Raw genomic sequence first — 144,179 nt, forward strand, 5'->3', positions numbered from 1 at the left:
ACCACTTTACTACAACTTTACTACTGTACACAACACAAGCCTTACGTTTACCATGACCAGAAGAAGCTCCGCCCACTTCTCTACTACAATACAGAGTTACTATATTCACTAATACCACTTTACTACAACTTTACTACTGTACACAACACAAGCCTTATGTTCACCATGACCAGAAGCTCCGCCCACTTCTCTACTACAATACAGAGTTACTATATTCACTAATACCACTTTACTACAACTTTACTACTGTACACAACACAAGCCTTATGTTCACCATGACCAGAAGAAGCTCCGCCCACTTCTCTACTACAATAGAGTTACTATATTCACTAATACCACTTTACTACAACTTTACTACTGTACACAACACAAGCCTTACGTTCACCATGACCAGAAGAAGCTCCGCCCACTTCTCTACTACAATACAGAGTTACTATATTCACTAATACCACTTTACTACAACTTTACTACTGTACACAACACAAGCCTTATGTACACCATGACCAGAAGAAGCTCCACCCACTTCTCTACTCTACAATACAGAGTTACTATATTCACTAATACCACTTTACTACAACTTTACTACTGTACACAACACACGCCTTATGTTCACCATGACCAGAAGAAGCTCCGCCCACTTCTCTACTACAATAGAGTTACTATATTCACTAATACCACTTTACTACAACTTTACTACTGTACACAACACAAGCCTTATGTTCACCATGACCAGAAGAAGCCCCGCCCACTTCTCTACTACAGTACAGAGTTACTATATTCACTAATACCACTTTACTCCAACTTTACTACTGTACACAACACAAGCCTTATATTCACCATGACCAGATGAAGCTCCGCCCACTTCTCTACTACAGTACAGAGTTACTATATTCCCTAATACCACTTTACTACAACTTTACTACTGTACACAACACAAGCCTTACGTTTACCATGACCAGAAGAAGCTCCGCCCACTTCTCTACTACAATACAGAGTTACTATATTCACTAATACCACTTTACTACAACTTTACTACTGTACACAACACAAGCCTTATGTACACCATGACCAGAAGAAGCTCCACCCACTTCTCTACTCTACAATACAGAGTTACTATATTCACTAATACCACTTTACTACAACTTTACTACTGTACACAACACACGCCTTATGTTCACCATGACCAGAAGAAGCTCCGCCCACTTCTCTACTACAATAGAGTTACTATATTCACTAATACCACTTTACTACAACTTTACTACTGTACACAACACAAGCCTTATGTTCACCATGACCAGAAGAAGCTCCACCAACTTCTCTACTACAATACAGAGTTACTATATTCACTAATACCACTTTACTACAACTTTACTACTGTACACAACACAAGCCTTATGTTCACCATGACCAGAAGAAGCTCCGCCCACTTCTCTACTACAAGACAGAGTTACTATATTCACTAATACCACTTTACTACAGCTTTACTACTGTACACAACACAAGCCTTATGTTCACCATGACCAGAAGAAGCTCCGCCCACTTCTCTACTACAATACAGTTACTATATTCACTAATACCACTTTACTACAACTTTACTACTGTACACAACACAAGCCTTATGTTCACCATGACCAGAAGAAGCTCCGCCCACTTCTCTACTACAATACAGTTACTATATTCACTAATACCACTTTACTACAACTTTACTACTGTACACAACACAAGCCTTATGTTCACCATGACCAGAAGAAACTCCGCCCACTTCTCTACTACAATACAGAGTTACTATATTCACCAATACCACTTTACTACAACTTTACTACTGTACACAACACAAGCCTTATGTTCACCATGACCAGAAGCTCCGCCCACTTCTCTACTACAATACAGAGTTACTATATTCACTAATACCACTTTACTACAACTTTACTACTGTACACAACACAAGACCTTACGTTTACCATGACCAGAAGAAGCTCCGCCCACTTCTCTACTACAATACAGAGTTACTATATTTCACTAATACCACTTTACTACAACTTTACTACTGTACACAACACAAGCCTTATGTTCACCATGACCAGAAGAAGCTCCGCCCACTTCTCTACTACAATACAGAGTTACTATATTCACTAATACCACTTTGCTACAACTTTACTACTGTACACAACACAAGACTTATGTTCACCATGACCAGAAGAAGCTCCGCCCACTTCTCTACTACAATACAGTTACTATATTCACTAATACCACTTTACTACAACTTTACTACTGTACACAACACAAGCCTTATGTTCACCATGACCAGAAGAAGCTCCACCCACTTCTCTACTCTACAATACAGAGTTACTATATTCACTAATACCACTTTACTACAACTTTACTACTGTACACAACACAAGCCTTATGTTCACCATGACCAGAAGAAGCTCCGCCCACTTCTCTACTACAATACAGAGTTACTATATCCACTAATACCACTTTACTACAACTTTACTACTGTACACAACACAAGCCTTATGTTCACCATGACCAGAAGAAGCTCCGCCCACTTCTCTACTACAATACAGAGTTACTATATTCACTAATACCACTTTGCTACAACTTTACTACTGTACACAACACAAGACTTATGTTCACCATGACCAGAAGAAGCTCCGCCCACTTCTCTACTACAATACAGTTACTATATTCACTAATACCACTTTACTACTGTACACAACACAAGCCTTATGTTCACCATGACCAGAAGAAGCTCCGCCCACTTCTCTACTACAATACAGAGTTACTATATTCACTAATACCACTTTACTACTGTACACAACACAAGCCTTATGTTCACCATGACCAGAAGAAGCTCCGCCCACTTCTCTACTACAATACAGAGTTACTATATTTCACTAATACCACTTTACTACAACTTTACTACTGTACACAACACAAGCCTTATGTTCACCATGACCAGAAGAAGCTCCGCCCACTTCTCTACTACAATACAGAGTTACTATATTCACTAATACCACTTTGCTACAACTTTACTACTGTACACAACACAAGACTTATGTTCACCATGACCAGAAGAAGCTCCGCCCACTTCTCTACTACAATACAGTTACTATATTCACTAATACCACTTTACTACAACTTTACTACTGTACACAACACAAGCCTTATGTTCACCATGACCAGAAGAAGCTCCACCCACTTCTCTACTCTACAATACAGAGTTACTATATTCACTAATACCACTTTACTACAACTTTACTACTGTACACAACACAAGCCTTATGTTCACCATGACCAGAAGAAGCTCCGCCCACTTCTCTACTACAATACAGAGTTACTATATCCACTAATACCACTTTACTACAACTTTACTACTGTACACAACACAAGCCTTATGTTCACCGTGACCAGAAGAAGCTCCGCCCACTTCTCTACTACAATACAGAGTTACTATATTCACTAATACCACTTTGCTACAACTTTACTACTGTACACAACACAAGACTTATGTTCACCATGACCAGAAGAAGCTCCGCCCACTTCTCTACTACAATACAGTTACTATATTCACTAATACCACTTTACTACTGTACACAACACAAGCCTTATGTTCACCATGACCAGAAGAAGCTCCGCCCACTTCTCTACTACAATACAGAGTTACTATATTCACTAATACCACTTTACTACTGTACACAACACAAGCCTTATGATCACCATGACCAGAAGAAGCTCCGCCCACTTCTCTACTACAATACAGAGTTACTATATTCACTAATACCACTTTACTACAACTTTACTACTGTACACAACACAAGCCTTATGTTCACCATGACCAGAAGAAGCTCCGCCCACTTCTCTACTACAATACAGAGTTACTATATTCACTAATACCACTTTACTACAACTTTACTACTGTACACAACACAAGCCTTACGTTCACCATGACCAGAAGAAGCTCCGCCCACTTCTCTACTACAATAGAGTTACTATATTCACTAATACCACTTTACTACAACTTTACTACTGTACACAACACACGCCTTATGTTCACCATGACCAGAAGAAGCTCCGCCCACTTCTCTACTACAATAGAGTTACTATAGTCACTAATACCACTTTACTACAACTTTACTACTGTACACAACACAAGCCTTATGTTCACCATGACCAGAAGAAGCTCCACCCACTTCTCTACTCTACAATACAGAGTTACTATATTCACTAATACCACTTTACTACAACTTTACTACTGTACACAACACAAGCCTTATGTTTACCATGACCAGAAGAAGCTCCGCCCACTTCTCTACTACAATACAGAGTTACTATATTCACTAATACCACTTTACTACAACTTTACTACTGTACACAACACAAGCCTTACGTTCACCATGACCAGAAGAAGCTCCGCCCACTTCTCTACTACAATAGAGTTACTATATTCACTAATACCACTTTACTACAACTTTACTACTGTACACAACACAAGCCTTATGTTCACCATGACCAGAAGCTCCGCCCACTTCTCTACTACAATACAGTTACTATATTCACTAATACCACTTTACTACAACTTTACTACTGTACACAACACAAGCCTTATGTTCACCATTACCAGAAGAAACTCCGCCCACTTCTCTACTACAATACAGAGTTACTATATTCACCAATACCACTTTACTACAACTTTACTACTGTACACAACACAAGCCTTATGTTCACCATGACCAGAAGCTCCGCCCACTTCTCTACTACAATACAGAGTTACTATATTCACTAATACCACTTTACTACAACTTTACTACTGTACACAACACAAGACCTTACGTTTACCATGACCAGAAGAAGCTCCGCCCACTTCTCTACTACAATACAGAGTTACTATATTTCACTAATACCACTTTACTACAACTTTACTACTGTACACAACACAAGCCTTATGTTCACCATGACCAGAAGAAGCTCCGCCCACTTCTCTACTACAATACAGAGTTACTATATCCACTAATACCACTTTACTACAACTTTACTACTGTACACAACACAAGCCTTATGTTCACCGTGACCAGAAGAAGCTCCGCCCACTTCTCTACTACAATACAGAGTTACTATATTCACTAATACCACTTTGCTACAACTTTACTACTGTACACAACACAAGACTTATGTTCACCATGACCAGAAGAAGCTCCGCCCACTTCTCTACTACAATACAGTTACTATATTCACTAATACCACTTTACTACTGTACACAACACAAGCCTTATGTTCACCATGACCAGAAGAAGCTCCGCCCACTTCTCTACTACAATACAGAGTTACTATATTCACTAATACCACTTTACTACTGTACACAACACAAGCCTTATGTTCACCATGACCAGAAGAAGCTCCGCCCACTTCTCTACTACAATACAGAGTTACTATATTCACTAATACCACTTTACTACAACTTTACTACTGTACACAACACAAGCCTTATGATCACCATGACCAGAAGAAGCTCCGCCCACTTCTCTACTACAATACAGAGTTACTATATTCACTAATACCACTTTACTACAACTTTACTACTGTACACAACACAAGCCTTATGTTCACCATGACCAGAAGAAGCTCCGCCCACTTCTCTACTACAATACAGAGTTACTATATTCACTAATACCACTTTACTACAACTTTACTACTGTACACAACACAAGCCTTACGTTCACCATGACCAGAAGAAGCTCCGCCCACTTCTCTACTACAATAGAGTTACTATATTCACTAATACCACTTTACTACAACTTTACTACTGTACACAACACACGCCTTATGTTCACCATGACCAGAAGAAGCTCCGCCCACTTCTCTACTACAATAGAGTTACTATAGTCACTAATACCACTTTACTACAACTTTACTACTGTACACAACACAAGCCTTATGTTCACCATGACCAGAAGAAGCTCCACCCACTTCTCTACTCTACAATACAGAGTTACTATATTCACTAATACCACTTTACTACAACTTTACTACTGTACACAACACAAGCCTTATGTTTACCATGACCAGAAGAAGCTCCGCCCACTTCTCTACTACAATACAGAGTTACTATATTCACTAATACCACTTTACTACAACTTTACTACTGTACACAACACAAGCCTTACGTTCACCATGACCAGAAGAAGCTCCGCCCACTTCTCTACTACAATAGAGTTACTATATTCACTAATACCACTTTACTACAACTTTACTACTGTACACAACACAAGCCTTATGTTCACCATGACCAGAAGCTCCGCCCACTTCTCTACTACAATACAGTTACTATATTCACTAATACCACTTTACTACAACTTTACTACTGTACACAACACAAGCCTTATGTTCACCATGACCAGAAGAAACTCCGCCCACTTCTCTACTACAATACAGAGTTACTATATTCACCAATACCACTTTACTACAACTTTACTACTGTACACAACACAAGCCTTATGTTCACCATGACCAGAAGCTCCGCCCACTTCTCTACTACAATACAGAGTTACTATATTCACTAATACCACTTTACTACAACTTTACTACTGTACACAACACAAGACCTTACGTTTACCATGACCAGAAGAAGCTCCGCCCACTTCTCTACTACAATACAGAGTTACTATATTTCACTAATACCACTTTACTACAACTTTACTACTGTACACAACACAAGCCTTATGTTCACCATGACCAGAAGAAGCTCCGCCCACTTCTCTACTACAATACAGAGTTACTATATTCACTAATACCACTTTGCTACAACTTTACTACTGTACACAACACAAGACTTATGTTCACCATGACCAGAAGAAGCTCCGCCCACTTCTCTACTACAATACAGTTACTATATTCACTAATACCACTTTACTACAACTTTACTACTGTACACAACACAAGCCTTATGTTCACCATGACCAGAAGAAGCTCCACCCACTTCTCTACTCTACAATACAGAGTTACTATATTCACTAATACCACTTTACTACAACTTTACTACTGTACACAACACAAGCCTTATGTTCACCATGACCAGAAGAAGCTCCGCCCACTTCTCTACTACAATACAGAGTTACTATATCCACTAATACCACTTTACTACAACTTTACTACTGTACACAACACAAGCCTTATGTTCACCATGACCAGAAGAAGCTCCGCCCACTTCTCTACTACAATACAGAGTTACTATATTCACTAATACCACTTTGCTACAACTTTACTACTGTACACAACACAAGACTTATGTTCACCATGACCAGAAGAAGCTCCGCCCACTTCTCTACTACAATACAGTTACTATATTCACTAATACCACTTTACTACAACTTTACTACTGTACACAACACAAGCCTTATGTTCACCATGACCAGAAGAAGCTCCACCCACTTCTCTACTCTACAATACAGAGTTACTATATCCACTAATACCACTTTACTACAACTTTACTACTGTACACAACACAAGACTTATGTTCACCATGACCAGAAGAAGCTCCGCCCACTTCTCTACTACAATACAGTTACTATATTCACTAATACCACTTTACTACAACTTTACTACTGTACACAACACAAGCCTTATGTTCACCATGACCAGAAGAAGCTCCACCCACTTCTCTACTCTACAATACAGAGTTACTATATTCACTAATACCACTTTACTACAACTTTACTACTGTACACAACACACGCCTTATGTTCACCATGACCAGAAGAAGCTTCGCCCACTTCTCTACTACAATACAGAGTTACTATATTCACTAATACCACTTTACTACAACTTTACTACTGTACACAACACAAGCCTTATGTTTACCATGACCAGAAGAAGCTCCGCCCACTTCTCTACTACAATACAGAGTTACTATATCCACTAATACCACTTTACTACAACTTTACTACTGTACACAACACAAGCCTTATGTTCACCATGACCAGAAGAAGCTCCGCCCACTTCTCTACTACAATACAGAGTTAATATATTCACTAATACCACTTTACTACTGTACACAACACAAGCCTTATGTTCACCATGACCAGAAGAAGCTCCGCCCACTTCTCTACTACAATACAGAGTTACTATATTCACTAATACCACTTTACTACAACTTTACTACTGTACACAACACAAGCCTTATGATCACCATGACCAGAAGAAGCTCCGCCCACTTCTCTACTACAATACAGAGTTACTATATTCACTAATACCACTTTACTACAACTTTACTACTGTACACAACACAAGCCTTATGTTCACCATGACCAGAAGAAGCTCCGCCCACTTCTCTACTACAATACAGAGTTACTATATTCACTAATACCACTTTACTACAACTTTACTACTGTACACAACACAAGCCTTACGTTCACCATGACCAGAAGAAGCTCCGCCCACTTCTCTACTACAATAGAGTTACTATATTCACTAATACCACTTTACTACAACTTTACTACTGTACACAACACACGCCTTATGTTCACCATGACCAGAAGAAGCTCCGCCCACTTCTCTACTACAATAGAGTTACTATAGTCACTAATACCACTTTACTACAACTTTACTACTGTACACAACACAAGCCTTATGTTCACCATGACCAGAAGAAGCTACACCCACTTCTCTACTCTACAATACAGAGTTACTATATTCACTAATACCACTTTACTACAACTTTACTACTGTACACAACACAAGCCTTATGTTTACCATGACCAGAAGAAGCTCCGCCCACTTCTCTACTACAATACAGAGTTACTATATTCACTAATACCACTTTACTACAACTTTACTACTGTACACAACACAAGCCTTACGTTCACCATGACCAGAAGAAGCTCCGCCCACTTCTCTACTACAATAGAGTTACTATATTCACTAATACCACTTTACTACAACTTTACTACTGTACACAACACAAGCCTTATGTTCACCATGACCAGAAGCTCCGCCCACTTCTCTACTACAATACAGAGTTACTATACTCACTAATACCACTTTACTACAACTTTACTACTGTACACAACACAAGCCTTATGTTCACCATGACCAGAAGAAGCTCCGCCCACTTCTCTACTACAATACAGAGTTACTATATCCACTAATACCACTTTACTACAACTTTACTACTGTACACAACACAAGCCTTATGTTCACCATGACCAGAAGAAGCTCCGCCCACTTCTCTACTACAATACAGTTATTATATTCACTAATACCACTTTACTACAACTTTACTACTGTACACAACACAAGCCTTATGTTCAGCATGACCAGAAGAAGCTCCGCCCACTTCTCTACTACAATACAGTCACTATATTCACTAATACCACTTTACTACAACTTTACTACTGTACACAACACAAGCCTTATGTTCACCATGACCAGAAGAAGCTCCGCCCACTTCTCTACTACAATACAGAGTTACTATATTCACTAATACCACTTTACTACTGTACACAACACAAGCCTTATGTTCACCATGACCAGAAGAAGCTCCGCCCACTTCTCTACTACAATACAGAGTTACTATATTCACTAATACCACTTTACTACAACTTTACTACTGTACACAACACAAGCCTTATGATCACCATGACCAGAAGAAGCTCCGCCCACTTCTCTACTACAATACAGAGTTACTATATTCACTAATACCACTTTACTACAACTTTACTACTGTACACAACACAAGCCTTATGTTCACCATGACCAGAAGAAGCTCCGCCCACTTCTCTACTACAATACAGAGTTACTATATTCACTAATACCACTTTACTACAACTTTACTACTGTACACAACACAAGCCTTATGTTCACCATGACCAGAAGAAGCTCCGCCCACTTCTCTACTACAATACAGAGTTACTATATTCACTAATACCACTTTACTACTGTACACAACACAAGCCTTATGTTCACCATGACCAGAAGAAGCTCCGCCCACTTCTCTACTACAATACAGAGTTACTATATTCACTAATACCACTTTACTACAACTTTACTACTGTACACAACACAAGCCTTATGATCACCATGACCAGAAGAAGCTCCGCCCACTTCTCTACTACAATACAGAGTTACTATATTCACTAATACCACTTTACTACAACTTTACTACTGTACACAACACAAGCCTTATGTTCACCATGACCAGAAGAAGCTCCGCCCACTTCTCTACTACAATACAGAGTTACTATATTCACTAATACCACTTTACTACAACTTTACTACTGTACACAACACAAGCCTTATGTTCACCATGACCAGAAGAAGCTCCGCCCACTTCTCTACTACAATACAGAGTTACTATATCCACTAATACCACTTTACTACAACTTTACTACTGTACACAACACAAGCCTTATGTTCACCATGACCAGAAGAAGCTCCGCCCACTTCTCTACTACAATACAGAGTTACTATATTCACTAATACCACTTTACTACAGCTTTACTACTGTACACAACACAAGCCTTATGTTCACCATGACCAGAAGAAACTCCGCCCACTTCTCTACTACAATACAGAGTTACTATATTCACCAATACCACTTTACTACAACTTTACTACTGTATACAACACAAGCCTTATGTTCACCATGACCAGAAGCTCCGCCCACTTCTCTACTACAATACAGAGTTACTATATTCACTAATACCACTTTACTACAACTTTACTACTGTACACAACACAAGACCTTACGTTTACCATGACCAGAAGAAGCTCCGCCCACTTCTCTACTACAATACAGAGTTACTATATTTCACTAATACCACTTTACTACAACTTTACTACTGTACACAACACAAGCCTTATGTTCACCATGACCAGAAGAAGCTCCGCCCACTTCTCTACTACAATACAGAGTTACTATATTCACTAATACCACTTTGCTACAACTTTACTACTGTACACAACACAAGACTTATGTTCACCATGACCAGAAGAAGCTCCGCCCACTTCTCTACTACAATACAGTTACTATATTCACTAATACCACTTTACTACAACTTTACTACTGTACACAACACAAGCCTTATGTTCACCATGACCAGAAGAAGCTCCACCCACTTCTCTACTCTACAATACAGAGTTACTATATTCACTAATACCACTTTACTACAACTTTACTACTGTACACAACACAAGCCTTATGTTCACCATGACCAGAAGAAGCTCCGCCCACTTCTCTACTACAATACAGAGTTACTATATTCACTAATACCACTTTGCTACAACTTTACTACTGTACACAACACAAGACTTATGTTCACCATGACCAGAAGAAGCTCCGCCCACTTCTCTACTACAATACAGTTACTATATTCACTAATACCACTTTACTACAACTTTACTACTGTACACAACACAAGCCTTATGTTCACCATGACCAGAAGAAGCTCCACCCACTTCTCTACTCTACAATACAGAGTTACTATATTCACTAATACCACTTTACTACAACTTTACTACTGTACACAACACAAGCCTTATGTTCACCATGACCAGAAGAAGCTCCGCCCACTTCTCTACTACAATACAGTTACTATATTCACTAATACCACTTTACTACAACTTTACTACTGTACACAACACAAGCCTTATGTTCACCATGACCAGAAGAAGCTCCACCCACTTCTCTACTCTACAATACAGAGTTACTATATCCACTAATACCACTTTACTACAACTTTACTACTGTACACAACACAAGCCTTATGTTCACCATGACCAGAAGAAGCTCCGCCCACTTCTCTACTACAATACAGTTACTATATTCACTAATACCACTTTACTACAACTTTACCACTGTACACAACACAAGCCTTATGTTCAGCATGACCAGAAGAAGCTCCGCCCACTTCTCTACTACAATACAGTCACTATATTCACTAATACCACTTTACTACAACTTTACTACTGTACACAACACAAGCCTTATGTTCACCATGACCAGAAGAAGCTCCGCCCACTTCTCTACTACAATACAGAGTTACTATATTCACTAATACCACTTTACTACTGTACACAACACAAGCCTTATGTTCACCATGACCAGAAGAAGCTCCGCCCACTTCTCTACTACAATACAGAGTTACTATATTCACTAATACCACTTTACTACAACTTTACTACTGTACACAACACAAGCCTTATGATCACCATGACCAGAAGAAGCTCCGCCCACTTCTCTACTACAATACAGAGTTACTATATTCACTAATACCACTTTACTACAACTTTACTACTGTACACAACACAAGCCTTATGATCACCATGACCAGAAGCTCCGCCCACTTCTCTACTACAATACAGAGTTACTATATTCACTAATACCACTTTACTACAACTTTACTACTGTACACAACACAAGCCTTATGTTCACCATGACCAGAAGAAGCTCCGCCCACTTCTCTACTACAATAGAGTTACTATATTCACTAATACCACTTTACTACAACTTTACTACTGTACACAACACAAGCCTTACGTTCACCATGACCAGAAGAAGCTCCGCCCACTTCTCTACTACAATACAGAGTTACTATATTCACTAATACCACTTTACTACAACTTTACTACTGTACACAACACAAGCCTCATGTACACCATGACCAGAAGAAGCTCCACCCACTTCTCTACTCTACAATACAGAGTTACTATATTCACTAATACCACTTTACTACAACTTTACTACTGTACACAACACACGCCTTATGTTCACCATGACCAGAAGAAGCTCCGCCCACTTCTCTACTACAATAGAGTTACTATATTCACTAATACCACTTTACTACAACTTTACTACTGTACACAACACAAGCCTTATGTTCACCATGACCAGAAGAAGCCCCGCCCACTTCTCTACTACAGTACAGAGTTACTATATTCACTAATACCACTTTACTCCAACTTTACTACTGTACACAACACAAGCCTTATATTCACCATGACCAGATGAAGCTCCGCCCACTTCTCTACTACAGTACAGAGTTACTATATTCCCTAATACCACTTTACTACAACTTTACTACTGTACACAACACAAGCCTTACGTTTACCATGACCAGAAGAAGCTCCGCCCACTTCTCTACTACAATACAGAGTTACTATATTCACTAATACCACTTTACTACAACTTTACTACTGTACACAACACAAGCCTTATGTACACCATGACCAGAAGAAGCTCCACCCACTTCTCTACTCTACAATACAGAGTTACTATATTCACTAATACCACTTTACTACAACTTTACTACTGTACACAACACACGCCTTATGTTCACCATGACCAGAAGAAGCTCCGCCCACTTCTCTACTACAATAGAGTTACTATATTCACTAATACCACTTTACTACAACTTTACTACTGTACACAACACAAGCCTTATGTTCACCATGACCAGAAGAAGCTCCACCCACTTCTCTACTACAATACAGAGTTACTATATTCACTAATACCACTTTACTACAACTTTACTACTGTACACGACACAAGCCTTATGTTCACCATGACCAGAAGAAGCTCCGCCCACTTCTCTACTACAATACAGAGTTACTATATTCACTAATACCACTTTACTACAGCTTTACTACTGTACACAACACAAGCCTTATGTTCACCATGACCAGAAGAAGCTCCGCCCACTTCTCTACTACAATACAGAGTTACTATATTCACTAATACCACTTTACTACAACTTTACTACTGTACACAACACAAGCCTTATGTTCACCATGACCAGAAGAAGCTCCGCCCACTTCTCTACTACAATACAGAGTTACTATATTCACTAATACCACTTTACTACAGCTTTACTACTGTACACAACACAAGCCTTATGTTCACCATGACCAGAAGAAACTCCGCCCACTTCTCTACTACAATACAGAGTTACTATATTCACCAATACCACTTTACTACAACTTTACTACTGTACACAACACAAGCCTTATGTTCACCATGACCAGAAGCTCCGCCCACTTCTCTACTACAATACAGAGTTACTATATTCACTAATACCACTTTACTACAACTTTACTACTGTACACAACACAAGCCTTATGTTCACCATGACCAGAAGAAGCTCCGCCCACTTCTCTACTACAATACAGAGTTACTATATTCACTAATACCACTTTACTACAACTTTACTACTGTACACAACACAAGCCTTATGTTCACCATGACCAGAAGAAGCTCCGCCCACTTCTCTACTACAATACAGAGTTACTATATCCACTAATACCACTTTACTACAACTTTACTACTGTACACAACACAAGCCTTATGTTCACCATGACCAGAAGAAGCTCCGCCCACTTCTCTACTACAATACAGAGTTACTATATTCACTAATACCACTTTACTACAGCTTTACTACTGTACACAACACAAGCCTTATGTTCACCATGACCAGAAGAAACTCCGCCCACTTCTCTACTACAATACAGAGTTACTATATTCACCAATACCACTTTACTACAACTTTACTACTGTATACAACACAAGCCTTATGTTCACCATGACCAGAAGCTCCGCCCACTTCTCTACTACAATACAGAGTTACTATATTCACTAATACCACTTTACTACAACTTTACTACTGTACACAACACAAGACCTTACGTTTACCATGACCAGAAGAAGCTCCGCCCACTTCTCTACTACAATACAGAGTTACTATATTTCACTAATACCACTTTACTACAACTTTACTACTGTACACAACACAAGCCTTATGTTCACCATGACCAGAAGAAGCTCCGCCCACTTCTCTACTACAATACAGAGTTACTATATTCACTAATACCACTTTGCTACAACTTTACTACTGTACACAACACAAGACTTATGTTCACCATGACCAGAAGAAGCTCCGCCCACTTCTCTACTACAATACAGTTACTATATTCACTAATACCACTTTACTACAACTTTACTACTGTACACAACACAAGCCTTATGTTCACCATGACCAGAAGAAGCTCCACCCACTTCTCTACTCTACAATACAGAGTTACTATATTCACTAATACCACTTTACTACAACTTTACTACTGTACACAACACAAGCCTTATGTTCACCATGACCAGAAGAAGCTCCGCCCACTTCTCTACTACAATACAGAGTTACTATATTCACTAATACCACTTTGCTACAACTTTACTACTGTACACAACACAAGACTTATGTTCACCATGACCAGAAGAAGCTCCGCCCACTTCTCTACTACAATACAGTTACTATATTCACTAATACCACTTTACTACAACTTTACTACTGTACACAACACAAGCCTTATGTTCACCATGACCAGAAGAAGCTCCACCCACTTCTCTACTCTACAATACAGAGTTACTATATTCACTAATACCACTTTACTACAACTTTACTACTGTACACAACACAAGCCTTATGTTCACCATGACCAGAAGAAGCTCCGCCCACTTCTCTACTACAATACAGTTACTATATTCACTAATACCACTTTACTACAACTTTACTACTGTACACAACACAAGCCTTATGTTCACCATGACCAGAAGAAGCTCCACCCACTTCTCTACTCTACAATACAGAGTTACTATATCCACTAATACCACTTTACTACAACTTTACTACTGTACACAACACAAGCCTTATGTTCACCATGACCAGAAGAAGCTCCGCCCACTTCTCTACTACAATACAGTTACTATATTCACTAATACCACTTTACTACAACTTTACCACTGTACACAACACAAGCCTTATGTTCAGCATGACCAGAAGAAGCTCCGCCCACTTCTCTACTACAATACAGTCACTATATTCACTAATACCACTTTACTACAACTTTACTACTGTACACAACACAAGCCTTATGTTCACCATGACCAGAAGAAGCTCCGCCCACTTCTCTACTACAATACAGAGTTACTATATTCACTAATACCACTTTACTACTGTACACAACACAAGCCTTATGTTCACCATGACCAGAAGAAGCTCCGCCCACTTCTCTACTACAATACAGAGTTACTATATTCACTAATACCACTTTACTACAACTTTACTACTGTACACAACACAAGCCTTATGATCACCATGACCAGAAGAAGCTCCGCCCACTTCTCTACTACAATACAGAGTTACTATATTCACTAATACCACTTTACTACAACTTTACTACTGTACACAACACAAGCCTTATGATCACCATGACCAGAAGCTCCGCCCACTTCTCTACTACAATACAGAGTTACTATATTCACTAATACCACTTTACTACAACTTTACTACTGTACACAACACAAGCCTTATGTTCACCATGACCAGAAGAAGCTCCGCCCACTTCTCTACTACAATAGAGTTACTATATTCACTAATACCACTTTACTACAACTTTACTACTGTACACAACACAAGCCTTACGTTCACCATGACCAGAAGAAGCTCCGCCCACTTCTCTACTACAATACAGAGTTACTATATTCACTAATACCACTTTACTACAACTTTACTACTGTACACAACACAAGCCTCATGTACACCATGACCAGAAGAAGCTCCACCCACTTCTCTACTCTACAATACAGAGTTACTATATTCACTAATACCACTTTACTACAACTTTACTACTGTACACAACACACGCCTTATGTTCACCATGACCAGAAGAAGCTCCGCCCACTTCTCTTCTACAATAGAGTTACTATATTCACTAATACCACTTTACTACAACTTTACTACTGTACACAACACAAGCCTTATGTTCACCATGACCAGAAGAAGCCCCGCCCACTTCTCTACTACAGTACAGAGTTACTATATTCACTAATACCACTTTACTCCAACTTTACTACTGTACACAACACAAGCCTTATATTCACCATGACCAGATGAAGCTCCGCCCACTTCTCTACTACAGTACAGAGTTACTATATTCCCTAATACCACTTTACTACAACTTTACTACTGTACACAACACAAGCCTTACGTTTACCATGACCAGAAGAAGCTCCGCCCACTTCTCTACTACAATACAGAGTTACTATATTCACTAATACCACTTTACTACAACTTTACTACTGTACACAACACACGCCTTATGTTCACCATGACCAGAAGAAGCTCCGCCCACTTCTCTACTACAATAGAGTTACTATATTCACTAATACCACTTTACTACAACTTTACTACTGTACACAACACAAGCCTTATGTTCACCATGACCAGAAGAAGCTCCACCCACTTCTCTACTACAATACAGAGTTACTATATTCACTAATACCACTTTACTACAACTTTACTACTGTACACGACACAAGCCTTATGTTCACCATGACCAGAAGAAGCTCCGCCCACTTCTCTACTACAATACAGAGTTACTATATTCACTAATACCACTTTACTACAGCTTTACTACTGTACACAACACAAGCCTTATGTTCACCATGACCAGAAGAAGCTCCGCCCACTTCTCTACTACAATACAGAGTTACTATATTCACTAATACCACTTTACTACAACTTTACTACTGTACACAACACAAGCCTTATGTTCACCATGACCAGAAGAAGCTCCGCCCACTTCTCTACTACAATACAGAGTTACTATATTCACTAATACCACTTTACTACAACTTTACTACTGTACACAACACAAGCCTTATGTTCACCATGACCAGAAGAAGCTCCGCCCACTTCTCTACTACAATACAGAGTTACTATATTCACTAATACCACTTTACTACAGCTTTACTACTGTACACAACACAAGCCTTATGTTCACCATGACCAGAAGAAACTCCGCCCACTTCTCTACTACAATACAGAGTTACTATATTCACCAATACCACTTTACTACAACTTTACTACTGTACACAACACAAGCCTTATGTTCACCATGACCAGAAGCTCCGCCCACTTCTCTACTACAATACAGAGTTACTATATTCACTAATACCACTTTACTACAACTTTACTACTGTACACAACACAAGACCTTACGTTTACCATGACCAGAAGAAGCTCCGCCCACTTCTCTACTACAATACAGAGTTACTATATTTCACTAATACCACTTTACTACAACTTTACTACTGTACACAACACAAGCCTTATGTTCACCATGACCAGAAGAAGCTCCGCCCACTTCTCTACTACAATACAGAGTTACTATATTCACTAATACCACTTTGCTACAACTTTACTACTGTACACAACACAAGACTTATGTTCACCATGACCAGCAGAAGCTCCGCCCACTTCTCTACTACAATACAGTTACTATATTCACTAATACCACTTTACTACAACTTTACTACTGTACACAACACAAGCCTTATGTTCACCATGACCAGAAGAAGCTCCACCCACTTCTCTACTCTACAATACAGAGTTATTATATTCACTAATACCACTTTACTACAACTTTACTACTGTACACAACACAAGCCTTATGTTCACCATGACCAGAAGAAGCTCCGCCCACTTCTCTACTACAATACAGAGTTACTATATCCACTAATACCACTTTACTACAACTTTACTACTGTACACAACACAAGCCTTATGTTCACCATGACCAGAAGAAGCTCCGCCCACTTCTCTACTACAATACAGAGTTACTATATTCACTAATACCACTTTGCTACAACTTTACTACTGTACACAACACAAGACTTATGTTCACCATGACCAGAAGAAGCTCCGCCCACTTCTCTACTACAATACAGTTACTATATTCACTAATACCACTTTACTACAACTTTACTACTGTACACAACACAAGCCTTATGTTCACCATGACCAGAAGAAGCTCCACCCACTTCTCTACTCTACAATACAGAGTTACTATATCCACTAATACCACTTTACTACAACTTTACTACTGTACACAACACAAGACTTATGTTCACCATGACCAGAAGAAGCTCCGCCCACTTCTCTACTACAATACAGTTACTATATTCACTAATACCACTTTACTACAACTTTACTACTGTACACAACACAAGCCTTATGTTCACCATGACCAGAAGAAGCTCCACCCACTTCTCTACTCTACAATACAGAGTTACTATATTCACTAATACCACTTTACTACAACTTTACTACTGTACACAACACACGCCTTATGTTCACCATGACCAGAAGAAGCTTCGCCGACTTCTCTACTACAATACAGAGTTACTATATTCACTAATACCACTTTACTACAACTTTACTACTGTACACAACACAAGCCTTATGTTTACCATGACCAGAAGAAGCTCCGCCCACTTCTCTACTACAATACAGAGTTACTATATCCACTAATACCACTTTACTACAACTTTACTACTGTACACAACACAAGCCTTATGTTCACCATGACCAGAAGAAGCTCCGCCCACTTCTCTACTACAATACAGAGTTACTATATTCACTAATACCACTTTACTACAACTTTACTACTGTACACAACACAAGCCTTATGTTCACCATGACCAGAAGAAGCTCCGCCCACTTCTCTACTACAATAGAGTTACTATATTCACTAATACCACTTTACTACAACTTTACTACTGTACACAACACAAGCCTTACGTTCACCATGACCAGAAGAAGCTCCGCCCACTTCTCTACTACAATAGAGTTACTATATTCACTAATACCACTTTACTACAACTTTACTACTGTACACAACACAAGCCTTATGTTCACCATGACCAGAAGAAGCTCCACCCACTTCTCTACTCTACAATACAGAGTTACTATATTCACTAATACCACTTTACTACAACTTTACTACTGTACACAACACAAGCCTTACGTTCACCATGACCAGAAGAAGCTCCGCCCACTTCTCTACTACAATAGAGTTACTATATTCACTAATACCACTTTACTACAACTTTACTACTGTACACAACACACGCCTTATGTTCACCATGACCAGAAGAAGCTCCGCCCACTTCTCTACTACAATAGAGTTACTATATTCACTAATACCACTTTACTACAACTTTACTACTGTACACAACACAAGCCTTATGTTCACCATGACCAGAAGAAGCTCCACCCACTTCTCTACTCTACAATACAGAGTTACTATATTCACTAATACCACTTTACTACAACTTTACTACTGTACACAACACAAGCCTTACGTTCACCATGACCAGAAGAAGCTCCGCCCACTTCTCTACTACAATAGAGTTACTATATTCACTAATACCACTTTACTACAACTTTACTACTGTACACAACACAAGCCTTATGTTCACCATGACCAGAAGCTCTGCCCACTTCTCTACTACAATACAGAGTTACTATACTCACTAATACCACTTTACTACAACTTTACTACTGTACACAACACAAGCCTTATGTTCACCATGACCAGAAGAAGCTCCGCCCACTTCTCTACTACAATACAGAGTTACTATATCCACTAATACCACTTTACTACAACTTTACTACTGTACACAACACAAGCCTTATGTTCACCATGACCAGAAGAAGCTCCGCCCACTTCTCTACTACAATACAGTTACTATATTCACTAATACCACTTTACTACAACTTTACTACTGTACACAACACAAGCCTTATGTTCAGCATGACCAGAAGAAGCTCCGCCCACTTCTCTACTACAATACAGTCACTATATTCACTAATACCACTTTACTACAACTTTACTACTGTACACAACACAAGCCTTATGTTCACCATGACCAGAAGAAGCTCCGCCCACTTCTCTACTACAATACAGAGTTACTATATTCACTAATACCACTTTACTACTGTACACAACACAAGCCTTATGTTCACCATGACCAGAAGAAGCTCCGCCCACTTCTCTACTACAATACAGAGTTACTATATTCACTAATACCACTTTACTACAACTTTACTACTGTACACAACACAAGCCTTATGATCACCATGACCAGAAGAAGCTCCGCCCACTTCTCTACTACAATACAGAGTTACTATATTCACTAATACCACTTTACTACAACTTTACTACTGTACACAACACAAGCCTTATGTTCACCATGACCAGAAGAAGCTCCGCCCACTTCTCTACTACAATACAGAGTTACTATATTCACTAATACCACTTTACTACAACTTTACTACTGTACACAACACAAGCCTTATGTTCACCATGACCAGAAGAAGCTCCGCCCACTTCTCTACTACAATACAGAGTTACTATATTCACTAATACCACTTTACTACTGTACACAACACAAGCCTTATGTTCACCATGACCAGAAGAAGCTCCGCCCACTTCTCTACTACAATACAGAGTTACTATATTCACTAATACCACTTTACTACAACTTTACTACTGTACACAACACAAGCCTTATGATCACCATGACCAGAAGAAGCTCCGCCCACTTCTCTACTACAATACAGAGTTACTATATTCACTAATACCACTTTACTACAACTTTACTACTGTACACAACACAAGCCTTATGTTCACCATGACCAGAAGAAGCTCCGCCCACTTCTCTACTACAATACAGAGTTACTATATTCACTAATACCACTTTACTACAACTTTACTACTGTACACAACACAAGCCTTATGTTCACCATGACCAGAAGAAGCTCCGCCCACTTCTCTACTACAATACAGAGTTACTATATCCACTAATACCACTTTACTACAACTTTACTACTGTACACAACACAAGCCTTATGTTCACCATGACCAGAAGCTCCGCCCACTTCTCTACTACAATACAGAGTTACTATATTCATTAATACCACTTTACTACAACTTTACTACTGTACACAACACAAGCCTTATGTTCACCATGACCAGAAGAAGCTCCGCCCACTTCTCTACTACAATACAGAGTTACTATATTCACTAATACCACTTTACTACAACTTTACTACTGTACACAACACAAGCCTTATGTTCACCATGACCAGAAGAAGCTCCGCCCACTTCTCTACTACAATACAGAGTTACTATATTCACTAATACCACTTTACTACAACTTTACTACTGTACACAACACAAGCCTTATGTTCACCATGACCAGAAGAAGCTCCGCCCACTTCTCTACTACAATACAGAGTTACTATATTCACTAATACCACTTTACTACAACTTTACTACTGTACACAACACAAGCCTTATGTTCACCATGACCAGAAGAAGCTCCGCCCACTTCTCTACTACAATACAGAGTTACTATATTCACTAATACCACTTTACTACAACTTTACTACTGTACACAACACAAGCCTTATGTTCACCATGACCAGAAGAAGCTCCGCCCACTTCTCTACTACAATACAGAGTTACTATATTCACTAATACCACTTTACTACAACTTTACTACTGTACACAACACAAGCCTTATGTTCACCATGACCAGAAGAAGCTCCGCCCACTTCTCTACTACAATACAGAGTTACTATATTCACTAATACCACTTTACTACAACTTTACTACTGTACACAACACAAGCCTTATGTTCACCATGACCAGAAGCTCCGCCCACTTCTCTACTACAATACAGAGTTACTATATTCACTAATACCACTTACTACAACTTTACTACTGTACACAACACAAGCCTTATGTTCACCATGACCAGAATAAGCCCCGCCCACTTCTCTACTACAATACAGAGTTACTATATTCACTAATACCACTTTACTACAACTTTACTACTGTACACAACACAAGCCTTATGTTCACCATGACCAGAAGAAGCTCCGCCCACTTCTCTACTACAATACAGAGTTACTATATTCACTAATACCACTTTACTACAACTTTACTACTGTACACAACACAAGCCTTATGTTCACCATGACCAGAAGAAGCTCCGCCCACTTCTCTACTACAATACAGAGTTACTATATTCACTAATACCACTTTACTACAACTTTACTACTGTACACAACACAAGCCTTATGTTCACCATGACCAGAAGCTCCGCCCACTTCTCTACTACAATACAGAGTTACTATATTCACTAATACCACTTTACTACAACTTTACTACTGTACACAACACAAGCCTTATGTTCACCATGACCAGAAGAAGCTCCGCCCACTTCTCTACTACAATACAGAGTTACTATATTCACTAATACCACTTTACTACAACTTTACTACTGTACACAACACAAGCCTTATGTTCACCATGACCAGAAGAAGCTCCGCCCACTTCTCTACTACAATACAGAGTTACTATATTCACTAATACCACTTTACTACAACTTTACTACTGTACACAACACAAGCCTTATGTTCACCATGACCAGAAGCTCCGCCCACTTCTCTACTACAATACAGAGTTACTATATTCACTAATACCACTTACTACAACTTTACTACTGTACACAACACAAGCCTTATGTTCACCATGACCAGAATAAGCCCCGCCCACTTCTCTACTACAATACAGAGTTACTATATTCACTAATACCACTTTACTACAACTTTACTACTGTACACAACACAAGCCTTATGTTCACCATGACCAGAAGAAGCTCCGCCCACTTCTCTACTACAATACAGAGTTACTATATTCACTAATACCACTTTTCTTACAACTTTACTACTGTACACAACACAAGCCTTATGTTCACCATGACCAGAAGAAGCTCCGCCCACTTCTCTACTACAATACAGAGTTACTATATTCACTAATACCACTTTACTACAACTTTACTACTGTACACAACACACGCCTTACGTTTACCATGACCAGAAGAAGCTCCGCCCACTTCTCTACTACAATACAGAGTTACTATATTCACTAATACCACTTTACTACAACTTTACTACTGTACACAACACAAGCCTTATGTTCACCATGACCAGAAGAAGCTCCGCCCACTTCTCTACTACAATACAGAGTTACTATATTCACTAATACCACTTTACTACAACTTTACTACTGTACACAACACAAGCCTTATGTTCACCATGACCAGAAGAAGCTCCGCCCACTTCTCTACTACAATACAGAGTTACTATATTCACTAATACCACTTTACTACAACTTTACTACTGTACACAACACAAGCCTTATGTTCACCATGACCAGAAGCTCCGCCCACTTCTCTACTACAATACAGAGTTACTATATTCACTAATACCACTTACTACAACTTTACTACTGTACACAACACAAGCCTTATGTTCACCATGACCAGAATAAGCCCCGCCCACTTCTCTACTACAATACAGAGTTACTATATTCACTAATACCACTTTACTACAACTTTACTACTGTACACAACACAAGCCTTATGTTCACCATGACCAGAAGAAGCTCCGCCCACTTCTCTACTACAATACAGAGTTACTATATTCACTAATACCACTTTACTACAACTTTACTACTGTACACAACACAAGCCTTATGTTCACCATGACCAGAAGAAGCTCCGCCCACTTCTCTACTACAATACAGAGTTACTATATTCACTAATACCACTTTACTACAACTTTACTACTGTACACAACACAAGCCTTATGTTCACCATGACCAGAAGCTCCGCCCACTTCTCTACTACAATACAGAGTTACTATATTCACTAATACCACTTTACTACAACTTTACTACTGTACACAACACAAGCCTTATGTTCACCATGACCAGAAGAAGCTCCGCCCACTTCTCTACTACAATACAGAGTTACTATATTCACTAATACCACTTTACTACAACTTTACTACTGTACACAACACAAGCCTTATGTTCACCATGACCAGAAGAAGCTCCGCCCACTTCTCTACTACAATACAGAGTTACTATATTCACTAATACCACTTTACTACAACTTTACTACTGTACACAACACAAGCCTTATGTTCACCATGACCAGAAGCTCCGCCCACTTCTCTACTACAATACAGAGTTACTATATTCACTAATACCACTTACAACTAGGAACGGTCCTCCAGGTACGATGCAAACCACTGCCATGCGGAGCCAGTGATTCTAAGACTGGTGAGGATGGAAAGGAGAATGCTGTGGTTGACCGTGTCGAAAGCAGCAGAGAGATCAAGGAGAATCAGAACAGATGACAGGTTTGTAGCTTTTACTGCATGAAGCTTCTCTGTAACTGCAGTGAGGGCAGTTTCAGTAGAATGTGCAGGTTTGAATCCAGACTGCTTTGGGTCCTGAAGATTGTTCTGAGTGAGAAAGAGAGAAAGTTGGTTGGTTGTAGACGGAGCGTTCGAGGACTTTAGAAAGGAAAGAGAGGAGAGAAACTGGCCTGTAGTTGCCAAAATCCAATCTGTCTAGAGTTGGTTCCTTCAAGATAGGAACCACTCTGTCAGTCTTAAAAGTTGATGGAACATGACCAGATGATAGAGAGGTGTTAATGATGTTTACAGCAATTGTCTGAAAGAGAGAAGATGGTAAAGGGTCAAGTGGTCAATTGGTTGGATTGTTAAAGTGAAGAAGATAAAAAGAATTGGGACTGTACTCTTTTTGCCTACATGAATTTAGCCTGATTTTGACCCAATTTTGTCAAAAATTGCCTGCGTCGGATCAGAATTTCTGTGTCGCGAGTTATAAAGGTCCGTGAAGTGTGACACAGTCAAAGAGCAGTAATTTGACGTGAGTTTTTCTGTTCTGTTTTAGTTTTTTTGAGCACAAAAGTGCTTCCATCACACAAAGCCTTTCTGTATCATGATTAATGATCGTTAGATTCTATGTTCCTCCGCTGGGATGACCTACAAACTCACACAAGGACGTGGACGATGATTGGTCTGTGACTATAGTGTAGTGTTGCCGGTTCCTCAAGTACGACACGAAACGAAGATACCTGCTCAATCTGACATAGTGAACATCATGACGGACAAAAATGTTGTGTAGTCTGAGCTTAGCATTAGAGTGTAATGCAGCTTCATGCTGGTTTACCAAACTATCATGAGCTTTATTTTAATCTCCTTCACTATAACTTGTTTATAAATGATTTTATATGCCTGTTTTACGAGTCCAGGCTCTGGATTTGAGTGATGTAATGGCTCATATAAAAACTCCATATAAAAACAAAATGCAGATTATAAAAATGTTACAGCTGTGGCCTTTGATCCCGCAGGACGGTGTTTTGGTTTTACAGGTTTTTTATTATTTTGGTGATTTGAGAGGGTTATCCATTAAACGAGTGGACAGTAGATCCTCAGACTGCCCGTAAACACACTCCAACTAAAACCCTGCCACGCCTCCACCCGGCACCACCAACAGAACCCATAAAAACACAAGCTGGTTCCAGAAGATCTGCCACATCGCCTAGGAGATCCCAACACAGCTGAAGATCTGGACTACAGGTGAACATGGCAGACAGAGAAGCTGGAGACACCACTAGCGAGGCTGAGGGACGTCCAAAATGGGACAATAAGGTCCAGTACATGCTGACCTGCATTGGATTTGCGGTGGGATTGGGGAATGTCTGGAGGTTTCCTTACCTGTGTCAGATCTACGGAGGAGGTGAGGAACCTTCTGAAGGACACAGAGTATCTTCAACACTGGATCTTCTGCCACTAAATCTAAAGGATTAGAGCTGAATCTACAGCGATGTGGAATACAACTCATTTAGAGTCATAAAAGAACCAAGAAACCTTCCAGAGGATGGCTCTTTAAAATAATTTAAAACTGTTATTCTTTAGAGAACACTGATTCTTTACAGAAAGCCATAGAAGAACAACTTATTTAGAGTCATAGAAGAACCAATGTCCGTTCCCCAAAGAACCGTTCAGAAGATGTCCCTTTAAAATAACAAGTTTAAGATGATGCAAAAGTGTTGTTATTTAGAGAACACTGAGTCTTTACAGAAAGCCTTAGAAGAACCACTTCTGGTTCAAATAAAGATAATAATAACAATAATGAATGTTGTGGGGAAGTGCTGAGAGCACAGCTGGGCTTTAGGTGTTGATGTGGAGATGTTCTGAGATGTTATGGGATTTGTTGAGGTTCTGAGAGATCCGACTCCAGCTGTGGATCCTTTGAAAGAGGGATGGTAAGAGGTTCTAGCTCAGGGGATCCAGGTGAAAGGTCCGGTGTGAACGGGACTAAAGGTTCTGAGGTGATGAGGAGTGAATCTGTGAGGTGTTTAAACTGGATAAGCTAAACCGATGAAGAACTGTAGTGGGTTAATCTGGATCGCAGGGTTCTGCTGGTGCTGCAGTCTGTAGTTTAGATGCTTAGATATTTGGAAGTCCAGAAAGAGTGAAGTAATAAAGATGTGGATCTGAATGGAATCGTCACCGGTGTAACAGAGCAGAAGGTCAGAGAAGCAGAAAACTGCAGTAAATTTGCTTTTTAGATCAGGAATGGAAATTTGAACCAGGACTTTGAATTATAAAAACATTTATCTAATAAACATCAAAAAATATCATCATTATTGCCATTATTATTAACATCCCTACTGTGATTACAAATAGAACTGTGCTGTATAGTGAATTTTCTGTTAATATCTGAGCCAGTAATCACAGATCTACTACTTCTCTCTTTGGGAGGAATCAGTTATTATATTTATTGTATAAGTTTCTTTAATTCTTTAGTTTTTGATTTTTTCCTAAACAGGGAAATAGTCGATACTCAGCTCATTTTTTTTAACAAATAGAACGTTCCTGAATGTTACAACTTGTTTTTTTTATTTCCTTATATTCGTCAAGTTTTCTGCATGGATGGTTCTAAGAAGTTCTAAGAAAGTTTTATATTCAAAGTTATAAATGTTCTAGTAATGTCACATGTTAGTGTTTTCATTTTTTTAGTTTAAAAATTTTACTTTTGACGTTTTCATAAATGTTAGTACCCGTCTAGCTGGAAGAATTCTTTGAGAAACAAGTTTTCTAGATGTTCTAAGAAGTCATAATCAATGTTTTAAATATTCTGGTGATTTCAGGTGTAAGAGTTTTAATTTTTAGTTTGAAAAAGTTACTTTTACTGTTTTTTTATATACGTTAGTACTCGTCTAAAAAAGTTCTGATAACATTAGATGTTTGCAAAACATTCCTGGAATCTTTTCAATATATTTCTATACATTCTTAAACTGTTCTTTGTTAGACGGGAATGTGGTTCTTGGTTTAATTTAGAATTAATGATTACTTTTTATTTAATGTCTTTTTTGTCTTATTTGGCTGATTTGGGATCTCCATCACAGCCTGAGACACATCCAGGTTCTCAACCACTCCCAGAACAATTATATTATACTCTGTAAAAATTAAGAGACCGCAGGAATCAGTTTCTGAATCAGTTTCTCTGATTTTGCTATTTATAGGTTTATGTTTGAGTAAAATGAACATTGTTGTTTTATTCTATAAACTACAGACAACATTTCTCCCAAATTACAAATAAAAATATTCTCATTTAGAGCATTTATTTACAGAAAATGAGAAATGACTGAAATAACAAAAAAGATGCAGAACTTTCAGACCTCAAATAATGCAAAGAAAACAAGTTCATATTCATAAAGTTTTAAGAGTTCAGAAATAATCAATATTTGGTGGAATAACCCTGGTTTTTAATCACAGTTTTTTTTTTCATGCATCTTGGCATCATGTTCTCCTCCACCAGTCTTACACACTGCTTTTGGATAACTTTATGCTGCTTTACTCCTGGTGTAAAAATTCAAGCAGTTCAGTTTGGTGGTTTGATGGTTTGTGATCATCCATCTTCCTCTTGATTATATTGATTATGTACTGTGGGTTCTTCGAGGGATGCTTTAATTTAACCGTATCCAGAGCATTCTGTTATAACTGTAAGGAGCTGCTGTTTATTATTCATCACTGCAGGGTTTGTGTTTCAGGTGCTTTTCTGATCCCGTACCTGGTGGCTCTGGTGTTTGAAGGTCTTCCTCTGCTGTACCTGGAGCTGGCGATTGGTCAGAGTCTGAGGAAGGGCAGCATCGGCGTGTGGAACTCCATCTCACCGTACCTGGGCGGAGTCGGTCTGTTAATTACCTTTTAAACTTCAAATTAGCTAAGATTATAACCCTCGACTGCATGAGTGGAGTAATCGTTAACTGATTAGATAAGATAAGATTACAGTTTATGATCATGGAGATTTTCCATTCACCAACAAACAACAACAAAATAAAACACAGTCTTACCTGCAGTCAGGTATAAACTAGTGTTCGGATCTTTCAGCTCTGTAATTCACCGGGATCTTGGAGGCTTTTTGTTGTGTTTTTATCTGTAAAACTGATTTTTAAAGTTTAGATCAGGTGACAGTGAGGGTCATCCAAACTCTCCAGTTTGTATTTATTCAGGTGGATCATACTGAGTGTTTTAGATCAGTATCCTGTTGTAGAACTTCCCTCAAACACAACTGTAAAGCACAATACACCCATCCTCATGCTTCACAGTTGGCCAGATCTTTTTATTCTTTTTTCTCTAAATGTTTCTCTACTTAAAAGTTCTCTTAGAACTTGATCAGTGCACAGATCCTTTCCAGAACTCAGCTGGTTGGACTGGGTCAGAACTTCTTAACCCCATAGCTTCTACAGCTTTACTGGGTCCCAACCGACCTGAACAACCTAATCAGATCATTAACCAGTCCTTTCAGAGAATTCACTAAAATGTGCATGGCTAAGAAAGTAGTGTTTTAGAGGTTCTGATGATGCATAGTCTCGAGTTCCTGAGGCTCAAATCTCTTGGGGAAGTTAACCAATGGTGTATCGGTACATCTCATAGCTAAGTTGCCTGTTGGTTCATTGACATGAATCTCTTTGGTAAGTTTCCTTTTGGTGTATAGGCTCAAATCTCTTGGGTGAGTTAGCTGTTGGTTCATTGGCATAAATCTCTTTAGCAATTTTCCTATTGGTACATGTGATCACATCTCCAAAGTGAGTATTGTGTGTTGGTGAATAAATTCGAACCTCTTTGGCAAATTGCATACTGGTGAATAGGTTCTAAACTCTTTGTTGAGTTGCCGGTTAGTGAATAGGTTCTAATCTCTTTGGCTAAAATGCCGGTTGGTGAATAGGTTCTAATCTCTTTGTCGAGTTTCCGGTTGGTGAATAGGTTCTAAACTCTTTGTCGAGTTTCCAGTTGGTGAATAGGTTCTAAACTCCTTGATGAGTTGCTGGTTGGTGAATAGGTTTTAATCTCTTTGGCTATGTTGCCGGTTGGTGAATAGGTTCTAATCTCAGGTGTGTGTTTGGGACAGGTGTGGCCTCCATGATTGTTTCCTTCCTGGTGGGTCTTTTTTACAACACTATCCTGGCCTGGGTTCTCTGGTACTTCTTCCACTCCTTCCAGGAACCCCTCCCCTGGAGCCAGTGTCCCCTCGACGACAGCCAGACAAGTACACGACACACATCCTAAAAAACAATAAACACACATATTGTTCATCTCACATACACACCTGTATATGTATCATTACTGAACCGATGTGTGTGTATGGTCAGGTTATGTGGAGGAGTGCGTTCAGGGGACCCCGGTGAATTATTTCTGGTACAGAGAGACTCTGAACATCACCCCCGACATCACCTCCAGCGGATCTCTGCAGTGGTGGCTGGTGCTCTGCCTCGCCACGGCCTGGAGCGTCGTCTACATCTGCTTCATCAGGGGCATCGAGACCATCGGCAAGGTAACCCAAGAACCACGCAAACAGATACACAAACACAAACAGACTACAGCATCGTCTGAGAAGTTGCAATCATATCTGGGGTGGTTGCTAAGGTGCTGTTAGGCAGTTGCTATGATGTTTTATTTTGTGTAGGCTGTGTACGTAACGGCTACATTTCCGTACCTGGTGCTGACCATCTTCCTGGTGAGGGCGCTCACGCTTCCTGGAGCCACTGACGGCCTGGAGTATCTCTTTACACCAAAAGTAAGTTACACACACACAACACACACACACACACACACCAAACACTTGCTAATATCTCAGTAATAATCTATAGTGTTCTCAACAGATCTGATCTCTCAGATAACGAGACTGAAGCTCTCAGATCGTAATCAGCTCATTCATTCACTCTGTGGCTGAATTATAAATGAGGCTGAGAAATTATTTCAGCTTTCCATCTGGTTGAACAGGGAGACACCAAAATATTGAAAACTAAATCTCTAACTACCATTTAAACACCATATTTTACATCACTGATAAAATCAGATACATCATCGAGATTTGTTTGTTGCGTTTTGCTTAATGATGCACAAAAACATGATTTCTGGGTTTGGTATGGCTACTGCGCATATGCAGATCTCCACACGTGCACGACTCACCTATAGATCACTAAAATACGGCCGTAAGTCTAAAACTCATACATGTGTGTATTTAATGTGTGTGCGCAGTGGGACGTCCTGACTAATCCTCGGGTGTGGTTGGACGCTGCCACTCAGATATTCTTCTCTCTGTCTCTGGCGTTTGGAGGCCTGATCTCCTTCTCCAGCTACAACCCCAAACGGTAACACACACACACACACACACAATTTACACTGGAAATGTGAAGCTATTGTTGCTGATGGGTGGGTATGTGTGTGTATGTATTGCGTGTGTGTATGGTGTACGGTGTGTGTGTGTGTAGGAATGACTGTGAGCGGGACGCGGTGTTGGTGGGCTGTATTAACAGTGCTACATCCCTCTTCGCCTCCATCCCCATCTTCGCCATCCTCGGCTTTAAGGCCACGACCAACAACAACAACTGCTTCCTCAGGTACACCGGCTGTGAGTGTGTGTGTGTGTGTGTTACGAGTGTGTGTGTGTTACGAGTGTGTGCTAACCCTCACACCTGACATCCTGATCCTCAGCAACATCCTCAAACTGACCAACGAGTTCAACATCCCCGACCAGAACATCACCCAGCAGAACTACGACCCCTGGCTGGAGCTCCTGAACGGAACGTATCCGGACAGAGTGGCTAACCTGAGCCTCCGACACTGCAGCCTCCGCAGGTTCCTCGACCAGGTAACACCTCCAACCTCATACACACCTGCCCTAAACTCCTCCCCTGAACACCTTCCTCTACACACCTGCCCAAAACTCCTCCCCTAAACACCTTTCTCTACACACCTGCCCAAAACTCCTCCCCTAAACACCTTCCTCTACACACCTGCGCTAAACCCCTCCCCTACACACCTCCTCTACACACCTGCCCTAAACTCCTTCCCTAAACACATAAAACCCTCCCCTACACACTGACCTGAACACCTAAACTCCTTCCCTACACACCTGCCAAAAAACCCTCCCCAAACAAATAAACTCCACCCCTACACACCTGCCTAAACTCCTCCCCTAAACACCTTTTAAACCTGCCCTAAACCCCTCCCCTACACACCTCCTCTACACACCTGCCCTAAACTCCTTCCCTAAACACATAAACCCCTCCCCTACACACTGACCTGAACACCTAAACCCCTCCCCAACAAATAAACTCCACCCCTACACACCTGCCTAAACTCCTCCTCTAAACACCTTTCAAACCCACCTGCCCTAAACCTTCCTCTACACACCTGCCCTAAACCCCTCCCCTACACACTGACCTGAACACCTAAACTCCTTCCCTACACACCTGCCCAAAACTCCTCCCCAAACAAATAAACTCCTCCCCTGCACACCTGCCTAAACTCCTCACCTAAACACCTTCCAAACCCACCTGCCCCAAACCTTCCTCTACACACCTGCCCTAAACCCCTCCCCTACACACCGCCTCTACACACCTGCCCTAAACACATAAACCCCTCCCCTACACACTGACCTGAACACCTAAACTCCTACCCTACACACCTGCCCTAAACTCCTCCCCTAAACACCTAAACTCCTCCTCTACACACCTATCAGTGCTCAATGGCTGCTTTACCCTTACAGCAATGTAAATCTGAGGAACCTGATTAAATGTGTTTAATGGACTACATTTATTTACAGAAGTTTCCGGTATATAAATCCTGTCCTGTGTTTCCCAGAGTGCATCAGGAACAGGTCTGGCCTTCATCGTGTTCACCGAGGCGGTGATCGAGATGCCTGGCTCTCAGGTGTGGGCGGTGCTTTTCTTTGTCATGCTCTTCAGCCTCGGTCTGTCCTCTATGTTCGGAAACCTGGAGGGGGTTCTGACTCCACTGCTCGACCTCAACATGGTGCCCAAGTGGATACCTAAAGAACTCTTCACTGGTATGTATTACACTGCATCTAACGATTATCTAACGATAAAATCTAACTATTATCTAACAATAAAATCTTACGATTATCATACGATAAAATCTCACGATTATCTAACAATAAAATATAACGATAAGATCTAATGATAAGATTACTCTACCCAGGGATGGAGGTTTTACCTGTGCAGCTGTGATCTGTTACCTGTAATGTGTGTTACCTGTGCAGGTGTAATCTGCATTGTGTCGTTCCTGGTGGCTCTGATCTTCACTATGGGTTCAGGGAATTACTGGTTGGAGATCTTTAACAACTATGTGGGCTCGGTCCCCCTCCTCATCATTGCCTTCTTCGAGATCACTGCGGTAGTGCTCTTCTACGGCATGTCACGGTACACACACACACACACACACAAACACAAACACAAACACACTCACACTCACACACTATAGTATCAGTGTCAGCATGACAGTCCAAAACTTGATGCTCCCACCACCATGTTTAACAGCTCTACCAGCTGATTCCTCACCTTTATTCCTTTCCATCCCATTTGACAGTAAATCCTTCCTCCAGAAGGTTCAGCTGTAAATTAAGTGAAGAGTAAGTGAGATTTTTGGAGGCGGAGCATGGGTAAGCATGGGCTGTGAACACTCTTACAGTGTCTCGGCTGTATATAAAGAGTTTTTCAGTTGGGAACGGTGTTCTGTCACAATGTGGCTGAGAAATACAGTCTACACTCTAAAACAGCAAATGCTCACTTCAGAAGATAGTTACAAAAAGATAAAAAAACAAGGAATAGTTAAAGGGCTGCTAGCGTATCCCAGATAGCTGCTATGGTGTTTCTAGATAGATACTGAGTTAAAGGTGTTCAGTCAGAACCCCAACTGTGTGGCTGGTAATCCTGTTCTGATCAGGTTCTAACACTGGTTCCACTGCAGGTTCAGTGATGATATCAAGTACATGACAGGCCGGAGACCGAACTGGTTCTGGAAGATCTGCTGGATGGGAATCAGCCCCATCATGCTGCTGGTGGTGCTGGTGGCGTACGTCATCGTCCAGGGGCAGGAACATCCCACTTACCCGGCCTGGGACCCCGGTTACGTAAGTATTCACCTGAGTTCCGCTCACTACGCTATTCAACACTACAGTAGGGTTAGGGGCATACCGTGGGTTTAGGGGTTGTGTGTTTGGTATTACGGTTGTACTGTGCAGTAACCTGTGTTCTGTGTTGGGGTTTAGAGGTTCTTTGTTGGGGTTTAGGGGTTGTGTGTTTGGTATTACGGTTGTACCGTGTGGTAACCAGTATTCTGTTTTTTCCTGCAGGAGCAGTTTCCAGACTCGGTGGTGATGTCGTATCCTGATTGGGTCTTTGCAATCTGTGTTCTGCTCTCGGCGGTTCCGGTTCTGCCCATCCCAGCAGTCGCGCTGTACCGCCTTATTAGACGCCTCACCTGCCCAGATACCAACAAACTCCAGGCCACGCCCCCTCCAAACCCCTACACCAACTCCGCCTTCGTCCCCGAGAAGTAGAACCCACCGCCCGGGAACCAGCGTGACCTGGAGAACCGGGGGAACCATATAAACAGACTGAGAGCACTGCTGCACTGTGATAAGCTGGAATAAAGCCAGAATTCATTTATTCAGATCTCAGTGCAGAGCATCTATCAACACTTCATCGCTATCAGGACAAAAACCTCATATCTCCAAAACAGGAAAATGCCTCTCCGAAAGGATGCCAATGTAAAAAGATCCCGAGTTAAGTTGGAGCATTTCTATTGGTCCATTTATCATCAGCAAATTCTGATAGAATATAAATAATTGTGAAAAGTGTAAAATAGCAAAACAATAAAGGTGAAGATAGAAGGTTTTTGCATTTCGGTGATTATATACAGTATATAAGATCAGCCCTGATTAAAGCTGATAATATTTTTGGTGTAACAACTTCACCAAATTAGACATAAACTTTACTATTCATTATTTAATTTTTCATTTATTTCTACTATTTTTTTATTTTGATTAATTAGTAATCAGTATTTTCATATTGTGAGGCAGAAATGAAAAAATAAATAATTAAATGAAAATCTATTTATTTTTTATTATAATCAAAAGAATTAGAGATCACTGTTAGTGTTCCTCCTATCACTACAAGGGGTGACCAACTGTTTGAGATGCTCCTCAGATCATCAATCACACCTGCAGTTTACACTGTGAACTCTTCAGTCCACACCTGCAGTTTACACTGTGAACTCTTCAGTCCACCTCAAAAACAGGACTGAAGCAACAAAACCACGAGACTCTAAACTCAAACTACAGTAACTACTGTTACTGAACAACACACACCATTACACACAACAACACACACCATCACACAACAACACACACCATTACACACACCAACAAACACCATTACACACAACAACACACACCATTACACACAGCAACACACACCATTACACACAACAACAAACACCATTACTCACACCAACACACCATTACACACACCAACAAACACCATTACACACAGCAACACACACCATTACACACACCAACACACACCATTACACACAGCAACAGAAACACACACCATTACACACACCAACACACACCATTACACACAACAACAGCAACACTCCATTAGTTTACAATGCGAACTTTTCAGTCCACCCCAAAGACAGCTTCACCATAAGCCTTTACACTCAAGCCTGACCCTTATCAGATCCCAAACAGAACCTGGAATTGTCACTGAAAACAATTTAATCTGTAAAAGTTTCTCATTCACAAAATCACAGCAACCTAGGATGACTGTGATTGGCTGATGGACCGACTTAATGGTTCTCTCAGACCAATGATGCTCCTCCTCTGTGTGAAATATCTTTGAGAGCATCTGTAGAGGAATGTCAGTGATCTCTCACCAGGAGGTGCACAAACCAAACATCGCCTCTGAGAGACGTTTTATAGAGCAGCGGGAGAAGCACTTCGGCGACCTTTGTTGTGTAAAGACCCAGTGTCTAATCAGACCACACCTGTAGTCATTTACATATCTACCTGAGACTTTGATTTTGAGTCTGGAGTTTTTTTTGTTTTGTTTTTGTCAGTGAATGTATTATTATTATTGTTATTATAATTTTATATTATTGCTATTATTATAGTGGTAATATTGTAATAATTATTTAATATTTTCCTCAAAAAGTTTCATTAAAACAATATTACAGACTGGGGTCTCTGTTTCTCTTTGATGTTTGTAAAGTGATTCAAATGTTTTTAAATGAAGATGTTATTTATGAATAATCTGAATTTATATTAATTTAATATTTCAGTACTGGCTCACCTTTAATCCATTCCTCATAAAGACCTTAATACTTAAAGATAACATACACACTTTCCATAAATGCTGTTTATAACTTTATTTTTACAATAGAACTCTGCACACATACAGTGCAACATCCACAGGTCTAGAACCGAGGGTTCTGCAATAGTCTTTTACAAAACAAACATATTAACTCTATCACACCGGGTTAGTTTTACACAGGGAGGCAAAGAATGTAATTGTTTAAGTAATTAGTCGTAGTTAAGCAGTTTGGTAAACACCAGAAGGGCGGGGCTTCTGCACCTGTCCTGTCACACTACACAGTGTGACGGCTGAGAGCGCTGTAGCACTATTAATAACAGTGTATCAGTCAGGGGAAGCTCAGTACTGTACAGTAATTGTATACACTTAAGTACAGTAACGGTGTACAGTACAGTAATTGTATACACTACAGTAACATGTACAATAGTGGTGTACAAAAAGTAAAGTAACGGTTTTCGATACAGTAGCGGTGTGCAGTATAGTAACAGTGTACAGTAAAATAGCGGTGTCCGGTACAGTCTGAGCATTACGGGGGTTCAGCAGCGGATTTTGGTGAAATCAGGAGGAATTCTGGGAGTAGCAGCCTGGAGAACTCTCGCCAACCTCAGTCCCCGAAGCTTTGAACACAGACTCCTCCTACCTACACAAACACACACACACACACTACAATATACAATAATACACACACTACTACAATACAATAACACACAATAAAAATATACACAATATTTATAAAATCTGAGTAAAAGAAAGAATGCCTTGTTATCCAATCAGAACATTAGGCTCTAACTACAACACTGCTATTCAGTGGGCGGGGTTTAAACACTAAATTATCCACGTCTGACACCAAGCTTTACATTTTTACTAATAATTAATAATCAATACTGAGTTTATACTCACGAGTGTGGAGCCGGGGCAGAAGGAAGCGATACGTCGATCGATACCGAGACAACACCCCTACAAACGCCAAACAGCACAACAACTCCACCGATTCGTACTGCAGAACTCCGCCCACCGGATCAGCCACACCCTCTGCAACATATACACTGCACAGGTAATCTACTATAGGTTAAATTCACAGAGATATATTTAAACCATGCAGTGCACACAGAAATGTTAAACAGAGTTTAAGCTGATTGGACGGTGGGATGTACCTGAGTTGCAGGTTCTGAGGGGGCGGAGTTTAAGCTGATTGGACGGTGGGATGTACCTGAGTTGCAGGTTCTGAGGGGGAGGAGTTTAAGCTGATTGGACGGTGGGATGTACCTGAGTTGCAGGTTCTGAGGGGGAGGAGTTTAAGCTGATTGGACGGTGGGATGTACCTGAGTTGCAGGTTCTGAGGGGGAGGAGTTTAAGCTGATTGGACGGTGGGATGTACCTGAGTTGCAGGTTCTGAGGGGGAGGAGTTTAAGCTGATTGGACGGTGGGATGTACCTGAGTTGCAGGTTCTGAGGGGGCGGAGTTTAAGCTGATTGGACGGTGGGATGTACCTGAGTTGCAGGTTCTGAGGGGGAGGAGTTTAAGCTGATTGGACGGTGGGATGTACCTGAGTTGCAGGTTCTGAGGGGGAGGAGTTTAAGCTGATTGGACGGTGGGATGTACCTGAGTTGCAGGTTCTGAGGGGGAGGAGTTTTTAGCTGATTGGACGGTGGGATGTACCTGAGTTGCAGGTTCTGAGGGGGAGGAGTTTAAGCTGATTGGACGGTGGGATGTACCTGAGTTGCAGGTTCTGAGGGGGTGGAGTTTAAGCTGATTGGACGGTGGGATGTACCTGAGTTGCAGGTTCTGAGGGGGAGGAGTTTAAGCTGATTGGATGGTGGGATGTACCTGAGTTGCAGGTTCTGAGGGGGAGGAGTTTAAGCTGATTGGACGGTGGGATGTACCTGAGTTGCAGGTTCTGAGGGGGTGGAGTTTAGGCTGATTGGACGGTGGGATGTACCTGAGTTGCAGGTTCTGAGGGGGAGGAGTTTAAGCTGATTGGACGGTGGGATGTACCTGAGTTGCAGGTTCTGAGGGGGAGGAGTTTAAGCTGATTGGACGGTGGGATGTACCTGAGTTGCAGGTTCTGAGGGGGAGGAGTTTAAGCTGATTGGACTGTGGGATGTACCTGAGTTGCAGGTTCTGAGGGGGTGGAGTTTAAGCTGATTGGACGGTGGGATGTACCTGAGTTGCAGGTTCTGAGGGGGAGGAGTTTAAGCTGATTGGACGGTGGGATGTACCTGAGTTGCAGGTTCTGAGGGGGAGGAGTTTAAGCTGATTGGACGGTGGGATGTACCTGAGTTGCAGGTTCTGAGGGGGAGGAGTTTAAGCTGATTGGACTGTGGGATGTACCTGAGTTGCAGGTTCTGAGGGGGTGGAGTTTAAGCTGATTGGACGGTGGGATGTACCTGAGTTGCAGGTTCTGAGGGGGAGGAGTTTAAGATGATTGGACGGTGGGATGTACCTGAGTTGCAGGTTCTGAGGGGGCGGAGTTTAAGCTGATTGGACGGTGGGATGTACCTGAGTTGCAGGTTCTGAGGGGGCGGAGTTTAAGCTGATTGGACGGTGGGATGTACCTGAGTTGCAGGTTCTGAGGGGGAGGAGTTTAAGCTGATTGGACGGTGGGTTGTACCTGAGTTGCAGGTTCTGAGGGGGTGGAGTTTAAGCTGATTGGACTGTGGGATGTACCTGAGTTGCAGGTTCTGAGGGGGTGGAGTTTAAGCTGATTGGACGGTGGGATGTACCTGAGTTGCAGGTTCTGAGGGGGAGGAGTTTAAGCTGATTGGACTGTGGGATGTACCTGAGTTGCAGGTTCTGAGGGGGCGGAGTTTAAGCTGATTGGACGGTGGGATGTACCTGAGTTGCAGGTTCTGAGGGGGAGGAGTTTAAGCTGATTGGACGGTGGGATGTACCTGAGTTGCAGGTTCTGAGGGGAAGGAGTTTAAGCTGATTGGACGGTGGGATGTACCTGAGTTGCAGGTTCTGAGGGGGCGGAGTTTAAGCTGATTGGACGGTGGGATGTACCTGAGTTGCAGGTTCTGAGGGGGCGGAGTTTAAGCTGATTGGACGGTGGGATGTACCTGAGTTGCAGGTTCTGAGGGGGCGGAGTTTAAGCTGATTGGACGGTGGGATGTACCTGAGTTGCAGGTTCTGAGGGGGCGGAGTTTAAGCTGATTGGACGGTGGGATGTACCTGAGTTGCAGGTTCTGAGGGGGCAGGGTTTAAGCTGATTGGACGGTGGGATGTACCTGAGTTGCAGGTTCTGAGGGGGCGGAGTTTAAGCTGATTGGACGGTGGGATGTACCTGAGTTGCAGGTTCTGATGGAGTGGTGAACAGTCTTGGCAGAGCTCCAGATGATGTTCAGGAAGATCTTCAGGTTTGTCGTGATGTTCTGACCCAGCGGCAGATTCTTCACACACACGTGAAACCTGAACACACACACGCACACACACACATGCGTAAACACACGCACACACACACGCGTAAACACACGCACACGTACACATGCGCACTCAGTACTGTACTACTGTACAGTGTTTTCAGGTGACTACAGGTGTGTACAGGTGTGTGAGGGTATCTGTACCTGAGGGCCTGCAGGAGGAGGAGCTTATAGATGTTCTTAAACACAGCTTCCACAGAGTTCACCTGAAAGAGAGAGAGAAAGTTAGTTATGAGATTTAATCCATATTCCACCTTAAATAAAACGTTATACATTAACCAGGCCCTGTAACACAGCCCGAACAGTGTATAGTGTGTGTATATAGTGTGTGTATATAGTGTATAGTGTGTGTATATAGTGTGTGTATATAGTGTATAGTGTGTGTATATAGTGTGCGTGTATTGTGTATATAGTGTGTGTATATAGTGTGTGTATATAGTGTATAGTGTGTGTATATAGTGTGTGTATATAGTGTATAGTGTGTGTATATAGTGTGCGTGTATTGTGTATATAGTGTGTGTATATAGTGTATAGTGTGTGTATATAGTGTATAGTGTGTGTATATAGTGTGTATATAGTGTATAGTGTGTGTATATAGTGTGTGTATATAGTGTATAGTGTGTGGGCACACTAGGCACTAGGCACACTAGGCACACTAGCAGGCACACTAGCAGGGCTAGCAGGAACTTCAAGCTACACCAGACTGCTCTTTTACTTTTTTTACTTTACTTTCACTTCAGATACGCTGTAGCAGCAACAGCAAACGCGCTTTTCAGAGCGCTTTTTCGGACAAGGTTGGGCGATTCTCACTTGAGCGGGGCGTGGCAAACCCCCTCTTTCACACTCTCTCTGTTTGCGGACCTCGGGGGCGTTACTCACGGCTTTAAAAGACAGTCTGGTGGCGCTGATTTCCTATATCGCCCGCAGCTGTGCGCAATCTAGAATCCTATTTCGTCACTCACACTCGCCGAGGCGTCAGCCGAAGGCGTCAGCTGTTGTGTGAAGACCCTCTCGTGTGAAGACCAACGCAGGTAAAGACCTGCGAGTCTACCTGCGCGAGTCCACCGAGCAAGGACACTGACAAGGCAGCCTGTCCTACTGCCTCCTAAAATGTGCTCCCAACACATCTCAGTTATTTCCGGCACGCACAGAAGGCGTAAAAACACAAACAGGCGCCAGGATCATACTAACCTGCGTCCACTAAAACAAACCACGCCCACTACTACCTCATTCTCTGTTGGGCTATGGAACTGCCAGTCGGCTGTTAATAAAGCAGACTTTATCGCCTCTTATGCGAATCATCAGTCATTACAACTGCTGGCACTGACTGAAACCTGGATCAAACCTGAAAATACTGCTACTCCGGCGGCTCTTTCCAATTATTATTCCTTCTCCCACACTTCTCGTCTCTCTGGACGAGGAGGTGGAACTGGCCTATTAATCGCTAATAGCTTAAAACATACTCCACTACTACCTGCAAACACATTCAATACATTTGAGTATCATGCCACACTGGTTAATACTCCAGCAAAACTTGCCATTATTGTTCTCTACCGTCCTCCTGGACAAATGGGCGAATTCACGCATGAACTTGACATGCTACTGTCTTCTATCCCTGAGCAAGATTGTCCCATGCTCATTCTAGGGGATATGAACATCCACCATGACAGTACCAGCTTCACAGACTTCCTATCCCTCATGCAGTCTTTCGATCTGGAGCAGGTCCCCAGCCCTCCAACACATAAAGCTGGCAAACATCTAGACCTGATCTTCACTCGTAACTGTGACACCGACTCTCTAACTGTCACTCCTTTGCACGTCTCAGATCACTACTTTATGAAACTCAATGTTCATATTTCAAATAAACCCACAACTACTCCTACTATGGTCTCGTTCCGCCGAAATCTTCGAGATCTCTCAGCAGATCAGTACTCCTCGCTAGTGACTGACAATATGCCTCCATTAGGCTCATTTTCATCACTCAATGTAAATGATGCCACTGACACTCTCTGCTCCCCACTAAGCTCCTGTTTGGACAACTTCTGTCCTCTTACATCTCCAGCCATTAGCTTAAACAAACCGCAGCCATGGCTTAAAAATGACACACTCAGGGAACTACGCTCCAAACTCCGAGCTGCCGAAAGAAAATGGCAAAAAAACAAAAACAAGCAGGCCTAAAAAATTACCAACTGCTCCTGGCTTCTTTTTCAGCCACCATCATGACTGCTAAAGCTGAATTTTATCACAATAAATTCTGCTCTCTCACAGACTCCCGGAAACTATTTGCTACATTTAAATCACTACTCAACCCTCCGCCTCCTCCTCTGGCTACATGCCTTACGGCTGAAACACTTGCCTCATTCTTTACTGGAAAAGTGGCGGCCATCAGCAACCAGTTTACTGATGCACAATGTAGCAGTCCTACTGCATCCTCTACTGCCCGGTGTCCCTCCACCGAAGGCGTTGCTTTCTCCTCGTTCACTCCTCTCACTGAGAACGAGACACTGGCTCTCCTAACACGTAGCCGTCCTACTACGTGTCCGCTTGACCCAATTCCTTCAAACCTACTGCAAACTATCGCACCTGCAATCATTCCGGCTATCACTCACACCATCAATGCCTCTTTAACTTCTGGTGTATTCCCCACTGCTTTCAAACAAGCACATGTGACACCACTGCTTAAAAAGCCTTCTCTCAACCCCGCCCAGGTTGATAACTACAGACCGGTCTCACTGCTACCCTTTCTCTCTAAAACACTAGAAAGAGCAGTTTTAAATCAGGTCTCTGGCTTCCTCTCCCAGAATGACCTTCTGGACCAGAACCAATCTGGGTTCAAAAAAGGACACTCTACCGAGACGGCTCTGTTGTCTGTGACTGAAGCGTTGAAAACTGCCAGAGCTGCAGGTCAGTCCTCAGTGCTCTTTCTGCTGGACCTCTCGGCCGCCTTCGACACGGTCAACCACGACTTCCTCCTAACTATACTCTCAAACATGGGGATCGCAGACAATGTGCTGTCATGGTTCAGATCATACCTCACTGGGCGCTCGTTCAAGGTGTCGTGGCAAGGACAGCTGTCCTCAGCCCGCTCCTTATCCACTGGGGTTCCCCAAGGTTCGGTACTGGGACCCCTTCTCTTCTCCATATACACCACCTCTCTAGGTCAGGTTATCCGCTCACACGGATTTTCCTACCATTGCTTTGCTGATGACACCCAGCTATACCTGTCGTTCTCACCTGAAGATCACTCAATCTCTGCACGGATTTCGAAGTGTCTCTCTGACATATCCTCATGGATGAAGGAGCATCACCTTCAATTAAATCTCTCAAAGACTGAACTTTTGGTCATACCAGCAAAACCATCTTTTCAACACAACTTCTCTATAAGTATCGACTCTCTCTCTCTCTCACCGACAAAGGTTGCTAGGAACCTGGGTGTTCTGGTTGATGACCAACTCTCCTTCACGCACCATGTGGCCTCAGTTGCTCGGTCCTGCCGCTTTGCGCTCTATAACATCCGAAAAATTAGACAGTTCTTGACGCAACAGGCCACCCAACTCCTGGTGCAAGCGGTCGTCATCTCACGCCTCGACTACTGCAATGCCCTGCTAACTGGCCTCCCGTCCTGTGTAGTAAAACCACTCCAGATGATCCAGAACGCAGCAGCACGTCTGGTCTTCAACCAACCAAAACGAGCACATGTCACCCCGCTGCTCATTGAGCTCCATTGGCTACCAGTTGATGCTCGCATCAAATTCAAAGCTCTTACAATCGCCTACAAGGTGATACAGAACAGGCTCCTTCCTACCTGCACTCGCTCCTGAAGGCTTACGCTACCTCCCGGCCGCTGCGCTCCTCCAGTGAACGTCGCCTCGCTTTACCAAACATTCACACAAAGCAATCCAGACTGTTCTCATACAGAGTTCCCCAATGGTGGAACAAACTACCTTCCACTACCAGATCAGGAGAATCTCTCACTATCTTTAATAAACTCCTGAAGACAGAGCTCTTCAAAGAGCACTTACTCTCCTAACACCTCTAACTAACTACCTTCTACTACCAGATCAGGAGAATCTCTCGCTATCTTTAATAAACTCCTGAAGACAGAGCTCTTCAAAGAGCACTTACTCTCCTAACACCTCTAACTAACTACCTTCTACTACCAGATCAGGAGAATCTCTCACTATCTTTAATAAACTCCTGAAGACTGAGCTCTTCAAAGAGCACTTACTCCCCTAACACCTCTAACTAACTACCTTCTACTACCAGATCAGGAGAATCTCTCACTATCTTTAATAAACTCCTGAAGACTGAGCTCTTCAAAGAGCACTTACTCTCCTAACACCTCTAACACACTAACTACTTCTAACCTCATTTCCTTCTTCCTCTCCTTCACTCCTCTATCCTATTATTTCCCTTTGTCCTCCTTTTATCCCTATCCAAAGATGTTTTACCTTTAAACTTATTTTACATTGTACTTGACTATTGTAAGTCGCTTTGGACAAAAGCGTCTGCCAAATGTAATGTAATGTAATGTAATGTAATGTAATATAGTGTGTGTATATAGTGTATAGTGTGTGTATATAGTGTGCGTGTATTGTGTATAGTGTGTGTATATAGTGTGCATGTATTGTGTATATAGTGTGTGTGTATAGTGTATAGTGTGTACTGTGTGTGTGGTGTGTTTGTGTACAGTGAGTGTGTGTTAGACTCACGCGCAGGTCGAGGAAGATTGCGTTACACTTGAGTTTAAGGATCATCAGCAGCTTCTGCCTCATAAAGGCTACAGCAGAGGGGGCGGAGCCTAGAGTCTGGCTGTAACGCACTGATTGGCCAGCGTATCTGAGTGGGTGGAGATACAAGTTTAGGTGTGGAAGAACAGGTAAGCAGGGAAAGGGGCAATCAAACGTCACAGCACGAGGAGTACAGAGGAACATCTGACTTACACAAACGTTTAATTTTCTCAGATTTATCGTAAACCAGAGATGGAGTTACTGACTCCGCCCACAGCTGCAGCATTTTTTTATAACAACGGTTTAATCATCTACATTTTACAGTTTATTATAAATGTATTGTTTATTATGTATTTATTTATATTACGCATGTGTGTCATGTTAATTTGTCTGCTTTAAATTTAAGCATGGTCACATGACATTGATATTTCAGTTATTTTTAACAGTGTATGTTGGTAAGTGTGAGCTGATGGTTGTATCTCAGGTGTTTATTTATACGTTACCCTGAGTAATTGTTGTAGATGTCGAGGGTTTGGGTGCTGATCAGAAGACCACACCAGGGGAACAGACTCTGCAGGGGGAGTTCAGAGATCCCGGGAATCACCAGCTCATCACACACCGGGAAATTCACCACCACCTTCTGAGGGTTAATCTCACAACCGTACTCAGGAACACCCGCCAACAGCGTCCTGAACAGAAAAACAACCAAACGAGATTACCATCACACTGCAAGAACAGTGAGTACAGTCGCACTGCAGGAACAGTGAGCACAGTCGCACTGCAGGAACAGTGAGCACAGTCGCACTGCAGGAACAGTGAGCACAGTCGCACTGCAGGAACAGTGAGCACAGTCGCACTGCAGAAACAGTGAGCACAGTCGCACTGCAGAAACAGTGAGCACAGTCGCACTGCAGAAACAGTGAGCACAGTCGCACTGCAGGAACAGTGAGCACAGTCGCACTGCAGAAACAGTGAGCACAGTCGCACTGCAGAAACAGTGAGCGCAGTCGCACTGCAGGAACAGTGAGAGCAGTCGCACTGCAGGAACAGTGAGAGCAGTCGCACTGCAGGAACAGTGAGCGCAGTCGCACTGCAGGAACAGTGAGCGCAGTCGCACTGCAGGAACAGTGAGCGCAGTCGCACTGCAGGAACAGTGAGAGCAGTCGCACTGCAGGAACAGTGAGCGCAGTCGCACTGCAGGAACAGTGAGCGCAGTCGCACTGCAGGAACAGTGAGCGCAGTCGCACTGCAGGAACAGTGAGAGCAGTCGCACTGCAGGAACAGTGAGCGCAGTCGCACTGCAGGAACAGTGAGCGCAGTCGCACTGCAGGAACAGTAAGTACAGTCGCACTGCAGGAACAGTGTGTACAGGTGTACTGTAGGAAAAGTGAGTACAGTTGCACTGCAGGAACAGTGAGTACAGGTGTACTGTAGGAAAAGTGATAGCGTGCACAGTGTAGGAAAAGTGTAATACAGTAACATTGAAGAAACAGTGTAAAAATAGTTTTAAGCTGTCACACTGTTTCAAAAGAGTTAAATTCTTACTTTAGGAAGTGCACGGCTTTGCTCAGTTTTGGAGTGATGAGCAGGAAATCATCCACCAGTCGCATCAGACACCTGCAGACAACCAACACACTAACTACACCATAACTACAACAAAACTACACCACCATAACAAAAATATATGCTATAAAAATTCTACAAAAGATTATAAACCAAAAGTTAAATACTATAGCATGCATTACCATCACAGTGTACACAGTCAGTGTAAACGCTCACAGATAACATAACGCTACAGGTGAGTGTTTCTCTCTGACTGTATAAACAGCGACACCTCCTTTCTCACCCTCCTTTCTCTGTGATGTTCTTCAGCAGGGAGTTCTCCATGTGACCGTAGCACAGGTTACACAGCATGGTGGACACAGCGGAACCCTGAGGAACCCCACGGACCTGCCGGAACCACCTACAGAACCCGGAACACAGGGGTTAAATAACCACACCGACACATTGCTGTTCTTATTATTACCTCATTTACACTGTTAAATCTGGGACGGTTCTGCTGGACCGAGCCGGACTGAGCTGAGCCGGCACTGGACGTACCGCTGGTCATGCTGGATGACGTAGCTGCTCAGCATCTCCTTAAAGAACTGGAGAACCTCCGCCCCCCTCACCTCCACAGAGTACTGAACAAACACACACAGTCACATGGTTATATATTATTTCATGTATATTAACTATATATAGATTATATTTTACACTGATTAATATCTATTTTTATTAAAGATCAGACGCTCACTGACCCTCTCCACCAGAACGGCGTCTCGGAGTCGCCCACTGTTCTGCTCCTCCACCGCGAAGCCCTTCATATTCACCATCTCCAACATATCAGCCTGATACCCAGAACACACAGGGAACATCAGCAGAACCTCCTTCTATATACACTAACACTGTCCAATGTCTCATCTCTGTCTGACAGTATATTACATTACATTACATTTGGCAGACGCTTTTGTCCAAAGAGACTTACAGTAGTCAAGTACAAAAGTAATAGGAATTAGGATAAACCATTTTATAGATAGGGCTTAAAGGAGGTCGAAGGGAAATAAAGGGATAGAGAAGTGAAGGAGGGGAAGAAGGAGATGGGGTTAGAAGTAGTTAGTGTGTTAGAGGTGTACCATCACATTCTCATCACAGTCTCTTCTCGTCTCATTTTTTATCTCAGTCTCACTGCTGTCTTATCTCAGGCTTGTCTCATGTGTCTCAGATGACTCTTACTGAACTGATTGTAGTGTGAGCTCTAGAGTAAAGTAGAGTACAGTAGTACCTTAGTACAGAACTGTTTCCTGACGCCGAGTGAAGAGTCTCTCCACACTTTAGCGTAGTGTCTGAGGAAGAAACAGTCCTGTAGAACCGGGTCCAGAACCTCGCCAACCACCTCCAGCAGCTTCGCATGAGGAAGACTATCATACGCCCCGCTAACGTCCACCTGCAGACCACAACAACACATCACCGCACTGAACTCTTAATATGCAGTTACAAGAAAAAGTATGTGAACCCTTTGGAATTGGTCATGAAATGTGTTCTGATCTTCATATAGGTCACAACAATAGACAAACACAGTCTGCTTAAACTAAAACCACACAGAAATGATATGTTTGCATGATTTTACAGCACACCATTATCAAAACCTCATCCCAACTGTGAAACATGGTGGAGGGAGCATCATGGTTTAGGGCTGCTTTATTTGCTGCCTCAGGGTCTGGACGGATTGACATCATCAACAGAAAAATGAATTCCCAAGTTTACAAATACATTTTGCAGGAAAACGTAAGACCATCTGTCCACCAACTGAAGCTCAACAGAGGACGGATGATGCAACAGAACAACGACCCAAAACATAGAATTAAATCAACAACCGAACGACTTCAACAGAAGAAAATAAATAAATACTCCTTCTGGAGAGTCCTGACCTCCTGAACCCAACTGAGATGCTGCAGCATCATGACCTCAAGAGAGAGATTCACACCAGATATCCCATAATATTATAGCTGAACTGAAACAGTTTAGTGAAGAGGAATGATCCAGAATTCCTCCTGATCGTTCTGCAGGTCTGATCTGCAGCTACAGGAAACCATTGGTTGAGGTTTTTGCTGATAAAGGAGGATCAACCAGTTATTAAATCCAAAGATTCACATACTTTTATTTACTCTCACTGTGAATATTAACATGCTGTGTTCAATAAAACCATGTAAATATATAATTGTTTGTGTGGTTTTAGTTTAATCAGACTGTGTTTGTCTATTGTTGTGATGTAGATGAAGATTAGAACACATTTAATCACCAATTTATGCAGAAATACAAGTATAATCCCAAAGAGATCACACTTTTTCTTTCAACTGTAGAACCATGGCACTAAACTCTTCATATAATACCACTGTACTACAGTACTAAACAAGTGTACTGAATAATACTGCTTCAGTATTTGCTGTATTGAACAGTTCAGTTGTGCTGTTCTAATGTTGTATAAGTACAATATGGAGGGTTTAGCACAGCAGTACTACAATAACTGCTATAATTCTAGAAACTGTGTAATTAAATCTCAGACCTTAACGAAGTACAGCGGGTGCGGGTTGTGGGCGTGTTGGGGGGCGATGCTGCTCAGCACCCGGTGGATATCCTGCCTCCCCCACACAGTGGAACCCAGCAGAACTGGGTTCTCCCGCACACACAGACCCAGCACGTTCTGCAGGTCCCGTACGGAGGTCTGGAACTGCTGTAGGAGAGAACCATGTGAGGAGCGTGGGGGTGTGGTTATGTGCTTCAATGTGGTGAACATGTCGGGGAACCGACCTGCAGGGCGGAGCCGGCGCCACTCAGCCGTGTGATTGGGCGCATGCCGCTGGCTTTGGGAATGAAGCGAATGCGGGACTTTACAGTGGATTTGGGCAGAGCCGCCACCTGCTGGGGGGTCAGCGCCTCCCACTGACCTTTACTCAGGTGCTCCCTGCAGAAAACCAAACACTCAGCACTCATCAGTTTATACTGTTTATATCTGCTAACCTTGATCAATAACTTTTCATAACTTAAATTAGAATATCTAAAATAAAATACAGATGAATTACACTAAGATAACATGTACTGTATATTTACTGTTTACCCTCAATGTACATCCAGGTAAAAATAATTTTTAAGTGAGAAAATGATTGACTGACTGATTGATTGTCTGTACTTCCTCTTCTTTCTGAATGGTGGACTTTTACTGTGGCGGTCTGACTCCACCAGGTGAAGTGACAGAAAGATCTGACTGGCTGGCTGGTGGATTTGAGGTTGACAGGAGCTTAATATGATTCAGGTGCTTGGCCAGTCCATCGCCTTTACCTTCAGTTTCCTCTTCAAGGCAGGGGTCATTTTGGAGGTGTTTGAGGTCATTGTCGTGTTGGAAATATGCCAGGCAGCCCAGTTTTCTGTCCTGAGAGAAAGAGGTCATGCTCTGTATATGTTGGAATTCAGGTCCCCAGTGCCGGAAGCTTTTATACAGCAGTAATTCATGCTCTCGGACTGCTGGTCTTCAGTAAACTGTTTCCCGCTTTCTTGTGCATTAGCTTCAGAAGAGGCTTTCTTCTAGAACAGTTCCATGCAGACTTGTGTTGTAGATATTTATACATTAATGTCTGTGTGTTGAGTTATTTTCAGAAAACAGTAAATCTATACTGATATATATATATATATATATATATATATATATATATATATATATATATATATATATACGCTGTACAGTGACTGCTCTAACTTATATCCACATTTTACTTCTACAGTGTTTTTTCAAAATATATAATAATATATTTACAGAAAGATGAGGGTGTTCTACCTTTAGTTGTATAGTGTATATGGTACCTGTGGGAACAGCCAAGTCGCTTTGCTCTGGTACTGGAAATGTTCTGGTCTGTACTGGAGGATTCAGGGTTGAGCAACTGGGTGGAGGGGCGGAGTTTTCACTGTTTAGTGTGATCTCTCTGATGTTCCTTCTCCTTTCCTTAGGTGGTATTTGATTAAATCTCTTTATTTAAGGTTCAGATCAGTTTTAAAGTGCTGGACTGATGGGCGTTACTTACCCGTTTTTATTAATTATGTTATATGTGAACTAGCTGCTGCAGTTACGCTGTATTAAGTGTTTTACCTGAAGGCCATGTCCTGCAGTTTGGTCCAGATGTCCCGGCGGTAGAACTGCAGGGCATGTTTGGTGCCCATGCTCTCGGTGACGTAGAACATGGCTTTAACCAAACCCACCACGAAGCTCTCCATCAGCCACAGCAGGAACTGACCCAAAATCCACTCCCTGTAGCGATGCTCACTCGGACAGTGACCTGCACCAGAGACAGAGAAACTGAGAACCCAGCTCATGGGATGTGGAACAGAAGGTGATGTGAAGCAGTGTGAGAGGTGGATGACAAATGATATGGAATGTGATAGGGATGTGGAGCATAACAGTATGAGAGGTGGAGTAGGAGGACAGATGGCACAGCATGGGATTTGGGTGAAAAACATTATGGAATGTGATAGGGACGTGAAACGGGATGGGACATGGAGTGGAATGGGATGTGGAACAAAATTGGAAGAGACGCTGGATGGGATGTTGCCAGATGGGACTTGGCAAGGGATGGGATGTCAAATGGAATAGAACGAACCACAGTATGAAGGGCTTGGAAAAGTGGAGGAGGACAGAATGTGGTGTAGAATGGGATCTGAAAGGGCTGCGAGGCAAACTGACCGAGACTTGGGGTGAGATAAAAGGTACAACAGAAAACGATTTAATTAAAATCCTCAGAACTTACGTTTTTTGTGTCCGACCCAGTGACAGTCGCTCACCCTCATCCTCCACATGACCTGCCCCAGCGACAGCCTCTCAAACCTTCCCATCCGCAGGAAGTGCTTCACCTGGGACAGGAAGGTCAGGAGGTTGTGCTCAGAGCCCCAGAGCTGGTCTGGAATGACGTAGCGTAGGACCTCCCTGACGAACAGGTACACCCTGTAGGCGGAGCAGTGGGAGACCAGCAGCGACAACATGTCCTCCTTGCCCTTGCCACCTGAGCACTTCTTACGCAGAAAGTGAGCATAGGGGCATTTTCTGTGTTTCTTTATTAACTGGCTGAAGATGGGCACCATGCTGAAGAAGCGTCTTGGAAGCTTCTGGGGCTTTGGTTCTGCTCCAGACAAGTAGGTGTTTCCCTGGAGGAAAATAATCCTTACAAGCTCCGCCCCTTGCAGGTGTTTAGGCCCGCCCACTCCACCCCGGACCTTCCTGTTAAGCAGAAAACCCTTCATGCCACGGCCACAATAGAGCATGCTCAGTACCCGGATGAAGCAGTGGGAGGGGCACGAAGGCGGTTGGTCACTTGGCTTCCAGCTGGACACACCCTGCATGGAGGCGTGGCCTGTCGAGGCTGGCTCCACCTTTTCTGGTTTCTGAGATTCTGTCTTAGCTGTCTCTATGGGATCTAAAAGACAGACGTTACTCTGTTCTTCATTGTCTACACATTTCCTTTTGGCCTGACTACGTTCGTCCTTCGCTTGTTCTCCTTCTTCTACTTCATTATCATCATTTTCTTCTTCTTTCTTTCTCTTTTTGGTGTTTTCAGTGTTGGAGTTTTCTATGTCAGTGTTCACTCTTGTACTACATGCTTTAGGCTGGTTCTCTTCAGTGGGTAAGTCTGTTTTTCTAGCATGATGCCTAATTTTCCTTGTTTTGCGAGTCCTAACCTTGGTTCCACTGGTAGAACCATCTGTTTCAATCCGTTCTTTTTCATTCTTTCTCTTGCTTCTGCTCACAGTAGTTCTGTTCTTCAGATCTCTTCCCTGGTCACTCCTTTTCCAGGTGACAGGTGGACCAGATGTGAGAAAAAACCCACACCAGCTACGTACAGGTACCATGTCATACAGAGGCACGCCACAGAGCTGCACCAGGCAGGAAGGGGGTGCTGTAACGAAGACAGCACACTCCTGCAGCAGGAACTTGGTGACTTCGGTACCCAGTCGCTGGTTTATCTTGGCCCAAAGCTCACTGCCGCTGATAAAGGCCGCACTCTGGGAAAGGGAGCCGTGGAACTTGAAGGGGTCCCAGTTCCCCTGGCGGTCGCTGTAGTGATAACCGAAGTTCAGGACATTCCTCCTCTTCTTCCTCTTCATGTGGTTCAGCACAAATGCCAACACCTCGGGCAGCGTGGCCAACTGGGAGAACAGGAAGTGAGATGGAATTTAACAACTTTTTACAAACATTTTATATCGTCTTTATAGAGCATGTACAGTACCAGTCAAAAGTTTGGACACGTCTTCTCATTTAATATTTTTTATATTTTTTCCTACATAGTAAATGAATATTGAAGTGATCTACGAAGCATGATGAAGTATTTAGATACTCTTATCTGAGGAGCTGTTTGTTAACTTGTGGTTTCTGAGGCTGGAAACTCTGATTAACTTATCCTGTACAACAGAGGAAACTCTCACTCTTCCTTTACTGAAGTGGTCCTGATGAGTACCAGTTCCATCAATAAAATGTTTTTGATGGTCTTTCCTTTAACTACATTTGAGGATACTCTCAAAATTCTTCTTTTTAGATTGACTGACCTTCATTTTATCGTACAGTATTTTTTTTTCTTTATTTAGTTGAGTAGTTGTTGCTTCTCATAATCTGGATTCGAACATTACTCAAATATTCACTATTCACTGTATACCTGTAACTCTACCTCTTCACTACTTTACTTTAACTGATGCTCTCAAACTTTACATTAAGAGACAAGAAATTCAAGTAATTAACTCTTGATGAGTTCAGCACAGCTGTTAACTGAAAGCATGAATTCCAGGAGACTCTACCTCATAAAACTGACTGAGAAAATCCAGCAGAGATGTTCAAAACTGATCATCTAAACAAGAGGAGATACTTTAAAGAATCTAAAATATAAAACATATTCTGGGTTGTTTAACACTTTTCTTTATTAAACAATTCAGTATATTTTATGTAGTATTAGAGTTTACACACTAAGCGATGTCCGTAAGATGAGGTTAAATAATGGTTGTTTCTCCATCATCAGCATTAAAGAAGCACTAAAGCTAAAAACTTATTGCATGTTTTCTGTTACCAGGGAAACCAGCAGCAGGAGGAGCTTAACTTCAACCACATGGCCCACACGTTGCCAGGCAACATATAAACTTCCGCATACGTCACTGAAGACTCAGAGAGAGGGTAAACCCAGCCACGTGTGAGCCTGGGCGATTCAGGTATCAGTAAACACAGTGAATTTACCTGTGCGCGGCTGGCGGCGCGCGGGAGGCGCGAGTCCGTGCACACCACGAGTCCCCGCATGAGACCGGCGAGGCGCGCGGGGTCCGTGTCCCGCAGCAGCGCCGCCCCGCGGCCATCCGGGTACTGCACGCTGTCCGCGAACTGCTGCAGCGTCCTCACCGACCCGTACACTCCCTGCAGCAGCGTGCACGCGCCCTGCACCCCGCTCATCTCAGCCCGCGTGCAGATCACTCCCAGATCACTCCTCACTTCATATACCGCCGCGCGCTCACCTCACCAACCACAGCTCCGCATCAACCCAGCGCTCAGTACCCGGATCACAATCAACACACAACGTGATTGGACAAGAGCTCGAGATCCCTTAAAGGCACAGAGGCACTGTGGCCACTTTATCGGAAACAACTACCTACTTTGCGCCTCTGGCCACTTTATCGGAAACAACTACCTATACGGTCTTTCTAGCCAGTTTATCAGATATGCTTACCTTGTCCTTCTGGCCCCTTTATCAGAAACACATACTTATCCTGTATTTTGGCCAAATTATCGGAAACACCTGCCTACCGACCTTGTCTTTCTGGCCACTTTATTACATATAACATCCATATATAACACTAAACCTACTGTTTTGACTTACTGGACACTTTATAGGTTGGTTGGTAGGTTGGTTGGTTGGTTGGTTGAGTTTAACGCCACATCAGCTCATCAGCTATTTCGTGGCAGGATAGGTATTGTTTATTCACAAGGTTCTATGATCTCGTCCTTAGATGTGGACTCTCAGTTTGGTAATAGTTAAAAAGTTCAGTACTTTGTTTGCATTGTCTTTGTTGAAAATGTCCATTAGTGTATCTGACAGGCAGATTTTTTGTTTTGTAGGTAAGTATTTTGGGCATTCGGTTAATATATGTTTTACAGTAATAGTTCGTTGGCACACATCACAATGTGGGGGTCTTTCGCCCTTCAGTAAAAAGTAGTGCGTCAGTCTGGTGTGGCCAATGCGGCATCTTGAGTAAATAACTTGATCCCATCTATTGTCTATATACGCGTTGGTAAAATGATCTATTTTGGGGTTGAGCTCGTACAGTTTGCTGTTTGTTTGGGTGTTCCATTCGTCTTGCCACTTCTCTTTGATGTATTTGTGAATTAGGGGCATTATATCTGTTGGTGGGAGTTTGCAGTTCGCTGTTTCGGCCTTTGATGTTCTTCTTGCTACCTGGTCTGCTTTTTCATTTCCAGTGAAGCCACTATGTCCTGGTATCCAGCAGAATTTTATATTAATATTTTCATTTGAAAGGTTGTGTAATCTATTCAGAATGGACACTTTATAGGAAACACCTACCTACCTCATGATTCATTGGTCACTCATTATTAACACAAATCAAAAACTAAGGACTTGTTTATTAAAAAAAACAACTTTATTATGATACAGCTGTACATTAGCCCCGCCCACAAAATGCCAGATACAAATGATACAAATAAAATAAACTTTACATTACTATGAAATAACAATCTGTTAAATTACAGAAACCTAATACTCTCAGTGTGCTCCTCATTAATCAAAGAGTAATCGATCAGCCAAGTTCTGATCAAAGCTAACGTAGCTAACAAGTCCTGGAATCTTCTAAAGAGTAAGTTAGCACTGGAGCGGTGAGGCTAACATAGCCAAAAAGTAATGGAAGCTTATACCCCACTAATTAGCATGTTTAAATATTCGTACACTGCGTTATATTTTAGGCTGTAGGTTATCTAAAACATGGAATAAATTATGTTAGCAGTGTTTATTAATTCCACAGTCTAATGATTAAGTTGTTTGTTAGCCACATTAGCCTCGTTAGCTGTACTGTAAAGCTAAAGTCTGGGCTGATGAATATGTATGTAGTAAACAGGGTAATCAGTTTAAGTGTGTTTTATTGTAAAATTGTGAGTCTGGCGTTTAGACCGTTAGCAGCTCCGCGGGCGGCGGTCTGAGGGGAATCTGACCCAGTGTGAATCGCTTAGCGCTGAACTCCCTCAGCTCATCCGGGGTGAGTTCACTCTGAGGGGTGAACAGGTTTTCTCCAGAAGCTGCACCAGCCGCTGGACCCCCACCGAACCCGCCGGCACCGGCCGAGCTAAACAGACTGCCGCCCCCTGCTGGAGCGGCGGATCCGAAGCCGCCCCCTGCTGGAGCGGAGGAGCCGAAGCCGCCCCCTGCTGGAGCTGTAGAGGAGGTGAAGCTGAACCCGGAGGCGGATCCGAAACCTCCAGAAGAACTCTTGCTCGCCACCGGAGAAGCGAAGGAGAAGGAAGAAGCTGTAGGAGTGGAGGAAGGAGCAGGCGAACCAAACCCACCAAACCCGGTGGAACTGGGCTGGGAACCTGTCGATCCAAACCCGGTGGAACTGGACTCGGAATTGGGCATTGTAAACCCGGGGCTGGCTGGAGCAAAGCTAAATCCACTTGCACCGTTTTGAGGGGCGCTGGATCCAAAACCTGAAAAAAATATATATTAAAGCTTAGCACTAGTGAGGTACATTTATGATTAGAATAGCATTATTGAAGTAAATGTATTATGGTAGCATATGGTAGTATGGTATGGTAGTATGGTATTATGGTAGCATTTATGATTAGAATAGCATTATTGAAGTAAATGTATTATGGTAGCATTTGTAAATGTAAAATTACAGTACCATTAGGTACCTGTACGTTTGTAGTAAAATTACTGAAGTAATTGTATGATCATAGTAGCATTTCTGAGGTAAATGTATAATTATAGTGGCATTTCTGAGGTAAATGTAGGATTATAGTAGCATTACTGAGATAAATTTATGATTATAGTAGCATTAATGAGGTAAATGTCTGGTTATAGTAGCATTACTGAGATAAATTCATGATTATAGTAGCATTAATGAGGTAAATGTCTGGTTATAGTAGCATTACTGAGGTAAATATGTGGTTATAGTAGCATTACTGAGGTAAGCGTATAATTATAGTAGCATTTCTGAGGTAAATGTACAATTATAGTGGCATTTCTCAGGTAAATGTATGATTATTGTAGCATTACTGAGGTAAATGTATGATTGTAGTGGCATTACTGAGGTAAATATATAATTATAGTAGCATTACTGAGGTAAATATAGGGTTATAGTAGCTTTACAGAGGTAAATGTATGCGTTCAGTTGTATTACTGAGGTAAATATATGATTATAGTAGCATTACTGAGGTAAATGTATGATTGTAGTGGCATTACTGAGGTAAATATATAATTATAGTAGCATTACTGAGGTAAATATAGGGTTATAGTAGCTTTACAGAGGTAAATGTATGCGTTCAGTTGTATTACTGAGGTAAATATATGATTATAGTAGAATTACTGAGGTAAATGTATGATAATAATGGAATTGCTAAGGTAAATCTATGAATATAATAGTTCTACTGAGGTAAATGTATAATCAGAATAGAACGGCTGAGGTTAATGTATAATGACAGTAGCATTACTGAAGTAAACATATGATTATAATACCATTACTGAGGTAAATCTATAATTATAATAGCATTTCTGAGGTAAATGTATGATTATAATAGCATTTCTGGGGTAAATATATGATTATAGTAGCAATTCTGAGGTCAGTGTATAATATAGTTGCATTACTAAGGCAATTTAATGATTATAGTAGCAATACTGAAGTAAATGTAAGATTATAGTAGCATTACTAAGGGAAATTCATCTGTGGACTCACCACCTGATCCGAATCCAGGTGCTGATGATGACAATGATGATGAAGATGAACCGAACCCTGACGATGGAGAGGAGAAGCCTCCACCCGAAGATCCCGGATTGTTCAGCTCTGATATCTGCAGAACAAACACAGATCAGACACCACCACTAATAATGGGTGTAGAAACCAGGAGATGTTTGATGGGTGGATGTATAGAGTGTAACTTGTAGAAAAGATTGTATTTGGTTCTGCAGGGTTCCTCACCATGGTGGTGCGGGTGGAGGAGCTCATGGTCCTTAGCTCCTGCACTCTGGACCTCCACTGATTGGCCAGCTGCTGTACGGAGTTCGCCTGGAACACACAGCACACGTCAGATCATCACATCTACACTACTGAACTACAGCTCCACCCGAACCACAGCTCCACCCGAACCACAGCTCCACCCAAACCACAGCTCCACCCAAACGACAGCTTCACCCGAACCACAGCTCCACTCAAACTACAGCTCCACCCAAACCACAGCTCCACTCAAACTACAGCTCCACCCGAAATAGTGCTTTCTGAACTACAGCTCCACCCGAACCACAGCTCCACCCGAACCACAGCTCCACCCGAACCACAGCTCCACCCGAACCACAGCTCCACTCAAACTACAGCTTCACCCAAACCACAGCTCCACCCGAACCACAGCTCCACCCAAACCACAGCTCCACTCAAACTACAGCTCCACCCGAAATAGTGCTTTCTGAACTACTGCTCCACCCAAACCACAGCTCCACCCAAACCACAGCTCCACCCAAACCACAGCTCCACCCAAACCACAGCTCCACCCAAACGACAGCTTCACCCAAACCACAGCTCCACTCAAACTACAGCTCCACCCGAAATAGTGCTTTCTGAACTACTGCTCCACCCAAACCACAGCTCCACCCAAACCACAGCTCCATCCAAACTACAGTTCCACCTGAACTTTAGCTTCGCCTCAACTACAACTCCTTCTGAATTTACAGCTCCACCCGAACCACTGCTCCACACAAACTAGTGCTGTCTCTGAACTACAGCTCTTCTGAACCACTGCTCCACCCAAACTACAGCTTCACCCAAAACCACAGCTCCACTCGAACCACAGCTTCACCTGAACCTCAGCTCAGACCAAACTACAGCTCCACCCAAACTACAGCTTCACCCAAACTACAGCTCCACCCAAACTACAGCTTCACCCAAAACCACAGCTCCACCTGAACCCCAGCTCAGACCGAACTACCCAGTCTGTACTTACGTAAGACTGTAGATCTCCAGAAGCTCTGCTGGTGTAGTACTCCATCCTCAACTCCTCGGGAGAGAGCTCCACAAACCCTACACACACACACACACACACACACACACACAAACATATACACACAAATATATATATATATATATATTGTTATATCAAAGTATCAGGATATTTTGTATTTTTTTTATTAGCTGTATTTTGGTTTTAAATTAGTGTCACAATATACTGATATGCTGAAGATCAGCATGCAGCTGTAATGTATATACAGTACCAAGTTCACAGTTTTAAAATGTTCTGTACTATAGATTAAAACTAAAATCATCCAAACTATGACGAAAAACATATGAAATTATTTAATAAACAAAAATGTGATTAATAAACCAGTATATATTTTATATTTTACATTCTTCAAAGTATCTCCTCTTGTTTAGATGATCGGTTTTACACATCTCTGCTGGATTTTTCATATATAATTAATATTATGACAATTTCTCAATTGATTTATTGATTGTTTGTACAACAAGTTATTAGATTTATATATAAACACTTTTGCACACAGGGATAGACTGGTTTGCATAGTTTTTTTTTCCCTTTAATAAATAAAATTATAATTTATAAAGTGATCCAGAACGCAGCAGCACGTCTGGTCTTCAACCAGCCAAAACGGGCACATGTCACCCCACTGCTCATTGAGCTCCATTGGCTACCAGTTGATGCTCGCATCAAATTCAAAGCTCTTACAATCGCCTACAAGGTGATGACAGAACAGGCTCCTTCCTACCTGCACTCGCTCCTGAAGCCTTACGCTACCTCCCGGCCGCTGCGCTCCTCCAGTGAACGTCGCCTCGCTTTACCAAACAAACATTCACACAAAGCAATCCAGACTGTTCTCATACAGAGTTCCCCAATGGTGGAACAAACTACCTTCTACTACCAGATCAGGAGAATCTCTCGCTATCTTTAATAAACTCCTGAAGACTGAGCTCTTCAAAGAGCACTTACTCTCCTAACACCTCTAACTAACTACCTTCCACTACCAGATCAGGAGAATCTCTCGCTATCTTTAATAAACTCCTGAAGACAGAGCTCTTCAAAGAGCACTTACTCTCCTAACACCTCTAACTAACTACCTTCTACTACCAGATCAGGAGAATCTCTCACTATCTTTAATAAACTCCTGAAGACAGAGCTCTTCAAAGAGCACTTACTCTCCTAACACCTCTAACTAACTACCTTCTACTACCAGATCAGGAGAATCTCTCACTATCTTTAATAAACTCCTGAAGACTGAGCTCTTCAAAGAGCACTTACTCTCCTAACACCTCTAACTAACTACCTTCTACTACCAGATCAGGAGAATCTCTCACTATCTTTAATAATAAACTCCTGAAGACTGAGCTCTTCAAAGAGCTCTTACTCTCCTAACACCTCTAACTAACTACCTTCTACTACCAGATCAGGAGAATCTCTCGCTATCTTTAATAAACTCCTGAAGACAGAGCTCTTCATAGAGCACTTACTCTCCTAACACCTCTAACTAACTACCTTCTACTACCAGATCAGGAGAATCTCTCACTATCTTTAATAATAAACTCCTGAAGACAGAGCTCTTCAAAGAGCTCTTACTCTCCTAACACCTCTAACTAACTACCTTCTACTACCAGATCAGGAGAATCTCTCGCTATCTTTAATAAACTCCTGAAGACAGAGCTCTTCAAAGAGCACTTACTCTCCTAACACCTCTAACACACTAACTACTTCTAACCTCATTTCCTTCTTCCCCTCCTTCACTCCTCTATCCTATTATTTCCCTTCAACCTCCTTTTATCCCTATCTAAAGATGTTTTACCTTTAAACTTATTTTACATTGTACTTGACTATTGTAAGTCGCTTTGGACAAAAGCGTCTGCCAAATGTAATGTAATGTAATGTAATGTAATTTTTATATTTACTCAGTTTATCTCTTTCTGATATAAAAGTTTGTTTGATAATCTAAAAAAAAAAATCAGTAAAAATACTTTTTCACACCACTGTTGTATATTTCTAATATAACTTCATTTATATTTACCTGATGTATAAAAAATAGCATTAAAATTAGAGAGAAAATAAAGTTTACTTTTTATCCAATCAGAGCTGTGAGATCTGAACACAAAGTACAACACTGCCCTCTAGTGGTCTGTTTAAACACTCCAGTCAGGCTGAGTTTACTGAGTTCTGAATACTGAAAGGTAAATATGTGATAAATTGAGTAAGTTGAGTTAGTGTAATAGTGAACCTGAGATGTTGGCTTTGAGAACGGAGTAACAGGATAACGCCCACTGTCCAGAGCTCTGCCACGCCTCCATATCCCTCTGAATCATCTCCCTGATTAACACAATAGTCAAACACAAATACAACAGAAATTAAAATTATAAACTGTAATGATACAGCTTTAACCCAGAAATGAAACCAGAAATTAACCAGAATTTTAAATTATAAACCAAATTATTCCAATAAGCCATAATTAACCTGAATAACACTCAGAAGTGTCTCAGGCTCACTTGAGTCTTAAATATCTTAAGTGTATCTAATTAGAGTGAAGAGGGTGGAGCCAAAACATGTTAGTGCCAATATATCACACTAGCCCCACCTACTTAACTCTAAAAGGACACACCCACACACACTGATTCACTGGTGGCCAGCATGTTTTTCCCTCAGATTCCTTTTATTAGTGTTTAAGGGTTAATCTACAGTTACAGTAGATACAGAATCAGCAGCACCGTTGTTCACACTGCACGACTGGCGGTGCTGTGATCGCGAGTTCTATAGTGGTTGTGGCTGTAACACTACACGACTGATCGGCGACACGGGGTCACAAATTCTCTTAAAAAAACACGCTTTGTCACGAGAACACGTGAGAATAACAAATACCCGTGAGAATTAGCGATGCCATGACGTTGGAATGAACATCATCCAATCCCATTGGCAGCATGTAGCCGCTGCTTCTGACTCCCAGTCGCCAACTGGGTCAGATATCTAGCATGCCTAATATTTGCCGGGCGTCTCTGATTGGTTGGAGATCAGTCGGCGATGGCTTGGTGAGCGTCACACCACACGACTGAGCGAGCGGCGAGAGATCCCTAATTTGCCTTCAAGCAGATTTTTTGTCGGTGATCAACGAAAAACTGTCTGCAAATAAAACAACTGGGCTAAAATCGTGTAGTGTGAACCTGGCATAACGTTACTTTCTGAAGGACGTGCACAACTAATCAACACTTTATACAAACGCAGGACACGCGAGGCAGCGGCACACGTACACGAGCGCGCTGTTAACAACAAGTCTCTCTCTAGTCTAATCCGATTAGCCATTGATGAGCGAATTAATATGTGTTAGATTAGGATTAGCAGGTTAGCTCGTGGCTAGGCTAGTGCTGGTGCGGTACTTACAGGTTTTTGTCGTTGTCATCGTCGGCGACGGATGATCCGCGGGAGTCAAAGCTGCTCTGTGAGTTCAGGGTGGAAAATCTGTTCTGATTGGAGAAGCTGAAGTTCTTAGCATCTCTTGCCCCGCCCCCCCCTCCTCGGCCCCAGTCATTGCTCCCTCCGCCCCCTCGACTCCAGTTGTTACTTGCCCCGCCCCCTGCTCCACCCCCTCGGCCCCAGTCATTGCCCCCTCCGTGGGAGGAGAAGGAGGAGGGCTGGACGTAGTTACCCCCGGAGCGTTGAGACTGAGGGTTCACCCAGACCCGGTTACCGAACCCTGAAACACAGCAACACACAGAACCTCGCCGTTATCCACCTAACGTTACCCTATTCACCCCTTAAAAACACCAACAGACAGAACCTCGCAGTTGACCATCTAACTATACCTTATTAACCCTGAAACACATCAACACACAGAACCACGCTGTTAACCATCTAACTATTTCTTATTAACCCTGAAACACACCAATACACAGAAGCACACTGTTAACCATCTAACAATACCTTATTAACCCCCTGAAACACACCAATACACAGAACCACACTGTTAACCATCTAACTATTTCTTATTAACCCTGAAACACATCAACACACAGAACCACGCTGTTAACTATCTAACTATACCTTATTAACCCTGAAACACACCAACACACAGAAGCACACTGTTAACCATCTAACAATACCTTATTAACCCCCTGAAACACACCAACACACAGAACCACACCATTAACCATCTAACCATACCTTATTAACCCCCGAAACACACCAACACACAGAACCACGCTGTTAACCATCTAACTATACCTTATTAACCCCGAAACACACCAACACACAAAACCACGCTGTTAACTATCTAACTATACCTTATTAACCCCGAAACACACCAACACACAGAACCACACCATTAACCATCTAACTATACCTTATTAACCCCCGAAACACACCAACACACAAAACCACACAGTTAACCATCTAACTATACCTTATTAACCCCGAAACACACCAACACACAAAACCACGCTGTTAACTATCTAACTATACCTTATTAACCCCGAAACACACCAACACACAAAACCACGCTGTTAACTATCTAACTATACCTTATTAACCCTGAAACACACCAACACACAGAACCACACCATTAACCATCTAACTATACCTTATTAACCCCCTGAAACACACCAACACACAGAACCAAGCTGTTAACCATCTAACTATACCTTATTAACCCTGAAACACACCAACACACAAAACCACGCTGTTAACTATCTAACTATACCTTATTAACCCCGAAACACACCAACACACAGAACCACGCTGTTAACCATCTAACTATACCTTATTAACCCTGAAACACACCAACATACAAAACCACGCTGTTAACTATCTAACAATACCTTATTAACCCCCGAAACACACCAACACACAGAACCACACAGTTAACCATCTAACAATACCTTATTAACCCCCGAAACACACCAACACACAGAACCACGCTGTTAACCATCTAACTATACCTTATTAACCCCGAAACACACCAACACACAGAACCATGCTGTTAACTATCTAACAATACCTTATTAACCATGAAACACACCAACACACAGAACCACGCTGTTAACTATCTAACAATACCTTATTAACCCCGAAACACACCAACACACAGAACCACGCTGTTAACTATCTAACAATACCTTATTAACCCCCAAAACACACCAACACACAGAACCACGCTGTTAACTATCTAACAATACCTTATTAACTCCCGAAACACACCAACACACAGAACCACGCTGTTAACTATCTAACTATACCTTATTAACCCCCAAAACACACCAACACACAGAACCACGCTGTTAACCATCTAACTATATCTTATTAACCATGAAACACACCAACACACAGAACCACGCTGTTAACCATCTAACTATACCTTATTAACCCTGAAACACACCAACATACAAAACCACGCTGTTAACTATCTAACAATACCTTATTAACCCCCGAAACACACCAACACACAGAACCACACAGTTAACCATCTAACAATACCTTATTAACCCCCGAAACACACCAACACACAGAACCACACAATTAATCATCTAACTACGTATACCTTATTAACCCCCGAAACACACCAACACACAGAACCACGCTGTTAACCATCTAACTATACCTTATTAACCCCGAAACACACCAACACACAGAACCACGCTGTTAACCATCTAACTATACCTTATTAACCCCGAAACACACCAACACACAGAACCAAGCTGTTAACCATCTAACTATACCTTATTAACCCTGAAACACACCAACACACAAAACCACGCTGTTAACTATCTAACAATACCTTATTAACCCCCGAAACACACCAACACACAGAACCAAGCTGTTAACCATCTAACTATACCTTATTAACCCCCGAAACACACCAACACACAGAACCAAGCTGTTAACCATCTAACTATACCTTATTGACCCTGAAACACACCAACACACAAAACCACGCTGTTAACTATCTAACAATACCTTATTAACCCCCGAAACACACCAACATACAAAACCACGCTGTTAACTATCTAACAATACCTTATTAACCCCCGAAACACACCAACACACAGAAACACACAGTTAACCATCTAACAATACCTTATTAACCCCCGAAACACACCAACACACAGAACCACACAATTAATCATCTAACTACGTATACCTTATTAACCCCCGAAACACACCAACACACAGAACCACACAATTAATCATCTAACTACGTATACCTTATTAACCCCCGAAACACACCAACACACAGAACCACGCTGTTAACCATCTAACTATACCTTATTAACCCCGAAACACACCAACACACAGAACCACGCTGTTAACCATCTAACTATACCTTATTAACCCCGAAACACACCAACACACAGAACCACGCTGTTAACCATCTAACTATACCTTATTAACCCCGAAACACACCAACACACAGAACCACGCTGTTAACCATCTAACAATACCTTATTAACCCTGAAACACAGCAACACACAGAACCACATCCTTAACCATCTAACTATACCTTATTAACCTTGAAACACACCAACACACAGAACCACGCTGTTAACCATCTAACAATACCTTATTAACCCTGAAACACACCAACACACAGAACCACGCTGTTAACTATCTAACTATACCTTATTAACCCTGAAACACACCAACACACAGAACCAAGCTGTTAACCATCTAACAATACCTTATTAACCCCCGAAACACACCAACACACAGAACCACGCTGTTAACCATCTAACAATACCTTATTAACCCTGAAACACAGCAACACACAGAACCACATCCTTAACCATCTAACTATACCTTATTAACCCCGAAACACACCAACACACAAAACCACGCTGTTAACCATCTAACAATACCTTATTAACTCCCGAAACACACCAACACACAGAACCACGCTGTTAACCATCTAACAATACCTTATTAACCCTGAAACACACCAACACACAGAACCACGCTGTTAACCATCTCACTATACCTTATTAACCCTGAAACATACAGAACCACTGCATTAACCACATAACGATACCATATTAACCTCATACATTATTATATATACAGACAGATACATAGGTACACAGACAGACAGGCAGACAGACAGGCAGGATGTCACATCTCAATAATAATACTACACTCCGGAGTAAACTGTATAAATTAATAAACACAGTAGTGTGTTTAAGAGTTTAAAACTTGTTTAAAACACATATCTGTACTTTAATCCCCGGATTATGATTTAAACTCTTATATTAGGATTAATATTACAGATTCTGATCATATTACTATACTATACTCTAATCAAAAACAGTTTCAGCTTCGATTTGGATTTATCCGTTCCACCTTAAATACTGCAGCACCTCCATACGGGTGGCCGAGATGACGCGAGTCCAAAAGTACTGCACTGTTTAAGGTGGAACGGATCATTTACAAATCGAAGTTACTTGTAAAAAAACTCGTTTTTATTGGAGTATAAGATAATAAAGTATGAGATGATAAAATATGAGTTAATAAAGTATGAGATACGGCTGTTTAAACTCTATATAAACTCTCTGTATGAAATAAAGCCTAAAAATAAAGCCTGTATTTATAGGTGCGTTAGCATTAGCTTAGCATAGTCTGTATATTTATAGGTGAGTTTGCGTTAGCTTAGCACAGTCAGTACCTGAACCTCCCGCTGCTCCGGCTCCGGCTCCGCCCCCGCGCGGGTGCTCGTTCCAGCACTTATCCCCGTACCTACACCTGCCCTGCAGGTAGAAGTTACAGACCGTCATCTTTAATCAGATTATAAACTTTAATTTACCGCTTTAACACTCACTCAGCTAATGCTAAAGCTAACCCAGTGCAGCGCGCTCGCTCTGCGCGTGTTATACCGCAGCTGCAGAGCGCTGTACTGACCCCTGCCGGAGAGCGGCGGTATTGCTCCCTCCGCCTCCACAGAAACAAAATTCAGTTAAAAAGAGTTTTCTTTTTTCTTTTTTTGTTGTTGTAAATTGTTTTTATTGTTTTAACTGTTCCAAATTATACGTATTTTTACTTTATAAACTTTGAATCTAATCTGAATCTAACAACACACAAATCTGCTTTAGCTACAGAGCACCAGTGAGCTGTAATTCACTACAGTACAAGTCACTGGAATCACTGAACCATTTTAAACTTTTAGGATCTAATCACCATCAGAAAGCAGGTGACTGTTTTAAATTAACTTTTTAATTATTTCACCTTTTCTTATTATATTATTTATTTATTATTTATTTATTATTTATTATTATTTTTATTCTAATATTTTTTTTATTTTACTTTTATTATTACCTCTTTATTTATTTTATATTTTAGAAATTCTTTACATTTTGTGTCAATTTGTTTTTTTTTATGGTGTTTTCGAATCTTCTATTTTCATATATATTCATATATATTAAATGTTGATTGAAATGTTTTTATTATAATGTATTTTTTTTGGGGGGGGGTGCGCTATAGGACTCTGTGGGCGTGGCCTAAGCTTTTGTTCTTAATGGCTTTATTTTTTCTCCTTATATTACTTTTACTTTTATACTTTAAGTAGTTTTGAAACCAGAACTTTTACTCTTTTACTTAAAGAAGCTTGAGTTGATTCTTCAACTTCTACAGAAGTATTTTATTAAACTCCCACAGAGTAATGTATGGAGATACTTTTCACAGATTTGCTGCAGGTGAGCGGTTGTCATGGTTACAGTGGAACTTTTCTGCAGTAATACTTCACTTACTGCTGTAAAACCAGTTAGTGTCTTCTAAGTTTAGTGAATTTTCTGAATGATTCTCTTCAGTTAAAGTTAAAACTCATCCCATAATAAATGATCATTTATACTATTTTACTATATATAGCTCTGGAATAAGAATTAAAATTAAAAACCTCTGGAATATAATCAAGAGGAAGATGGATGATCACAAACCATCAAACCACCAAACTGAACTGCTTGAATTTTTACACCAGGAGTAAAGCAGCATAAAGTTATCCAAAAGCAGTGTGTAAGACTGGTGGAGGAGAACATGATGCCAAGATGCATGAAAAAAAAACTGTGAATAAAAAACAGGGTTATTCCACCAAATATTGATTATTTCTGAACTTTATGAATATAAACTATCTATCTATCTTTTTTTTAGTTAAAAGGGGGCGTGGACAGACCCGTCGCGCTGCAGCCAGTGATGTCATATAAGCAGACATGGGTTCAGCATGAACGAGCCAATCAGAGCGCGGAGCCTCGTTCTGGAGGAGTTTTCTCCTCTGTGATTGGACGCTGACCAACAGTCCCACCGTCCAGAGCGCGCAGTGAGCTGACCAGCCAATCCTTGCGCGGGGGGGGCGGGGATTACAGCGGTGAAGAGCGTACTGCTGGCCAATCGCTGAGTTGGGGGCGGGGCGTGCGCCATAACGCCACCGCATGGGTCGGGTAAACTTCCCGTGACTGGCAGGCGGTTTCGACCAATCAGGAGCGGTGCTGTGTCAGGCGGTGGGCGGGGCTTGGAGCGCGTGTCTGGGTTAAGACTCGCGGGAGGAGGGCGGGGTTTATTCCGGACAGACAGCGGAGGAACAAGATGCTTGAGATCAGCAACGACCTGCTGGAGAACACCGTGGAGAAGATGAGCGAGAACCTCACCTCTATGGTTCTCGCGACTTCCGCCTTCACCCTCACCTTGGCTTACCTGTCCAAGGTGCTGTTCGGACAGCAGAGACCCCCCGACTCCCACCAGGTCAGTACTCTTCATTACTCATCATTACTACAGTCAGAGCAGGTCAGTACTCTCACCTGAGTACAGGTATCATTACTACAGTCAGAGCAGGTCAGTACTCTCACCTGAGTACAGGTATCATTACTACAGTCAGAGTGGGTCAGTACTCTCACCTGAGTACAGGTATCATTACTACAATCAGAGCAGGTCAGTACTCTCACCTGAGTACAGGTATCATTACTACAGTCAGAGCGGGTCAGTACTCTCACCTGAGTACAGGTATCATTACTACAGTCAGAGCGGGTCAGTACTCTCACCTGAGTACAGGTATCATTACTACAATCAGAGCAGGTCAGTACTCTCACCTGAGTACAGGTATCATTACTACAGTCAGAGCGGGTCAGTACTCTCACCTGAGTACAGGTATCATTACTACAGTCAGAGTGGGTTAGTACTCTCACCTGAGTACAGGTATCATTACTACAGTCAGAGCAGGTCAGTACTCTAACCTGAGTACAGGTATCATTACTACAGTCAGAGCGGGTCAGTACTCTCACCTGAGTACAGGTATCATTACTACAGTCAGAGCGGGTCAGTACTCTCACCTGAGTACAGGTATCATTACTACAGTCAGAGCAGGTCAGTACTCTCACCTGAGTACAGGTATCATTACTACAGTCAGAGCAGGTCAGTACTCTCACCTGAGTACAGGTATCATTACTACAGTCAGAGCAGGTCAGTACTCTCACCCGAGTACAGGTAATATTACTACAGTCAGAGCAGGTCAGTACTCTCACCTGAGTACAGGTATCATTACTACAGTCAGAGCGGGTCAGTACTCTCACCTGAGTACAGGTAATATTACTACAGTCAGAGCGGGTCAGTACTCTCACCTGAGTACAGGTAATATTACTACAGTCAGAGCAGGTCAGTACTCTCACCTGAGTACAGGTATCATTACTACAGTCAGAGTGGGTTAGTACTCTCACCTGAGTACAGGTATCATTACTACAGTCAGAGCGGGTCAGTACTCTCACCTGAGTACAGGTATCATTACTACAGTCAGAGCGGGTCAGTACTCTCACCTGAGTACAGGTATCATTACTACAGTCAGAGCAGGTCAGTACTCTCACCTGTACACAGGTAAATACTGTACTGTACTGTATAATGTTTGCTGGTACAGATTTATAACTGTAATTTTTTTATTTATAGAAATATCCTCCGTATATTCCGTCCAGTTTGCCGTTTTTGGGTCACGCCATCGCTTTTGGAAAGAGTCCTATAGAGTTCCTGGAGTGGGCGTACGAGAAGGTAAGCACACCTGAGTACCTGCAGTTAAGTAATATACTGTACTATATAACCTGTACTGTACTCTGTAACCCCATAATATACAATACTGTACTGTACTATATAAACCCATGATATACAATACCGTACTGTACTATATAACCCCATAATATACAATACTGTACTGTACTATATAACCCCATAATATACAATACCGTACTGTACTATATAACCCCATAATATACAATACCGTACTGTACTATATAACCCCATAATATACAATACCGTACTGTACTATATAACCCCATAATATACAATACCGTACTGTACTCTGTAACCCCATAATATACAATACTATACTGTACTATATAACTCCATAATATACAATACCGTACTGTACTATATAACCCCATAATATACAATACCGTACTGTACTATATAACCCCATAATATACAAAACCGTACTGTACTATATACAATACCGGACTGTACTATATAACCCCATAATATACAATACCGTACTGTACTATATAACCCCATAATATACAACACTGTACTGTACTCTATAACCCCATAATATATAATACCGTACTGTACTATATAACTCCATAATATACAATACCGTACTGTACTATATAACTCCATAATATACAACACCGTACTGTACTATATAACCCCATAATATACAACACTGTACTGTACTCTATAACCCCATAATATATAATACCGTACTGTACTATATAACTCCATAATATACAATACCGTACTGTACTATATAACCCCATAATATACAATACCATACTGTAATATATAACCCCATAATATACAACACCATACTGTACTATATAACTCCATAATATACAATACCGTACTGTACTATATAACCCCATAGTATACAACACTGTACTGTACTCTATAACCCCATAATATATAATACCGTACTGTACTATATAACTCCATAATATACAATACCGTACTGTACTATATAACCCCATAATATACAATACCATACTGTAATATATAACCCCATAATATACAACACCATACTGTACTATATAACTCCATAATATACAATACCATACTGTAATATATAACCCCATAATATACAACACTGTACTGTACTCTATAACCCCATAATATACAATACCGTACTGTACTATATAACCCCATAATATACAATACCATACTGTAATATATAACCCCATAATATACAACACCGTACTGTACTATATAACTCCATAATATACAATACCGTACTGTACTATATAACCCCATAATATACAACACTGTACTGTACTATATAACTCCATAATATACAATACCTTACTGTACTATATAACCCCATAATATACAATACCGTACTGTACTATATAACCGCATAATATACAATACCGTACTGTACTATATAACCCCATAATATACAACACTGTACTGTACTCTATAACCCCATAATATATAATACCGTACTGTACTATATAACTCCATAATATACAATACCGTACTGTACTATATAACCCCATAATATACAATACCGTACTGTACTATATAACTCCATAATATACAATACCTTACTGTACTATATAACCCCATAATATACAATACTGTACTGTACTATATAAACCCATAATATACAAAACCGTACTGTACTATATAACTCCATAATATACAATACCGTACTGTACTATATAACCCCATAATATACAATACCGTACTGTACTATATAACCGCATAATATACAATACCGTACTGTACTATATAACCCCATAATATACAACACTGTACTGTACTCTATAACCCCATAATATATAATACCGTACTGTACTATATAACTCCATAATATACAATACCGTACTGTACTATATAACCCCATAATATACAAAACCGTACTGTACTATATAACTCCATAATATACAATACCTTACTGTACTATATAACCCCATAATATACAATACTGTACTGTACTATATAAACCCATAATATACAATACCGTACTGTACTATATAACCCCATAATATACAATACCGTACTGTACTATATAACCCCATAATATACAATACCGTACTGTACTATATAACCCCATAATATACAATACCGTACTGTACTATATAACCCCATAATATACAATACCGTACTGTACTATATAACCCCATAATATACAACACTGTACTGTACTCTATAACCCCATAATATATAATACCGTACTGTACTATATAACCCCATAATATACAATACCGTACTGTACTATATAACCCCATAATATACAATACCGTACTGTACTATATAACCCTTATAATTTATAACCCTTCATTATATACTGTACTTTACTGTACTGTACTATTCTATAATGTACTGTAGTGTAATGTAATGTACTGTGTTGTATTGTAATGTAATGTAATGTAATATAATGTAATGTACTGTAATGTAATTTACTGTGTTGTAATTGTAGTATGGTCCTGTGGTGAGCTTTACGATGGTGGGGAAGACGTTTACGTATTTGCTCGGTAGCGATTCGGCAGCTCTGATGTTTAACAGTAAGAACGAGGAGCTGAACGCCGAGGACGTATACTCCCGCCTCACCACCCCGGTGTTCGGAAAGGGCGTGGCCTACGACGTCCCGAACCCGGTAAACACTCTAACTCCTCCTACCTGTTATTATTCTGTAATTATTACTCTGTAATCTACCTGTAGTTATATAGAATAATTTACAGTTAGACACTCTCACTGACCAATTATTTATATTTATTTGAATAAAACCCATGGCAATGAGAGTGTATAACTGTAAAAACTGTAATATAATTGGTGTTGAGTAATGTAATGCAATTGTGTAATTAGTGTAATTGGGTATGCAGGTGTAAATGGTATAATTGGTGTTGTGTAATGTAATTATGTAACTTGTGTTTAAGTAATGTAATTAATGTAATTGTGTGATTGGTGTAATTACTTTTGGTGCAGGTGTTTCTGGAGCAGAAGAAGATGCTGAAGACGGGGCTGAATATCGCTCACTTTAAGAAGCATGTGGAGATAATCGAGGAGGAGACGCGAGAGTATTTCCAGCGCTGGGGAGACAGCGGCGAGAGGAGTAATATTATATTTAATATTTATCCATATACAGCACTCACCTGACTCACCTGTACAGAACAGGGATCAGGGGTAATCTGATTTATCATTTATAATAATTCACTTTTAATTAATACTGATAATAATAATAATATGTGTATCAGATCTGTTCGAGGCTCTGTCGGAGTTGATTATCGTGACGGCGAGTCGGTGTTTACACGGGCGAGAGATTCGCCGAATGCTGGACGAAAAAAACGTGGCTCAGCTTTACGCCGACCTGGATGGAGGATTTACCCACGCTGCCTGGCTCCTGCCCGGCTGGCTGCCCCTCCCCAGCTTCAGGTACACTAACACACCTGTTCAGCTTCAGATACACTAACACACCTGTTCAGCTTCAGACTCACTAACACACCTGTTCAGCTTCAGACTCACTAACACACCTGTTCAGCTTCAGACTCACTAACACACCTGTTCAGCTTCAGACTCACTAACACACCTGTTCAGCTTCAGACTCACTAACACACCTGTTCAGCTTCAGACACACTAACACACCTGTTCAGCTTCAGACTCACTAACACACCTGTTCAGCTTCAGACACACTAACACACCTGTTCAGCTTCAGATACACTAACACACCTGTTCAGCTTCAGATACACTAACACACCTGTTCAGCTTCAGACACACTAACACACCTGTTCAGCTTCAGATACACTAACACACCTGTTCAGCTTCAGATACACTAACACACCTGTTCAGCTTCAGACACACTAACACACCTGTTCAGCTTCAGACTCACTAACACACCTGTTCAGCTTCAGGCTCACTAACACACCTGTTCAACTTCAGACTCACTAACACACCTGTTCAGCTTCAGACACACTAACACACCTGTCTAGCTTAGAGGTTACAGGTAGAGGTTAATCGATTAAGGTGATTATTGGTGATTAATGTTGATTATTGGTGATTATTGGTGATTATTGGTGTGCAGGCGGAGGGATCATGCTCATCGGGAGATTAAAAATATCTTCTATAAAGTGATCGAGAAAAGAAGACAGGCGGCGGAGAAAGAGGACGACATCCTGCAGACGCTAATGGACGCCCAATACAAGTGAGATCAATCAACCGATCGATCAACATGATCAATAACGTAACGTGCAGTCAGATCATCATCAATCAGAAAAACTGATACATTATAACTATCAGAAATTAGTTTCCTCTATTTTTCATTATTATATTTTAATTCCGCCAACAGAGAACATTATAAAAACGTTAACAACGTTGTTTAAAGGTTACGGGAAGGTTATCCTGTAATACAGAAATGTTTTAGCATTATTAAACGTTTCTCACACAACGTTATTAAAAGTAAGACATGTAATTAAAAACAATAATAAAAACTACTTAGAAGGTGAGCTCAACACCATCACTAAAACGAAACCATAGCTCCTGAGGGAAATTCACTGTTAAAATAGAATCGCTGAGGTAAAAAATGGATTAAAGTAGCATTTCTGAGGTAAATATATGGTTAAAAGAGCACTGCTGAGGTAAATATGGGATTAATATAGCATTTCTGAGGTAAATAAATGGTTAAAAGAGCACTGCTGAGGTAAATTTGGGATTAATATAGCATTTCTGAGGTAACTATATGGTCAAAAGAGCACAGCTGAGGTAAATATAGGATTAATATAGCATTTATGAGGTAAATATATGGTTAAAAGAGCACAGCTGAGGTAAACATAGGATTAATATAGCATTTCTGAGGTAAATAAATGGTTAAAAGAGCACTGCTGAGGTAAATTTGGGATTAATATAGCATTTCTGAGGTAAATATATGGTTAAAAGAGCACTGCTGAGGTAAATATGGGATTAATATAACATTTCTGAGGTAAATATATGGTTAAAAGAGCACAGCTTAGGTAAATATGGGATTAATATAGCATTTCTGAGGTAAACATATGGTTAAAAGAGCACTGCTGAGGTAAATATAGGGTTAATATAGCATTTCTGAGGTAAATATATGGTTAAAAGAGCATCGCTGAGGTAAATATTGGAATAATATATCATTTCTGAGGTAAATATCTGTTTAAAAGAGCACCCCTGAGGTAAATATGGGATTAAAATAGCATTGCATACGTAAATATATCTTTAGAATAGCACTGATGAAGTATATATTACCATATATTACTATACTATATTTCCTAAGTTTATAAAATACTGATCTTTTCTTTAATCTTCCTTGCATGTTGATGATGTGTTTCTGAGGTTACAGTATCGCCCTCATGTGGAGAATCTGAGAATATATTTATATATTTATATATATATAAGTGCCATTCCACTAAATGGTTGCCATTTCTGTCCACAGGAAATTACCTGTATAAATGTGCACCCAAAATAACTTTAAAATACATTTTATTGTTAAGCATAGTGTTTTGTACATTGACCTAATTGTAAAAGTAAGATATGTTTTTAAAAACATTAATAAAAACTACTTACAACACTGAAATATATAGCACGTTACCTGTCCCCCACTCTCTAACTATAAACTTTACCATGAAATATATTTATTAAAATCCTTCAGAGATGTAATTATTTGCATTTTTGTGTGACTCCAAATCCCCAAATCCAATTTTTCATAATAAATCCATAACATTTAAGTTAAAATACACATTTTAGTTGTGTCCCTGTGATTCACTTAGTCCTGTTACCGTAACATTACACCATCTAAAACATATGAAACATTCTACAACAGGAAGTCACATGCACAACAGGAAGTGACATCAGCTGGTTCTTTTGAAGATCACGGGAAGACCAAAATTAAGTTCCCTCATTAGGTTTTCTGTATATTGATCTTGTTTGTTTTTAAAATACAAATTTTGGGAAAATAACTAGAATGTGCTCAGCGTCCTCATGCATTACTATTTTTTTGTGTGTTTTAACACTAAATATACCCATAATTAAATATTTATAAAACAAAAAGCAATAAAAATAATTGATAATCACAACAATGCAAATTAATAACACTGTAATTAAAGATAAATTATAAGTCCGAAATTAAAATACAAAATATTTTAGATCAAATATAACGATTAATTAAAGTAATAAATTAAAATTAATTATAAAACTAAGGTTTAAAGCTATGGTCTGCTGGATCACCTTAAAACATACAGTAACACCTGTTGACGCTGTTTGTAGAGACGGCCGCCCCCTGAATGATGACGAGATTGCGGGGATGCTGATTGGTCTGCTGCTGGCCGGTCAGCACACCTCCTCCACCACCAGCGCCTGGCTCGGGTTCTTCCTGGCCCGAGATCGCCCCCTACAGGAGCGGTGCTTCACCGAGCAAAAACAAGCCTGCGGAGAACACCTGCCCCCTCTGGACTACGACCAGGTGAGTTCAGCACCATCACTATAACTATACCATAACACTGTTAAAATAGCACTGCTGAGGTAAATATTGGATTAAAATAGCACTGCTGAGGTAAATATGGGATTAATATAGCTTTTCCAAGGTAAATATATGGTTAAAAGAGCATTGCTGAGGTAAATATAGTATTAATATAGCATTTTTGAGGTAAAAACATGATTAAAAGTGTACTGCTGAGGCAAAAACATGGTTAAAAGAGCACTGCTGAGGTAAATATCATATTAATATAGCATTTCTGAGGTAGAAATATGGTGAAAAGAGCACTGCTGAGGTAAATATAGTTTTAATATAGCATTCCTGAGGTAAAAACATTGTAAAAGAGCACTGCTGAGGTAAATATAAGATTAATTTAGCATTTCTGAGGTAGATACATTGTTAAAAGAGCACTGCTGAGGTAAATATAGGATTAATATAGCTTTTCTGAGGTAAATACATGATCAAAAGAGCACTGCTGAGGTAAATATAGTATTAAAATAGCATTTCTGAGGTAAACATATGGTTAAAAGAGCACTGCTGAGGTAAATATAGGATTAATATAGCTTTTCCGAGGTAAATCTATGGTTAAAAGAGCATTGCTGAGGTAAATATGGGATTAATAAAGCATTTCTGAGGTAAATATGGGTTTAATATAGCATTTCTAAGGTAAATAAATGGTTAAAAGAGCACTGCTGAGGCAAATATGGGTTTAATTTAGCATTGCTGAGGTAAATATAGTATTAATATAGCATTTTTGAGGTAAAGCATGGTTAAAAGTGTACTGCTGAGGCAAAAACATGGTTAAAAGAGCACTGCTGAGGTAAATATAGTTTTAATATAGCATTTCTGAGGTAAAACATTGTAAAAGAGCACTGCTGAGGTAAATATAAGATTAATTTAGCATTTCTGAGGTAAATACATGGTTAAAAGAGCACTGCTGAGGTAAATATAGGATTAATATAGCTTTTCTGAGGTAAATACATGATCAAAAGAGCACTGCTGAGGTAAAAATAGTATTAAAATAGCATTTCTGAGGTAGAACCAGTTAAAAGAGCACTGCTGAGGTAAATATAAAATTAAAATAGCATTTCTGAGGTAAATACATGGTGAAAAGAGCACTGCTGAGGTAAATATCGGATTAATATAGCATTTCTGAGGTAAATATATGGCTAAAAGAGCATCACTGAGGTAATATGGGATTAAAATAGCATTGCTGAGGTAAATACATGGTTAAAAGAGCACTGCTGAGGTAAATATAGGATTAATATAGCTTTTCCGAGGTAAGTGTATGGTTAAAAGAGCATTGCTGAGGTAAATATTGGATTAATAAAGCATTTCTGAGGTAAATATGGGTTTAATATAGCATTTCTAAGGTAAATACATGGTCAAAAGAGCACTGCTGAGGTAAATATAGGATTAATATAGCATTTCTGAGGTAAATATATGGTTAGAAGAGTACTGATGAGGTACATTTGTGATTAGAATAGAATAGAATGTTTTTTTAATTTCAGTTTTTTTGTAAATGCTCGACCGTGAAAATGAAGATTAGGTCATGATAGGTTAAGATAACACATGTTTAAATATTTTGTGTATATTTAATGTATCTGGTTGACTGTAATTGTGTGTTTTTAGCTAAAGGACCTGAACCTCCTGGACCGATGCCTAAAGGAAACCCTGAGGCTCCGCCCACCTATCATGACCATGATGAGAATGGCTCGTACTCCACAGGTGCCGCGTTAACACACCTGCCTCAGTTTATAACATCTCAATACCTACATTTAGTTATAAATATACTGTATATTCACTCTAATAATGAGAGACTGTAGCTCCGCCCCCTCAGTGTATAATATCATAATACCTACATTTAGTGTTATTAATATATATTCACCCTAATGAGAGACTGAAGCTCCGACTCCTCAGAGTATTTGAAAAGACTAAAGCTATTTATTAATATGGCTATGTCCAGTTTATGTAAATTAACGCTGAATCTCCTCCCCCATGCAGAAGGTGGGCGGGTACACCATCCCGGTTGGGCACCAGGTGTGCGTGTCTCCGACAGTGAACCACCGTCTGCAGGACACCTGGACACAACGTCTGGACTTTAACCCAGACCGGTACCTGGGGGAGAACCCGGCGGCTGGAGAGAAATTCGCCTATATTCCCTTTGGAGCAGGTGAGTCCAGATAACACCATTACCACCAGGGGGAGCTCTTCACATTACATAGTTATAGGTAGGTACGGGTGGGTATAGATGGGTATGATTATGGTTGTGGGTAGGTACGGGTGGTTATAGATGGATGTTACAGGTTGGTGGATAACGGTTTTGGGTTTTGTCGGCAGGTCGGCACCGCTGCATCGGGGAGAACTTTGCGTACGTGCAGATAAAGACTATCTGGTCGACGATGCTGCGGCTGTACCAGTTTGAACTGGTGGACGGTTATTTCCCCACTGTGAATTACACCACCATGATCCACACGCCCAATAACCCAATCATCCGGTACCGGCGGAGAGAACAGCACTGACCTCCAGTGTAGCCCCAATTCACTAAACCCGGACCCTTTTCCCCACTACTGTACAAGAACCAAACCCGTTCCCCCACTACAGCACCAGAACCGGACCCATTCCCCCATTACTGCACCAGAACCGGACCCATTCCCCCATTACTGCACCAGAACCGGACCCATTCCCCCATTACTGCACCAGAACCGGACCCATTCCCACATTACTGCACCAGAACCGGACCCATTCCCCCATTACTGGACCAGAACGGGACCCATTCCCCCATTATTGCACCAGAACCGGACCCATTCCCCCATTATTGCACCAGAACCGGACCCATTCCCACATTACTGCACCAGAACCGGACCCATTCCCCCATTACTGCACCAGAACCGGACCCATTCCCCCATTACTGCACCAGAACCGGACCCATTCCCCATTACTGCACCAGAACCGGACTCTTTACCCCACTTCAGCACCAGAACTAGACCCACCCCCCACTTCAGCATCAGAACCCGACTCTTTACCCCCCTAAAGCATCGGAACCGGAACCATTTCCTCACCACTTCACTAGAACCTCCTCAGAGTGCGGACCGAAACCAGATGAAACCGGCAGTGACTGAACAGAACGTGATGTAATGGATTAAATCTGCTCTGTAAAATTGTTTATTTTGTACATCTCATGAATTTGTTACTAAACTCAAATGCTAATTTTACTGTCCCAATGTATATTTTTCAAATACACACTTTAACTCAATGAAGTTGGTGAAAATCTTTTTTTCTTTGTGTGATTGTAATCACACATTGTAATGTGTACCTTAGCAGTGATATTCTAACCAAAAATTCACCTCAGTAGTAATATTCTAAACATACATTTACCTCAGTTGTACTATTCCAATCATACAGTTACCTCAGTAGTGCTATTCTAATCATACGTTTACCTCAGTACTGATATTCTAATTATATATTTACCTAAGTTGTTTTTTTGTCATTTACCTTAGAAGTTCTATGCTAATCATAGAGTTACCTCATTAATGTTGTTTATTTATAAAGTTACCTCATCAGTACTATTCTAATCATACATTTACCTCAGTAGTGCAGTTTTAGTCATACATTTACCTCAGCAGTGACAAAGAAAAAGCAGAAACAAATATTAGATCACATGATAATATTGTGCAACTGTTCTGGGTTCCTTAAAAATAAAGGAAATTCTAGAATAAGCTTCTTAAATGTGAGGTTTTCTCAAAATGTCTCAAAATAGCTTTTATTTTCAGGTACATCTAGTGGAAACGTAGAAGTTGAAACATTCAATGTTTTATTTAAAAGAAATGACATTAGAAAACGTACAAAATGAGACAAAGGCTGGTTTCAGAAACAGTGAACCTCAGACCCTTAAATGTGTTTCTATTTTTTTGTTTTTGTATAAATTCTTAAAAATGAGCCATAACATAAGAGACAGAATATTGGGCAGTTCTGATCTGTATTTTATACTTTTAAAGGTGGACCGGCTACTGGAAATAACCTTTTTATCTGTTTACTTTTTTCTGAGCCTTTTCTTAGAGGATGGATTTATTAAATAATAAATAATATTATATCTGTATCTAACACAAACTTGCTGCTGTGGACAATTTATCTAATTCTAAATATTTATAAAGTGAAGCTTTTTATTCTCATAGGACCCTTATCCCCCCTATTTATCTCTAGTGAAACTTCATAAAAATAAAAACTTCATAAAAGTAGAAAAACTCCTTACAAACACTTTTCTAACATAAACAATACTGTTTCTGGGCAGGTCAGTTATTATGTAAAAAATACAATATAATCGGTATACACTGCTCACAAACGTTTAAGGAAACACACCTGTAGCTCCACATGATAAAACCTCTTCAGTTCACCTGTATCACTAGTATTTACACCAGAGCTGACTTAACTATACTGTAATAATTGTGAAGTGTTCCCTTCATTTTTTCAGCAGTGTACTTTCAACAGTGTCACCGCCACTGGCCCTAACATACGCCCTGAGGTACTGACCAACCACAGACGGAGAGTACCGTATTTTTCGCACTATATTATAAAGCGCATTATGAGACACTGGTAAGGCAAAGGGGTTTGGCCATGTTTTCCTTCTAATTCAGCAGGTCTGTAAAATTAAGCTAAGCTAAGTAAACAAAACATTTTATTTTATAGTTAAAGGAGTGCTGGATGTTAATCTACACAGATTTCTCTCCTGAAACTGTTTGTTTGGGTGATTAAAGCACTTCCATTTATCTACAGAAGCGTAGATTCCCAAATTTCTCCAGCACTAAGGCTGAAGCATTAGCGGCTAACCTCTAGGGCTTGCGGATAAAGTCACCTAACAGCGCTACACTTAGGAACACTGAGTGTTCCGGTAAACCAGGGCGATTTTAGCTAGCGGTTAGCGTGGTTAGCAATTAATGCAAATACTGCTCCAGCAGTGCTAGCCAAGGTTAGTAGCGGGCTACAGGTTAATTATACTCACCACTCAATGGAGAAATAGCGGTTAGCGGCTAATGCGAACACTGCTCCAGTCTGGGTGCTGGAGAACTAAACTGAAACTCCTGTATAACTCTGTACTTCAGTGGAGTGTCTTTACTGCTCCTTAATACCTGACTGATAGAATTCATACATAAGGAGCACCGGATTATAAGGAGGATTTTTGGGAAAATTAAAACATTTTAAGTGCAGCTAACAGTGCAAACATTACTGTGCAATATTCAGGGCATATATGTTTGTTGTTTTAAAGTACAATTTTTTGAATTGTGTTACTAATTTGGCAAAAGTTGTACAGTGAAGAAAATATTTTGTAAGTTTGCCTATTGATAAAGACATGAATAGTCTATAATTTTAAGAGTTAATTTTAACTCTGTGGGAGATATATATGTTCTTTGGGTCATAGTCAGCATTTCCCTTTTCCAAACACAGCAAGTTGATTTAATGCCAAAAAGCTCTTTTTTTTCTCACCTGAACACAGCACCTTCTCCCGATCTCTTTCAGAATCATCCAGGGGGTCATTACCAAACTTCAGACAGGTCTGTATATGTGGGCACTGCAGGATTTTAATCCATTGCGGCATAATGTGTTACCAATGGTTTTCTTGGTGACTGTGGTCCCAGCTACCTTGAGATAATTAACAAGTTCCCCCTGTGTAGTTTTAGGCTGATCAGCTTCCTAATAATCAAGGATACCCCATGAGGTGAGATTTAGCATGGAGCCCCAGATCAATATCGATATCTTACATTTTCTTACTAGCGGTTGTCTCCTTCTCACCTCAGCATCTTACTTATGGTTTTGTAGCTCAGATCTATGATCTTGTTCCTGACATCCTTAGAAAGCTCTTTGGTCTTACCTGTGTTGTAAAGGTTAGAATCTGACTGATTAATTGAGTCTGTGGACAAGAGTATTTTATACAGGTAAGAAAGGAATTTAAGACAGCTGTCTTTAATGCAGGTAACGAGTCGATTAGGAGCTTCTAACTGCTCTGTAGGAGCCAGAACTCTTACTGGTTGGTTGGGGATCAAATACTTATTTCTCTGCAACATTCAAACAAATGTATATTATTTATAAAATGTGATTTTCTGGATTTTACTTTTGATTGACTGTTAAACTTCATGTCTTTATCAGTTGGGATCAAATAATTATTTCCTTCACTGTAAATTCGCTTGATGTCGACCTGAAGACTCGTTAGCTACTGAAGTACCACTTGTTTACATTTTTAAACACTCTGAAGTTCTTGTTTCTCTTTAAATGATCACAAACGTAACAGGCGTGCTCCTGTCCAAAATTACTAGCTGTTGGAACAAAGTGTTTTCTCCAGGTGAAGAACCGTTCATACATCTCCTGGTTCTGGTCCAGGTGAAGGAGGTAATCTGCCAGTTCTTTAGATGTTTTGAAGTCGTTAATGTGGATGAAGGAATCTGCTGGTAGGTACTCCTCGTAGTTCTCCCTGGGAGGACCGAGAACCACAGGAACGGTACCGGCCATCATTGGGTTGAAGACTTTCTCGGAGATGTAGTCTTGATGAATAGAGTTCTCAAACGACAGGTAGAACTTGCAGCTGGACATAATTTTAGAGAAATCGTTATTGTCAATATGTCTTCCGAAGTGGTTTCCGTACCCCTCCACTTTGATGTGTTGGCTGAATTCGTTGAAGTAGCCCGATCTCCAGAGCTTGTCCTCCCAGTGGCTGACGATCCAGCAGACCAGCTTGTCTTTAGGTGGGATCTGGAAGGGTTGGTCCTCTTCAGAAATTTCCACCAATCGTCCATAAGGTATCCAGATGTCCGAGTCTCTCCGGTAGCTGGACGTCAGGTTGAACATGTCTTCTGCTCCAGGCAGTTGGGGGGTGTTGGTTGGAGACTCCATGCTCATCCACACCCATTTCTGCAGCACTGGTCGGGACAACGTCTTCAGGTACGGTAAGTCCCCCCTGATGTCTCTGATGTGGAACATTACACCATGGGCTTTATCCAACAGATTTCTGTCAAGGGTCAAACGGCAGCCCTTAATACCGTACTGTGATTCGCAGGCTTCCAAATCAAACTTGAAGCCAAAAGGCCAATGCCAGAGCAGGACGAGGGTTTCTGATGGATCTGCGGGATGTTCCTCAACCGGTTGGAGCAACCGGGTTGCCAGTTCCTGTCCTGTAACCAGTGTTTTGTTAACAGTGCAGTTCTTCATCATTTGTTTATGGATCTCCACCTCAAGCTCATTAAGACATGCCTTCGAACAAACAGCGTTTTGGAAATCCCCAGCATCAGAACATCTCAGCCAGCTCTTCACTGGACTGTAATACATGTAGAATGTAGCTCCCAAACACATCACCAGAACTATGGGTAAAAAAACCCGATGAGACGGTCTGATGGAGGTTACTGGAGTCATTTCTTAACCTACAGGATAGAAAGAAAGAAAAACAAAAAGACACATCAGTTGTTTCAGTAAGATCTCTACGGTTTCTCCTGGTAGAAGCTTTACTTTAAGTTTTATTTAATGCCTCCTGACCATCAGAACAGTTAGATTGTGGATAACAATCCCATGTGCAGCAAGGTCACATATGACACCACATCCCTTGGCTATAAAATGGGTACATACATTACCTGACCTTCTTCATGTTTTTTTCTGGCAGTACTAAAAAATAAAATAAAATCAAAAACACTACTAAAACAAAAACACGTTAAATCCAGAAACAAAACAGTAAATCCAGAAACACTACTAAACCTAAAAGACTTTAAATCCAAAAACTACTAAAAACTAAAACTTTAAATCCAAAAACACTACTGAAAACTAAAATACTTTAATTTCAAAAACACTGCTAAAAACAAAAAGAAATAAACCAGGAAACACAACTAAACACAAAACGACTTTCATTTCATAATCACAACTTAAAAATAATTAAAAATGAGAAGTTTTAAATAATTAGGCCACACTACAGGAAACTGAGAAACATTACAGATTTAGGAACACTAAATAAAATGTAAAAAACTACAGTAAATTCAGAAACACAATACATTTAAGAACAATAAGTAAGTTTAGAAACAAAGATAGGTTTGAAAAACTGCAGTAGAGTTTCTTACTGGTGTTGTAGATCAGCGTTTTTGTTTCACTACAAACTGACTTTAGCTTTTCATCTCTGAAGTTCCGCTGTTTGTTCACAGGAAACGTCTACCCACAGAAAGTTATGCAGAGCTTCTGCAATCAGGAAACTGCACCCTAATGCTGATACGAGGCTGAAGTTGGTTTGATCTTCGCAGCTCCCGCTTCACTGAACCACCGTGAACTAAAGGGAGCGTTCACGAACACCCGCTGTTCATATTAAACACCTCACAGATCAACACTGAAGGAGATAGAATGAAGAAAAGCAGTACATCTGTTTATTAACAATGTAAATATACAATATATTATTAAATGTAATTTTATATACACGACCTTTCATCACTTATTTTCTACAGTTTTACTTACAACATGAATTTGCTGTTCTAGTGTAATTCATTCATTTCCTGAGTAAAAAATATCTGAAATAGAGATTTAGCCTCCTACTTTCAAGAAAACCTGGCATTATCCTGTCCGGAGCTAATTGTATACTGTAAAATATTTATTTTAATTACTGAATTTATAATTATATATTATAATAAATAATAAAAATATATATTTAATACAATTATATTTTAAAAGCCATTGCGCTCAAAAAATATGAGGCAGATGATCCAGTGTGATTTTAAAGGATTTTCTCATCTTGGGCCAGAACAAATACACATGATCTGAAGAGTTCTATTCTTCTAATTTAAGGAAATCTTGGAATTAGCCTGGCCCGAGCTGATTTTATACTTTAAATTGAATTAGCAACATGGTACTCGAGCCATTTTACACAAATATAATGAATATAAAGCTAATGTTCCAATGTGATTTTGAAGGATATTTCATCTTGGGCCAAAACAAATAAACGTGAGTTGAAGAGTTCTAGACTTCCCCTTTAAGAAAAACCTGAAATTAGCCTGGCCCGAGCTGATTTTATACTGTAAAATGAATTAGAAACATGGCATGCGAGCCATAATACACAAAATATGAATATAAAGCCAGTAGTTCCATTGTGATTTTGACAGACTTTTTCATCTTGGGCCAGACCAAATACACATGATGTGAAGAGAACTACTCTCCCACTTTAAGGAAAACCTGGAATTAGCCTGGCCCGAGCTGATTTTATACTTTAAAATGAACTGGCAACATGGCATACCAATCCATAATGCACAAAAAAGCCACTGTTCCAGTACAATTTTGAAGAACTTTTTAATCTTGGGCCAGACCAAATACACATGATCTGAAGGGTACTAGTGTTCTACTTTAAGGAAAACCTGGAATTAGCCTGGCCCGAGCTGATTTTATACTTTAAAATGAACTGGCAACACAGCATACCGATCCATAACAACGTTATTAAAAGTAAGACATGTAATTAAAAACAATAATAAAAACTACTTAGAAGGTGAGCTCAACACCATCACTAAAACGAAACCATAGCTCCTGAGGGAAATTCACTGTTAAAATAGAATCGCTGAGGTAAAAAATGGATTAAAGTAGCATTTCTGAGGTAAATATATGGTTAAAAGAGCACTGCTGAGGTAAATTTGGGATTAATATAGCATTTCTGAGGTAAATATATGGTTAAAAGAGCACTGCTGAGGTAAATATGGGATTAATATAACATTTCTGAGGTAAATATATGGTTAAAAGAGCACAGCTTAGGTAAATATGGGATTAATATAGCATTTCTGAGGTAAACATATGGTTAAAAGAGCACTGCTGAGGTAAATATAGGGTTAATATAGCATTTCTGAGGTAAATATATGGTTAAAAGAGCATCGCTGAGGTAAATATTGGAATAATATATCATTTCTGAGGTAAATATCTGTTTAAAAGAGCACCCCTGAGGTAAATATGGGATTAAAATAGCATTGCATAAGTAAATATATCTTTAGAATAGCACTGATGAAGTATATATTACCATATATTACTATACTATATTTCCTAAGTTTATAAAATACTGATCTTTTCTTTAATCTTCCTTGCATGTTGATGATGTGTTTCTGAGGTCACGAGTGTTACAGTATCGCCCTCATGTGGAGAATCTGAGAATATTCACTTCATTTGTGTGTGGACATATATTTATATATATAAGTGCCATTCCACTAAATGGTTGCCATTTCTGTCCACAGGAAATTACCTGTATAAATGTGCACCCAAAATAACTTTAAAATACATTTTATTATTAAGCATAGTGTTTTGTACATTGACCTAATTGTAAAAGTAAGATATGTTTTTAAAAACATTAATAAAAACTACTTACAACACTGAAATATATAGCACATTACCTGTCCCCCACTCTCTAACTATAAACTTTACCATGAAATATATTTATTAAAATCCTTCAGAGATGTAATTATTTGCATTGTTGTGTGACTCCAAATCCCCAAATCCAATTTTTCATAATAAATCCATAACATTTAAGTTAAAATACACATTTTAGTTGTGTCCCTGTGATTCACTTAGTCCTGTTACCGTAACATTACACCATCTAAAACATATGAAACATTCTACAACAGGAAGTCACATGCACAACAGGAAGTGACATCAGCTGGTTCTTTTGAAGATCATGGGAAGACCAAAATTAAGTTCCCTCATTAGGTTTTCTGTATATTGATCTTGTTTGTTTTTAAAATACAAATTTTGGGAAAATAACTAGAATGTGCTCAGCGTCCTCATGCATTACTATTTTTTTGTGTATTTTAACACTAAATACACCCATAATTAAATATTTATAAAACAAAAAGCAATAAAAATAATTGATAATCACAACAATGCAAATTAATAACACTGTAATTAAAGATAAATTATAAGTCCGAAATTAAAATACAAAATATTTTAGATCAAATATAATGATTAATTAAAGTAATAAATTAAAATTAATTATAAAACTAAGGTTTAAAGCTATGAAGGTCTGCTGGATCACCTTAAAACATACAGTAACACCTGTTGACGCTGTTTGTAGAGACGGCCGCCCCCTGAATGATGACGAGATTGCGGGGATGCTGATTGGTCTGCTGCTGGCCGGTCAGCACACCTCCTCCACCACCAGCGCCTGGCTCGGGTTCTTCCTGGCCCGAGATCGCCCCCTACAGGAGCGGTGCTTCACCGAGCAAAAACAAGCCTGCGGAGAACACCTGCCCCCTCTGGACTACGACCAGGTGAGTTCAGCACCATCACTATAACTATACCATAACACTGTTAAAATAGCACTGCTGAGGTAAATATTGGATTAAAATAGCACTGCTGAGGTAAATATGGGATTAATATAGCTTTTCCAAGGTAAATATATGGTTAAAAGAGCATTGCTGAGGTAAATATAGTATTAATATAGCATTTTTGAGGTAAAAACATGATTAAAAGTGTACTGCTGAGGCAAAAACATGGTTAAAAGAGCACTGCTGAGGTAAATATCATATTAATATAGCATTTCTGAGGTAGAAATATGGTGAAAAGAGCACTGCTGAGGTAAATATAGTTTTAATATAGCATTCCTGAGGTAAAAACATTGTAAAAGAGCACTGCTGAGGTAAATATAAGATTAATTTAGCATTTCTGAGGTAGATACATTGTTAAAAGAGCACTGCTGAGGTAAATATAGGATTAATATAGCTTTTCTGAGGTAAATACATGATCAAAAGAGCACTGCTGAGGTAAATATAGTATTAAAATAGCATTTCTGAGGTAAACATATGGTTAAAAGAGCACTGCTGAGGTAAATATAGGATTAATATAGCTTTTCCGAGGTAAATCTATGGTTAACAGAGCATTGCTGAGGTAAATATGGGATTAATAAAGCATTTCTGAGGTAAATATGGGTTTAATATAGCATTTCTAAGGTAAATAAATGGTTAAAAGAGCACTGCTGAGGCAAATATGGGTTTAATTTAGCATTGCTGAGGTAAATATAGTATTAATATAGCATTTTTGAGGTAAAGCATGGTTAAAAGTGTACTGCTGAGGCAAAAACATGGTCAAAAGAGCACTGCTGAGGTAAATATAGTTTTAATATAGCATTTCTGAGGTAAAAACATTGTAAAAGAGCACTGCTGAGGTAAATATAAGATTAATTTAGCATTTCTGAGGTAAATACATGGTTAAAAGAGCACTGCTGAGGTAAATATAGGATTAATATAGCTTTTCTGAGGTAAATACATGATCAAAAGAGCACTGCTGAGGTAAATATATTAAAATAGCATTTCTGAGGTAGAACCAGTTAAAAGAGCACTGCTGAGGTAAATATAAAATTAAGATAGCATTTCTGAGGTAAATACATGGTGAAAAGAGCACTGCTGAGGTAAATATCGGATTAATATAGCATTTCTGAGGTAAATATATGGCTAAAAGAGCACTGCTGAGGTAAATATAGGATTAATATAGCTTTTCCAAGGTAAATCTATGGTTAAAAGAGCATTGCTGAGGTAAATATGGGATTAATAAAGCATTTCTGAGGTAAATATGGGTTTAATATAGCATTTCTAAGGTAAATAAATGGTTAAAAGAGCACTGCTGAGGCAAATATGGGTTTAATTTAGCATTGCTGAGGTAAATATAGTATTAATATAGCATTTTTGAGGTAAAGCATGGTTAAAAGTGTACTGCTGAGGCAAAAACATGGTTAAAAGAGCACTGCTGAGGTAAATATAGTTTTAATATAGCATTTCTGAGGTAAAACATTGTAAAAGAGCACTGCTGAGGTAAATATAAGATTAATTTAGCATTTCTGAGGTAAATACATGGTTAAAAGAGCACTGCTGAGGTAAATATAGGATTAATATAGCTTTTCTGAGGTAAATACATGATCAAAAGAGCACTGCTGAGGTAAAAATAGTATTAAAATAGCATTTCTGAGGTAGAACCAGTTAAAAGAGCACTGCTGAGGTAAATATAAAATTAAAATAGCATTTCTGAGGTAAATACATGGTTAAAAGAGCACTGCTGAGGTAAATATAGGATTAATATAGCATTTCTGAGGTAAATACATGATCAAAAGAGCACTGCTGAGGTAAATATAGGATTAATATAGCTTTTCTGAGGTAAATACATGATCAAAAGAGCACTGCTGAGGTAAATATATTAAAATAGCATTTCTGAGGTAGAACCAGTTAAAAGAGCACTGCTGAGGTAAATATAAAATTAAGATAGCATTTCTGAGGTAAATACATGGTGAAAAGAGCACTGCTGAGGTAAATATCGGATTAATATAGCATTTCTGAGGTAAATATATGGCTAAAAGAGCACTGCTGAGGTAAATATAGGATTAATATAGCTTTTCCAAGGTAAATCTATGGTTAAAAGAGCATTGCTGAGGTAAATATGGGATTAATAAAGCATTTCTGAGGTAAATATGGGTTTAATATAGCATTTCTAAGGTAAATAAATGGTTAAAAGAGCACTGCTGAGGCAAATATGGGTTTAATTTAGCATTGCTGAGGTAAATATAGTATTAATATAGCATTTTTGAGGTAAAGCATGGTTAAAAGTGTACTGCTGAGGCAAAAACATGGTTAAAAGAGCACTGCTGAGGTAAATATAGTTTTAATATAGCATTTCTGAGGTAAAACATTGTAAAAGAGCACTGCTGAGGTAAATATAAGATTAATTTAGCATTTCTGAGGTAAATACATGGTTAAAAGAGCACTGCTGAGGTAAATATAGGATTAATATAGCTTTTCTGAGGTAAATACATGATCAAAAGAGCACTGCTGAGGTAAAAATAGTATTAAAATAGCATTTCTGAGGTAGAACCAGTTAAAAGAGCACTGCTGAGGTAAATATAAAATTAAAATAGCATTTCTGAGGTAAATACATGGTTAAAAGAGCACTGCTGAGGTAAATATAGGATTAATATAGCATTTCTGAGGTAAATACATGATCAAAAGAGCACTGCTGAGGTAAATATAGTATTAAAATAGCATTTCTGAGGTAGAACCAGTTAAAAGAGCACTGCTGAGGTAAATATAAAATTAAAATAGCATTTCTGAGGTAAATACATGGTGAAAAGGGCACTGCTGAGGTAAATATCGGATTAATATAGCATTTCTGAGGTAAATATATGGCTAAAAGAGCATCACTGAGGTAATATGGGATTAAAATAGCATTGCTGAGGTAAATACATGGTTAAAAGAGCACTGCTGAGGTAAATATAGGATTAATATAGCTTTTCCGAGGTAAGTGTATGGTTAAAAGAGCATTGCTGAGGTAAATATTGGATTAATAAAGCATTTCTGAGGTAAATATGGGTTTAATATAGCATTTCTAAGGTAAATACATGGTCAAAAGAGCACTGCTGAGGTAAATATAGGATTAATATAGCATTTCTGAGGTAAATATATGGTTAGAAGAGTACTGATGAGGTACATTTGTGATTAGAATAGAATAGAATGTTTTTTTAATTTCAGTTTTTTTGTAAATGCTCGACCGTGAAAATGAAGATTAGGTCATGATAGGTTAAGATAACACATGTTTAAATATTTTGTGTATATTTAATGTATCTGGTTGACTGTAATTGTGTGTTTTTAGCTAAAGGACCTGAACCTCCTGGACCGATGCCTAAAGGAAACCCTGAGGCTCCGCCCACCTATCATGACCATGATGAGAATGGCTCGTACTCCACAGGTGCCGCGTTAACACACCTGCCTCAGTTTATAACCTGCCTCAGTTTATCAATACCTACATTTAGTTATAAATATACTGTATATTCACTCTAATAATGAGAGACTGTAGCTCCGCCCCCTCAGTGTATAATATCATAATACCTACATTTAGTGTTATTAATATATATTCACCCTAATGAGAGACTGAAGCTCCGACTCCTCAGAGTATTTGAAAAGACTAAAGCTATTTATTAATGTGGCTATGTACAGTTTATGTAAATTAACGCTGAATCTCCTCCCCCATGCAGAAGGTGGGCGGGTACACCATCCCGGTTGGGCACCAGGTGTGCGTGTCTCCGACAGTGAACCACCGTCTGCAGGACACCTGGACACAACGTCTGGACTTTAACCCAGACCGGTACCTGGGGGAGAACCCGGAGGCTGGAGAGAAATTCGCCTATATTCCCTTTGGAGCAGGTGAGTCCAGATAACACCATTACCACCAGGGGGAGCTCTTCACATTACATAGTTATAGGTAGGTACGGGTGGGTATAGATGGGTATGATTATGGTTGTGGGTAGGTACGGGTGGGTATAGATGGATGTTACAGGTTGGTGGATAACGGTTTTGGGTTTTGTCGGCAGGTCGGCACCGCTGCATCGGGGAGAACTTTGCATACGTGCAGATAAAGACTATCTGGTCGATGATGCTGCGGCTGTACCAGTTTGAACTGGTGGACGGTTATTTCCCCACTGTGAATTACACCACCATGATCCACACGCCCAATAACCCAATCATCCGGTACCGGCGGAGAGAACAGCACTGACCTCCAGTGTAGCCCCAATTCACTAAACCCGGACCCTTTTCCCCACTACTGTACAAGAACCAAACCCGTTCCCCCACTACAGCACCAGAACCGGACCCATTCCCCCATTACTGCACCAGAACCGGACCCATTCCCCCATTACTGCACCAGAACGGGACCCATTCCCCCATTACTGCACCAGAACCGGACCCATTCCCCCATTACTGCACCAGAACCGGACCCATTCCCCCATTATTGCACCAGAACCGGACCCATTCCCCCATTACTGCACCAGAACCGGACCCATTCCCCCATTACTGCACCAGAACCGGACCCATTCCCCCATTACTGCACCAGAACCGGACTCTTTACCCCACTTCAGCACCAGAACTAGACCCACCCCCCCACTTCAGCATCAGAACCCGACTCTTTACCCCCCTAAAGCATCGGAACCGGAACCATTTCCTCACCACTTCACTAGAACCTCCTCAGAGTGCGGACCGAAACCAGATGAAACCGGCAGTGACTGAACAGAACGTGATGTAATGGATTAAATCTGCTCTGTAAAATTGTTTATTTTGTACATCTCATGAATTTGTTACTAAACTCAAATGCTAATTTTACTGTCCCAATGTATATTTTTCAAATACACACTTTAACTCAATGAAGTTGGTGAAAATCTTTTTTTCTTTGTGTGATTGTAATCATATGTGTACCTTAGCAGTGATATTCTAACCAAAAATTCACCTCAGTAGTAATATTCTAAACATACATTTACCTCAGTAGTGCTATTCCAATCATACAGTTACCTCAGTAGTGCTATTCTAATCATACAGTTACCTCAGTACTGATATTCTAATTATATATTTACCTAAGTTGTTTTTTGTCATTTACCTTAGAAGTTCTATGCTAATCATAGAGTTACCTCATTAATGTTGTTTATTTATAAAGTTACCTCATCAGTACTATTCTAATCATACATTTACCTCAGTAGTGCAGTTTTAGTCATACATTTACCTCAGCAGTGACGAAGAAAAAGCAGAAACAAATATTAGATCACATGATAATATTGTGCAACTGTTCTGGGTTCCTTAAAGATAAAGGAAATTCTAGAATAAGCTTCTTAAATGTGAGGTTTTCTCAAAATGTCTCAAAATAGCTTTTATTTTCAGGTACATCTAGTGGAAACGTAGAAGTTGAAACATTCAATGTTTTATTTAAAAGAAATGACATTAGAAAACGTACAAAATGAGACAAAGGCTGGTTTCAGAAACAGTGAACCTCAGACCCTTAAATGTGTTTCTATTTTTTTGTTTTTGTATAAATTCTTAAAAATGAGCCATAACATAAGAGACAGAATATTGGGCAGTTCTGATCTGTATTTTATACTTTTAAAGGTGGACCGGCTACTGGAAATAACCTTTTATCTGTTTACTTTTTTATGAGCCTTTTCTTAGAGGATGGATTTATTAAATAATAAATAATATTATATCTGTATCTAACACACTTGCTGCTGTGGACAATTTATCTAATTCTAAATATTTGTAAAGTGAAGCTTTTTATTCTGATAGGACCCTTATCCCCCCTATTTATCTCTAGTGAAACTTCATAAAAATAGAAACTTCATAAAAATAGAAACTTCATAAAAGTAGAAAAACTCCTTACAAACACTTTTCTAACATAAACAATACTGTTTCTGGGCAGGTCAGTTATTATGTAAAAAATACAATATAATCGGTATACACTGCTCACAAACGTTTAAGGAAACACACCTGTAGCTCCACATGATAAAACCTCTTCAGTTCACCTGTATCACTAGTATTTACACCAGAGCTGACTTAACTATACTGTAATAATTGTGAAGTGTTCCCTTCATTTTTTCAGCAGTGTACTTTCAACAGTGTCACCGCCACTGGCCCTAACATACGCCCTGAGGTACTGACCAACCACAGACGGAGAGTACCGTATTTTTCGCACTATATTATAAAGCGCATTATGAGACACTGGTAAGGCAAAGGGGTTTGGCCATGTTTTCCTTCTAATTCAGCAGGTCTGTAAAATTAAGCTAAGCTAAGTAAACAAAACATTTTATTTTATAGTTAAAGGAGTGCTGGATGTTAATCTACACAGATTTCTCTCCTGAAACTGTTTGTTTGGGTGATTAAAGCACTTCCATTTATCTACAGAAGCGTAGATTCCCAAATTTCTCCAGCACTAAGGCTGAAGCATTAGCGGCTAACCTCTAGGGCTTGCGGATAAAGTCACCTAACAGCGCTACACTTAGGAACACTGAGTGTTCCGGTAAACCAGGGCGATTTTAGCTAGCGGTTAGCGTGGTTAGCAATTAATGCAAATACTGCTCCAGCAGTGCTAGCCAAGGTTAGTAGCGGGCTACAGGTTAATTATACTCACCACTCAATGGAGAAATAGCGGTTAGCGGCTAATGCGAACACTGCTCCAGTCTTGGTGCTGGAGAACTAAACTGAAACTCCTGTATAACTCTGTACTTCAGTGGAGTGTCTTTACTGCTCCTTAATACCTGACTGATAGAATTCATACATAAGGAGCACCGGATTATAAGGAGGATTTTTGGGAAAATTAAAACATTTTAAGTGCAGCTAACAGTGCAAACATTACTGTGCAATATTCAGGGCATATATGTTTGTTGTTTTAAAGTACAATTTTTTGAATTGTGTTACTAATTTGGCAGAAGTTGTACAGTGAAGAAAATATTTTGTAAGTTTGCCTATTGATAAAGACATGAATAGTCTATAATTTTAAGAGTTAATTTTAACTCTGTGGGAGATATATATGTTCTTTGGGTCATAGTCAGCATTTCCCTTTTCCAAACACAGCAAGTTGATTTAATGCCAAAAAGCTCTTTTTTTTTCTCACCTGAACACAGCACCTTCTCCCGATCTCTTTCAGAATCATCCAGGGGGTCATTACCAAACTTCAGACAGGTCTGTATATGTGGGCACTGCAGGATTTTAATCCATTGCGGCATAATGTGTTACCAATGGTTTTCTTGGTGACTGTGGTCCCAGCTACCTTGAGATAATTAACAAGTTCCCCCTGTGTAGTTTTAGGCTGATCAGCTTCCTAGTAATCAAGGATACCCCATGAGGTGAGATTTAGCATGGAGCCCCAGATCAACATCGATATCTTACATTTTCTTACTAGCGGTTGTCTCCTTCTCACCGCAGCATCTTACTTATGGTTTTGTAGCTCAGATCTATGATCTTGTTCCTGACATCCTTAGAAAGCTCTTTGGTCTTACCTGTGTTGTAAAGGTTAGAATCTGACTGATTAATTGAGTCTGTGGACAAGAGTATTTTATACAGGTAAGAAAGGAATTTAAGACAGCTGTCTTTAATGCAGGTAACGAGTCGATTAGGAGCTTCTAACTGCTCTGTAGGAGCCAGAACTCTTACTGGTTGGTTGGGGATCAAATACTTATTTCTCTGCAACATTCAAACAAATGTATATTATTTATAAAATGTGATTTTCTGGATTTTACTTTTGATTGACTGTTAAACTTCATGTCTTTATCAGTTGGGATCACTGTAAATTCGCTTGATGTCGACCTGAAGACTCGTTAGCTACTGAAGTACCACTTGTTTACATTTTTAAACACTCTGAAGTTCTTGTTTCTCTTTAAATGATCACAAACGTAACAGGCGTGCTCCTGTCCAAAATTACTAGCTGTTGGAACAAAGTGTTTTCTCCAGGTGAAGAACCGTTCATACATCTCCTGGTTCTGGTCCAGGTGAAGGAGGTAATCTGCCAGTTCTTTAGATGTTTTGAAGTCGTTAATGTGGATGAAGGAATCTGCTGGTAGGTACTCCTCGTAGTTCTCCCTGGGAGGACCGAGAACCACAGGAACGGTACCGGCCATCATTGGGTTGAAGACTTTCTCGGAGATGTAGTCTTGATGAATAGAGTTCTCAAACGACAGGTAGAACTTGCAGCTGGACATAATTTTAGAGAAATCGTTATTGTCAATATGTCTTCCGAAGTGGTTTCCGTACCCCTCCACTTTGATGTGTTGGCTGAATTCGTTGAAGTAGCCCGATCTCCAGAGCTTTTCCTCCCAGTGGCTGATGATCCAGCAGACCAGCTTGTCTTTAGGTGGGATCTGGAAGGGTTGGTCCTCTTCAGAAATTTCCACCAATCGTCCATAAGGTATCCAGATGTCCGAGTCTCTCCGGTAGCTGGACGTCAGGTTGAACATGTCTTCTGCTTCAGGCAGTTGGGGGGTGTTGGTTGGAGACTCCATGCTCAACCACACCCATTTCTGCAGCGCTGGTCGGGACAACGTCTTCAGGTACGGTAAGTCCCCCCTGATGTCTCTGATGTGGAACATTACACCATGGGCTTTATCCAACAGATTTCTGTCAAGGGTCAAACGGCAGCCCTTAATACCGTACTGTGATTCGCAGGCTTCCAAATCAAACTGGAAGCCAAAAGGCCAATGCCAGAGCAGGACGAGGGTTTCTGATGGATCTGCGGGATGTTCCTCAACCGGTTGGAGGAACCGGGTTGCCAGTTCCTGTCCTGTAACCAGTGTTTCGTTAACAGTGCAGTTCTTCATCATTTGTTTATGGATCTCCACCTCAAGCTCATTAAGACATGCCTTCGAACAAACAGCGTTTTGGAAATCCCCAGCATCAGAACATCTCAGCCAGCTCTTCACTGGACTGTAATACATGTAGAATGTAGCTCCCAAACACATCACCAGAACTATGGGTAAAAAAACCCGATGAGACGGTCTGATGGAGGTTACTGGAGTCATTTCTTAACCTACAGGATAGAAAGAAAGAAAAACAAAAAGACACATCAGTTGTTTCAGTAAGATCTCTACGGTTTCTCCTGGTAGAAGCTTTACTTTAAGTTTTATTTAATGCCTCCTGACCATCAGAACAGTTAGATTGTGGATAACAATCCCATGTGCAGCAAGGTCACATATGACACCACATCCCTTGGCTATAAAATGGGTACATACATTACCTGACCTTCTTCATGTTTTTTTCTGGCAGTACTAAAAAATAAAATAAAATCAAAAACACTACTAAAACAAAAACACGTTAAATCCAGAAACACTACTAAACCTAAAAAACTTTAAATTCAAAAACACTACGAAACCTAAAAGACTTTAAATCCAAAAACTACTAAAAACTAAAACTTTAAATCCAAAAACACTACTGAAAACTAAAATACTTTAAATCCAAAAATATTAAAAAACTAAGACTTAAAATGCAGAAACACTACTAAAACCTAAAATACTTTAAATGCAAAAACTACTAAAAACTAAAACTTTAAATCCAGAAACACTATTAAAAATTAAAAGTCTTTAAATTCAAAAACACCACTGAAAACTAAAATACTTTAAATCCAAAAATATTAAAAAACAAAATACTTTAAATCCAAAAATATTAAAAAACAAAATACTTTAAATGCAGAAAACACTACGAAACCTAAAAGACTTTAAATGCAAAAACTACTAAAAACTAAAACTTTAAATCCAAAAACACTATTAAAAATTAAAAGACTTTAAATCCAAAAACTACTAAAAACTAAAACTTTAAATCCAGAAACACTATTAAAAATTAAAAGTCTTTAAATTCAAAAACACCACTGAAAACTAAAAGACTTTAAATCCAAAAATATTAAAAACTAAGACTTTAAATGCAGAAACTCTACTAAAACCTAAAATACTTTAAATGCAGAAACTCTACTAAAACCTAAAATACTTTAAATCCAAAAACACTACTGAAAACTAAAATACTTTAAATCCAAAAACACTACTGAAAACTAAAATACTTTAATTTCAAAAACACTAAAACTAAAATACTTTAATTTCAAAAACACTGCTAAAAACAAAAAGAAAGGTGAGGCGTTTTTCTCAGAATCAGCTGCTCTTTATGATTAATGAAACAAAAGAAATGCTAAACAAATAAATAATAAACAAACAAAATTACTATAAATAAAATCTGCCATATTTAAACCTTCCCTATATTATTAGATAGATAGATAGATAGATAGATAGATAGATAGATAGATAGATAGATAGATAGATAGATAGATGGTGGAGCTGATTTATGGGAAGTAGGAGCAGTGCTGGACTCACCTGTCCTGCAGGTAAGGTTCTCAGTAATGTAGATTATCTGGCTCAAGTTTCTCCTGGAGCAAATATTCCCTGAACTGGAGATCATGACTGAAATACTACCCGGACCAGAGCGGTGGGGCTCAGCAGGAGTGGGCAGGGCCCTGTATGAGTAGGCAGGGCTGAAGGACAAGCATTGATCCACAGCACAGGAGAGTCCAAGTCTGAGTCATCAGTAAATAAGAACAACTTCCTTCTCCAGAACTCTCATCAACACACGAAAACATCAGTCAACACCTGACAACACCTCGAAAACACCTCAAAAACACCTGAAAACACCTGAAAAACATCTGAAAAACACCTCAAACCACCTAATAAAACCTGTTCCTTTCCTGGTCAACTGTCCCTGTTCATATTCCTGTCCCTGTTCCTTTCAGTGTTCATTTTCCAATCACTGTTCCTTTCCTTTTTCCTGTCCCTGTTCCTCTTTTGTTTTGTATAAAGTGGTTCATTTATTATTGTCTGAAATGCTGGTTTGTCAGTAAAATCAGGAAGCAGAAGCTCAGTGTATAAACAGGTAATTATTATTATTTTTTGCAAATTGTCTGAAATTGTAAAAGTAGTTCTAATTGGAACTGTTTCAAAAATGATGTTATTTGATTTCCCTAAACCTGCAGATACGCTGGGACTGTAAGTTTGTTTTTTTGCTGTACTTTCCTTTTAATTACCCTAAAATTAGTCTAAGGTGCAGTTCAGGTGTTTACGCTGGTCCAGTTTGACTGCTGGTTTAATTTCAAAACCTAAAGATCTCATGTTATAGAGAAGCTCCTCCCACTTTTTAGTAAAGAAACTCTATAAAGGATCTTCTCAGGACTAAAGATTAACTCCAGACTTCTTACACTTTATAAATGTTACAGTTCAAATAACATTTTCTTCTTATCTTGGTGAGAGCTCGCTCGGAATGAGCCCACAGGAAGTTGTGGTGTTCAAAAACCCTAGCAGCAGTTCTGTTACACTGCTGTCATGGCAACCTGTGTCTATAAACACACTTTACAATAACCTTACACTCACTATCACACAACATGTTCAATAAAGTCTTGACCATTTTAGCAATGCTTACTAATGTTTAAGTACTTTGTTACTAATGTTTTCCTGTTAATTGCTTCTGTTTAGGTTTTATTTTATTGTTTTTTTAGGTATAGAAACTGCACTGCTGATTAAACTGTTTATAAATACGACAAATAAACTTCGATTTTTGAACTTTTGGAAAGAATAAAGAAAAATAAAAGCTATTTGAATGCTTTAGTGGTTCTGTTGTTCACTGTGATGGAAATCTCTGGTACAGAGTTATAATCTATATTTTCCGAGATCAAAGGGAGATGGTACATTGTTCTCTGTTTTCTTTTGATGTCCTGTTTGATGTTCTGTTTGTCTGTTAGTCGCTGTGTTTTCTCTGTGCTTTAATTTCAGGAAAATGAACTGGATGTTAACGCCCGGTATCACCCATAGTCCACAATGGCCACGCCCCCTAAATGGTACCTGTAACTGTTCAGGATTACAGGTGTTGGATTTCTACAGAAGGTGTGGGTGTGACTGAACGCACCTTTACACCTTTAACACATTTAGTTTTCAGATCTGTTTAACATGACATAACACGATACATTTATAATGATTTCATGAGTTTCAAGTTAAATATCAATACATCAATACAAATAAATTAACAATATATTTATTTGTCATTTAATAATTTTTCACACAATTTTAAACACTCAAAAAAACATTTAAATAATTGCAATTATTTTCATAAAGATGCGCAAAACCATTCTTCCTTCGTTTAATATGTAATTCTAAACAACACCTTTTATCTCAGCGTAAATTTTGGCAAAGAAAAAAACAAAGGTATTTAACATAATCGTGGACTTGTGGGTGAACTGTTTGAAGGAAAAAATATTACAGTTATTTTTCGTTTTTTTGTTTTTTTTGTTCATAAGTAAAAGTAAAATTGAGAAAGTAACATTTCTTGCGTCCTCTTTTCAGGTGTGTTGAGACCATACATCACCTCTATTACACACAATCCTTGTATCTCCAAACGTGCAGCACACTCTGACAAAAATTCACCTTGTTTAGATGATTTACATACCAAACCTTCACTGCCCTACATGCCTTTATACTGTGGAGTAAAGCTGTAGAAATACAGTCAAATCTGTAGATAATATTCAGAACTCAGACTGTACTTATTACTTATCTTAGAGTGATTACAATATTAGAGTTAAAATATACGTTTATTCCAGGATCCCAAACAGAAACTGGATTTGTCACTAAAGACAATAGACACTGCACCTGTGTGTAACCAGACCATACCTGTAATCATTTACATATCTGGCTGAGGCAGAACTGCAGAGACTGGCACTCAACCGGTCATTATTCACCTGTACCTACTGTATATAAAGAAACTCATAAACCTGAATCATTTTACCGGACGTTTCCGCCCATATTAACCTCTAAAGGCTCTAAACCAGTTACAAGAACTGAGACTCGATCTGTAACAGAAAAAAACAAGCTAATAAATAGGAAGAAATAAAGTAGTACCCGACATCATCGTAACAATTTCAAAAGATACCAAACCTACCAGTGATTTACATCCTAGCAACTACCGGGATACTGTAGCAACTGCTAAGCAATACCCTGGCAACCACCAGAGATACCCAAACCAACAGATAGCAGCACCTTAAAAGCACCAGTTATAGCATAACTGCTGATTATAAACACCCTAAAAATCAAATATCACTTAATGAGCTGGACATACAGTATAGATAGATACTTTATTGATTCCGAAGGTTATGCCAAGCTATTTAGCCCCAGTACCACTTATTAAGATTTTTAAAAACTCTGTAACCTTTGTTTCGTTTTATATGATCACAGATACGACAGGCGTGTTCTAAACCGAAATCAGAACGCCTCGCAACAAAGTGCTTTCTCCAAGCAAAGTACTGTTCATACATCTCCTGGTTCTGGTCTAGAAGTTTGAGATGTTCTGCAAGTTCTTTAGGTGTTTTAAAGTCGTCCACATGGATAAAGGAATCTGCTGGTATGAACTCCTCGTAGTTCTCCCTGGAAGGTCCGAGAACCACAGGAACCGAGCCCATTATCATCGGGTTAAAGAGCTTCTCAGTGATGTAGTCTTTATAAACAGAGTTCTCAAATGACAGGTAGAACTTGCAGCTGGGTATCACTGCCTGAAAATCCTGGTCACTCATGTGTTTCCCAAAGGAATGACCATACGCATTTACTTCCATGTGCTGTCTTAGCTCCTCAAAGTACTGCACTCGCTTGAACTCACTTTTCCAGTGGCTGACGATCCAGCAGACCAGCTTGTCTTTAGTTGGGATTCGGAAGGGTTCGTCCTCTTCAGAAATTCCTACCAATTGTCCATAGGGAACCCAGATGTCTGAGTCTCTGCGGTAACTGGCAGTCAAATTAAACAGGTTATCCATACTGGGAACGCTTGCCGAAAAGTCTGGAGACTCCATGTTCATCCAAACCCATCTCTGCAGCGGAGGTCGTTCCATTGCCAGAAGGCTTGACACATCACCGGAAATGTCCCTGTGATGGAACATGACCGCATGGGCTCGGCCATAGACGCTTCTGTCATCTGTTAAATGACAACCTGTGATTCCGTACGTTGGACCACAGGACTCAGAATCGAAACTGTACCCAAAAGGCCACGGCCAGACCAAAACGATGGTGTTGGGACTGGAGGCGTTCCTGCTGGAGGTGTTTTCTTGCACAACTGCTGCCTCTTTTGGTGATAATTGATTCCTCTCTGAAGTGCAGTTCAGGGCACTGGTGAGGTTCAGCCTCTCGAGGTCTTCAGTCTGGAGGACGTTGAGGCATGCATCTGTACAAACTTCATGAACCGGCACTGCTGCAACCTTGCTGCATGTTAACCAGCTCACAGTCGGATTGTAGTACACAATAAATATTCCTACAAAACAGAGCAGCAGAAGAAGGACCCCCAGAAACTTCTGAAAGGATCCCAGGGTGGTTTTGGGGATCATTCTTTATCCTAAAGAGAAACAAGAAGATTATAATAAAGGAACTGAAGCAGAAGATGTCAAAGGCATGGAATACTGTATATAGTCAGGAATAAGCCCTGTCTAGGAGGTTGAAACCTTATTTGAACCTTATTTACCTGCATTTGTTTAAGGTAATGTTTGCAAAGATAAACATTAGCTATTCCTGAAGAACAAACCAGTTTGTCCAGAGGAACCTGAGCAGAAAAGCACCTCCAACTAATCAGACACTGATCAGACCTTCAGTGACTGACCCAGCCATACCTACTGCTCCACTCGTTCCCAGCTGACTGAAGAGCAGAGGATCCTGATCCTACAGTAAAGCAACAATGGTAACAATGGCCTTACAATGCATCACCAACCTCTCATTCTAAAACAACTACACAGCAACAGTGTTTGGTTAGTAGAGCGTTTTTTGAATGTTACAGTTAAATACTGCTCTATTCTTCTTGAACGACATAAAAATATTTACACTTCTGTCAGACTGGATTAACTGCAGTTGTGAGGATATATATTTCGAGTAGATTTATGTGACCTGTACAGGTGTGCCTGTGAAGCTGAACAGAGCTTATCTAAATAGAGATGATCTGAAATTCAAAGCAGATGGTGTATCAGGCGGATATATAAATTATAACAGGTGTGGTCTAATTAGACACTAGGTCTCACCCCAGATTGCATAATCTATCTTCTACTGGGTATCTGATGATGCTCTGGTTTGAGTTTATAGTCTTGTGGTTTTAGTGCTTTAGCCCTGTCTTTGACCTGGACTAAGGAGTTCACAGTGTAAACTGCAGGTGTGATTGATGATCTGAGGAGCATCTCATACAGTGAGAGTCGGTCACTCCTAGTAGTGATTGGAGGAACATTACTAACAGTGATCTCAGTGATCTGTGCAGAACATCCTGCAGATACATGTGTTGCTGATTTCTCTCCTGCAGAACTTCCAGCTGATAGCAGCAGCATTTTTCAGCAGGATAATGTTCACCCACACACAGCAAGGGTTTCCCAGGAACACAGTCTCCACCAGATTGCAGCACTTCCTCGTCCTGCAGATCTCCAGATTTATCACCAATCCAGCATTTATGGAGCAGCTGGGACTCAGCTTCAGTTTCAACCTACGAGTGTAGAGCTACAGGATCTACAGGCCCAGCTGTAGCAAAAGATGTGGGTAAATATGCTGCAGGATACATACGGAGCCTGTAGAACCTCTATACCCAATTGTCTCTTTCTCATCTTATATCCAAGATTTAACAGGGTCTAAACTAGATTCCTCTTTTGGTTATTGAACAGTTTCCCCCAATAAACTTATCTCTAAATAAACTCTAATACTGTAATCTATCTAATATATCATCATAACGAGTTCTAATAAAGTTGTTTCCCTGAGCTTCTTACTCACCTTAAAGCTGTGAAAGTGTATAAATCTGCTCTGGGTTCTACATAGAGTAATCATAGCACTGCTCGCTTATCAAAGTGCTGATATAAAAATTTAATAAGTAACCTATTCACACCCGGACCTCTCCACATCACAAACTCCACCCATGAGTATAAATCTGCACAAACCTCCATAGGTTTGAACAGGTATAAACCCCCACTCTGAACAAGTTCTTTTCTTAAACCCCCACTCTGTATGAGCTCATCTCTTAAACAAACCCCCACTTTAAACAAGTTCATCTCTTAAACCCCCACTCTAAACGAGTTCATCTCTTAAACCGCCACTCTGTATGAGTTCACCTGTTAAACCCCCTTTTTGAACGAGTTCATCTCTCAAACTCCCACTCTGAACAAGTTCACCTCCAACAAACCCCTACTCTAAACTCAAACCCTAAAAGGACAGATAAACAGGCGGCAACAATAACTAAATGAGTCCTGAATTTTGTAAAGCCTGGATTAAAGAGGCCCGCCCCTCCCTGAAACCCAAGCAGAACCAGGAAACCCGTCGGGTCAGAACAGACCAGGCGTAATTCAGAACCAGAACCTGAGAAACTGGACCCGGTTTCCTGGCCTCTGGAAGTGAAACTCCCACAGATTGCACAGATCAGGTCCACGCCCAGAGCTCTCTCTAAACTGGGGAATCGATTACACCCTGTACTCCTCTGCACTCGGGGGAGTTAGCAGAGCCAACTTCTTCTGAGGGTCATAAGGATATATACGTATACACAGTGATACAGCGAGTTTAGACTGGATTTATGGAGAACAAAAAAGATCTGAATATAACAGATTAACTAAAGGGACAGAGCCAGAGAGACGGGGACAACATAGACAGGGAGGCTCCCTGAAACACCAGCATCCACCCACTCAAACCTGAGTGACCAAACAACAGCACCAGCATCTCAGTTTACCCACAATTCCCTAACAACGCCTTATCTAAAGGGAAAAAAAACATTAATTACCAAAAGCTAAACTAAACAAGTAAGTTTTCAGTCTAGACTTAAAGATTGAGACTGTGTCTGAGTCCCGAACATATTCGGGGAGATTATTCCAGAGTTGAGGAGCTTTAGAAGAGAAAGCTCTTCCTCCTGCAGAACTCCAGCGAACCCATGTAGAATCTCACAGGTAAAATTATGGTAATAAAAGGCATTTTCATATTTGGTTTCATATTAAAAAACACAGGGTATTATTACATCACATTATATAAAAGATAAAGGAGGCGTCTGCCTGATAATCTGAGTGTATTTATTCTCCATCTCCCAGTCTGAAGCTCCACCCATCAGCGCTTTAAAGGTCCTGTTGTGAAGGAATGCAGCAGATCCACTCGCTCAGATTTCACCATTTCACAACTGCAGAGATGGCCAAGAGCCACAGACTGAAGATACATCACCATCACAAACTCAACCCACTATACTATATTCACTAATACCACTTACAACTTTACTACTGTACACAACACAAGCCTTATGTTCACCATGACCAGAAGAAGCTCCGCCCACTTCTCTACTACAATACAGAGTTACTATATTCACTAATACCACTTTACTACAACTTTACTACTGTACACAACACAAGCCTTATGTTCACCATGACCAGAAGAAGCTCCGCCCACTTCTCTACTACAATACAGAGTTACTATATTCACTAATACCACTTACAACTTTACTACTGTACACAACACAAGCCTTATGTTCACCATGACCAGAAGAAGCTCCGCCCACTTCTCTACTACAATACAGAGTTACTATATTCACTAATACAACTTTACTACTGTACACAACACAAGCCTTACTTTCACCATGACCAGAAGAAGCTCCGCCCACTTCTCTACTACAATACAGAGTTACTATATTCACTAATACAACTTTACTACTGTACACAACACAAGCCTTATGTTCACCATGACCAGAAGAAGCTCCGCCCACTTCTCTACTACAATACAGAGTTACTATATTCACTAATACCACTTTACTACAACTTTACTACTGTACACAACACAAGCCTTATGTTCACCATGACCAGAAGAAACTCCACCCACTTCTCTACTACAATACAGAGTTACTATATTCACTAATACCACTTTACTACAACTTTACTACTGTACACAATACAAGCCTTATGTTCACCATGACCAGAAGAAGCTCCGCCCACTTCTCTACTACAATACAGAGTTACTATATTCACTAATACCACTTTACTACAGCTTTACTACTGTACACAACACAAGCCTTATGTTCACCATGACCAGAAGAAGCTCCACCCACTTCTCTACTACAATACAGTTACTATATTCACTAATACCACTTTACTACAACTTTACTACTGTACACAACACAAGCCTTATGTTCACCATGACCAGAAGAAGCTCCGCCCACTTCTCTACTACAATACAGAGTTACTATATTCACTAATACCACTTTACTACAACTTTACTACTGTACACAACACAAGCCTTATGTTCACCATGACCAGAAGCTCCGCCCACTTCTCTACTACAATACAGAGTTACTATATTCACTAATACAACTTTACTACAACTTTACTACTGTACACAACACAAGCCTTATGTTCACCATGACCAGAAGAAGCTCCGCCCACTTCTCTACTACAATACAGAGTTACTATATTCACTAATACCACTTTACTACAACTTTACTACTGTACACAACACAAGCCTTATGTTCACCATGACCAGAAGAAGCTCCGCCCACTTCTCTACTACAGTACAGAGTTACTATATTCACTAATACCACTTTACTACAACTTTACTACTGTACACAACACAAGCCTTACGTTTACCATGACCAGAAGAAGCTCCGCCCACTTCTCTACTACAGTACAGAGTTACTATATTCACTAATACCACTTTACTACAACTTTACTACTGTACACAACACAAGCCTTATGATCACCATGACCAGAAGAAGCTCCACCCACTTCTCTACAGTACAGAGTTACTATATTCACTAATAACACTTTACTACAACTTTACTACTGTACACAACACAAGCCTTATGTTCACCATGTCCAGAAGAAACTCCGCCCACTTCTCTACTACAATACAGTTACTATATTCACTAATACCACTTTACTACAACTTTACTACTGTACACAACACAAGCCTTACTTTCACCATGACCAGAAGAAGCTCCGCCCACTTCTCTACTACAATACAGAGTTACTATATTCACTAATACCACTTTACTACAACTTTACTACTGTACACAACACAAGCCTTATGTTCACCATGACCAGAAGAAGCTCCGCCCACTTCTCTACTACAATACAGAGTTACTATATTCACTAATACCACTTTACTACAACTTTACTACTGTACACAACACAAGCCTTATGTTCACCATGACCAGAAGAAGCTCCGCCCACTTCTCTACTACAATACAGAGTTACTATATTCACTAATACCACTTTACTACAACTTTACTACTGTACACAACACAAGCCTTATGTTCACCATGACCAGAAGAAGCTCCGCCCACTTCTCTACTACAGTACAGAGTTACTATATTCACTAATACCACTTTACTACAACTTTACTACTGTACACAACACAAGCCTTACGTTTACCATGACCAGAAGAAGCTCCGCCCACTTCTCTACTACAGTACAGAGTTACTATATTCACTAATACCACTTTACTACAACTTTACTACTGTACACAACACAAGCCTTATGATCACCATGACCAGAAGAAGCTCCACCCACTTCTCTACAGTACAGAGTTACTATATTCACTAATACCACTTTACTACAACTTTACTACTGTACACAACACAAGCCTTATGTTCACCATGACCTGAAGAAGCTCCACCCACTTCTCTACTACAATACAGAGTTACTATATTCACTAATAACACTTTACTACAACTTTACTACTGTACACAACACAAGCCTTATGTTCACCATGTCCAGAAGAAACTCCGCCCACTTCTCTACTACAATACAGAGTTACTATATTCACTAATACCACTTTACTACAACTTTACTACTGTACACAACACAAGCCTTATTATGTTCACCATGACCAGAAGAAGCTCTGCCCACTTCTCTACTACAATACAGAGTTACTATATTCACTAATACCACTTTACTACAACTTTACTACTGTACACAACACAAGCCTTATGTTCACCATGTCCAGAAGAAACTCCGCCCACTTCTCTACTACAATACAGAGTTACTATATTCACTAATACCACTTTACTACAACTTTACTACTGTACACAACACAAGCCTTATTATGTTCACCATGTCCAGAAGAAGCTCCGCCCACTTCTCTACTACAATACAGAGTTACTATATTCACTAATACCACTTTACTACAACTTTACTACTGTACACAACACAAGCCTTATGTTCACCATGACCAGAAGAAGCTCCACCCACTTCTCTACTACAATACAGAGTTACTATATTCACTAATACCACTTTACTACAACTTTACTACTGTACACAACACAAGCCTTATGTTCACCATGACCAGAAGCTCCGCCCACTTCTCTACTACAATACAGTTACTATATTCACTAATACCACTTTACTACAACTTTACTACTGTACACAACACAAGCCTTATGTTCACCATGACCAGAAGAAGCTCCGCCCACTTCTCTACTACAATACAGAGTTACTATATTCACTAATACCACTTTACTACAACTTTACTACTGTACACAACACAAGCCTTATGTTCACCATGACCAGAAGAAGCTCCACCCACTTCTCTACAATACAGAGTTACTATATTCACTAATACCACTTTACTACAACTTTACTACTGTACACAACACAAGCCTTATGTTCACCATGTCCAGAAGAAACTCCGCCCACTTCTCTACTACAATACAGAGTTACTATATTCACTAATACCACTTTACTACAACTTTACTACTGTACACAACACAAGCCTTATGTTCACCATGACCAGAAGAAGCTCCGCCCACTTCTCTACTACAATACAGAGTTACTATATTCACTAATACCACTTTACTACAACTTTACTACTGTACACAACACAAGCCTTATGTTCACCATGACCAGAAGAAGCTCCACCCACTTCTCTACAATACAGAGTTACTATATTCACTAATACCACTTTACTACAACTTTACTACTGTACACAACACAAGCCTTACGTTTACCATGACCAGAAGAAGCTCCGCCCACTTCTCTACTACAATACAGAGTTACTATATTCACTAATAGCACTTTACTACAACTTTACTACTGTACACAACACAAGCCTTATGTTCACCATGACCAGAAGAAGCTCCGCCCACTTCTCTACTACAATACAGAGTTACTATATTCATTAATACCACTTTACTACAACTTTACTACTGTACACAACACAAGCCTTATGTTCACCATGACCAGAAGAAGCTCCGCCCACTTCTCTACTACAATACAGAGTTACTATATTCACTAATACCACTTTACTACAACTTTACTACTGTACACAACACAAGCCTTACGTTTACCATGACCAGAAGAAGCTCCGCCCACTTCTCTACTACAATACAGAGTTACTATATTCACTAATACCACTTTACTACAACTTTACTACTGTACACAACACAAGCCTTATGTTCACCATGACCAGAAGAAGCTCCGCCCACTTCTCTACTACAATACAGAGTTACTATATTCACTAATACCACTTTACTACAACTTTACTACTGTACACAACACAAGCCTTACGTTTACCATGACCAGAAGAAGCTCCGCCCACTTCTCTACTACAGTACAGAGTTACTATATTCACTAATACCACTTTACTACAACTTTACTACTGTACACAACACAAGCCTTATGTTCACCATGTCCAGAAGAAACTCCGCCCACTTCTCTACTACAATACAGAGTTACTATATTCACTAATACCACTTTACTACAACTTTACTACTGTACACAACACAAGCCTTATGTTCGCCATGACCAGAAGAAGCTCCGCCCACTTCTCTACTACAATACAGAGTTACTATATTCACTAATACCACTTTACTACAACTTTACTACTGTACACAACACAAGCCTTATGTTCACCATGACCAGAAGAAGCTCCGCCCACTTCTCTACTACAATACAGAGTTACTATACTCACTAATACCACTTTACTACAACTTTACTACTGTACACAACACAAGCCTTATGTTCGCCATGACCAGAAGCTCCGCCCACTTCTCTACTGGACTCTGAGGAAACTGGGCTAGTGAACCATCTCACGGTTGAAACTGTTCTCAAACTGATCATTAGTACAGATTTATTTTGTCCAACAAGTCCAGTAGCTGTGTTGTATGAAGGCATGTCAGTTGCACTGATACAGAAATGTAAGTGTTCCTAGAGAAACATCTGATTAGATGTGGGTGTGTTTAATGTAGAGGTATATCTGTGTTAAGATGCAGGAATGTTAACCTGTGGCTCTACCAGTTCTTTAAAACAGTTTATAGCAACATTGTTTTTTCTACTCTAACCTCTAGTTAAAACACTAGTGACCTGATCTGAACTTTAGTTAAAACACTAGTGACCTGATCTGAACTTTAGTTAAAACACTAGTGACCCGACCTGAACTGTAGTTAAAACACTAGTGACCTGATCTGAACTTTAGTTAAAACACTAGTGACCTGATCTGAACTTTAGTTAAAACACTAGTGACCTGATCTGAACTTTAGTTAAAACACTAGTGACCCGACCTGAACTGTAGTTAAAACACTAGTGACCTGATCTGAACTGTAGTTAAAACACTAGTGACCTGATCTGAACTTTAGTTAAAACACTAGTGACCCGACCTGAACTGTAGTTAAAACACTAGTGACCTGATCTGAACTTTAGTTAAAACACTAGTGACCCGACCTGAACTGTAGTTAAAACACTAGTGACCCGACCTGAACTTTAGTTAAAACACTAGTGACCCGACCTGAACTTTAGTTAAAACACTAGTGACCCGACCTGAACTGTAGTTAAATCACTAGTGACCTGATCTGAACTGTAGTTAAAACACTAGTGACCCGACCTGAACTTTAGGTAAAACACTAGTGACCTGATTTGAACTTTAGGTAAAACACTAGTGACCTGATCTGAACTTTAGTTAAAACACTAGTGACCTGATCTGAACTTTAGTTAAAACACTAGTGACCCGACCTGAACTTTAGTTAAAACACTAGTGACCCGACCTGAACTTTAGGTAAAACACTAGTGACCTGATTTGAACTTTAGTTAAAACACTAGTGACCCGACCTGAACTTTAGTTAAAACACTAGTGACCCGACCTGAACTGTAGTTAAAACACTTGTGGCCTGACTTGAACTCTAGTTGAAACACTAGTGACCTGACCTCAACTCTAGATAAAACACTAGTGACCCAACCTGAACTCTTGAAAAAAACACTAAGGACCTGACCTTAACTCTAGCTAAAACTCATCACCACCCTACCATCCTTACCCTCACCATCACAACCACCCTCCTCACCCACACTTTTACCATCACCCTCACCATCACCACAATCACCCTTATTATCCTCACCATCACCATCCTTACCCTCAACACCACACTTACCACCACCATCTCACCCTCACCATCACCCTCACCATCACCATCACCCTCATGGCCCTCACCACCATCACCCACAACACCACATTCACCACCATCAACCTGATCTGTGGGTTTAGAATGATTCCTAACATTTGCACTAATGGTGCAGAAACATTATACACCAGTAGATACAGACACAGTATTTTAGTATTTTTTAAGTACAGTAGTGAAGTAAAAAAATACTCCAGGAGATACAAATACAGCATTTTAGTACTTAATACAGTAGTGAAGTAAAAATAATATACTCTAGTATTAAAGTACAGATACAGTATTTTAGTACTAACTTTTAGTACTAAACTTCCGGCTATTACTCACACGATCAATGCCTCTTTAACTTCTGGTGTATTCCCGACTGCTTTCAAACAAGCACAGGTCACACCACTGCTTAAAAAGCCTTCTCTCAACCCCGCCCAGGTTGATAACTACAGACCGGTTTCACTACTAATCTTTCTCTCTAAAACACTCGAGAGAGCAGTTTTAAATCAGGTCTCTGGCTTCCTCTCCCAGAATGACCTCCTGGACCAGAACCAATCTGGGTTCAAAAAAGGACACTCTACCGAGACGGCTCTGTTGTCTGTGACTGAAGCGTTGAAAACTGCCAGAGCTGCAGGTCAGTCCTCAGTGCTCATTCTGCTGGACCTCTCGGCCGCATTTGACACAGTCAACCATGACTTCCTCCTAACTATACTCTCAAACATGGGGATTGCAGACAATGTGCTGTCATGGTTCAGATCGTACCTCACTGGGCGCTCGTTCAAGGTGTCGTGGCAAGGACAGCTGTCCTCAGCCCGCTCCTTATCCACTGGGGTTCCCCAAGGTTCGGTACTGGGACCCCTTCTCTTCTCCATATACACCACCTCTCTTGGTCAGGTTGTCTGCTCACACGGATTTTCCTACCATTGCTTTGCTGATGACACCCAGCTATACCTGTCGTTCTCACCTGAAGATCACTCAATCTCTGCACGGATATCGTCGTGTCTCTCTGACATATCCTCATGGATGAAGGAGCATCACCTTCAATTAAATCTCTCAAAGACTGAACTTCTGGTTATACCAGCAAAACCATCTTTTCAACACAACTTCTCTATAAGTATCGACTCTCTCTCTCTCTCTCTCTCACCGACAAAGGTTGCTATAGGAACCTGGGTGTTCTGGTTGATGACCAACTCTCCTTCACGCACCATGTGGCCTCAGTTGCTCGGTCCTGCCGCTTCGCGCTTTATAACATCAGAAAAATTAGACTGTTCTTGACGCAACAGGCCACCCAACTCCTGGTGCAAGCGGTCGTCATCTCACGCCTCGACTACTGCAATGCCCTGCTAACTGTTCCTCCCGTCCTGTGTAGTAAAACCACTCCAGATGATCCAGAATGCAGCAGCACGTCTGATCTTCAACCAACCAAAACGGGCACATGTCACCCCACTGCTCATTGAGCTCCATTGGCTACCAGTTGATGCTCGCATCAAATTCAAAGCTCTTACAATCGCCTACAAGGTGATACAGAACAGCTCCTTCCTACCTGCACTCGCTCCTGAAGGCTTACGCTACCTCCCGGCCGCTGCGCTCCTCCAATGAACGTCGCCTCGCTTTACCAAACAAACATTCACACAAAGCAATCCAGACTGTTCTCATACAGAGTTCCCCAATGGTGGAACAAACTACCTTCCACTACCAGATCAGGAGAATCTCTCACTATCTTTAATAAACTCCTGAAGACAGAGCTCTTCAAAGAGCACTTACTCTCCTAACACCTCTAACTAACTACCTTCTACTACCAGATCAGGAGAATCTCTCACTATCTTTAATAAACTCCTGAAGACAGAGCTCTTCAAAGAGCACTTACTCTCCTAACACCTCTAACAAACTACCTTCTACTACCAGATCAGGAGAATCTCTCACTATCTTTAATAAACTCCTGAAGACAGAGCTCTTCAAAGAGCACTTACTCTCCTAACACCTCTAACTAACTACCTTCTACTACCAGATCAGGAGAATCTCTCACTATCTTTAAGAAACTCCTGAAGACAGAGCTCTTCAAAGAGCACTTACTCTCCTAACACCTCTAACTAACTACCTTCTACTACCAGATCAGGAGAATCTCTCACTATCTTTAATAAACTCCTGAAGACAGAGCTCTTCAAAGAGCACTTACTCTCCTAACACCTCTAACAAACTACCTTCTACTAACAGATCAGGAGAATCTCTCACTATCTTTAATAAACTCCTGAAGACAGAGCTCTTCAAAGAGCACTTACTCTCCTAACACCTCTAACTAACTACCTTCTACTACCAGATCAGGAGAATCTCTCACTATCTTTAATAAACTCCTGAAGACAGAGCTCTTCAAAGAGCACTTACTCTCCTAACACCTCTAACTAACTACCTTCTACTACCAGATCAGGAGAATCTCTCACTATCTTTAATAAACTCCTGAAGACAGAGCTCTTCAAAGAGCACTTACTCTCCTAACACCTCTAACACACTAACTACTTCTAACCTCATTTCCTTCTTCCCCTCCTTCACTCCTCTATCCTATTATTCCCCTTTGTCCTCCTTTTATCCCTATCCAAAGATGTTTTACCTTTAAACTTATTTTACTTCTGTACTTGACTATTGTAAGTCGCTTTGGACAAAAGCGTCTGCCAAATGTAATGTAATGTAATGTAATGTAATGTAATGTAACGAGTACCTAAGCTCCGCCCCCCCTCAGCCACGTTTTGGTGCATGAAAGTGATGAAGGTGAATAAAGTCTATAAACCTCTAAACTAAAATGGCGTCTTTACCTTTGAACAATAGTTACATTGTTAAAAGTTCAAACACGCCTCTAACTAAATTGTTTTACGACATTAAAATCAGATTAGCTGTAATGATGATAACAGAGAGAGAGGTGGGGTGGGGGGTTGGGGTAAACAGGTGATCAGGTGATCAGGTGAATTTGTAAGGGGAGATAATGTTTACTTACTCAGTCGGGCAGGTAGAGAGGGTATCAATGTGACGGTCTGTGTTCTGAAGAAGAAATGAATTTTATCATCTGATAAAGGTTTCCGGTTTTTCACCTGAACTCAGGTACCTGGACGTCCTCTGACTCCGCCCAGTCCTGCCTGACACTTCCTGACACTGATCTGAATCATCAGCTGGAGGTCCGGGACTTGCTGTCGCTACCTGTCCTCCTGTTCCCCCTCAGAGCACCTGGAGAAGATCAGCATCCTCTCTGCACTGTACCTGCAGGACAGGTGAGTTCATCACCGCTCGTCTTATAGATAAATCTGCTCATCCCTGAAGTAGATAATGTATCTCTATATACTTTATTTTGTGAGAATCAAACAACCATTATATATCATCACTATCACGCAGAATCCTCGTATCTCAAACACAGTAACCCTTTACCTTTTAATGAAAGTAAAAACGCCATTTATCATCATTCCTATTGGTCTATTAATCCTCAGATTCTGCTACAATATAAAACATAATTCCTCCTCTTCTAGAGAAAATTGGTTGTATGATATGTTGACAGGAAACAATGCGCTGGTAAAGGGTGCAAAGGTGAGACAGGTGTGTCCCTCATGTTTGTTTTTAATGTGATGTATTTGTTCTATGAAATATAGGAAATTTTAAACCGGTTTTACAGCAGTTGTTTGCGGATAACAGTGATTCAGTGTAAAATAAATCACTAATTAACATTAAACTCATCAACAACATGTTGGATCATATTCAGTTTCATACTACACAAACCAACCAATCAGCTTCAGTCTCCAGCGCTTTTAAACACAAAAAGATTATAATATAGTTTTATTAAATTAACTCATTTGCAAATATTGATATTCTGTTCCTGTTATTCTGTGTGGAGTTTTATTGTATTGCTGGGTTTTCTGTAGTTGCTGAATTGATCACTGATTATTTTAGGACCATGAAGAACTATCTTATCTTATATTATATTATATTATATTATATTATATTATATTATATAGCTCTAGAAAATGTAGAGAGCACTTCCGTATCTGAATCAGTTTCTCTGATTTTGCTATTTATAGGTTTATGTTTGAGTAAAATGAACATTGTTGTTTTATTCTATAAACTACAGACAACATTTCTCCCAAATTACAAATAAAAATATTCTCATTTAGAGCATTTATTTACAGAAAATGAGAAATGGCTGAAATAACAAAAACGATGCAGAGCTTTCAGACCTCAAATAATGCAAAGAAAACAAGTTCATATTCATAAAGTTTTAAGAGTTCAGAAATAATCAATATTTGGTGGAATAATCCTGGTTGTTTTTAATCACAGTTTTTTTTTCATGCATCTTGTCATCATGTTCTCCTCCACCAGTCTTACACACTGCTTTTGGATAACTTTATGCTGCTTTACTCCTGGTGCAAAAATTCAAGCAGTTCAGTTTGGTGGTTTGATGGTTTGTGATCATCCATCTTCCTCTTGATTATATTCCAGAGGTTTTTAATTTGGTAAAATTAAAGAAACTGATTATTGTACGTGCTCTCTTATTTTTTTCAGAGCTGTATCTGTACACAGTGACCTCCAGACCTTTTAGAACAGTGAGGCTGATCCCATTATTTCTGCTGTAGACTGAAGACTTTTGGGTTTGTCATAAAAAGATAAAAATTAGAGAAAATAATCTTTCAGCTTTTATTTCTATGAACAAAAGTACAGAAACATATCAAATTAAAGTAAATTAAAGTGAATAAAACTTAATATTTAGTTGTAAATCCTTCGCTTGCAGGAAATGCATCAAATCTACTGCATGATGAAGATGATGATGATGAATCTCCTGATCAGTTTAGTTTAGTTAAATAAGTTTCTGTAGATTTCTGAGTTCATTAAACATCAATTAAAATTAATGAGCCCATCCCAGAAAAAGCCATGTAAAGCTTCTCTTCAAACAAGCTCTTCAAGCTTCTCTTAAGCTTTCTCCAAACAATAGTCTTTCATCACATTGTTGAAGGTTCTGCAGCCATGGAAGCGAGTAACTGAAGTGTTTTAGCAGAAGCAGCATTAGAATCTACACAGCTTTCAGATCCTCTTCTAAAAGTCATCCGTCCTGAAAGCTCTTTGAGGAAACCGTGATTGAGACGGTTTAGAACCGAGCGAGATACTTTTCTCCTCTGCAAGTAATCACTCAGCTTCAGCTAAGGTTCTTTAACCCTATCTCGATAATTTACACCACTACTAGTAGTATTTAAATTCAGTTAGGATTCATACTTGTCATAGTTTATACTGCATCGTTCTGAACCTGAACAAATGTCTTTTTCTTTATTTATTTCTTTCTTTCTTTCCTGTAGGTTAAGAAATGACTCCAGTAACCTCCATCAGACCGTCTCATCGGGTTTTTTTACCCATAGTTCTGGTGATGTGTTTGGGAGCTACATTCTACATGTATTACAGTCCAGTGAAGAGCTGGCTGAGATGTTCTGATGCTGGGGATTTCCAAAACGCTGTTTGTTCGAAGGCATGTCTTAATGAGCTTGAGGTGGAGATCCATAAACAAATGATGAAGAACTGCACTGTTAACGAAACACTGGTTACAGGACAGGAACTGGCAACCCGGTTGCTCCAACCGGTGGAGGAACATCCCGCAGATCCATCAGAAACCCTCGTCCTGCTCTGGCATTGGCCTTTTGGCTTCAAGTTTGATTTGGAAGCCTGCGAATCACAGTACGGTATTAAGGGCTGCCGTTTGACCCTTGACAGAAATCTGTTGGATAAAGCCCATGGTGTAATGTTCCACATCAGAGACATCAGGGGGGACTTACCGTACCTGAAGACGTTGTCCCGACCAGTGCTGCAGAAATGGGTGTGGATGAGCATGGAGTCTCCAACCAACACCCCCCAACTGCCTGGAGCAGAAGACATGTTCAACCTGACGTCCAGCTACCGGAGAGACTCGGACATCTGGATACCTTATGGACGATTGGTGGAAATTTCTGAAGAGGACCAACCCTTCCAGATCCCACCTAAAGACAAGCTGGTCTGCTGGATCATCAGCCACTGGGAGAACAAGCTCTGGAGATCGGGCTACTTCAACGAATTCAGGAAACACATCAAAGTGGAGGGGTACGGAAACCACTTCGGAAGACATATTGACAATAACGATTTCTCTAAAATTATGTCCAGCTGCAAGTTCTACCTGTCGTTTGAGAACTCTATTCATCAAGACTACATCTCCGAGAAAGTCTTCAACCCAATGATGGCCGGTACCGTTCCTGTGGTTCTCGGTCCTCCCAGGGAAAACTACGAGGAGTACCTACCAGCAGATTCCTTCATCCACATTAACGACTTCAAAACATCTAAAGAACTGGCAGATTACCTCCTTCACCTGGACCAGAACCAGGAGATGTATGAACGGTTCTTCACCTGGAGAAAGTACTTTGTTCCAACAGCTAGTAAATTCGGACAGGAGCACGCCTGTTACGTTTGTGATCATTTAAAGAGAAACAAGAACTTCAGAGTGTTTAAAAATGTAAACAAGTGGTACTTCAGTAGCTAACGAGTCTTCGGGCAGATTTGTATTTGTAAATTGTTTCAAATAACTAAAGAGGTAAGAAGGAAGAACTGTTTCTTAATTGAACGTTTTTTTACTATGATCCCAGAACTCTTCTACCCTGATGTATAAAATTGAATGACAGTTTTGTTTTGTTTTTTTACAGATTTTTTTTTCTTTTTAAATCTGTAAACTGTTTACATTTTTACTGTGAAATTTTAACATGGAAATATAAAATAAACAATCTATTTTGCATATTTTGTATTGTTGTTTGTTTGAGTGGAGGGCCAATCATGATTAGTCTTATGTACGTTGTTTCCTCAGTGTTTGGTGTAAGTATATACTGTGTAGTATTATACAAAAGGGAGAACACCCCTCACACTTCTGCAAATATTATATTCTATAATGTAATGTAAAACTGTATAGAAATTAAAGTATGATAGAATTTAAAGTATTCAGTGTATAATTTATATATCAGTATAGATTAACTATCCTCTAAAAATAACTCAACACACATAATACTTTCTAAATATCTGTAACATTTCACCTTACAGTGAACAAGAACAAACTGTGCCCAATTGTGTCAATATTTACTTTAAACACTATTATTATTATTATTATTATTATCTAACACTACAAAGAAAACTCTGTCTCCTTATAACCTTAAGGCACTCTTCACCAGGACGGTGCCACAAATGCTGAAGATCATCTGAGTCAAACAGGTTTGTCTTGTTCTTATTAGATTAGGGAAATTCTTGACATCCAGCAGCAGGTGTGTATAGTACACAAAGTTACAAAAAGATAAAAAAATATATAAATGATACATATAAATACAACAAAATAAAAAATAAAATGAAATTATAAAAGTACAGTCTTTAGTGTGTGTGTGTGTGATGTATAATGGAGGTAGTGAAGTTGAACACAATAGACAGCGAACAGCAGTTGATGTGCATAAAGTAAGGATAAGGATAACTGATGTCCGCCATACAGAAAGTGCAAACACAGTTATATAATAATTTAAATTTAGCAGTGCAAATGATACATAAACAGTAGATGAATGAACTAGTGAATGAACTACTAGTGCAAAATAGGGTAGAACTATAAAAATAGTGTTATAGGCATCAGCAAGATAGTGTGACCATAGATGGGGGTGTGTCCATGGTGTGGCCAGAGTTGCTGGAAAGAAAAGGTGTCACAGAGTCTTCAGTTTGCTGTGCTGAGAGGAGTTGAAAAGTCTTATGGCCTGAGGAACAAAAGACTTTCGAAGTCTGTCTGTGGAGCAGGACTGGGACAGCAGTCTGCCGCTGAATGAGCTCCTCTGCCTGGTGATGGTGCTGTGCAGAGGGTGGTGAACATTGTCCATGATGTTCAGCAGCTTACTGAGGGCTCTCCTCTCTGCCAGTGGTGTTAAGGACTCCAGCTCTAATCCCAGCACAGAACCAGCTTTCCTCACCAGCCTGTCCAGTCGTCCAGCGTCCCTCTTGCTGATGCTGCCTCCCCAGCACACTACAGCGTAAAAGAGGACGCTGGCTACCACAGACTGGTAGAACATCAGGAGGAGTTTCTGTCAGATGTTAAAGGACCCGAGCCTTCTGAGGAAGTACAGTCTGCTCTGGGCCTTCCTGTAGAGGGAGTCAGTGTTCACTGACCAGTCCAGCCTGTCGTCCAGGTGCACACCAAGGTATCTGTAGGACTTGACCACTTCCACATTGACCCCCTCGATGGAGATTGGCTGCTGAGCAGAGGGCCTGGACCTTCTGAAGTCTATGCACATCTCCTTGGTTTTGGAGATGTTCAGCTGCAGATGGTTCGTTTTGCACCACACCACAAAATCCTCAACCAGGTTTCTGTACTCCCTCTCATCACCATTACGCACACACCCCACGATTGCAGTGTCGTCAGAGAACTTCTGCATGTGGCATGACTCCGAGTGGTATTTGAAGTCTGATGTGTACAGTGTGAACAGGACTGGAGAGAGAACAGTCCCCTGTGGTGCTCCTGTGCTGCTGATCACTGTGTCAGAGGAGCAGTCCCTGATCCTGACATGTTGTGGTCTCCCAGTAAGGTAGTCAGTGATCCAGGTGACCAGGTGCATGTCCACCTCCATCTCCATCAGCTTGTCTCTCAGCAGTAGGGGCTGGATGGTGTTGAAGGCACTGGAGAAGTCGAAGAACATGACCCTCACAGCACCTCCCCCCTTGTCCAGATGAGAGTGAGCTCTGTGCAGAAGATAGAGGATGGCATCTTCCACTCCCACCTTTTCACGGTACGCAAACTGCAGTGGGTCCTCAGCATGGTGGACCTGAGGTCTGAGGTGGTCCAGCAGCAGTCGCTCCATGGTCTTCATCACATGAGATGTCAAAGCAACAGGCCTGTAGTCATTCAGCTCCTTCGGGTGTGCCTTCTTGGGAACAGGAATGAGACAGGTTGTCTTCCACGTGGCAGGAACTCTCCCTATACGCAGACTCAGGTTAAAAACATGTTGGAGGGGCTCACCCAGTTGAACAGCACATGCCTTGAGCATTCTGGGGCACACTCTGTCCGGGCCAGCTGCCTTCCTGGGGTGAAGTCTCCTCAGCTGTCTCCTGACCTGGTCAGCAGTAAAGGTTGGTGGACTGGAGGAGCTGATTTGTCTGCCAGCTGATAGTGTTGATGGTGGTGACGATGATGATGAAGAAGATGGTGGGGGTGAGGGTGATGGTGGTGATGAAGATGGTGGAGGTGAGGGTGATGAAGATGATGATGGAGGTGAGGGTGGTGGTGGTGGTGGTGAAGATGGAGGTGAGGGTAATGGTGATGATGATGATGATGATGATGGTGGTGGAGATGGAGATGATGATGGTGGTGGCGGTGGAGATGGAGATGATGGTAAAGCTGCAGGAGGGTAGGAGGAGGGGGCAGCAGGAGCAGGACAGTCAAACCTGTTGTAAAAGTTGTTAAACTGGTTTGCTCTGTCCACACCCCCATCTACTGGGTTGCCTTTGTTGTTCTTGCACCCAGTGATGGTTTTCATCGCACCCCAGACTTCCTTTGTGTTGTTATCTTGCAGCTTTCTTTCCACCTTTTTCCTGTAAGACTCCTTGGCCTCTTTAAGACGTACCTTGAGTTCCGCCTGTACGCGCTTCAGCTCTACCAAGTTTCCATCTTTAAACGCCCTCTTCTTTTGGTTGAGGAGGTCCTTGACGGAGCTGGTAATCCAGGGTTTGTTGTTTGGAAAGCAGCGTACAGTCTTTGTGGGAACAGCAACATCCATACAGAAATTCAAGTAGTCCGTAACACAGTGAGTCACCCCCTCAATGTCCTCGCCATGTGGGTGCAGCAGCACGCTCCAGTCAGTGGTGTCATAGCGGTCCCTTAGGGCTTCCTCTGCTTCAGGAGACCAGACTCTGAATGAGCGTGTGGTAGTGGGCTGCCTCAGTACCAGTGGTTTGTACTGAGGCTGCAGGAAGACCAGGTTGTGATCTGATTTCCCCAGCGGTGGTAGTGGAATAGCCCTGTATGCATCCCTCACATTAGCATACAGCAAGTCTATGGTTATTTTCTTCCTAGTGGGACAGTCCACAAACTGGAAAAAGGCAGGCAGGGTAGAGTCCAGCGTTACGTGATTAAAATCACCAGTAATCACATAGAAGGCGTCAGGGTGCTGTGTCTGCAGCGCTGCGACGGTGGAGTGGATGACGTCACACGCCGCCTGCATGTCCGCTCTCGGCTGGATGTAAACACACACGAGGATCGCGTGAGAGAGCTCCCGCGGCATGTAATAAGGTCGGAGACTCACCGCTAACAGTTCAATATCCCGACAGCAGATCACCTCCTTCACGTTTACATGTCCAGGGTTGCACCATCTGTTGTTAATGAAAAGCGTGATTCCCCCACCTTTCCGATTCCCGCATAGCGCCGGGTCCCTATCCCCTCTCACTGTAGAGAAGCCGGGTAGCTCCACGTTAGCATCCGGCGTGTCGGGGGTGAGCCAGGTCTCGGTGAAACACAGCATGCTACACTCCCTGTAGAGCTTCTGATTCTTCACCAGACACGCTAGCTCGTCGGTTTTGTTGGTCAGTGAGTTGACATTCCCCATAACCACCGACGGAACTGAGGGTTTGTACCTCCAGCGCTTCTCCGTACTCTTAGCCTTTAGCTTAGCCTTTAGCTTAGCTCCGGCCCTACAGCCTCGGTAATTCCTCCTTAGTTCCCCCGGTATTGTGTGGACAATGCCCCCACGTCCCGCGGGACGAAGGGCCAGCAGTTCTTCACGGGAATAAACATGATATTCCTCGCTGCCCCGCATGTTTACACTAAAAATATCCTTAGGAAATAAATAAGATGCACACTAGACGTGTGTAGTAGCACAGAGACGATAAATAAACGTAAAAAAATCGAAAAAACACACAAAGGAGACTGAGCTACTGGAACAGGCAGCCACTCGCGTCGGCGCCGGAATAGATAACAGGACTACAGGACATGCTTCCAGTAATCAACGCTCTTGTTCTGCTGGTCTTTAGTTAATTGTTTCAGGCTTTCTTGTGCATCAGCTTCAGAAGAGGCTTTATTTTAGGACAGTTCCATGCAGACAGAGTTGATGCAGTGTGTGGTGTATGATCTGAACACTGCAACTGAACTCACACTTCTTCAACCTCTGCAGCAATACTGGCAGCACTCATAGCAGTATTAGCGATAGCCACTAACTGCACTGAGTGCTAACTGTTTTGATGTTCAGAGGTGAGTATTATTGGCCTGTAGCCTGTTGTTAACCTCGGCTAGCACTGCTAGAAATCTGTGTAGATTAATATCCAGTGCTCATTTGACTTTAAAATGTTTGGAAATGAATGACCTAGAGCTTAGATCGGGCACAAAAAATCTGACACGACCCAGGTTAACCCCATAAACTGTCATTTTGAGCCGAGCCCGATTTAACCCCTCCATTTTTTGATGATAATTAACACTGCAACACTGAAGAAGCGTAGACCTGTTATTTAAGAAAATGGTTATGAAGTTTCCGAGCTGCGTTGTTACCACATTCTAACTTGTGCAACTTTATTTAAATTAAAACATTAAAACTGTGATTTTCACGCCATAGCTTTGTATAAAATTTAAACAGCATTGAAAAATGAAGCCTACGTCACCGACTATTTTCCTGAGCCCCAACCCGACCCAACCGGAGGAAAGTGGTGGGACATTTTAGCCTGACCTGTCCCGAGTTCGGGTCGAGCTTTGGATCGGGTTGGGGCAGAGAATCTAAGCTCTAGAATAACCGACCAATCAATCAACCAATCAATTAATCAATCAATCAATCTGTGACTGAATTTAATGATCTGGGCATTGGGTCACTAAGCAACTTCAGGCTTTCAGCAGACTGTTGGGAAAAAGAATAAACTACGAACAGAACAGAGTCGGGGAGTCAAAACAAAAGTGATAAAAGAGCTTTATATCTCTCTGTCCATCTTCACACTGGCTGGTTGTCCCTGATGCTCCACATTATCTAACAGACATATTTGTTCCAGCTTGTTTTGATATAACGTCAGTCAGATATTGGTCAGGCTGTGGTTCAGGGTGATTTGTTAACTAAAGCAGCAGCAGGTGGTTGGTGGAGATGTTGGGTGAGCAGCAGGTGGTTGCTAAGCAATTTCCTGCAGGAGCTGAAAATTATTTTTCTATTTACCTTCACAGCAACAGAGTTATTACATTTTATTACTTTTAATGAATACTGAGATGAAATTAAAGCCATAAGCAGCAGCAGAAACTGTTAAACAGAAGACTTGACCTCGACCCTAGCCTTAAGACTAGCGAACTTTAGCCTTAAGACTTGTGACTTAACTTGGACTCTAGCCTAAAGACTCGTGACTTGATTGGACTCTAGCCTAAAGACTCGTGACTTGATTGGACTCTAGCCTAAAGACTCGTGACTTAACTTGGACTCTAGTCTAAAGACTCGTGACTTGACTTGGACTCTAGTCTAAAGACTCGTGACTTGATTGGACTCTAGCCTAAAGACTCGTGACTTAACTTGGACTCTAGTCTAAAGACTCGTGACTTGACTTGGACTCTAGCCTAAAGACTCGTGACTTGATTGGACTCTAGCCTAAAGACTCGTGACTTGACTTGGACTCTAGTCTAAAGACTCGTGACTTGATTGGACTCTAGCCTAAAGACTCGTGACTTGATTGGACTCTAGCCTAAAGACTCGTGACTTGATTGGACTCTAGCCTAAAGACTCGTGACTTGATTGGACTCTAGCCTAAAGACTCGTGACTTGATTGGACTCTAGTCTAAAGACTCGTGACTTGACTTGGACTCTAGTCTAAAGACTCGTGACTTGATTGGACTCTAGCCTAAAGACTCGTGACTTGATTGGACTCTAGCCTAAAGACTTGGACTCTAGTCTAAAGACTCGTGACTTGATTGGACTCTAGCCTAAAGACTCGTGACTTGATTGGACTCTAGTCTAAAGACTTGTGACTTGACTTGGACTCTAGTCTAAAGACTTGTGACTTGATTGGACTCTAGCCTAAAGACTCGTGACTTGATTGGACTCTAGCCTAAAGACTTGTGACTTGACTTGGACTCTAGTCTAAAGACTTGTGACTTGACTTGGACTCTAGTCTAAAGACTTGTGACTTAACTTGGACTCTAGCCTAAAGACTCGTGACTTGATTGGACTCTAGTCTAAAGACTTGTGACTTAACTTGGACTCTAGTCTAAAGACTCGTGACTTGACTTGGACTCTAGCCTAAAGACTCGTGACTTGATTGGACTCTAGCCTAAAGACTCGTGACTTGATTGGACTCTAGTCTAAAGACTCGTGACTTGACCCTTCTACGGATACTGCAGAAGGTTTGATGTTTTTGAGATTAAAGTTGATTAAACTGGATTGGTGTATAAAGGGTTTCAGGTTGTGGCAGTAAGGTGTGGACAGGAATGTAGGTGTGTTATAAAAGTAAATAAAATGTTATTAAACAGGTCAGACGATTCTAAAACGTGATGAAACCTCCGGCGCTCCGTGACGTGCCGAGCCTCCAACAGGTTTTGGGTTTTGCCATCAACACCACGACATTTACAGGCATGCTACACTGGTTATTATAAAGGCGTGTCTGTGGAAGAAGAGAGTACAGGTACTGAACTGACCTGTAGTCCTGATCTGTCCCCGTACTGAATAACCTGCTGAGAATTTAGAATAATGGAAAATCTCACCTGAAGCTCTTCATCACCTGGTTTATCCTGAGTGGAGGAATAATAATAATAATAATAATAATAATGATTAAAGTGGTAAATCTGTCTGTAATGTGTTTTGGGTTTAAAATGCAGGAATAGAGCTTCACCCTCAGATCAGAACGAGATCAGGTTAGATTAAAATAAAACAGTTCTTTCCTTTACTTTTTATTTGATTGTAGACAATCTAAACAAGCTATATATTTATTTCATTATCATAAAGCCCAGTAAAAAATGAAGAGAGCACTTCAGTTTCTGAATCAGTTCCTCTGATTTTACTATTTATAGGTTTATGTTTGTTTCCAAATAAAAATATTCTCATTTAGAGCATTTATTTACAGAAAATGAGAAATGACTGAAATAACAAAAAAGATGCAGAACTTTCAGACCTCAAATAATGCAAAGAAAACAAGTTCATATTCATAAAGTTTTAAGAGTTCAGAAATAATCAATATTTGGTGGAATAATCCTGGTTGGTTTTTAATCACAGTTTTTTTTTTTCATGCATCTTGGCATCATGTTCTCCTCCACCAGTCTTACACACTGCTTTTGGATAACTTTATGCTGCTTTACTCCTGGTGCAGAAATTCAAGCAGTTCAGTTTGGTGGTTTGATGGTTTGTGATCATCCATCTTCCTCTTGATTATATTCCAGAGGTGAATGTTGTTGTTTGTCTCCATCTGCTGGACAGGAGTAGAACTACACCCACAGAAGAGTATCCACTCTGTTGCTACACCCCATTCTCTGTTTATATTACAAACATATAATCCTACTATCTGCACCCGGTTTACTCTAAACCAGTTTATATTTGTATTATTTTAATTTTTATTCATAAACCTACTCTGCTGTATATCCCCCTATCACTAGTGATGCTCCAACACCAGGAGGGTGAAGAAGACCAGCACACGAAGTCAGACTCCGCCTCTTTTTGAGCTGCTGCTGATGCAGCATTACCGAGTAGCATCACAGCGCTCCACAGCGCCTCCAGTGGTGTGACAGTATTCCCCTGCAGTATACCATATAAACCATATCAGATTAAATTTATAATCACTGATCTCTTTCATCTTCCTCCTGGATGCTAATATTGACTTTTTATGATGATATTTTGTGTTTATTGGTATTTTCTGACATCACTACTGGATACAGTGCTCATATTCGCTGTAGTGAACAGAGTAGTGAACTTTCTGAACCTCTTCAGATCTTACCTGAGCTTCAGGTGTGTGTGAGACGTCAGTAATCAGACGGACGCAGGTATGAAATATTATATTAATCTTTATTTCAGCGATGACAAAATACCCAGAAAATTGAAGCTCCTGCCTTTACAAAAATATTCTTCTACAAAGGTCCTCTGTGTTCAGTTCAGGAAACCCGGCTAATAAAACACAGTGTAGTGTATCCGACAGCGCCGGGACCGGTACAGCGCCTGTACCCCGCCAGAACCGGATCAGAACCGGAACAGAAGCGGATCAGACTGTCCCCCAGCTCCCGTTACGGTGTCGGTCCCGTCCGGTACCGCCGCAAGTCCGATAGCAGCCGCCAGTAAACCCAACACCCTCTAAACTATCACCCCCCCCCCCCCTGCATACAGCATAAATTAATTATCCATTAAATTAGCGTTCTCTCACACACACACACACACACGCTTACAGCAGGACTGAGTCTCACACACACACTCTGGTAACGGACGTCCCCGGGTTTGGTCCCTCGTTGATGATCCGAGTTTATCAGGACTATAAACTCAGAACCGCAGAACCCAAACGTTCTAACGTTCTCCTGTTCGGTTCTTCAATCCGGATTCTTTTCTACCTCCGGATCCCAAAGTGCAGCTGAGCGTACGAAGAGGAACCTGCAGAACACACACACACACACACGTATATAAAGAACTGACACTATAGAACAACAACAGGACTTTTCTATTACAGAACTGTGTGTATAATGTGCATCAGAGGCTGGCAATTAAGTAAAGTGTTATAAAGTGTAATGTAGTGTAATGAAGTGTAATGTAGTGTAATGAAGTGTAATGTAGTGTAATGTAGATTAATGGTATGGATTTCAACAGACTAGTAGCTCTCCAGCTCAGAGGGTTGTTGAACCCAATCGCAGAACAGTTGATCTCAAAGCAGGTAAATTGGGACACGGTCACGCCGAGAGAGAGAGAGAGAGAGAGAGAGAGAGAGAGGGGGCGGGGGGGGGGGGATGTAAACAAAAGCTCACCAGAGAAGCTTTTTATTTACTTATTTTATTATTTTTTCATTATAGTTCAAATAACCTTACGGACAGATGTTTCACACTCGGGGACTATTACCAACCCTGGTGTGTAGTGTGTGTGTGAGTGTGTGTGTGAGTGTGAGTGTGTAGTGTGTGTGTGTGTGTGTATTAGTGTGGTACCTGACTGCACGCTGCCGAGTCTCCGCTGTAGAGCCTCCAGTCTGGTGATGTAGTCGGTGAGGGCGCGGTCAGGGTCATAATTCTGCAGGTGAGAACACAAAACTCCGCCCCCTACCTCACCTCCACCTGCTCCATACCTGCAGACAGAGAGAGAATAAGAGGGGTATCACTGCACTGTCTGTGGTCGCTCAAGTGATGCAACCTGTGATGTGAGGTGAAGTTACCTGTGATATGTTACCTGTGGTGTGAGGTAATGTTACCTGTGATGTGAGGTGAAGTTACCTGTGGTGTGAGGTAATGTAACCTGCGATGTGAGGTGATGTTACCTGTGATATGTTACCTGTGGTGTGAGGTAATGTTACCTGTGATGTGAGGTAATGTAACCTGTGATGTGAGGTCAAGTTACCTGTGATATGTTACCTGTGGTGTGAGGTAATGTTACCTGTGGTGTGAGGTAATGTTACCTGTGATGTGAGGTAATGTTACCTGTGATGTGAGGTGAAGTTACCTGTGGTGTGAGGTAATGTAACCTGCGATGTGAGGTGATGTTACCTGTGATATGTTACCTGTGGTGTGAGGTAATGTTACCTGTGATGTGAGGTAATGTAACCTGTGATGTGAGGTCAAGTTACCTGTGATATGTTACCTGTGGTGTGAGGTAATGTTACCTGTGATGTGAGGTAATGTTACCTGTGATGTGAGGTGATGTTACCTGTGATGTGTGCAGTGTCCGGTCCGTGGTGAATCTCTTCCTGTGCGGTTTGTCCCTCTCCTCTCACCGTACTGCTCTACACCTGGCTGCAGGTAAGGGGAGTCATTCCTACCCTCTATACCTACACACACACACACACACACACACAGACACACACAGACACACAGTAAACATTATATACAGTTTACACATACAATACAAACCCATGTACAGTGTGTGTAACAGTGTGTTTAAAATTGTGGGACAATGTGTGTAACAGTGTGTGTAACAGTACGGGGACAGTGTGTGGACAGTGAGAGACAGACCTGGAGTCTGGCCCAGTCCGTTACGGTTGATGCTGGGCGAGCTGATTGGTCCTCCGGCGGCCTTCTTCCACCTCCGCACCAGGAAGCGCATCCTGAGAAACAGACAGGTAAACTTACCTGAGCATCACCTGAACACAATATATTCCTGCTAATAACATTATCAGAGCGAGCCAGCGTTATCTTATTTCACTCAGACTGTTTACTATCTTTGGTTAGTTAGCATTAGCAGCTAGCTGGCTGGTTTATGTAAGCAGTGGCTCCTGTAAGTGTAGAGTGTAGATTCCAGCACAGACCTGGAGAGGGCGATAGAGACTCGGACGGCGGATCGGAAGCGGCTGAAGGCTCGGCGACGCTGACCCAGCGAGTCCAGCGGGACATACGAGGGACGGCCGCCCATTCGGGCGATCAGGGACAGAGTCGCCTCCTCACATTCCTGAAAACCTCCGAGGAGCAGCAGCAGATACTTCTTCTGATAAATCAGAGCCTTCCGGAAACTCTCCGCACGGAGGTACTTCCCATACATCCTCTACAGAGACAGAGACAGAGAAAGAAACAAAGAGAGAGAGAGCGAGAGAGAGGAAGACAGACAGAGAGACAGTTGTTAGTTATTGCTAGGCAGTGGCTATGGTATAGTAAGTGGTTGCTAGGGTGTTGCCAGAGGGACAAGTAATAAAAGCATCAGGTTTTGGTATTTTGGAATAAACTATAGGTAACTCTCCAGGTAAGTAACAGTAAAACCCAAACTCCGGCAGCGGTACACAGTCGCTAGCAGAACAGCGCCCCCCTGAGGCAGTGCAGAGTTAAGAGCCCATAACCCGAACCTCCGAACCCTAGCAGTTATCCTGTGTCTACACGTTTACCTTCAGCGCAGTGTTGTCTGCATCAGAGGCGGCGAGGTCCCGCAGGGTGTCGGAGCGCAGCTCCCCCTGGAGGCGGGACAGCTCGGACTCCGCCTGCCGGAGGGACTTCTCCAGCCGTGTCCTCTCTCTGCTCCATGCCTCCCTCTCCCCGGAGAACAGCACCAGCTCCTGTCCCTCAGAACCGCTCCGGCTGGACTGCAGGGACAGAAATTTCAGGAATAAGCAACAGAGAGACTGAAGCGACTGCGTCCCAATTACTGGCTTTCTGCCTCACTTTATCTGATCTTTATCTCATGTGAATCTTATGTGACTCGCTACTCAGCTGTGCCTGTACCACAAGCTACACTCAGACGTATTTCTGTAAACCCCCTCAGGTCAAATACTTACGCTGTGTGCAGACAGGTGGCGCTGTCTCCTCAGCTCCTCCTCCAGTCTCAGCAGCTGGTTCCTTAGCTCGTTCTTCTCCTCAGTCAGGCGACTGACGAACCCGGTGAGCTCGGCGTTCTGCCTCAGCAAGCGCTCCGTCAGCGCACTGGACGAGCCTCCGGTCAGCAGGGCGGCGCTCTAACGGAAAACACGGACATATGGAAAATAAAGACTCGGTTCCACTCTGAATTTTACGTAGTAAAACATACACCAGGGACTGTTGGTAGGACTGTAATAAGCTTGAAGATGTCTCACCTCTGGTACAGCAGGGGGCGCTGATGGGACCTGCTGCAGCAGAGACAAGACGTCCTGAACATTGCTGTGTAGCCAGGACAGACTCTCTTGGTCAGGACCATCCCCAGGAAGTCTAAACACACAGACAATCTGACATTAGAGCATCACCAGAAGGACATGGACCATGAGACAAGTGGACAAAATGGCACAAGATCAAAAGGACAACAAAAAGGCAACATGAGAATAAGGACAAGAGAATCCGTACAAGGCACAAGGGGACAGCAGTAAAACAAGAGAAGAATGAAAAGATGAAAACACCAGGGGAACTAGGACAAGAGCAATAAAGGGACAAAAAAGAGGTGAATGGAGAAAAATCAACAGTACAACAGTGCAAAAGGACATTAAAAACAAAAAACAGGACAACAATGGCAATAAGGGGACAACAAAAGGTATATGGAAACAAAAAGAAAACGGGTCAAATAGACATAAGAATAAAACAGGAGAACAAGGACAAGATCAGAAATGCACCAACAAGGGGACAACAAGACAAACAAAAAGGAGACAACAGATAAACCAGGACAAGATGAACAATATGGAGATGGCAAGATGAAAAAGAAGAAAACAAAAGACAACAGATGAACAAGGACAAAAGAACATTGGGGACAAGAAGAGGACAACAGGTCAAAAGGTAAACAATAAGACTACAAGCAAACAAGTAAAAAAAAGGCCTGCAAAAGTACCATGGAACAAGGGGACAAGATGGGAACAAAGACAAGAGAAGAATGCTGGGCAAAAAGAAGACAATAGGACTACTAGGACAAGAGCGTTAAGGGGACAACAAGAGGGAATTGGGTGGAAACAACAGTGCAAAAGGACAACAGGAGAATGATCAGAGGTACAATAAGGGGACAGCAGGACGTAAACAGGTGTGTTGCGGATGCTCTTCAGCGTACCTGTCGGCGGAGGTACTCGTCATGCTGTTGATCTTGTTGGCGATGAGCTGAAGTCTGCTAACAACACTGTCCAGGTTGTTGGGGACAGCTGTCTGTCCCGCTGTTTGTCCTGACGCGTCCAGGACGGTGGTGCTGCTGGAAGTCAGAGTTCTCGAATCTTCTGTCTTCTGCTGAAGAACCCAATCACGAGTCCGATCCACCGTTTGTCCCTCAGGTCCCCACTGTCCCTGCTGCTGCTGCGGGTAACATACATACACACAGTTCAGTTCAGCTCTCCGACCAATCAGACAGCGTAAAACACCGCCAATAAAATCGTTGCGGAAACTCACGCTGTCCCGCTGACCCCTGTCCATCAGATCTGTGAGTCTCCTCTGCAGTCCGTCCCTCTCTCTCTCCAGCCTGGTCCCTCGCTCCCTCTCTCCGTCCAGCAGGGCCTGGACCTCCTGGACTCGTCTCTCCAGCTTCTCCAGGCGCTCTGTCGCCCCCTGCAGGTCACGGGACAGGTCCCCTCGCTCCTCTTCCCACGCTCGCTTCGCCTGGACGTCCTGCAGCTTCTGCTGCTCCAGCTGACCCATGAGGTCCACCAGAGAGGACTGCTTCTCAGTCAGCTGGTCCTGCAGGGACTGGAGTAACGTCTCCATCGAGCGGACACCCTCCTCCACCTGTGACACCAAAACAGGACAGACAGAAATTATAGCTTCCAAATATGGTGTAGATAGTAACAAAAAGACGATGGAAAAAAAGGACTAGAGGAGAACCAATAAGGGGACAACAGGTCAAAATGAGGAGGAGACAACCGGTGAACAAAGAGGAGCAATTGGAGAACAACAACAGGTCAAAAACACAACAGGTGACTAAAGAAAAAAAGGGACAGCAAGAGGACTACTGCACAAAGGGTCCAACAGGAGAAAAAAGATGATTGATGGGCAAAAGAATATCAACAGGAGAACTAAGACAAAAACAATAAGGGGACAAAACAAGAGGAGAATGGAGAGGAAATAACTGTAACTAAGATCCCGTCTCATAAATTCATAACATTACCTGACTGCATCCGGCCTCCGCCTGCTCCACCCCCTGAGCGCTGACGGCCTGCGGGGGGCGCTGCAGGTCCGAGCTGGAGTGTTTCAGCTGTTTAAGAAGCTCCGAATTCAGTTCCTTCTCCTTCTGTAGAGCAGAGCTCAGCTCAACCACCTGCAGCCTCTGAGCGTCCAACTGTACCTGAAATAACAGAGCGTTATAGAGCATTATAGAGCGCCCCCTACGCTTCCTGTAGTGTATTACAGTCTGCCAGAATGAGTGTGTGGATCATATGAACATTATAGAGCGTTATAGAGCGCCCCCTACACTTCCTGTAGTGTATTACAGTCTGTCAGAATGAGCGTGTTGTGGATCATATGAACATTATAGAGCATTATAGAGCGCCCCTACACTTCCTGTAGTGTAATAAAGTCCGTCAGAATGAGCAAGTTGTGGATCATATGACCATTATAAAGCATTATAGAGCACCCATATGCTTCCTGTAGTGTATTACAGTCTGTCAGAATTAGAGTGTGGATCATATGAACATTATAGAGCGTTATAAAGCGCCCCCTACGCTTCCTGTAGTGTATTACAGTCCGTCAGAATGAGCGTGTTGTGGATCATAGAGTGTTATAGAGCATTATAGAGCGCCCCCTATGCTTCCTGTAGTGTATTACAGTCTGTCAGAATGAGAGTGTGGATCATATGAACATTATAGGGCATTATAGAGCGCCCCCTACGCTTCTTGTAGTGTATTACAGTCTGTCAGAATGAGCGTGTTGTGGATCATATGAACATTATAGAGCATTATAGAGCACCCCTATGCTTCCTGTAGTGTATTACAGTCTGTAAGAATGAGCGTGGTGTGGATCATATGAACATTATAGAGCGCTATAGAGCGTGTAGTGCATTACAGTCTGTCAGAATGAGCGTGTTGTGGATCATATGAACATTATAGAGCATTATAGAGCGGTCCCTACGCTTCTTGTAGTGTATTACAGTCCGTCAGAATGAGCGTGTTGTGGATCATATGAAGATTATAGAGCATTATAGAGCACCCCCTATGCTTCCTGTAGTGTATTACAGTCTGTCAGAATGAGCGTGTTGTGAATCATATGAACATTATAGAGCATTATAGAGCGCCCCCTACACTTCCTGTAGTGTATTACAGTCTGTCAGAATGAGCGTGTTGTAGATCACATGAACATTATAGAGCATTATAGAGCATTGTAGAGCGTGTAGTGTATTACAGTCTGTCAGAATTAGAGTGTGAATCATATGAACATTATAGAGCATTATAGAGCGCCCCCTATGCTTCCTGTAGTGTATTACAGTCTGTCAGAATGAGCGTGGTGTGGATCATATGACCATTATAGAGCATTATAGAGCGCCCCCTACACTTCCTGTAGTGTACTACAGTCTGTCAGAATGAGTGTGTTGTGGATCATATGAACATTATAGAGCATTATAGAGCACCCCCTATGCTTCCTGTAGTGTATTACAGTCTGTCAGAATGAGCGTGTTGTGGATCATATGAACATTATAGAGCGCTATAGAGCACCCCCTATGCTTCCTGTAGTGTATTACAGTCTGTCAGAATGAGCGTGTTGTGGATCATATGAACATTATAGAGCGCTATAGAGCACCCCCTATGCTTCCTGTAGTGTGTTACAGTCTGTCAGAATGAGCGTGGTGTGGATCATATGAACATTATAGAGCGCTATAGAGCACCCCCTACACTTCCTGTAGTGTATTACAGTCTGTCAGAATGAGCGTGGTGTGGATCATATGAACATTATAGAGCGCCCCCTACGCTTCCTGTAGTGTATTACAGTCTGTCAGAATGAGCGTGGTGTGGATCATATGAACATTATAGAGCACCCCCTATGCTTCCTGTAGTGTGTTACAGTCTGTCAGAATGAGCGTGGTGTGGATCATATGAACATTATAGAGCGCTATAGAGCACCCCCTACACTTCCTGTAGTGTATTACAGTCTGTCAGAATGAGCGTGGTGTGGATCATATGAACATTATAGAGCGCTATAGAGCGTGTAGTGTATTACAGTCTGTCAGAATGAGCGTGTTGTGGATCATATGAACATTATAGAGCGCTATAGAGCGTGTAGTGTATTACAGTGATCACCTGTAACTCGGTGTTGATGCTGGTGTGTTTGGAGATCTCTCCGGTTATCTGATCTCTGAGTTGAGATGAAGATTTTCTCTCTTTCTCCAGAAGATCAGAGAGATCAGATACTCGACTCTGATGTTCCTCTAGAGACAGTCTCAGATCCTACAGACAGAGAGACATTAAATACATATATTTATATATTTATAATTATATATTTTAATCTCGTTTTCTACTTCTCGTCCGTTTTCCTCACCTCCACCTCCTCTCTCTCTCCCTCCTCCCTCCGTTCTGCTCTGTTCTTCTCTCTCTCCATCACCCACTGCAGCTCTCTCGCTCGCTTCTGCTCCTCCGCCAACCGGTCGCTCAGAGACTCCACCTCCGAGGCTTTAACACACACCTCCGCCCTGATACACACACACAATACACACACACACACTAATTAGAAATTAGGAATTACTCTTATGCAACACTAGTAAGGAACAGGGGCGTCGCCATGTTTTTTTTCTAATTTAGCAGATGGGTGCTTCAGTTTATTTGCAGTATGTTTAGATTTCCAATAATCTCAACAGCACAGTTAGCATCAGCGCTTAGCGCTAGTAAACACCGCCTGACAGCGCTACACCTACACTGCAATATCAGCTAGCTCATTTTAACATGTTCAACACGCTGAATACAGTCTAATATACACACCTCTGAGTATAGCGCTTAGCGGCTAATGCTAACGCTGCTCCAGTCTGGGTGCTGGAGAACTAAACTGAATCTCCTGTATAACTCTGTACTTCAGTGGAGTGTCTTTGCTGCTCCTTAATACCTGACTGATAGAATTTATACATAAGGAGCACCAGATTATAAGCAGCTCTGATGATTTTTGGAAAAATTAAAGGATTTTTAGTGTGAAAAATATAAGGAATTTAACTCTGAGGTATGTAAGTAACTGAGGTTTTCAGTTCAGGCAGTCATGTGATGTAAAGCAGGGCGGAGCTAAACACTGGTTTATATTACTGTGCGAGCGTCCCACGCAGCCGCCAACTTTTATACTGTGAACTGTGACTGTAGCAGAAATATAAATCTGCACATTTAAAATATACATTTATTTAAATTGGAAATTGATTTAGAAAAGCTGTGTGTGTTACCTGAGTGTGTGTGTGTGTGTGTGTGTTACCTGAGTGTGTGGAGCTCCTGCAGGTGTTTGTTGTGGTTCTTTAGGGAAATCTCCAGCTCCAGTTTAGTCTGAACCAGTTCAGCTTTCAGCTCCTCCCCTCTCTCTCCTCCCGCCATCGGCCAATCAGCAGCCGGCTCTGCACACACAACCACACCGCTTCAGAACCAGGAGTCCAGAGGGATCTACACCTCCTCCAGAGCATCACCTACTCTACACCTCCTCTACACCTATTCTACCTTTACCAACACTATCCATCCATCCAACTCCACCCTCCCCCCTCCGTATCCCGCAGGGGGCGGGGCAGGGCGGGGTTATCAGGACTGGTGATAAAGCGACGGTTCACTTTATGCAAATCCTGCTCTCCAGTACCTGAACTCCTCTGTTCAGTAGAACACGTCCTCTATATATAAACACACTACTGAAATAATTCAGATTTTAATTCAGATTTTAATTCAGATTTTAATTCAGATTTTAATTCAGGGAATAAAGAGCTTCAGCACAAACTGAATCACTACACAGTTTCACTATTATTATTATTTACTGGACTCTTCCTCTTTAGGACTCTGCCCACAGGATATCACCTGCAGGAATAACCACAGGACTAATACAGAATGCTGTCTACAGGACGTCACCCACAAGACTCCACCCAAAGGACACCACCAGCAGGACACTTCCCTTAAGATTCAGACCACAGGATATTGCCCACAGGATACCGAATACAGAACGCTGCCTACAGGACTCCACCCACAGGAAGCCACTCGCAGGAAGCCTCCCACAGGACACTTCCCTCAAGACTCCGCCCACAGGACATCAGCCACAGGACACCACCTACATGACTCCGGCCACAGAACTCCTCCCGCAGAACTCTGCCTAGAGTATGCTTCCCTCAGGACTCCGCTCACAGGACACCTCGGCGCTGGTCTATTCTCAGTGCAGCAGTGTTACTGAGGTGTTTAAGAACTCCAGCAGCACTGCTGCATCTGATTCCAGCACTGAAATCCCCACAACCCCTTAAATGAAGTGTTTAACCTCCTGAGAGAACGTCTCGAGCAGATCTGCACCCAAACGAAAGCTGCTGATTTTATATAAATACATGTTTAATATTAATCTACAGGGTAGAAATTAAATACAGCACACAGTGAGAGGGAGTGTGTGTGTGTGTGTGTATTAGTGCAGTGTGTGTGTGTGTGTGTGTGTGTGTGTGTGTGTATTAGTGCAGTGTGTGTGTGTGTGTGTGTGTATGAGTGCAGTACCAGTGCTGGCTGCAGGGTGGAGCTGCTGGGTGAGGGGCGTGTCCTGCTGCAGGTGAGGTAGCTGAGAGCGCAGGTGTGTGAGCTCAGCCAATAGACTGCGGCGATCAGCGGAGAGGAGGGACGACAGCGCCTCCTGCTGACCAGCGTCCTGTACACACACACACACACACACACACACACACACACAATACACACACACACACAATACACACACACAAAATACAAACACACAGGCACACACACACACACATTAACATGGGGTTCCTCCACAGAATGTAACAGTGTGTGTGTAGTGTGTGTGTGTGTGTATAGTGTGTGTGTGTGTATAGTGTGTGTGTATAGTGTGTGTGTGTGTATAGTGTGTGTGTGTATAGTGTGTGTGTGTGTATAGTGTGTGTGTGTGTATAGTGTGTGTGTGTATAGTGTGTGTGGTGTGTGTAGTGTGTGTGTGTATAGTGTGTGTGTGTGTATAGTGTGTGTGTGTGTATAGTGTGTGTGTGTATAGTGTGTGTGGTGTGTGTAGTGTGTGTGTGTGTGTAGTGTGTGTATAGTGTGTGTAGTGTGTGTGTAGTGTGTATAGTGTGTGTAGTGTGTACCTGTTGGGTCAGTAGTCTCTGGATCTGGTTAAGGTGTGTATAGTGTGTGTATAGTGTGTGTGTAGTGTGTGTGTAGTGTGTATAGTGTGTGTGGTGTGTATAGTGTGTATAGTGTGTGTGGTGTGTGTAGTGTGTGTGTGTGTGTAGTGTGTGTATAGTGTGTGTAGTGTGTGTGTAGTGTGTATAGTGTGTGTAGTGTGTACCTGTTGGGTCAGTAGTCTCTGGATCTGGTTAAGGTGTGTATAGTGTGTGTATAGTGTGTGTGTAGTGTGTGTGTAGTGTGTATAGTGTGTGTGGTGTGTATAGTGTGTATAGTGTGTGTGTGTGTAGTGTGTGTAGTGTGTACCTGTTGGGTCAGTAGTCTCTGGATCTGGTTCAGGTGTGTGTAGTGTGTGTATAGTGTGTGTGGTGTGTATAGTGTGTGTGTGTAGTGTGTGTAGTGTGTACCTGTTGGGTCAGTAGTCTCTGGATCTGGTTCAGGTGTGTGTAGTGTGTGTGTGTGTGTAGTGTGTGTAGTGTGTGTGTAGTGTGTATAGTGTGTGTGTGTAGTGTGTGTAGTGTGTACCTGTTGGGTCAGTAGTCTCTGGATCTGGTTCAGGTGTGTGTAGTGTGTGTATAGTGTGTGTGGTGTGTATAGTGTGTGTGTGTAGTGTGTGTAGTGTGTACCTGTTGGGTCAGTAGTCTCTGGATCTGGTTCAGGTGTGTGTAGTGTGTGTGTGTGTGTGTAGTGTGTGTAGTGTGTGTGGTGTGTATAGTGTGTGTGTGTAGTGTGTGTGGTGTGTATAGTGTGTGTGTGTAGTGTGTGTAGTGTGTACCTGTTGGGTCAGTAGTCTCTGGATCTGGTTCAGGTGTGTGTAGTGTGTGTGTAGTGTGTATAGTGTGTGTGTAGTGTGTGTAGTGTGTACCTGTTGGGTCAGTAGTCTCTGGATCTGGTTCAGGTGTGTGTAGTGTGTGTATAGTGTGTGTGTAGTGTGTGTGTAGTGTGTATAGTGTGTGTGTATAGTGTGTGTAGTGTGTACCTGTTGGGTCAGTAGTCTCTGGATCTGGTTAAGGTGTGTGTAGTGTGTGTGTAGTGTGTGTAGTGTGTGTGTGTAGTGTGTGTAGTGTGTACCTGTTGGGTCAGTAGTCTCTGGATCTGGTTCAGGAGATTGACGGCGTCTCTGGGATCCAGCAGGTCCAGGTTTGTGAGCAGCGTCACCTTCAGTACCTGACGCTCCCTCAGGAACACCTGCTGTACCGCCCCCAGCAGATCCCCACGCCAGTCCTGTTACACAACAGTACACATATATACATAGAATTGTACATAATTGTATATACGCTGTATACGGTACATACAGTCCATATAGTAGATACGGTGTATGTGGTATATATGGTATGTATATATGGTATATATGGTGCTGTGCTTGCCTGTGTCTGGGTGTGTTATATGATATATATAGTAGATACGGTGTATGTGGTATATATGGTATGTATATGTGGTATATGTGGTGCTGTGCTTGCCTGTGTCTGGGTGTGTTATATGATATATATAGTAGATATGGTGTATGTGGTATATATGGTATGTATATATGGTATATATGGTGCTGTGCTTGCCTGTGTCTGGCTGTGGGTGGAGGTCTGCAGTTGGGTAATGAGGGTTTTGAGGGACTCCACCGTGTCCAGCAGAGCTTCCCGCTCTTTCCTCCAGGCCTGCAGGGGGGGCTGTGATGCAGGAAGTTCAGCCTCAGGAACAGGAAGTTCAGACAGAGAGAGGACCTGCATGCCCTCCTGATGAACCTCCCTTAGAAGAGTCTAAGAGAAACGCACACAGTTACCTCACACTCGCCTACTTGTTACCTCACACTAATCACCTTACACTCGCCTACTCGTTACCTCACACTAATCACCTCACACTCGCCTACTCGTTACCTCACACTAATCACCTCACACTCACCTACTCGTTACCTCACACCCATCACCTCACAATCGCCTACTCGTCACCTCACACTCATCACCTCACATTCACCTACTCGTCACCTCACACTCGCCTACTCGTCACCTCACACTCACCTACTCGTTACCTCAAACTCATCACCTCACATTCGCCTACTCGTCACCTCACACTCATCACCTCACACTTGCCTACTCGTTACCTTACACTCATCACCTCACACTCGCCTTCTCATCACCTCACACTTGCCTACTTTTTACCTCACACTCATCACCTCACACTCGCCTACTCGCTACCTCACACTCGCCTACTTGTTACCTCACACTAATCACCTTACACTCGCCTACTCGTTACCTCACACTAATCACCTCACACTCGCCTACTCGTTACCTCACACTAATCACCTCACACTCACCTACTCGTTACCTCACACCCATCACCTCACAATCGCCTACTCGTCACCTCACACTCATCACCTCACATTCACCTACTCGTCACCTCACACTCGCCTACTCGTCACCTCACACTCACCTACTCGTTACCTCAAACTCATCACCTCACATTCGCCTACTCGTCACCTCACACTCATCACCTCACACTTGCCTACTCGTTACCTTACACTCATCACCTCACACTCGCCTTCTCATCACCTCACACTTGCCTACTTTTTACCTCACACTAATCACCTCACACTCGCCTACTCGTTACCTCACACTAATCACCTCACACTCACCTACTCGTTACCTCACACCCATCACCTCACAATCGCCTACTCGTTACCTCACACTAATCACCTCACACTCGCCTACTCGTTACCTCACACTAATCACCTCACACTCACCTACTCGTTACCTCACACCCATCACCTCACAATCGCCTACTCGTTACCTCACACTAATCACCTCACACTCACCTACTCGTTACCTCACACCCATCACCTCACAATCGCCTACTCGTCACCTCACACTCATCACCTCACATTCACCTACTCGTCACCTCACACTCGCCTACTCGTCACCTCACACTCACCTACTCGTTACCTCAAACTCATCACCTCACACTCGCCTACTCGTCACCTCACACTCACCTACTCGTCACCTCACACTCATCACCTCACACTTGCCTACTCGTTACCTTACACTCATCACCTCACACTCGCCTTCTCATCACCTCACACTTGCCTACTTGTTACCTCACACTCATCACCTCACACTCGCCTACTCGCTACCTCACACTCACCTACTTGTTACCTCACACTCACCTACTTGTTAGCTCACACTAATTACCTCACACTCGCCTACTTGTTACCTCACACTCACCTACTTGTTAGCTCACACTAATTACCTCACACTCGCCTACTTGTTACCTTACACTCGCCTACTCGTTACCTCACACTAATTACCTCACACTCGCCTACTCGTTAGCTCACACTAATTACCTCACACTCGCCTACTTGTTACCTTACACTCGCCTACTCGTTACCTCACACTAATTACCTCACACTCGCCTACTCGTTAGCTCACACTAATCACCTCACACTCGCCTACTCGTTACCTCACACTCTTTTACAGCCGCCCATTCAGCACTCGTTACTTCACACTCGTCTACTCGTTACCTCACACTCGCCTACTCGTTACCTCACACTCGCCTACTCGTTACCTCACAGTAATCACCTCACACTAATCACCTCACACTCGCCTACTCGTTACCTCACACTTGCCTACTCGTTACCTCAAACTCATCACCTCACACTCGTCTACTCATTACCTCACACTCGCCTACTCGTTACCTCACAGTAATCACCTCACACTAATCACCTCACACTCGCCTACTCGTTACCTCACACTCGCCTACTCGTTACCTCAAACTCATCACCTCACACTCGCCTACTCGTTACCTCACACTCTTCTACAGCCGCCCATCCAGCACTCACATCATTACCTCACACTCGTCTACTTGTTACCTTGCACTCACACCGTAACCTCACACTCGTCTACAGCCGCCCATCCAGCACTCACATCGTTACCGCTCACTTGTCTACAGCTGTTTCTCCAGCATTCACACACACTATCACCTCACACTTGTCTATTTGTTACCTCACACTCATCAACTCACACTCACACGGTTACCTCACACTTGTCTACACATTACCTCACACTCGTCTACAGCCGTCCATGCAGCACTCACATGTTAGTACAGGTGTGTTAGGGTACAGTATACTCTGAGGTAGGCGTGTGGGTGAAGTACAGTGTAAAGTGCACCTTGATCCGGTCAGGCAGTGGGTCGGACTCCTCTCGGCGAGCTCCCTCAGGGGTGCTCCTGAACTCAAAACCCGTCCGCTGACTCCAGTCCGAGCTGCTGTCTGTCAGGAGAACAAACAGCCGAGATTAACATCAAGAACCGGATTTAAATTAAAGACGAAATATTTATAATTCTCTGTTAACAGTAGAGCTGGACGAGAGCTTACCGCTGACGTATCCGTCTCTCAACTGTGAGGACGTGGGATGGTCCTGTCTCACAGCCTGAAACAACAAAATACATTTAGTTACACAAAGACAAAGAGAACCAACCACCCCACAGAGAACCATCTACCCCACAGAGAACAATTTACCTCACAGAGAACCATCTACCCCACAGAGAACCATCTACCCCACAGAGAACGATCCACCCCACAGAGAACCATCTACCCCACAGAGAACCATCTACCCCACAGAGAACCATTTACCTCACAGAGAACCATCTACCCCACAGAGAACCATTTACCTCACAGAGAACCATCTACCCCACAGAGAACCATCTACCCCACAGAGAACGATCCACCCCACAGAGAACCATCTACCCCACAGAGAACCATCTACCCCACAGAGAACCATTTACCTCACAGAGAACCATCTACCCCACAGAGAACCATTTACCTCACAGAGAACCAACCACCCCACAGAGAACCATCTACCCCACAGAGAACCATTTACCTCACAGAGAACCATCTACCCCACAGAGAACCATCTACCCCACAGAGAACGATCCACCCCACAGAGAACCATCTACCCCACAGAAAACCATCCACCCTACAGAGAACCATCTACCACACAGAGAACCATCTACCCCACAGAGAACCATCTACCCCACAGAGAACGATCCACCCCACAGAGAACCATCTACCCCACAGAAAACCATCCACCCTACAGAGAACCATCCACCCCACAGAGAACAATCTACCCTACAAAGAACCATCCACCCCACAGAGAACCATCTACCCCACAGAGAACCATCTACCCTACAGAGAACCATCTACCCTACAGAGAACCATCTACCTCACAGAGAACATCTACCCCACAGAGAACCATCCACCCCACAGAGAACAATCTACCCTACAAAGAACCATCCACCCCACAGAGAACCATCCACCCTACAGAGAACCATCCACCCCACAGAGAACAATCTACCCTACAAAGAACCATCCACCCCACAGAGAACCATCCACCCCACAGAGAACCATCTACCACACAGAGACTCCACCCCATCATAACCTTGCAGAGATCAAGCAGAAATCAAACAGAGACCTCATAGAGATTCTGCAGTGACGATATACAAACCATGCAGAGATCCCGCAGACCTCGCAAAGACCCAGTAAAGACCCGGCAGAGATCATGCAAAAACAAGGCAAAGATCCAAACATCTCACAAAGGTCCCGCAAAAACCATGCAGAGTTCTGCAGAGTTTCACAAGTATCCCGCAGAGACTCCGTAAAGTGCCGCAAGGATCCTGCAGAGACCATGCAGAGATTTTGCAGATATCCTGCAGAGACCCTTTGAGACCCTCTGAGATCCTGCAGAGACCGCAGAGAGACTCCACAGAGATCCTGCAGAAACAATGTAAAGATCCTCAAGACAGGTCCTGTGGAGACCATGCAGAGCCCGTCTAGAGACCATGCAGAGACCCTGCAGCGTTCCTGCCGAGAACACACAGAGACAATGCATACTTCTGCAGAAATCCCACAGAGATGCACAAAGGTCCCACAGAAACCCAGCAAGGATCTTTCAGAGACCCTGCAGAGTTCCACAGAGATTCTGCAGAGACTTCTAATACATCCCGCAGAGACCCTGCAGAAACAATGTAAAGATCTTCAAGATCTTCAAGGTCCTGTGGAGACCATGTAGAGGTTGTACAGAGAATTTGCAGAGACCCTGCAGAGACCTTGCAGAGACAATGCATACTTCTGCAGAGCTCTGCAAAAATCCCACAGAGCTCCACAAAGATCCCACAGAAACCCAGCAAGGATCTTTCAGAGACCCTGCAGAGACCATGCAAAGATCCCAAAGAGACCCGCAGAATTCCGCAGAGATTTTCCAGAAATCCCACAGAGAAGTACAGACTTTGCAAAAGTTCTGTAAAGATCTTGCAAAGAACCCACCCACACCACAGACCCTAACTGAAAGAGAGTGGACAGAGAGCTGGTCTAACCTCATTGGTGCGCAGGTTGCTGATGGTGGCTCTGAGGGCGGAGCACTCCTGCTCCAGACGCTGGTTCTCCCTCTTCAGATTGTCGCTCTCTGAAATGTGTCGGTTCTCCATGTCCATGATCTCGGCAGCGTGCAGCTCCTGCATCTGACCGATCCTTTCCGTATACTCTCCGATCACCTCCTCTAGCTCCTCGGACGCCTCCACTCGCTCCACCTGGGTCCCGGCGTCCACCCGGCCGTTGGGGAGGTGCTGGGAGCCGTTGGAGGACTGGCTGCTGGAGTTCTTTCGGGACAGGGCTGGTTTATCTTTGGCGACGCTGCTGCTTTTGCTCTTCCCGTCACTGTGCTTCCCTGCCTTCTTTCTGGACTGGGAGGAAGACTGGAGCGGCGGCGGGGGGGACTGGGGCTGAGGCGGTGGTGACTGGGCCGGTTGGTCCTCATTAGATTTGGATAAAGCTGTACGCAGCTGCTGGAGCTCCTCCATCATCTCAGCGAGAGACACGTCTCGGACCTGTGAGGAACAACAGATCAGGATTTTATCTGCCCTGAAGATATGTACAGAGGTACAGGAACCATCAGAATGTTCTGTAAAGTGGTGTACAGTGCAGTACACATATTAATATTTAGTCCTACAGGTCTATAAAATGACCAAAAGGAAAAGTTAATTCTGTAAAGTGGCCTAAATGTAAACTTAGTTTTGTAAACTGATTTAAAATGTAAGTTAATTTCCTTAAAGCAAGCTCTATAAAGTTTAAGGCTCTGTAAAGTAGATACAAGTTTCTATTTGAAATCTGGTTTGAAATGTAAAGCAAAGTGACCTAAAGTGTAAAGCTAGTTCTGTAAAATGGACTTGAGGTTATGGGCAACATTTGTAAGTAGTCTAAAGTGTAACGGAAAAATTGTATAGCAATCTAAATTATTGAAAAATGTTAAGCATGATCTATAAAATATGAACTGGTTAAAAGTACAAATCAAGTTGTGTAAAGTGGCCTAAATTGTAAACTTTGTCAACTGGTCTATAGTGTAAAGCAGGCTGTGTACAGTGGCCTACCGTGGAAAAGGTGCTGTAAAACAGTTTAAAACTGGTGTAAAGTTTTCCAATGTTGTCTATAATATACACATTTATATATTATGCAAAGTCTAAGTTTTATAATGTGTTCTGTGTAAATCTAGTGTACCTGTATCTGCTCCTGTAGTTTGAGGTTCTGTTCGATGTAGCTGTTCAGCTCTTCTTTAGTAGCTGCTGCTTCAGTCCGGACCTCCTGAAGCTCCTGAAGAAGCTCAGAACTTTCCACCTCCCCCGACGCCTGAACATAATAATAATTATATATAATAATAATAATAATATATAATAAATAATCTGCAGGTTTGAAACTGAAATTAAACTATAAAGGGTTTAAGAACAGAAGCTCACCCGGTGCAGCTGATCCTTCAGCAGAGCGATGGTCATCTCCCGCTCCTGTAAACACACCAACAACA

General features: G+C 41.4%; 9 protein-coding genes and 3 long non-coding RNA genes across 34 annotated transcripts in view; 3 read left to right on the plus strand and 9 right to left on the minus strand.

Annotated features, from left to right (window-relative positions):
* The first annotated feature begins 26,284 nt into the window (after nucleotides 1-26,284).
* On the plus strand, nucleotides 26,285-34,980 carry slc6a18 (solute carrier family 6 member 18). Its single transcript, XM_049473524.1, has 12 exons — nucleotides 26,285-26,511; nucleotides 28,832-28,972; nucleotides 30,193-30,330; nucleotides 30,434-30,615; nucleotides 30,748-30,858; nucleotides 31,323-31,435; nucleotides 31,556-31,684; nucleotides 31,779-31,935; nucleotides 32,931-33,135; nucleotides 33,349-33,508; nucleotides 34,056-34,218; nucleotides 34,441-34,980. Exons 1-12 carry the CDS (start codon nucleotides 26,358-26,360, stop codon nucleotides 34,645-34,647), a joined length of 1,860 nt encoding a protein of 619 aa, XP_049329481.1. The 5' UTR covers nucleotides 26,285-26,357; the 3' UTR covers nucleotides 34,648-34,980.
* A 1,862-nt stretch (nucleotides 34,981-36,842) lies between these two features.
* Nucleotides 36,843-54,034, minus strand: tert (telomerase reverse transcriptase). Of its 3 annotated transcripts, none has more exons than XM_049473522.1 (16): nucleotides 53,416-54,033; nucleotides 50,951-52,343; nucleotides 50,296-50,482; nucleotides 48,966-49,119; nucleotides 48,721-48,885; nucleotides 47,440-47,601; nucleotides 46,916-47,005; nucleotides 46,716-46,798; nucleotides 46,462-46,578; nucleotides 46,161-46,232; nucleotides 45,119-45,304; nucleotides 44,598-44,724; nucleotides 40,030-40,091; nucleotides 39,750-39,874; nucleotides 37,367-37,498; nucleotides 36,843-37,106 (listed from the first exon to the last, which is right to left on the minus strand). In XM_049473522.1, the coding sequence occupies exons 1-16, from the start codon at nucleotides 53,623-53,625 to the stop codon at nucleotides 37,003-37,005; spliced, it is 3,369 nt and encodes a 1,122-aa protein (XP_049329479.1). In that variant the 5' UTR covers nucleotides 53,626-54,033; the 3' UTR covers nucleotides 36,843-37,002. The 3 variants fall into 3 exon arrangements, with proteins under 3 accessions (XP_049329479.1, XP_049329478.1, XP_049329480.1); XM_049473521.1 differs by having other exon boundaries at nucleotides 48,721-48,888; XM_049473523.1 differs by lacking the exon at nucleotides 46,161-46,232 and having other exon boundaries at nucleotides 48,721-48,888; nucleotides 53,416-54,034.
* Nucleotides 54,035-54,814: 780 nt separating this feature from the next.
* Nucleotides 54,815-66,304, minus strand: nup42 (nucleoporin 42). Its single transcript, XM_049473525.1, has 7 exons — nucleotides 66,080-66,304; nucleotides 61,813-62,125; nucleotides 60,662-60,750; nucleotides 58,390-58,466; nucleotides 57,375-57,461; nucleotides 57,132-57,246; nucleotides 54,815-55,884 (listed from the first exon to the last, which is right to left on the minus strand). Exons 1-7 carry the CDS (start codon nucleotides 66,186-66,188, stop codon nucleotides 55,346-55,348), a joined length of 1,329 nt encoding a protein of 442 aa, XP_049329482.1. The 5' UTR covers nucleotides 66,189-66,304; the 3' UTR covers nucleotides 54,815-55,345.
* On the minus strand, nucleotides 62,448-65,709 carry LOC111197688 (uncharacterized). 4 transcript variants are annotated; one of them, XR_007433563.1, is made up of 7 exons: nucleotides 65,280-65,709; nucleotides 65,102-65,161; nucleotides 64,143-64,380; nucleotides 63,782-64,024; nucleotides 63,543-63,662; nucleotides 63,069-63,245; nucleotides 62,448-62,652 (listed from the first exon to the last, which is right to left on the minus strand). It is a non-coding gene; the product is annotated as an uncharacterized LOC111197688 (long non-coding RNA). The 4 variants fall into 4 exon arrangements; XR_007433561.1 differs by having other exon boundaries at nucleotides 63,069-63,186; nucleotides 63,484-63,662; XR_007433564.1 differs by having other exon boundaries at nucleotides 63,069-63,186; nucleotides 63,484-63,662; nucleotides 64,143-64,201; nucleotides 65,280-65,708.
* Nucleotides 66,305-67,965: 1,661 nt separating the features above from the next.
* Nucleotides 67,966-92,018, plus strand: LOC103025877 (lanosterol 14-alpha demethylase). 5 transcript variants are annotated; one of them, XM_049473531.1, is made up of 10 exons: nucleotides 67,966-68,142; nucleotides 69,334-69,432; nucleotides 71,855-72,031; nucleotides 72,361-72,487; nucleotides 72,630-72,807; nucleotides 73,454-73,573; nucleotides 75,655-75,850; nucleotides 77,495-77,590; nucleotides 77,867-78,035; nucleotides 91,194-92,018. In XM_049473531.1, the coding sequence occupies exons 1-10, from the start codon at nucleotides 67,987-67,989 to the stop codon at nucleotides 91,373-91,375; spliced, it is 1,500 nt and encodes a 499-aa protein (XP_049329488.1). In that variant the 5' UTR covers nucleotides 67,966-67,986; the 3' UTR covers nucleotides 91,376-92,018. The 5 variants fall into 5 exon arrangements, with proteins under 5 accessions (XP_049329488.1, XP_049329490.1, XP_049329489.1 ...); XM_049473533.1 differs by lacking the exon at nucleotides 77,867-78,035 and adding an exon at nucleotides 90,858-91,026; XM_049473532.1 differs by lacking the exons at nucleotides 77,495-77,590; nucleotides 77,867-78,035 and adding exons at nucleotides 90,476-90,571; nucleotides 90,858-91,026.
* Nucleotides 72,814-73,432, minus strand: LOC125794078 (uncharacterized). 11 transcript variants are annotated; one of them, XR_007433581.1, is made up of 4 exons: nucleotides 73,326-73,432; nucleotides 73,214-73,241; nucleotides 73,102-73,157; nucleotides 72,814-73,045 (listed from the first exon to the last, which is right to left on the minus strand). It is a non-coding gene; the product is annotated as an uncharacterized LOC125794078 (long non-coding RNA). The 11 variants fall into 11 exon arrangements; XR_007433584.1 differs by lacking the exon at nucleotides 73,214-73,241 and having other exon boundaries at nucleotides 72,814-73,073; nucleotides 73,130-73,157; XR_007433577.1 differs by lacking the exon at nucleotides 73,102-73,157 and having other exon boundaries at nucleotides 73,158-73,241.
* LOC103042145 (4-galactosyl-N-acetylglucosaminide 3-alpha-L-fucosyltransferase 9-like) lies at nucleotides 79,660-97,501 on the minus strand. 2 transcript variants are annotated; one of them, XM_049473539.1, is made up of 2 exons: nucleotides 97,485-97,501; nucleotides 79,660-83,268 (listed from the first exon to the last, which is right to left on the minus strand). In XM_049473539.1, exon 2 carries the CDS (start codon nucleotides 83,258-83,260, stop codon nucleotides 82,064-82,066), a length of 1,197 nt encoding a protein of 398 aa, XP_049329496.1. In that variant the 5' UTR covers nucleotides 83,261-83,268; nucleotides 97,485-97,501; the 3' UTR covers nucleotides 79,660-82,063. The 2 variants fall into 2 exon arrangements, with proteins under 2 accessions (XP_049329496.1, XP_049329497.1); XM_049473540.1 differs by lacking the exon at nucleotides 97,485-97,501 and adding an exon at nucleotides 83,953-84,047.
* On the minus strand, nucleotides 79,660-113,597 carry LOC111197691 (4-galactosyl-N-acetylglucosaminide 3-alpha-L-fucosyltransferase 9-like). 3 transcript variants are annotated; one of them, XR_007433566.1, is made up of 3 exons: nucleotides 97,485-97,571; nucleotides 94,556-96,157; nucleotides 79,660-81,649 (listed from the first exon to the last, which is right to left on the minus strand). XR_007433566.1 is itself a non-coding variant. In XM_049473541.1 (2 exons), exon 2 carries the CDS (start codon nucleotides 96,147-96,149, stop codon nucleotides 94,953-94,955), a length of 1,197 nt encoding a protein of 398 aa, XP_049329498.1. In that variant the 5' UTR covers nucleotides 96,150-96,157; nucleotides 113,531-113,597; the 3' UTR covers nucleotides 92,551-94,952. The 3 variants fall into 3 exon arrangements, 2 of the variants coding, with proteins under 2 accessions (XP_049329498.1, XP_022542906.2); XM_049473541.1 differs by lacking the exons at nucleotides 79,660-81,649; nucleotides 97,485-97,571 and adding an exon at nucleotides 113,531-113,597 and having other exon boundaries at nucleotides 92,551-96,157; XM_022687185.2 differs by lacking the exon at nucleotides 79,660-81,649 and having other exon boundaries at nucleotides 92,551-96,157.
* LOC103046332 (4-galactosyl-N-acetylglucosaminide 3-alpha-L-fucosyltransferase 9-like) lies at nucleotides 100,264-113,608 on the minus strand. The gene is made up of 2 exons (XM_049473538.1): nucleotides 113,531-113,608; nucleotides 100,264-101,526 (listed from the first exon to the last, which is right to left on the minus strand). Exon 2 carries the CDS (start codon nucleotides 101,516-101,518, stop codon nucleotides 100,313-100,315), a length of 1,206 nt encoding a protein of 401 aa, XP_049329495.1. The 5' UTR covers nucleotides 101,519-101,526; nucleotides 113,531-113,608; the 3' UTR covers nucleotides 100,264-100,312.
* Nucleotides 113,609-113,713: 105 nt separating this feature from the next.
* Nucleotides 113,714-117,321, plus strand: LOC111188249 (4-galactosyl-N-acetylglucosaminide 3-alpha-L-fucosyltransferase 9-like). Its single transcript, XM_049473542.1, has 2 exons — nucleotides 113,714-113,801; nucleotides 115,866-117,321. Exon 2 carries the CDS (start codon nucleotides 115,874-115,876, stop codon nucleotides 117,068-117,070), a length of 1,197 nt encoding a protein of 398 aa, XP_049329499.1. The 5' UTR covers nucleotides 113,714-113,801; nucleotides 115,866-115,873; the 3' UTR covers nucleotides 117,071-117,321.
* An 8,203-nt stretch (nucleotides 117,322-125,524) lies between these two features.
* The window catches only part of akap9 (A kinase (PRKA) anchor protein 9), a 142,231-nt gene continuing 123,576 nt past the window's right edge, over nucleotides 125,525-144,179 (minus strand). The window contains exons 37-58 of the mRNA XM_049473550.1: nucleotides 144,115-144,159; nucleotides 143,879-144,007; nucleotides 142,702-143,211; nucleotides 140,705-140,759; nucleotides 140,451-140,599; nucleotides 137,901-138,098; nucleotides 137,419-137,571; nucleotides 135,712-135,859; nucleotides 134,459-134,594; nucleotides 133,550-133,700; nucleotides 133,312-133,458; nucleotides 131,190-131,366; nucleotides 130,478-130,810; nucleotides 130,149-130,384; nucleotides 129,217-129,328; nucleotides 128,923-129,099; nucleotides 128,536-128,730; nucleotides 127,969-128,201; nucleotides 127,676-127,767; nucleotides 127,371-127,491; nucleotides 126,659-126,795; nucleotides 125,525-126,116 (exon numbers count right to left, since the gene is read on the minus strand). Coding sequence (XP_049329507.1) covers nucleotides 126,073-126,116; nucleotides 126,659-126,795; nucleotides 127,371-127,491; nucleotides 127,676-127,767; nucleotides 127,969-128,201; nucleotides 128,536-128,730; nucleotides 128,923-129,099; nucleotides 129,217-129,328; nucleotides 130,149-130,384; nucleotides 130,478-130,810; nucleotides 131,190-131,366; nucleotides 133,312-133,458; nucleotides 133,550-133,700; nucleotides 134,459-134,594; nucleotides 135,712-135,859; nucleotides 137,419-137,571; nucleotides 137,901-138,098; nucleotides 140,451-140,599; nucleotides 140,705-140,759; nucleotides 142,702-143,211; nucleotides 143,879-144,007; nucleotides 144,115-144,159 — 3,678 coding nt within the window. The 3' untranslated portion in view covers nucleotides 125,525-126,072. The remainder of the gene's footprint in view (nucleotides 126,117-126,658; nucleotides 126,796-127,370; nucleotides 127,492-127,675; nucleotides 127,768-127,968; nucleotides 128,202-128,535; nucleotides 128,731-128,922; nucleotides 129,100-129,216; nucleotides 129,329-130,148; nucleotides 130,385-130,477; nucleotides 130,811-131,189; nucleotides 131,367-133,311; nucleotides 133,459-133,549; nucleotides 133,701-134,458; nucleotides 134,595-135,711; nucleotides 135,860-137,418; nucleotides 137,572-137,900; nucleotides 138,099-140,450; nucleotides 140,600-140,704; nucleotides 140,760-142,701; nucleotides 143,212-143,878; nucleotides 144,008-144,114; nucleotides 144,160-144,179) is intronic.
* On the minus strand, nucleotides 138,388-139,534 carry LOC125794081 (uncharacterized). The gene is made up of 4 exons (XR_007433588.1): nucleotides 139,493-139,534; nucleotides 139,267-139,297; nucleotides 138,725-138,746; nucleotides 138,388-138,486 (listed from the first exon to the last, which is right to left on the minus strand). It is a non-coding gene; the product is annotated as an uncharacterized LOC125794081 (long non-coding RNA).

The sequence above is a fragment of the Astyanax mexicanus genome, unplaced genomic scaffold (genome assembly GCF_023375975.1).
Source record: "Astyanax mexicanus isolate ESR-SI-001 unplaced genomic scaffold, AstMex3_surface scaffold_39, whole genome shotgun sequence".
NCBI lineage: Eukaryota > Metazoa > Chordata > Actinopteri > Characiformes > Acestrorhamphidae > Astyanax > Astyanax mexicanus.

Bases quoted from the DNA above. Each gene is read 5' to 3' on its own strand.
- slc6a18 (XM_049473524.1), top strand. From the start codon at position 26,358: ATGGCAGACAGAGAAGCTGGAGACACCACTAGCGAGGCTGAGGGACGT. The intron at 31,685-31,778 runs GTACACCGGCTG...CCTGATCCTCAG, and splicing joins AACAACAACTGCTTCCTCAG to CAACATCCTCAAACTGACCA. The intron at 33,136-33,348 runs GTATGTATTACA...TTACCTGTGCAG, and splicing joins ACCTAAAGAACTCTTCACTG to GTGTAATCTGCATTGTGTCG.
- tert (XM_049473521.1), bottom strand. From the start codon at position 53,625: ATGAGCGGGGTGCAGGGCGCGTGCACGCTGCTGCAGGGAGTGTACGGG. The intron at 50,483-50,950 runs GTAAGTTCTGAG...TCTCTGGTGCAG, and splicing joins CTGGGTCGGACACAAAAAAC to GTCACTGTCCGAGTGAGCAT. The intron at 39,875-40,029 runs GTACAGATACCC...GTGTGTGTTCAG, and splicing joins CTCCTCCTGCAGGCCCTCAG to GTTTCACGTGTGTGTGAAGA.
- nup42 (XM_049473525.1), bottom strand. From the start codon at position 66,188: ATGACGGTCTGTAACTTCTACCTGCAGGGCAGGTGTAGGTACGGGGAT. The intron at 62,126-66,079 runs GTACTGACTGTG...GCTGTGTTTCAG, and splicing joins CGGAGCAGCGGGAGGTTCAG to GGTTCGGTAACCGGGTCTGG. The intron at 55,885-57,131 runs GTGAGTCCACAG...TATTTTTTTCAG, and splicing joins ACCTGGATTCGGATCAGGTG to GTTTTGGATCCAGCGCCCCT.
- LOC103025877 (XM_049473531.1), top strand. From the start codon at position 67,987: ATGCTTGAGATCAGCAACGACCTGCTGGAGAACACCGTGGAGAAGATG. The intron at 69,433-71,854 runs GTAAGCACACCT...TTGTAATTGTAG, and splicing joins TGGAGTGGGCGTACGAGAAG to TATGGTCCTGTGGTGAGCTT. The intron at 78,036-91,193 runs GTGAGTCCAGAT...TTTTGTCGGCAG, and splicing joins CTATATTCCCTTTGGAGCAG to GTCGGCACCGCTGCATCGGG.
- LOC103042145 (XM_049473539.1), bottom strand. From the start codon at position 83,260: ATGACTCCAGTAACCTCCATCAGACCGTCTCATCGGGTTTTTTTACCC.
- LOC111197691 (XM_049473541.1), bottom strand. From the start codon at position 96,149: ATGACTCCAGTAACCTCCATCAGACCGTCTCATCGGGTTTTTTTACCC.
- LOC103046332 (XM_049473538.1), bottom strand. From the start codon at position 101,518: ATGATCCCCAAAACCACCCTGGGATCCTTTCAGAAGTTTCTGGGGGTC.
- LOC111188249 (XM_049473542.1), top strand. From the start codon at position 115,874: ATGACTCCAGTAACCTCCATCAGACCGTCTCATCGGGTTTTTTTACCC.